At 47.1% G+C, this 141,580-nt stretch overlaps 4 protein-coding genes, 1 long non-coding RNA gene and 2 pseudogenes across 7 annotated transcripts; 4 read left to right on the forward strand and 3 right to left on the reverse strand.

Moving 5' to 3' along the window:
* The first annotated feature begins 255 nt into the window (after positions 1–255).
* LOC119543662 lies at positions 256–537 on the forward strand (annotated as a pseudogene).
* Positions 538–2,604: 2,067 nt separating this feature from the next.
* LOC119544773 (sterol 26-hydroxylase, mitochondrial-like) lies at positions 2,605–21,742 on the forward strand. Its single transcript, XM_037850311.1, has 9 exons — positions 2,605–2,909; positions 16,205–16,395; positions 18,368–18,567; positions 19,410–19,607; positions 19,757–19,929; positions 20,495–20,661; positions 20,848–20,929; positions 21,016–21,228; positions 21,369–21,742. Exons 1-9 carry the CDS (start codon positions 2,649–2,651, stop codon positions 21,486–21,488), a joined length of 1,605 nt encoding a protein of 534 aa, XP_037706239.1. The 5' UTR covers positions 2,605–2,648; the 3' UTR covers positions 21,489–21,742.
* Positions 21,743–35,281: 13,539 nt separating this feature from the next.
* On the reverse strand, positions 35,282–45,711 carry PRKAG3 (protein kinase AMP-activated non-catalytic subunit gamma 3). Of its 3 annotated transcripts, none has more exons than XM_037850316.1 (15): positions 45,605–45,711; positions 45,176–45,215; positions 44,517–44,672; positions 43,740–44,146; positions 42,688–42,769; positions 42,108–42,166; positions 41,942–41,987; positions 41,686–41,740; positions 41,407–41,533; positions 41,102–41,267; positions 39,703–39,740; positions 39,401–39,547; positions 38,834–39,068; positions 38,134–38,214; positions 35,282–36,046 (listed from the first exon to the last, which is right to left on the reverse strand). In XM_037850316.1, exons 1-13 carry the CDS (start codon positions 45,647–45,649, stop codon positions 38,952–38,954), a joined length of 1,485 nt encoding a protein of 494 aa, XP_037706244.1. In that variant the 5' UTR covers positions 45,650–45,711; the 3' UTR covers positions 35,282–36,046; positions 38,134–38,214; positions 38,834–38,951. The 3 variants fall into 3 exon arrangements, with proteins under 3 accessions (XP_037706244.1, XP_037706245.1, XP_037706243.1); XM_037850317.1 differs by having other exon boundaries at positions 38,083–38,214; XM_037850315.1 differs by having other exon boundaries at positions 35,282–38,214.
* A 31,159-nt stretch (positions 45,712–76,870) lies between these two features.
* Positions 76,871–90,086, forward strand: WNT6 (Wnt family member 6). The gene is made up of 4 exons (XM_037849813.1): positions 76,871–77,015; positions 87,081–87,301; positions 87,552–87,886; positions 89,399–90,086. The coding sequence occupies exons 1-4, from the start codon at positions 76,936–76,938 to the stop codon at positions 89,858–89,860; spliced, it is 1,098 nt and encodes a 365-aa protein (XP_037705741.1). The 5' UTR covers positions 76,871–76,935; the 3' UTR covers positions 89,861–90,086.
* Positions 82,295–99,989, reverse strand: LOC119544374. Its single transcript, XR_005218822.1, has 4 exons — positions 99,696–99,989; positions 87,114–87,341; positions 86,181–86,297; positions 82,295–82,449 (listed from the first exon to the last, which is right to left on the reverse strand). It is a non-coding gene; the product is annotated as an uncharacterized LOC119544374 (long non-coding RNA).
* On the forward strand, positions 96,683–108,607 carry WNT10A (Wnt family member 10A). The gene is made up of 4 exons (XM_037849812.1): positions 96,683–96,795; positions 97,811–98,073; positions 105,485–105,864; positions 108,110–108,607. Exons 1-4 carry the CDS (start codon positions 96,683–96,685, stop codon positions 108,605–108,607), a joined length of 1,254 nt encoding a protein of 417 aa, XP_037705740.1.
* A 26,443-nt stretch (positions 108,608–135,050) lies between these two features.
* On the reverse strand, positions 135,051–135,520 carry LOC119544777 (annotated as a pseudogene).
* Between the last annotated feature and the right edge of the window lie 6,060 nt (positions 135,521–141,580).

Below are 141,580 nucleotides of genomic sequence, written 5' to 3' on the forward strand. Positions count from 1 at the left end.
ACTATGCTCACAAAATTTAAGGAGAAAATAAAAGATAAGAATAAAAAATTTGTTATAAAACTGGAAACTATTTTAAAAAGAACATTGATTTCAAACTAATCAAAATAGAAAACTGAAAAATTCAATAATAGAGATTAAGAGAGCATGTAGACCCGCTCCCGGCGCGGCATCCCCGCCTCCTCCCTTTCCCCACCGAACCCCCGAACCCCCGGCCAAGCTTTCAACAGACATCACCAAAATGCCAGCTCACATGGAATGGAACACGCCATGGAAACTGTGATGTTTACGTCTCACAAATTTGCCCGGGATAAAGGCTACTTAACAAAGGAGGACTTGAGAGTATTCATGGAAAAGGAGTTCCCCGGATTTTTGGAAAATCAAAAAGACCCTCTGGCTGTGGACAAAATAATGAAGGATCTGGACTAGTGTTGAGATGGCGAACTTGGGTTTCCAGAGCTGCTTTTCACTAATTGCTGGGCTCACCATCGCTGCAATGACTAGTTTGTAGTACATGTGAAACAGAAGGGAAATAAGTAGGCAAAATTGAGGAATTAATTCCCCTCACCCTCATAAGAATTATTCCAAGAGTCGCTTAAGGAATCTGCCCTACAGCTTCCCTCTGCATAAGGATTTCATAACAGTTCGGGGTCCTTAGAAAATGTACAAATAAAATCCAACTCCCTTTTGACAAGTAGTGGAAGAAAAGTCAATTAAATGCCAAACAGGCTTTTAATTTTTATATTGTTTGCATCCTCTTGACTTCAATAAATAAATTTCTTTTTTTAATACCAGAGAGAGAGAGAGAGAGCGCATATAGATAGATTAGACCCAGAGCCACCTCAGCTGTCAGTCTAATTGCTGCCCCTTTGAACTTCATATGCCTTTTCCTCTGGCTGCCTATAAATAACCAAGTCTTCAAATGCTCTTAGACCCAATTTTCCTATCCTGCTTCTTCCTCATGAATGGGTTGAATAATCTTTAACATGTGCTTACTTTATATTTGTATGAGTCAGATTTTTAACTTTTTGAAAATAATACTTTATATATATGTATGTGTATATATATTCCATATATACAAAATATTATCTTAAAAGATTCATGGAGCAACACTTTTTCTTCTTGCAATATTATCTGCACTATTTTATTGTCTTCCATTTTATTACAAATAATTCTGGTCTCCTAAGCCACCTCGGCAGGTGATCTTGCTGCCCTCCCCTCTACGTGGAACCCGACTCCCAGGGGTGTAAATCTCCTTGGCAGCGTGGGATATGACTCCTGGGGATGAATCTGGACCTGGCATAGTGGGATTGAGAACATCTTCTGGACCAAAAGGGGGATGTGAAATCAAACAAAATAAAGCATCAGTGGCTGAGAGATTTCAAATGGGGTCAAGAGGTCACTCTGGTGGACATTCTTATGCACTATATAGAAAACACTTTTTAGGTTTTAATGTATTGGAATAGCTAGAAGTAAATACCTGAAATTATCAAACTCCAACCCAGTAGCCTTGACTCTTGAAGATGATTGTGTAACAGTGTAGCTTACAAGCAGTGACAGTGTGATTGTGAAAAACTTGTAGATTGTACTCCCTTTATCCAGTGTGTGGATGGATGAGTAGAAGAATGGAGACAAAGACTGAATGAAAAATAGGGCAGGATGGGGGGGGTTATTTGGGTGTTCTTTTTTACTTTTATTTCTTATTCTTATTCTGATTTTTTCTGGTGTAAGGAAAGGGGTCAAACATAGATTGGGGTGAAGAAAGCATAACTATATGATGGTACTGTGAACAGTTGATTGTACACCATAGATGATTGTACGGTATATGACTATATCTCAATAAAATTGAATTGAATTAAAAAAACAATAAGAAAAAAAAATAAACCAAAATGAAAATTAAAAAAAATAATTCTAATCTCAACCCACTATATCTGGCCTTAACCTGCAGTTTTAAAAGCCCTGCCTTGGCAGACTTGGGGTGGGTAGGGAAGATTGCATGGGAGAAACTCTAATGTGCAAATATTTGGTTTGTTCGTTTGTTTTTGCTCCCATGCAGCAATTATCAAAGACCTTGGTCTCTGTGCCTGCGGGATTTGCTCTCCCCTCACCCAGCGTTGACAGGGATCAATGGGGGCTGCACTTAGGAAAAGCAGAGACAAGCGTAACCTCAGCAGCACGTCCGGCTCCCTGCAGGGAAGGGAAGAGCAAGGAGGCTAGGGCACCCTGGGGTCGGCAGGGAGAGCTGGTCACTCGGGGTGGAGAGGGTGGGGGTCACTGCACTATCGCCGACATTTCAGACCAAGCGAAGAGGTAGCAGAAGCGCCGTGTGGGCTGTAGACAGCAGAGGTGACCATCGTCAGAACACTGTGGCTCTCCTAAGTCACCCTATCCCTCTCCCGCCTTTAGGGTGGCCTGCCCTGACGGCGGATCGGGGCGCTTCCAGCAGGAAAAGGGGGCTTTATATGTTCCCTAGGTCCTGCTTTAGAGGGAGCGAGGACAACGAAAGAAGTGAGCGGGAAGGGGCCCGGCCCGCCTTCTCCCGCCCGCCCCGGGCAGCCCCTGGCTTTGACCCCGCCCTCTCGCCTAACTCCGGGGCTGGTCCAGGCGTTGCGCACTCGGGATCCAGAGGCGCGGCCGGCCGAGCACCTTCCATGGCTGCGCTGGGCTGCACGAGGCTGCGCTGGGCGCTGCTGGGGACGCGGGTGGCGGGTCGTGGTCTCCGCCCTCCGGGGGCAAGGACCAAGGCCGCGCTGCCCGCTGCGCTCCCCGCGGCCGAGGCAGCCAGCCCTCCCGGAGCCGGGCCTGGCGACCGGCGGCTGCGAAGCCCGGAGGAGCTTCCAGGGCCCGGGCAGCTGCGCTTCCTTTTCCAGCTGTTCGTGCAAGGCTATGCGCTGCAGCTGCACCAGCTCCAGGTACCCGGTGGGGCATCGCTACCCGGGGGTGGGGGTGAGCACAGGGACAAGGAAGCTGGGGATGGAGGAAACGTTGGACAAAAAGAAAGGACATGGGAACTTAACTCGGGGAGAACCGGGTCACATAGTCATAAATTAGAAATCTATAGGGGGAAGTGCAAAGTGCAAACAGAACCCTTTGAACTGAAATGAACAGGCCTATCAATGGACAAATCAGGAAAGCACCGGAAAGGAGGAGACTTGGAGGCTAGACCGAAAGAGGCAAAGGTTGAGAGAGGAGAGAGCTGTCCGCCTTCTGGAATGGCAGATGCCAGTGCAGAGCTGCCAGATGTTACATCACTAGTTAATTCTGTGGTCATATGGGCTACCACAGACTTCTTTGAAGGAAACACCTTCAGGAGGATTGCAGAGACTTCTTGGCAATTTGCAAGATCAATTTCCCCTTAGGGCAGTGAAAGCAAAACCTTAGAAGTGAAGGAAAAGTTGCATTTGTGTTATTGAGAAATAGACTTCCAGTAAGAAGAGTTTACCTAGTGGAATCCTGAGATGAAGCAGGGATGGATGGATAACCCACTGTCGACTGAGCCTGGAGAACTCACCATGAGTAAAGGTGGAATAAGTTGGAGAGGTTTTAGGAAATTAACTGAAGGGATTCACGAGGGATCTCTGTTCTTAATGACTATTGAAAAATGTGTGCTCCTACTGTGCCTAGGGATTCCAGGAGATGGGACTCTGCCCTCCTGGGATTTATATGCTCTTTGGGAGAAGATGGAGGGCAAGGAGTTAATGTGCAGCTAATTTCAAAAAGAGAACTTGAGTGCCCGGGGAGGAGGAGTTGGTCCGAAGTTTGCATGTGTTTGGGGTGGGGAGAGGGATGTACAAGGATTGGGTTCACAGAGACTTTCTGTTGTCAGAGACTGACAGGAGGGGCAGGCAGGCCTTGGGCTTGGACAGGGAGGCACGGGCTGGCCATGTGGCTGTGCAGGAGAGTTGTCAAAAACAAGGAGCTCTGTTTATTATATTTCACAATAAAAAATGTAAAACACACACACACAAAGAAGCAAACAAATGCAAGTTGCTGTGGGGACTCAGGATAGCACGGGCCTCCGAGGAGGGCCGAGAGGCCAGGCTGAGGGCCCAGGCTCCTTGTGGCAGGTAGATGGGCCCCTTGTGGGCTCTTGCATGGATGGGGTTAGGATGGTGCCCAAGGAGCACAGTCCAGGTTGGGTGTGTGTAGCAGGACAGACTGGATAGGACAGGGTCTGAGAGGACAAGGGTCTGAGGGCATGGGGTTGGGGAGTGGCAAGTGGAAGATGGGGAAATCGGTCTGATAGAAGATGAAGAAACAGGTTTCTCTATCATTCCAGAGAGCACCGGCCTGGGACTGGGGGACGAGGGAACAAACAACTCTGAGGGTTAGAAGGCCAAAACTGACCCCAGCCGGGGCTGCTTCCTCTGCCGGGAGGCTGCCCTCCCCCTGCTCTCCTGGCCCCTTCCCAGACATTGTGGGCAGGTCACAAGGCACTCAGAGATGTTTAAAAAACACTCAGCTTCTGTAAACCAAGAAACTAGAGGCCTATAAAGTTTCCTTGAGTAATTTAATCTCTGGAAACATGAGTGCCTAAAGAATTTCTGAGGGTGGGGACTGAGCATTTCTGAGCTTTTCTTAGAGGGAGATTTGCTGAGAGGTTTTGCTCAGGATTATATCTAGAAAAACAACTACTGAACAAATTTGAAATGGCACTAGAAGTAGTCAGAAGCAGGAGAAAGCCAGAAATGCATGACCTTTTAAGGGGAGACCAAAGCTAGTATTTAGGGTATTCCTTGGCTGTAACCCTTGTAGCCATGGGAAATGCACCAGCCCTTCCCACTACCTGTGGCTGGAGTGAGTTAATAAGGAACAGAGGGGTTTACACCTATAAAACTCAATTAATAACCTTATTGAGGAAGAGGATGTATCTCACTGACCGTGTCGTGTTAGTTGGAATTCATTTGGTTCCTCTTAAATTGGCTTAAGCTATAATGCCAAGTTTTTGGACTCATATAACTGAATAGTCCAATATTTGGATGCCTTTAGGTGTAGTTTGGTCTAGAGTTTCATAATGCCATTAAAGTTACAGCTTGTTTTTCTGCCATTCTCTTGGCTCTGCTGTCTTGCAGAAGTTTCTCCTTGGGCTGATGTCCTCCGAGGTGTGGGGGCAGCTGCTGGCACTCCACTGTGAGAGTCCACTAGTCTACACTTCTTCCCCAAGCCCTGGGCACAAGTCTTGGGCTTCACAGTGATTAGGTCAGCTTGAGTCAGGTCTTTATCCCCAACCCATTCTTTGTGGTCAGGTGAAGAGCCATGTCTCCCTGGCTTGGCCTGGGTTAAGTGCTCATCCCTGAATCCTACCTATGTCTGGAGATTTGGGGCTGGATTTTAGTTGGCTTTCTCTGCTTTTCTCCATGTCATTTGTGCTGGGGCTGGCATGTTAAAGATGGCTTCTTCAACTGTGTGTTTGGTGCCTGGGCTAGTTTGTCTAGAACAACTGGGCATCTTTATCTCTCCTGTGGAAAAATTGGGCTCCTTAACAAAACGGCTGTCTCCAGATACTCACACTTTTCACATTGTACCAGCTACCCCCGATGAATGTTCCAAGAGACAGAAAGTGTAAGTTGCCAATTTCTTTTGGCCTAGGCCTGAACAGAGTCATTTCCCCTGTACTCTCCTGGTCAGAGCAGTCACAGTGCCCCCCAGATTCTAGTGTCAAAGACAGACCTTCACTTCTTATTTGGAGAGATGTCTAACAATCAGTGGTCCTTTTAATCCACCACACCCTCATCTTAGGATCCGGGTACTTGGAGAGAGAAATTATAACTGCATAGTTGAATGTCTTGATGTGCAAGGACCCAGAACTAAAGCAGTAGAATCCCATGGAAGGAAATGTCATCTTGGCTGTAGAGAGACCTGGTTGAATGTGCTTCTCTGGCTTCAATCCATTAGATGAAGCAGCTCTGTCCCTTGGATATGAGAGATAAATGCAACCGAAGTCTTGGTGTTTGGCTCCCCTCTTCTGGATTTTGTAAAGACCATCCCATTCTATTAACACATTCTTTCTTCAGTTTTCCTAATACCATAGATTAGATGGTATTTCTTCCCCAGGACTCAAGTTACCATCAAGCCTTCCAGAGATTATCTTCTAGTTAACTTGATAGGACTTGACTGTTTTTCAACAGTATCTGGCAGACATCTACAGGGTTTTTTTTTGGGGGGGGGGGGATGATATGACAGAACTGGGTTAACTGCCTTTAAGTCACAAGGATGGGGCTTTCACATTATATAAGGGTAAAATGTGGGAATCTTACCAATCCACAATTGCTCTGCGAGAATTTATCTTAGAGATAAGTTCGTGTGTTGAAAGAGATATTAAAAAATATTCATGTTTAGGGTTGAGAAAGATTAGAATGACTTGAATATAACACAGTAAGGGACTAATTATATAAATTATGGTACATCCATATAATGAAATTTTATGCATAAAAAGAATAGTGGAATATTTATATGTATTCAGATCAATCGTTAGCCATCATTTGTGAATAAAGAAAGAGTCTAGGGTATATAGGCGATTATGTTTTATATGCCTATCTCTTAAGGGACCCACCAGAAATTGGTTAACATGATTGTCTCTGTATAGGAAAGAATTGAGGGCAGGAGAAAAAAAAACATGTCTGAATCCCTCCTGAATCAACCTCATGTGTTGGGGTCTTCTAATACCCCTTCCTATCTGTCTTCTGTTTGACTCCTGGTCTTTACTTTTGGTGTCCACCTCTGAGTCTAGATCCTCTCTTGAGCTCTGCATCCATTGATGACCACCCTCTCTCTGTTCTTGGAATATTCTCATCATTCCCCTCTAGCCCAGCCCTGCCTGTAGACAAAGGGGTTCTCAGCTTATCTCCCTGGATGGGGAGCAGCGCTTCTGGCTTTCCTGAGGGCCTATCTGAGGACATACCAGGAAAAGCCTTTCCTTGGAATGCTCTGAAATCTTCTCCTACCTTCATCTCATGTTTGTCTACATTGAAACACCAAAGAGAATTATTGAATTATTTGATATATAGCCTTGTTACTTATAACAGCTCTGCCTTATTCCTTAAGAACTTACGTTTTCCTGATTACTAAAGTTAGGACGGCACACATGCACAAAAATGCTTTTTTGCAACTTATCTGCCAAATCAAAAATTCAGAAACATTTTAAATGTCCATTAATAGGATAAATAAATCGAGGCATATTCATGCAGTGGAATAGTATACAGTGGTTATAATGACTACACAAACTATGTATCCATGTGGATTACTCAAAAGCAAAATGATGTGTAGAATACATAAGGAAAGAGTAGAATACCAGTCTGATAAATGAAAATCACCTAAAAAACTACAAGTTATTTATGGATACATATGGAGTAAAATTATATAAATATTGTTATGAAGGATACACTTGAAATTTAGGAAAGTGGTTGCTCTCAGGAGGGTGTACAAAAGGACGGGAGAAAGGTGAAAGGGGAGAGTTTGTATCTGATATGTTTTTATTTTTCATAACGATTTGAAGCAAACATGACAAATATTAACATTTCTTCATTCTGGAGGATGGGTACATGGGTGTTTGCAATGGCATATTCTGTCATATTTCTATGTTAAAATATTAATAATGAAAAATACAAGTGACCCTGCTCATGATGAGCTGGCTGGTGCCACTGGCTTGGTCTGATCTTGGAAGAGGGAGAACCGTGGGCTGCTGCTAATTACTGATCACGTCTTGCCACCTGGAAGAGAGGGTTGGGACTAACCTCCTGAGGGTGGCATGAAGGCACTGAGGCTCCGCTATCCCAGCCAGCTGGAATCCTCCTCACCTCTGACCCCAAATGGGTCTTCCTTCTCACTTCCATCAATGTCAGAATCTCATCTCTCCTTCTCTTCATCCAACTGTTGACCGCCAGCTTTTAGGGGCAGAGTTGTTGACACTGGCAACATGCTTAGTGTCTGTGAGTGTGATTTTATCCTCGGGGCTATTTCCTTGAATTGATTCAGAGATCTTTTGCTTTTTAGGAGCCTGCTATCGATAAGCTAAACAGGCCATTAGGTGGGACAATAGAACATCAACATGTAGTATCAATTTTTTGTGGTCTGTGGAGGATTTCAGGGGATTTTAATGTTCTTTCTTTTTTTCTAATAGCTTTATTGACATATAATCACATACCATACAATTCACCCATTTAACAAACGGTTTCCAGTATATTCACAGAGTTGTGCAACCATCACCACAATGAATTTTAGAAAATTTTAACCTCTGCAAAAAGAAACCCAGTATTAGCAGCCACCCCCATTCCTTCTTCTGCCTCAGCCCCTGAAAACCATTACTCTCCTTCCGTTCTCTATTGGATTTGGATTTGCCTATTCTGAACATTTCATATAAATGGAATAAAAAAATACGTGATCTTTTGTGACTGGCTTCTTTTCCTTAAACGTATTTTCAGTATTCACCCGTGTTATAGCATGAATCAGTACTTATTCCTTTTTGGCTGACTAATATCCCCTCTCATGGATATACCACATTCATTTATCCATTCACCAGTTGATGGACATTTGGATTGTTTCCACTTTGGGGCTCAGTATCACTTTGTGAGTTTTTAAGGAACAGAACTCAAGGTTGAGCTTCGAAAATTTTTCAAGTCCCCAACCCTTTGAAAATCTGAAAATGATGTCACTTCTCTCCAGCAAAAAAAAAAAGAGTTTACTCGTAACGTATTGTGTAAAATTTCAGCCCTCCCTGCCTTCATCTCAAACCTATCTGCACACTGCTAGCCTATATGCAATTTCAGTAATGTACACCGTGGGCTTCCTTGGGGTATTAATGCTTAACAAATGGGCTGGCCACAGTGCACATTTGACATCAACTAGGGATGCAAGTCCCTTGTTTAACTGATGAGGAATTATCCAGACAAGGCTTACAAGACAAGGCTGGACCAAGACCTGAGTAATTCCACCTGTAAAGATACAATGAGCCACTTTCAGCTGTAGGCAGTTAAGTACTCACATAGGAAGAGAAGAATAAGCCAAAGGTGTCAGTGGCCCATGAGCCTTGTCCCACCCACCAAAAGGCTACATGCAAATAAACAGGGCCAGTGACTGCAGTGCAGTGTTGTCGCTGAGAAGCCACTTCTAGAAGGCAGCTAAGTGGTTTTATGGTCTGCAGCTCTGTTTGGAGGATGCTGGGGCAGAAAGCTCCACACCTCATCAGAACCCGGGAGGCAGTGATGAGGCACTGTCTCATGGCAATCTCCCAGGGGCGCTAGAGAGATGAGGGGAGCTGGGCGCGCAGCAGCTCCTTAGGCCGCCCCTCCTCTGGTGCTCCCAGAGCATCACCGGTGTGCAGTTGCCAAGGCTCAGGGAGGTGAGATTCCAGCCTCTGTCTGTGTGGACACCTGCAGGGTGCACAAGGTGCCAGGGCAGAGCAGCTTCCCCACAGAGAACAAAGTGACAATGCCTGTTAGTGTTCAGGCCGGAGCAGGAACAAAATCTCCTGCCAAGCAGTCCCTGACCCCTCAGCTGATCCCACCAGCGGTGCATGTCCGAACTGAGATAAAAACCCATGAGACAAGGAGATGGGAGATTTTTTTTTTGTATTAAAAATTACCTTTGTTTAAAAACATCACAAAAATATGAGTTATATGCTAAATATTTGTGATCATTTACTGCATTTAAGAGAAAATGCCATTTAGACTAAGTTGAAATAGTTTGCAGAAGTAATACATGCCTTCTATAGAGAAATCAGAAAATATAGAACAACAAAAGGTAGAAAATTTAAATATACCATAACCCCAACACACAGCGCATAGCACAGTGCCTTGTGCACATGGATACTTAATAAGCAAATTCGTAAATATACAATTTCTTTAAGTAAATATTGTTTATTTATATATATAAATAAAACATACTATATATCCTATGTCCTAAACTGCCATTATTACTAAAAAATAATTATGAATATCTTTCTATATCAGTAAACACACTTCCCTAACACAATTTTAAGGGCAAAATAGGGTTCCATTGTATGGCTACAACAATTTACTCAACTCTGTTCTTATACATTTAGAATTTTTGTACATCCTCAGTTTTTTCCTTAGAATAAACATCTAAAATGACGATAAATATAATCAATAATAGCTCAGATCCAACCCAAAAGATAAATACCCCAAACTAGCATAGAATTATGTGACAAACATCTTTAGAAAGTCCCTCCCAGGATGCTGGAGCCTGAAAAGCCAATTAAGCCCCTAGTTAAGTACCCCCAGCCCCAATTAAAAATAAATCCCCACTTACACTCAACCCACCCTATAAGACTAATCCTGTCCTTGTTCTTTTCAATAAAACTAAGCCCACTTCTTTCTTTCTGTTTATAAAACTGCCCACAAGCTCCGTAGCCCCAAAGCTGCTTTCTCTTTTGCTGGTGAATTGTTTCCTTGCTGTTGCAGCCATCTTGGCGTCCTGAATAAAATGCTGTAAACTGCCAACTGGACTCTGATTTGTCTTTCAACAACGGAATTGCTGTAAAGGATTTTGTTAAGGTCTTCGGTTTGTATGGACAGCCAACTTGTCCTCCAGATAAGTTATAAATGCGGCTGTGGTTTTCCACAACAGAGGGCATTGCCATTGTTACAAAAATCTCTGCACACATCAGTTGAAATGGTATATTGTGTGATATATACTGCACGCCTTTATTGGTGAAAATGAACCAATTTTCCACATGTAGTAACTGTTTGTACCTATTGTTTTTTGAATTTCCTGTTATTGCTCTCGTGTCTACTTTTCTAAGAAGAGGCTTGTATATGTTTCATATGGATTTCAACTCCCTTTTTATATAAGGAGGCTATTAGCCCTTTGTCATACAGAATGCAATATCCTTCTGGGTGGATGTTTTATAACCATATGTAATCAAATCAAATCAAGGGGCGAGGTCTGGGAAACAGCCTGCACTTTGCTCACCGGAGCCTATACCCTGGCCTGGCTGGAGTCGCCACCACCCAGAACAGCATTTTTCAAATACCTCCTTGTGACACTATTGAGGCCAGCAATGACCCCAGAGGTGGCTTCTAAGTCTATTTTCCCCCAAATGATCAGCTAGTTGCTTTAATAGAATTTGTTGAATTTCTTATCTGTTTCCTCTTATCTGCAACTAGGCTTTGATGTCCAGAAACAGAACTGCCTGTGTTCCACAATCCCTCGCTTCCTCTCTCTGCTGATTATTACTTATTTACTTTGTATAAGGCTTTCTCTGTCTTTTGCTCATGTGTAGAGCTATGAATTTATTCTCAGCCATGCCCAGGTTTCTATTGCTTTTTGGAGCCTCATTCTAACTGCAGGTCAAAGGTGAGGAAGCCCCCACCTTTCTGTTCAGTCTTTCAGAAAGGCGCTCGCTGCCTGCTTCCTGCCGCCGAAGTGGGTGGGGGGAAACTTCTCCAGTCCCTGTAGGAAAACAGTCTCCACCAGTTAGTTCTTCTGAGAGCAAATAAATGAATGAAGAAACACTCTAAAGCCTGATCTTTAGTCCTGGGTTAGGAATTGAGAAGAGAAAGGAAATTTTGATCAGGTTCTCTTTCTCTTTGACCCACAGAAGGAGAAACCTTGGACCCAAGGAAGGACCAACTCAGGGAGAAGTCTCTGCAGGGCCTTTCTGACCTCTGTTTTCAGGATGATCTTTTGGCAACTGCAGGTTCTTACGGAGGCCCTGAGGGTTTTAAAATATAGCCACAAAGAGAATAAAAACAAATACGCAGGGCTCCCCCTGAGGAGCTGGGGGAAAATGCAGAGGTGTTGGGCTTCCTCACCTGGATTATTGCTGATGTTCTCACAAACACTGAGGACTGGTGGTTTGATGTGCTGAGCCCTCTATCTTGGGGCTTGCCCTTATGAAGCTCATTACTGCAAAGGAGAGGCTAAACCTGCTTATAATTGTGCCTAAGAGTCTCCCCCTGAGTACTTCTTTGTTGTTCAGATGCGGCCCTCTCTATCTCTCTCTAGCTAAGCCAGCTCCGCAGGTGAACTCCCTGCCCTCCCCACTACGTGGGATCTGACACCCAGGGGTGTAAATCTCCCCGGCAACGCAAGATATGACTCTGGGGATGAATCTGGACCCAGCATTGTGGGATTGAGAACATCTTCTTGACCAAAAGAGGGATGCAAGATGAAATGAAGTGAAGCTTTGGTGGCTGAGAGATTTCAAATGGAGTGAGAGGTCACTCTGGTGGACATTCTTACGCACTATATAGATTACCCTTTTCAGGTTTTAAGGTATTGGAATAGCTAGAAGTAAATACCTGAAACTATCAAACTGCAACCCAGTAGCCTTGACTGTTGGAGACGATTGTATAACAATGTAACTTACAAGGGGTGAGAGTGTGATTGTGAAAACCTTGTGGATCACACTCCCTTTATACAGTGTATGGATGGATGATGTTCTGATTTGCTAATGCTGCCATTAAGCAAAATACCAGAAATGGACTGGCTTTTATAAAAGGGAGTTTATTTGGTTACACAGTTACAGTCTTAAGGCCATAAAGTATCCAAGACAATGCATCAACAATCGGGTACCTTCACTGGAGGACGGCCAATGGCGTCCGGAAAACCTGTTAGCTGTGAAGGCACGTGGCTGGCATCTGCTTGCTCTCAGATTGCATTTCAAAATGGCGTTCTCCAAAATGTTGCTCTTGGGGCGTTTTGTCCTCTCTTAGCTTCTCCGGGGCAAAATTCTGCTTTCAACAGCTGTCTTCAAAGTGTCCCTCTTGGCTGTAGCAAGCTTGCTCCTTCTGTCTGAACTTATATGGTGCTCTAGTAAACTAATCAAGGCCCATGCTGAATGGCCAGGGCCACACCTCCATGGAAATGATCCAATCAGAGTTATCATCTACAGTTGGGTGGGTCACATCTCCATGGAAACACTCAAAGAATTATAATCTAATCAACACTAATGTCTGCCCACACAAGATTGCATCAAAGATAATGGTGTTTGGGGGGACATGATACATCCAAACTGGCACAGATGAGTAGAAAAATGGGGACAAAAACTAAATGAAAAATGCGGTTGGGGGGTGATTTGGGTATTCTTTTTTACTTTTATTTTTTGTTCTTATTTTTACTTTTTCTGATATAAGGAAAATGTTCAAAAATAGATTGGGGTGATGAATGCACAACTAAATGATAGTACTGTGAATAGTTGATTGTACACCATGGATGACTGTATGGTATGTGAATATATCTCAATAAAACTGAATTTAAAAAAATACATAGCCACAAACTTCTGTGGCCACAAACAAATTTTTAACCACACAAGTGATACATGAATACCTTCCTGGAAAACCTTCAAACAATACAAGAGAAGCAAAGCTTTCCCTTCATAGTCCTCCATTCATGCCCCACAACACCCCCCTCCAATGCCCACCCGAGGGGAAATGCTGTTACTTCCTGTGAATCCTTCTCCCCACCACCTCTCTCTCTATCTTTTTGCATTGACTGTGACTTATAATTTTTCAACTTGATTGACAACTGACAAATATCTATCCAGTGTCTAGAAGTGCCTAGCCATGTGTCAAGCGATGTGTGACGTAATGAAGAATTATGACTTGGTTCCTAGCTTCAATGAACTTTCAGTGTCTAGTCCAAGAGACAAGATATGCCCATGAAATAATCAGAGAACAATTTAGGAACCTATGCAATCAAATACTCAACCACATGGCTCTAAGACCGCCTGGCCTATTGTGCTCACTGCTGTATCCCCCACCCCTAGAGCAGTGCAGGAGGAACTGAGCAGAGCTCAATCAATGGACATTGAATGAATCAATCATTTATAGACTCTTCTTCTTTGGGATCTCACCAGGAGGGGGCCAGCCCTCCCATCCATCCTGGAAATTGACCCCTGGGACTCTGATCAGCAGAGTGGCACTTAGGCAGGACCCACCTGGGAACCTGGGGCTGTAACTGGCTCTGGTTGTGAGATAATCGCTCATAGCTTACAGACCCAGCACTTCTCCCAGCCAGCATTCAACGTCTTTCTAAAATAAATTTCTTACATAAGCAGATCCTTACTAAAGCTCCACCGAGTAAACTAACTGGAAAAGAAGTTGATAGGAAGAGGGCAGAAACATGGCCTAGGCAAAGGGGAAACATCCCAGAAACCTCCAAACTCACGGTGGGAAATGGTGCCCGAGGCTTGGGACCCCAGGAAAGAAGCTGCTGCCGGGGTGAAGGGCTGTGTGTCTAGTCTTTTCAAGCGTACCATTTTTTTCCTGATTCTGACTTCATTGTAGAAACTCTGGAAAACAAATCACAGCATAAAAGAAGAAAGTATAGTTATCTCTAAGATAACCACTGTTTGTATATTGAAAAAAATGTTTACATGTAATTTTCTTGAACTTAGAAGAAACAGAAACCAAATTCATATAAATGCTCCTTCAAAAGGAGCCATGATTTCTTAAGAAGAGTCTTCAAATTTAAGAATTAAGAGACAGATGAAAAGGTTGGGCTTATTGCAATGGTTCTCAACTAGGGGTGATTTCTGGTTGTCACGACTGCGGGTGTCATGGGGAGGCCTGGGGTGCTGCCCCTCCCAGGCACAGGATGGCCCCCCACAGTGAAGAAATATCCAGCCCCCAAAGCCAATAGTGTCGCGGTTGAGAAACTCGGAGGTACTGTTATATTTAAGGTTGTTTTAATAGCATGTGTTTTTAAAGGGCTGAAATTTGTCTCCAGTAAGTAGGACACAGACAGTTTTCTCAAAGATCAGAGGAGTAAGTGGTTGAGAGCATGGCCTCAGCCAGGCAGTCTGAATTTGAACCTTGACTTTGCTATTTACCAAAAAAAGTGACCTTGGACAAACTCTTTGGGCCTCAGTTTCCTCATTTGTAAAATTGCAGTAGAGTTAAACTATCTAACTCTGCTGTTTTGAGGACTGAATGAGCTAATACAAGTAAAAGGTTTGGAATGGTGAATATTTGCTACTATTATTATTGATGTCTTCAATGAATCAAACTGGAAACAACATTATTAAGCTTACTATTAGGATAGTTCTCGTAGGATTTAATGGATAAAAATAGACCTGTAAATGAAGTATTTGAAAAACGGAAGTTTTAAGGAAAATAAGCAAAACACAATATGGGAAAATGAATATGGCTGGGGCTCACTTACAAATAGAGGGGGTGTATATATGAATTTGAAAGTTCAGCTAGGCTTTTGTACCCTCTGGAATTACCTGATCAATGGTGGGTTGACTTGTTTCAGAAAACAATAATTCTTTTCACTTTAGGTTAAAAATTATTGAATAGGTAATGCATTCTTATAGTTCAGAGATCAAAACAATATTACAATGTATAAACTGAGCAATCTCCTTTACCACCGGTGTCTTCCTCCCCACCTTCCCAAAGGTAATCATGTTTATGCTTCTTATGTAGTCATCCCATGTTTCTTTATAAAAGCAAATACAAAGAATATGTATTGTTATTTTGCTCCCCTTTTATGCAAAAAGTATAATTTTCACCTAAAAACCTATTCTGGATATTGTTCCGTAATGGTACACAGGGAACGTCTTGATTCCTTTTTAAGGCAACATACTATCTCATTATGTGGATGTATCATATTTTGTTTATAAATTCATCTGTAATTTTAATAAAAATTGTCCTCCATATGAGGTTGTGTCATTAAGGTTCCCAGCAGAAATTTATGAGTGTGCCTATTGCCTTCCAAGAATGACTGTCGTTTACAGACTCAAAATCATGGCATGCTCGAAGTCATGCCAAGTTGCTTACTCCACATTTGGACCCTGAGGTTTTTCTCATTATTTCTTTTTTGTTTGTTGATTACAAAAGACATTTATCTTCATCTTATTAATAATAAGCTGCAGTTTACTGTCTGGAGTAGATTTAAATGCTAAGAAGCAGAAGAGGTCATAGTCATTCTCTCATACCTCACTAACAGCATAATTTCCCTGAAACCCAGGATCCCAAATATCTACACCTCAACATACCACAGCTACTGTGTTATTCCAAAATCTCACTCTAGGAACCTCAGTTCCAGGAGACATTCATTGTCCTCAATATTCTAACTCATTGTGGTCTGTCCTTTTGATCCCCAGGCCATCCCAGGGCCGACAGCCCATTTTGATCCCAGCCCACTTGATTGGGAGGGGCCATCAGGACCTCCTACCTCCCATTTCCTCACTCCAGGTACCTGCCTGGCTGGGCCCCAATTACTCAGCTTTGGTTAAATCCCACAGGTGCTGAACAAGGCCAAGTATGGGCCCATGTGGATATCCAATAGAGATCCTCACATCCACGTGAACCTGGCCAGTGCCCCGCTCCTGGAGCAAGTGATGCGGCAGGAGGGCAAGTACCCGATGCGGCACGACATGGTGCAGTGGAAGGAGCACCGGGACCAGCGGGGCCTGGCCTATGGGCCCTTCACCACGTGAGTCAGGGCCGGCAGGGGCAGGAGCAGGACCCTGAGGGTCAGGCCCAGGACAGTGGGCACTGGGTGGCCAGTTGGACAGTTGGCAGGAGGGGGTCTCCCTGCATCCTGTGGGCCTGATACTGAGGCTAGAAGGCAGAGGTTGGGATGGGCTGAGGCCCAGGCACCATTTATTGGCTCCTCCTGTAACATAGTGTGTGGCTTTGGACCAATGAGTAGTCTCCCCCTCCTTGGACTTGTTTCTCATCTGCAATGTGGGAGGTTTGGATTAGAGTATCTCCGGGGATCTCTAAGACCCTTTCCTGATCCATATTCTAATTTATGGCTGAAAATAGATGAACTCAAATCATGGTGCAACATATCTGTTTTTGGTTGAAAACCATCACCACCATATTAGTTGGGAGGGTTAAATTTATATTTAAAACTGTTCCTAAATTATGTATTCACTTATGTTGGTGTAGCTCTCATGGATGCACTCCACACATGGGGATAGGTGTAGGTTACAGCCTCTAAGTGACAGCAAACAAAGTTAAGATTATTTGGCAGGGACAAATTGAATGATGGACTGAGTATGTTATACTTGACGCGTGTGCCAGCTGAAGTAGGTCATGGGGCATCATTGCGGGTAAACATTGCCAGTAACACAGATTGAAATTGGGTATAGTCTGGGTTTCTTTTTGCTCTAGTAGGGCAGTAGAGCTCCAAAAGGAATGAATGGCTTTTGTTCCCTAGTGGCTTGACATCCATGTTTTAGTCACTTCTTAAGGGGTTAATGTTGTCCTGGTGACGGTCCCAGCAGTGACCATGATAGTAGATATGTGCATTATGACATGCCAGGCAGCAGAGAAGCTCTTTACATTTATTATTTCATTTCATCCTCACAAATCCATAAAGCAGATAGTATTATCATCCCCATTTTATGGATGTAGAAACTGAAGCCTAGAGATGCTTGCATCACCTTCCAGAGGAGACACAGTAGCAAGGGGTAGAATAGAATCACTGGTTCCAGATAAAATTTTCAATGCTTTTCTTTTAAAATATTTCACTGAAAAAGTAATGCCTGGTTAGGGTAAAAAATTCCAATAGTAAACAAAATATTTAATCTCCCTTTACCCACCCCTATTCCATCCTACTAAATAACCAGAGCTAAGAGGTGGGTGTATATTCTCCCCACTGCATTTAGACAGAAGCACATCTACACATGGATATGTAGGGATTCCTCTGTTTTCCTCTTCAAATTGGAATACACTGTATGTGTTTCTCTGCTTTAAAGATGAGAACTCACACCCAGCTTGCATAGGAAAGGTTGGGGAAGGCTGAGGGGTGGGTACCCCCAGAAGACAAGCACGTTTCCCCCTCATCAGCATCCCTGCCAGCCAGGGTGTGGCCTGGCCGTCTCCTGGGTGCTGTGGCTAGAAGGCCTTGGGGAGCAGCCTGGTGGGACTTCGTGCCCCCTCAGCCCACTGAGGAAATTCAGAACCTGAGCACCCGGGAAATTCTCCTTTATTCCCATCAGCAGGACTGGAATGACCCACGCTTCACCCCATCTCACACAGGGAAGTTTCCTGAGTGTATAATTCTCAGTCACAGTCTGTGTTTAAGCATTTACCATGTGCCAGGCACTTTACCACTTGGAGTCTTACAAGTCAGGCCCTCTTGAACTCCCCGGTTGGAGATGGGGACGGAATCTGGGGCACGGATGGGGTCAGTCACCTCAGGTCACTCAGCCAAGAATCCTCAGACATGTGATTTGACCTCAGCAGTCTGATTTTTGGTGCCCATTTTAACCCTTCCACAATGCTGCCGTGTGATTCTGTAGTTTTGTGATTCTAAAACTCCATCATCGAAAGTTTGGTGATTCCGTAATTTTAATTGTAGAGTCTGATTTTCATAAGGATCTCAAGCAGGAGGGGCCCATGCAATCCAACATGTCATAGGCTCGCATTCCTGCTGCTCCTCCATTTCCCTGCAGGGAAGGGCACGACTGGTCCAGGCTGCGCCAGGCTCTGAACCAGCGGTTGCTGAAACCAGCTGAGGCCGCGCTCTACACAGATGCTCTGAACGAGGTGGCCGACGACTTTCTGGCTCGACTGGACCAGCTGCGGGCACAGAGCCCCTTAGGGGACCAGGTGTCCGACATGGCTCAGCTCCTCTACCGTGTTGCCTTGGAAGGTGCCTGTTCTAGTTTGCTAATGCTGCTGGAATGCAAAACACCAGAAATGGATCAGCTTTTATAAAGGGGGTTTATTTGGTTACACAGTTACAGTCTTAAGGCCATAAGGTGTCCAAAGTAAACACATCAGCAATCGGGTACCTTCACTGGAGGATGGCCAATGATGTCTGGAAAACCTCTGTTAGCTGGGAAGGCACGTGGCTGGCGTCTGCTCCAAAGTTCTGGTTTCAAAATGGCTTTCTCCCAGGACGTTCCTCTCTAGGCTGCAGTTCCTCAAAAATGTCACTCTTAGTTGCACTTGGGATATTTGTCCTCTCTCAGCTTCTCCGGAGCAAGTCTACTTTCAATGGCCGTCTTCAAACTGTCTCTCATCTGCAGCTCCTGTGCTTTCTTCCAAGTGTCCCTCTTGGCTGTAGCTCCTCTTCAAAATGTCACTCACAGCTGCACTGAGTTCCTTCTGTTACGTCAGCTCATTTATATGGCTCCACTGATCAACTTAGCCCCACCCTGAATGAGCGGAGCAACACCTCCATGGAAATTATCCAATCAGAGTCATTACCCACAGCTGGGTGGGGCACATTCCAAAGAAACACTCAAAGAATTACAATCTAATCAACACTGATAATGTCTGCTCACACAAGATTACATCAAAGATAATGGCATTTGTGGGACATAATACATTCAAACCGGCACAGTGCCTTTGCTGGGGAGAAGGGCTGGGGTGGGAATGGGTCAGGAGTAGGGTGGTCGCTGCCCGTCCTCAAGGCCCCTGGACTCTGGTGCCATGTCACTGCCTCTGGCTATGACCTGGGTGCACAGCCCCTGACCCCTGCCTTTCCAGCTATTTGCTACATCCTTTTTGAGAAGCGTGTCGGCTGCCTGGAGGCTCCCATCCCTGAGGACACTGCAGCCTTCATCAAGTCTGTTGAGCTCATGTTCCGGAACTCAATCTATGACATCTTCCTCCCCAAGTGGACCCGTCCCCTGCTGCCCTTCTGGAGGCGATACCTGCACGGCTGGGACACCATCTTCTCCTTCGGTGAGGAGCCCCAGACTAGAGCCAGGGTTGGGGCATGAGCAGTCTCTCCCAGGACCTTCTCTCTCATGCCGCCAGTGGCCAGAGGGGCTCTTGGTCCTTGGAGGTCGTGAGTTTAACCTCATTCTCTCCATCCTCCATTGCCGCCGCAGGGAAGAAGCTGATTGATGAGAAAGTCAAGGAGGTGGAGGCCCAGCTGCAGGCAGGAGGGCCAGATGGGGTGCAGGTGTCTGGCTACCTGCACTTCCTGCTGACCAGCGGACAGCTCAGTCCTCGGGAGGCCATGGGGAGCCTGCCCGAGCTGCTCATGGCCGGAGTGGACACGGTGCGTCAGGGGGACCAGCGAGGACCCCAGGGGCTCCCAGCTCCTGTCCTAAACAAGTTCCCCGTTACTCTTTTCCTGACCTTCCTGCCTTCAGGTCCCTGCTTCTCTCTCTGCCACAGGGACACAGAGCTAGTTGGGAAGCAGGCGGGTCTTTCAGCCCAGCTGAGGGAGGATGGTCCTTTGGTGAGGGGGATTCCATCACCTCCTGGAGCCTCTTCACTCTCCCTGACAGCTGGGAAGTTCCATCTCACATCTAATCCAACTGTCTTTCACTGTAATTTAAGACCACTTCTCACAGAACCCTGTGGATGATTGAAGGGCTGTCCCCAGGTTCCTTCTTTCCGTAGGGGACCTGAGTGCTGTCCTTTAGTAATGTTTGATACTTGTTTCTCTGTGGATTCACAGTTATTGCCCAGCCCCCATGGACCCTGTGGCTTTTTCTATCATGCCAGCAGGACATTTGTTCATCTCTGCCTTGTGCACACACCACTCACAGCCCCTCCCACATCGAGGTTGGCCTTGTTCATAGAAATCCTCTCACCCCATCTCCCCCTCTACCTCCCAGACGTCCAACACGCTGACGTGGGCCCTGTACCACCTGTCCAGGAGCCCAGAGGCGCAGGCGGCCTTGCATGAGGAGGTGGTGGGGGTGGTGCCCGCCGGGCAGGTGCCCCGGCACCAGGACTTTGCCCACATGCCCCTGCTCAAGGCCGTGCTAAAGGAGACCCTGCGGTAGGATGCTTGCCCGGGGAGGGCAGCGAGAAATCAGCGATGGGAGCGGGCAGTGGGGCGGGGGGCTGGGGTCTGGTGGGGTAAATGGGAGGAGGGGCCTGAGGGATCAGAGAGGTGGGGCAGAGGCAGTGGGCACCTGCCCCTCCTGTGATCCCGCGACAGACCCTGGACTCTTTCTCCCTGCAGCCTCTATCCCGTTGTTCCCACAAACTCCCGGGTCATCGTGGAAAAGGAAATTGAAGTTGGCGGCTTCCTGTTCCCCAAGAACGTGAGTGTGCTCGAGAGCGTGGGTTCCTTGGAGTCCCCCCACCTTAGGATGGCCTCAGCTGATTGCTGCCCGTTCATCCTCCACAGACCCAGTTTGTGCTTTGCCACTACGTGGTCTCCCGGGACCCCCACACCTTCCCAGAGCCGGAGAGCTTCCAGCCCCGCCGCTGGCTGAGGAAGGGCCAGCCGGGTGCCATCGGGGTCCAGCACCCTTTCGGTTCGCTGCCCTTTGGCTACGGAGTCCGGGCCTGCCTGGGCCGCAGGATTGCTGAGCTGGAGATGCAGCTGCTGCTGGCAAGGGTGAGAGGGGGAGAGGCTGGAAGGGTCTGTGGGCCTGGGTGGAGTTGAAGCAATTGGAGGTAGTGGGGGTACATGCAGAGGGGGCTGTGCAGGGAGAGCAGAGACTCTCACGGCCCCTGTGTGCTTCTCCGGCCCCCCAGCTGATCCAGCAGTACGAGGTGGTCCTGGCCCCTGAGACGGGGGAGTTGCAGAGTGTGGACCGCATTGTCCTGGTTCCCCACAAGAAGGTGGGCCTGCGCTTCCTGCAGAGACACGGCTGAGCTGGGCCCCTGCCTTCCTGGGGCTTGTCCCAGAGGTTCTGGCCCTGGTTCTGGCCATGGTTGGGTCTCACCTGGAGAGAGAAAGGGGGGCTGCCACCCTGAGAGGTTGGAGGAGTTCCGTGCACCTTCCATAGAACCCTGGAGTTTGTCACTTTTGTCTGCTTGAGTATCTCCCTTTGAGATAAAAGTCTCCACCTTGGTCAGCACTGCTTCCTTGCAAAAAATGCAGAATAAAGTATTTTTTATGGTGAAAAGCGATCTTCGTCATTTTTCTTGGTCACCGAGCATCTGAACCCCTTTCTTTCTTTCTTTTTTTTTAGTCTTCATTTTATTGAGATATATATTCACATACTACGCAGTCATAAAAAACAAATTGTACATTCGATTGTTCACAGTACCATTACATAGTTGTACATTCATCACCTAAATCAATCCCTGACACCTTTATTAGCACACACACAAAAATAACAAGAATAATAATTAAAATGAAAAAGAGCAATTAAAGTAAAAAAGAACACTGGGTACCTTTGTCTGTTTGTTTCCTTCCCCTATTTTTCTACTCATCCATCCATAAACTAAATAAAGGGGAGTGTGGTCCTTATGGCTTTCCCAATCCCATTGTCACCCCTCATGAGCTACATTTTTATACAATTGTCTTCGAGATTCATGAGTTCTGGGTTGTAGTTTGATAGTTTCAGGTATCTACCACCAGCTACCCCAATTCTTTAGAACCTAAAAAGGGTTGTCTATATTGTATGTAAGAGTGCCCACCAGAGTGACCTCTCGGCTCCTTTTGGAATCTCTCTGCCACTGAAGCTTATTTCATTTCCTTTCACATCCCCCTTTTGGTCAAGAAGATGTTCTCCATCCCACGATGCCAGGTCTACATTCCTCCCCGGGAGTCATATTCCACATTGCCAGGGAGATTCACTTCCTTGGGTGTCTGATCCCACATAGGGGGGAGGGCAGTAATTTCACCTTTCAAGTTGGCTTAGGTAGAGAGAGAGGGCCACATATGAGCAACAAAGAGGCATTCGGGAGGAGGCTCTTAGGCACAATTATAGGGAGGCCTAGCCTCTCCTTTGCAGCAATAATCTTCCCAAGGGTAAATCCTGTGTTAGAGGGCTCAACCCATCAAACCACCAGTCCCCTATGTCTGTGGTCATGTTAGCAACCATCGAGGTGGGGTAGGCCAATACCTCTGTATTCTCCACAGGCTCCTCAAGGGGGCTCTACATATTTTTTCCTTGTTTTTTTAACTTTTTTTTTTTTTTAAATCAACTGTATGAAAAATAAAAAAATAAAAAAGCAAAAAAAAATAATTTAAAAAAGCATACAATAAAAGAACATTTCAAAGATACCATAACAAGGGAGTAAGAAAAAGACAATTAACCTAAGATAACTACTTTACTTCCAACATGATCCTACTCTACCCCAAGAAAGTTACCTAATATAGCAACATTTCTGTGAACTTGTTCCTACTATACCCATCAGAAATTAACAGACCATAGTCATTCCTGGGCATTCCCAGAACGTTAAATTTACCCACGATAGCTTATCTGTTCTTCTTGGATTATTGTTCCCCCTTCCTTAATTGCTCTCTATTGCTAGTTCCCCTACATTCTACATTATAAACCATTTGTTTTACATTTTTCAAAGTTCACATTAGTGGTAGCATATAATATTTCTCTTTTTGTGCCTGGCTTATTTCGCTCAGCATTATGTCTTCAAGGTTCATCCATGTTGTCATATGTTTCATGACATTGTTCCTTCTTACTGCCGTGTAGTATTCCATCGTGTGTATATACCACATTTTATTTATCCACTCATCTGGTGAAGGACATTTGGGTTGTTTCCATCTCTTGGCAATTGTGAATAATGCTGCTATGAACATTGGCGTGCAGATATCTGTTCATGTCACTGCTTTCCTGCCTTCTGGGTATATACTGAGAAGTGCAATCACTGGATCGAACAGTAACTCTATATCTAGCTTTCTAAGGAACTGCCAGACTGACTTCCAGAGTGGCTGAACCATTATACAGTCCCACCAACAATGAATAAGAGTTCCAATTTCTCCACATCCCCTCCAGCATTTGTAGTTTCCTGTTTGTTTAATGGCAGCCATTCTAATCGGTGTGAGATGGTATCTCATTGTGGTCTTAATTTGCAACTCTCTAATAGCTAGTGAAGCTGAACATTTTTTCATGTGTTTCTTGGCCATTTGTATTTCCTCTTCAGAGAGCTGTCTTTTCATATCTTTTGCCCATTTTATAATTGGGCTGTCTGTACTATTGTCATTGAGTTGTAGGATTTCTTTATATATGCAAGATACCAGTCTTTTGTCAGATACATGGTTTCCAAAAATTTTTTCCCATTGAGTTGTCTGCCTCTTTACCTTGTTGAGAAATTCTTTTGAGGTACAGAAACTTCTAAGTTTGAGGAGTTCCCATTTATCTATTTTTTCTTTTGTTGCTTGTGCTTTGGGTGTAAAGTCTAGGAAGCGTCTGCCTAATACAAGGTCTTGCAGACGTTTTCCTACATTATCTTCTAGGAGTTTTATGGTACTTTATATTGAGATCTTTGGTCCATTTTGAGTTAATTTTTGTGTAGGGTGTGAGGTAGGGGTCCTCTTTCATTCTTTTGGCTATGGATATGCAACTCTCCCAGCCCCATTTGTTGAAAAGACCATTATGACCCAGTTCAGTGACTTTGGGGGCCTTATCAAAGATCAGACGGCCATAGATCTGGGGGTCTATCTCCGAATTCTCAATCCAATTCCATTGATCTATATGTCTATCTTTGTGCCAGTACCATGCTGTTTTGGCAACTGTGGCTTTATAATAAGCTTCAAAGTCAGGGAGTGTAAGTCCTCCCACTTCGTTTTTCTTTTTTAGAGTGTCTTTAGCAATTCGAGGCATCTTCCCTTTCCAAATAAATTTGATAACTAGCTTTTCCAAGTCTGCAAAGTAGGTTGTTGGAATTTTGATTGGGATTGCATTGAATCTGTAGATGAGTTTGGGTAGAATTGACATCTTAATGACATTTAGTCTTCCTATCCATGAACATGGAATATTTTTCCATGTTTTAAGGTCCCCTTCTATTTCTTTTAGTAGAGTTATGTAGTTTTCTTTGTATAGGTCTTTTACATCTTTGGTTAAGTTTATTCCTAGGTACTTGATTTTTTTAGTTGCTATTGAAAATGGTATCTTTTTCTTGAGTGTCTCTTCAGTTTGTTCATTTCTAGCATATAGAAACATTACTGACTTATGTGCATTAACCTTGTATCCCGCTACTTTGCTAAATTTGTTTATTAGCTCTAGTAGCTGTATCGTCGATTTCTCAGGGTTTTCTAGACATAAGATCATATCATCTGCAAACAATGACAGTTTTACTTCTTCTTTTCCAATTTGGATGCCTTTTATTTCTTTGTCTTGCCGGATTGCCCTGGCTAGCACTTCCAGCACAATGTTGAATAACAGTGGTGACAGCGGGCATCCTTGTCTTGTTCCTGATCTTAGAGGGAAGGCTTTCAGTCTCTCACCATTGAGTACTATGCTGGCTGTGGGTTTTTCATATATGCTCTTTATCATGTTGAGGAAGTTTCCTTCAATTCCTACTTTTGAAGTGGTTTTGTCAAAAACGGATGTTGGATTTTGTCAAATGCTTTTCCAGCATCTATTGAGATGATCAATTGATTTTTCCCTTTTGACTTGTTAATGTGTTGTAATACATTGATTGATTTTCTTATGTTGAACCATCCTTGCATGCCTGGAATGAACCCCACTTGGTCATGGTGTATGATTTTTTAAATGTGTCTTTGGATTCGATTTGCAAGTATTTTGTTGAGGATTTTTGCATCTATATTCATTAGGGAGATTGGCTGGTAGTTTTCCTTTTTTGTAGCATCTTTGCCTGGTTTTGGTATTAGATTGATGTTAGCTTCATAAAATGAGTTAGGTAGTGTTCCATTTTCTTCAATGTTTTGAAAGAGTTTGAGTAAGATTGGTGTCAGTTCTTTCTGGAAAGTTTGGTAGAATTCCCCTGTGAAGACATCTGGCCCTGGGCATTTATTTGTGGGAAGATTTTTGATGACTGATTGGATCTCTTTGCTTGTGATGGGTTGGTTGAGGTCTTCTATTTCTTCTCTGGTCAGTCTAGGTTGTTCATATGTTTCCAGGAAATTGTCCATTTCCTCTACATTCTCCAGTTTGTTGCCATACAGTTGTTCATAGTATCCTCTTATAATTTTTTTAATTTCTTCAGGATCTGCAGTTATGTCACCTTTTTCATTCATTATTTTGTTTATATGGGTCTTCTCTCTTTTTGATTTTGTCAGTCTAGCTAGGGACTTGTCAATCTTGTTGATCTTCTCAAAGAACCAACTTTTGGTGATATTTATCCTCTCTATTGTTTTTTTGTTCTCTATGTCATTTATTTCTGCTTTAATCCTTGTTATTTCTTTTCTTCTACTTGGTTTAGGATTGGTTTGCTGTTCATTTTCTAGCTTCTTCAGTTGATCCATTAGTTCTTTGATTTTGGCTCTTTCTTCCTTTTTAATATATGCGTTTAGTGCTATAAATTTCCCCCTTAGCACTGCTTTTGCTGCATCCCATAGGTTTTGGTATGTTGTGTTCTCATTTTCATTCGTCTCTATATATTTAGCAATTTCTCTTGCTATTTCTTCTTTAACCCACTGATTGTTTAGGAGTGTGTTGTTTAACCTCCAGGTATTTGTGAATTTTCTAAGTCTCTGATGGTTATTGACTTCTAATTGTATTCCATTGTGGTCAGAGAATGTGCTTTGAATAATTTCAATCTTTTTAAATTTATTGAGGCTTGTTTTATGTCCCAGCATATGATCTATTCTGGAGAAAGTTCCATGAGCACTAGAAAAGTATGTGTATCCTGGTGGTTTGGGATGTAATGTTCTATATATGTCTGTTAAATCTAATTCATTTTTCAGATTGTTTAGGTTTTCAATTTCCTTATTGGTCTTCTGTCTGGTTGATCTATCTATAGGAGAGAGTGATGCGTTGAAGTCTCCCACAATTATTGTGGAAACATCAATTGCTTCCTTTAGTTTTGCCAGTGTTTCTCTCATGTATTTTGGGGCACCTTGATTGGGTGCATAGACATTTATGATTGTTATTTCTTCTTGCTGAATTGCCCCTTTTATTAGTATGTAGTGGCTTTTTTGTCTCTCAAAACATCCCTGCATTTAAAGTCTATTTTATCTGAGATTAATATTGCTACACCTGCTTTCTTTTGGCTGTAGCTTTCATGAAATATTTTTTTCCATCCTTTCACTTTCAATTTCTTTGTGTCCCTGTGTCTAAGATGAGTCTCTTGTATGCAACATATTGATGGTTCATTTTTTTTTTAATCCCATTCTGCGAATCTATATCTTTTAATTGGGGAGTTTAATCCATTTACATTGAACGTTGTAACTGTGAAGGCATTTCTTGAATAAGCCATCTTATCCTTTGGTTTATGTTTCTCATATATATTTTTCCCGCTGTCTATTAATATCCTTTAATGTACCCATACTGAATCTCTTTAGTACTGAACCTTTCAGGAAGTCTCTCTGTCCTTTCTTTGTTTCTCTGTCTGTAGGGCTCCCTTTAGTATCTCCAGTAGGGCAGGTCTCTTGTTAGCAAATTCTCTCAGCATTTGTTTGTCTGTGAAAAATTTAAACTCTCTCTCAAATTTGAAGGAGAGCTTTGCTGGATAAAGTATTCTTGGTTGGAAATTTTTCTCACTCAGAATTTTAAATATATCGTGCCACTGCCTTCTTGCTTCCATGGTGGCTGCTGAGTAGTCACTACTTAGTCTTATGCTGTTTCCTTTGTATGTGGTGAATTGCTTTTCTCTTGCTGCTTTCAGAACTTGCTCTTTCTCTTCCGTGTTTGACAGTGTGATCAGAATATGTCTCGGAGTGGGTTTATTTGGATTTATTCTATTTGGAGTTCGCTGGGCATTTATGATTTGTGTATTTATGGTGTTTAGAAGATTTGGGAAGTTTTCCCCAACAATTTCTTTGAATACTCTTCCTAGACCTTTACCCTTTTCTTCCCCTTCTGGGACACCAATGAGTCTTATATTTGGACGTTTCATATTATCTATCATATCCCTGAGGTCCGTTTCGATTTTTTCAATTTTTTTCCCCATTCTTTCTTTTATGCTTTCATTTTCCCTTCTGTCATCTTCCAGGTCACTGATTCGTTGTTCAGCTTCCTCTAGTCTTGTACTATGAGTATCCAGAATCTTTTTACTTTGGTCAACAGTTTCTTTAATTTCCATAAGATCATCTATTTTTTTTATTTAGCCTTGCAGTGTCTTCTTTATGCTCTTCTAGAGTCTTCTTGATATCCTTTGTATCCCGTACTATGGTCTCATTTTTCATCTTTAGTTCTTTGATTAGTTGTTCTAGGTGCTGTGTCTCTTCTGATATTTTGATTTGGGTGCTTGGGTTTGGGTTATCCATATCATCTGGTTTTCTCATATGCTTTATAATTTTCTGTTGTTTTTGGCCTCTTGGCATTTGCTTAACTTGATAGGGTTCTTTTAGTATTTGTAGACCAATTGAAGTCATTATCTCTAATTTATCAGATCTACAGCTTCGTGGAGTACACTTTATTTAACCAGCAGGTGGCGTCCACGAGCCACCTGTTCTCCACAAGCCAGTTCTCCCCTGCTTTGCCTTTGTGGTGAGTGGGGGAGTGAGTCTTGTGGGGTCCAATTGGTGTACCAAGCTTGCGTGTGTAGTTGGTGTTGCCCGCCCTGTATATGGGGCATGTGTCTGGATGGTCAGGGAGGGGTGTGGCTCTAACAATCAAAATCTCCCTGGTGTTCCTGGAGTTTTAAAGCTGCTACAATAGTCTTATCCTTCAGTTCAGTCCTGCCACAGTTTGTCTTTGCCACTGACCCACAAGTCCTTGGTATTGGTGTATGGCTCCTGAGACTTGCGAGTGGGTCCCTCTTCCAGGCCTTGCACCCCTTGGTCCTCTGTTGAGGGATGACTGTGCTATGTCACAGGTGAGTGCCATCCCCCCAGGACAATTCTGGGCTGCTAGGCTGTGTAGGGAGGCTCCCAGTCTGCTGAAATGATGGCTGAATGGGGCTTTGTTAATTCACACTGCTCCACCTTCCCAACTCGGGGACAACCAGCTGAGGATGCAGGGAAGGCTAATGTCCACGCCAAGTTTTGTGGTGTGTGCACGTTATTTGAAGCACTTCCATCACACTGGGTTGTCTGGGGCAGCTCTGGACTATGGGGCTGGCGATGGGCAGGAGTGTTTCCTGTCCACCAGGATGATGGCTGTGAGTAGACACCCCCTTTTCTTGGGACGTTGTGGTGTTTAGTGAGTTTTCTCAGCCACTGGATTATTGCCTTTTGTCTCAGAGCTCTCTTAGTTCTGCTCTTGTCTTGACCTGCCCAAATTGCAAGTCTTTGAGGCTTTCTGTATTGGGCTTCTTAGAGTAATTGTTTTAGAAAAAGAAAAAAGGATTGAAAAAAAAAAATGGCCCTCCTCACAGATCTAATGGGTTATTGAAATGCTAAGAGACAAAGCAATTAGGGCCATTAAGGAAAGGTCCACAGGGCTGAGAGATCAGTTTTTCTTCGGGATTTGCATATGAGCCTCAGGGCCTGAGCTCTGCCCTTCCTCTTTCTATGTTCACCAGAACTCCAAAAAGCCTCCGCTTTTATTTTGGAGTTTTTCTTGCTGTTTTTTGCTATGCCTGTCTCCTCTCTGCTGGGCTGGCTGCTCTCAGATTCTCTGGTGTCTGGTCTCAGTCTATCTGTGGTTGGAGTTTGGATCAGTAGAATGAGTTTCTAATAAGAGCTGCCACTGCAGTTCTCCCTTCTCCTTCCCAGCGCTGATGGCCCCTCCTCCCATGGGACTGAGCCTGGCAGGGAAGGGCGCGGGTCCCCTGGCTGCAAAAACTTACACATTTCGCTGATCTCAGCAGTTCGACATGTTCATGAGTGTTGTATGAAGTATACCCAAAGTCAAATTGCTCTGTGGTGTCCAGTCCACGCAGTTCCTGGCTTTCTACCTACTTTCCTGGAGGAGTAACTAAAACACACAGCTAACCAATCTGCCATCTTGCCCTGCCTCCCCTGAACCCCTTTCTTATTTGTAGATATCCTCCCCTCAATTAGGACTCTTGGTGGGAAGCAGAGACACCTCCCTCCAGGTAAACTGAGAAGGACAAGTGCTCCCCCAGGTCACACAGAGAGGCCTTAGCTTCACGTGGCATTGACTTTGGCTCAGTGGAGCAGAAACTGCCAGGCATTTCCTGGTACCTCAAGGGGACACTGCAGCAGTCAAATGTCAGTGGTAGGTGATAGAAACCTCCCTCTTTGCAACAGAAGGACCTCACATATAGGAAAAGGGTGCCATCAAAATTGTTGGAAGATCTCCCAGCCAGGCCTCCAGGAATGACACATAGAACACCTCCAGGGTCTACCACTTGGCCGCAGTTGGGAGGTTGAGGAGCTGGGGAGCTGCTGCTGCAACCTTTGGCACCAGCTCTGCATGTGTCCTCAGGTGTTCTGGCAAGAAAAAAAAAGGGAAATAAGGTTGCCCCCTTCCTGTCTCTCCTACCCGCAAAGCCCACAGCCCTGTACTGGAGCTGTACTAATGCCTCCTGACAGCCCCTGACCACAGAAGCTCCTCTGCTTCCCTTCCACCCTCCAAATCTCTGTCTCATCCAGGTGAGGGGTAGAACCTAAGTTAGGCCTGGCACTCTTGCTGCAAGGGAGTCTGGGAAATGTAGCTTTTAGCTTTCTAGCCTCTGTGGTAGAGGAAGCAAATAGAAAGACAGTGGGTTGACTTCAGCTCCAGTGCTCCATACCACAGGCTGAAAAGTCAACAAATTCCAGCCACCTAGAACCTCTACCACAGATATGAATTCCTGCTGGGTCATTAAAAAATAAAGTTGAATTTCTTATACCTCTGTGGATTGGGGCTTGAGTCCATTATAAAATTGTGCCATCACCCTAATTAAATCCATCAGTGTCTCCCCACAACCCTCAGATATAAGTCCAAAGTCCTTATCAAGGCTTGTAAGACCCATCGTGATCTGGCACCCCATGGACACCTTTGCCACAGTGAATCCAGCATCCTTGGGGTTCCCTGAGCACATTAGGCTCTTTTGGTCTGAATACTTTGTACTTGCTGTCCCCTCTCCGTGGAACACCTTCTTCACCAGCTGCTGTGTCATACTAGAGAATTACTCTTCCCTAAGATGCGGCTCACACATCAGCGCCTCTCATAGCCTTCCCTGAGCTCTCTGGGCGAGGATGAGCCCTTCCCCATGGGCACTTCCCTGCACCAGCATCCCAGTTACAGAACTGAGCACAGAGCTGGATCACCCTGTGTGGACCGACTGGCTGTGCATCTCCTGGAGGGCACAAACTGAGCTTCTTCTAGGGTAGATCCCAGAGCCAATTCTGTGTGTAGCATCTAGGTGGTGAATGAGAAGAGTCTGCAATGAGAGGGAGGCAGGGGAGGGGAGGGGAGGATACACAGGTTCTACAGAAGGGAGGGAATTGGAAGGAATTCTTAAATATAAGTATATATGGCTCTCAACCCAGTTGTGCAGCAGGTTCACCTGTGGGAGCTCCTTATAAATGCAGAGGATGGGGCTGGATGCAGAAGGTGCCAGAATCTCTGTCACAAAGTCAACCACAGAGTGAATCCCTGCTTCCCTCTCCACGAGGACCCCCCAGTGTGCTGCTCCTTCACACCAGCAGAGCTCAGCAGCTCGAGCCAGCATGGGTGACTTGGTGCTGGTGCTTGGGTTTGGGAGAAGTCTGCATGATGCGGCTTGAGATTGGGGTTTGTAGCAGCTGTGCAAGAGTGTCAGAGTTCATAGTCTGCCACTCAGTTAATGAACTTATAAGCTAAATTCACATCAAAATCTAGGAAGATGTGGTCTATCCATACAATGGAATATTATTCAGCTACCAAAAGGAATGAATATTGATTCATACTACTACATGGATGAACCTTGAAAACATCACGCTAAAAGAAGTAAAAGGAGCCAGATACAAAAGGTCACATGTCGCATAATTCCAATTATATGAAATGTCCAGAAGAGGCAACTCCTTGAAGACATAAAGGGGATTACTGGTTGCCTAGAGCTGACAGGAAGTGGGAATGGGTTTCAAAAATGTTCTGAAATTAGACAGCAGTGGTCATTGCACAACCCTGTGAATATCCTAAATGCCACTAAATTGTACTCTTTGAGAGGGTGAATTTTATGGTGTCTGATTTATATCTCAGTAGAATAAAATCTGTGGAGATCAGTTTGATAAATTTATTGTACAAATAGCTGCCAAGGTAAGCCACACCCACAGAAGATCCTTGAGGCACCAAAGGAAATTCTGCAAAAGCACTGCCTTGTTGAGCACCCATAGGGCCTCAAATCCACCCTCAAATTGGAAATGGCAACAGCAGAGCAGAGGCAAGAGCTAAGCCATTTGCTAAAATAGTGACATCTCGTAAGGATTAATTAAAGGGCAGAATATTGCTTCCCATGTTGATGATATGGAGGCAGTTTCAGAGAATCCCTCCAAAAGGTTTTTTATATATATTTTTTTATTGAGATTGTTCACATACCATACAACTATCCAAAGATCCAAAGTGTACAATAAATTGCCCATGGCACCATCATACAGCTGTGCATCCATCACAATTAATTTTTTTTTCGATTTTTAGAACATTTTCATTACTCCAGGAAAGAAATAAAGACAAAAAAAAGGAAACTCAAAATTCTCCCACATCCCTAACCAATCCCCCTCCATTATTGATTCATAGTTTTGGTGTAGTACATTTGTTACTACTGTTGATGAAAGAATGTTAAAATACTACTAACTCTAGTATACAGTTTGCGATAGGTATATATTTTTTCCTATATGCCTCTCTATTATTAACTTCTAGTTATAGTGTCATACCTTTGTTCTAGTTCGTGAAAGAGATTTCTAATATTTGTATAGTTAATCACAGACATTGTCCACCACAAGATTCACTGTTTTATACATTCCCATCTTTTAACCTCCAACTTTCCTTCTGGTGACATATGTGACTCTGAGCTTCCCCTTTCCACCACCTTCACACACCTTTCAGCACTGTTAGTTATTCTCACAACATGCTACCATCACCTCCGTCCATTTCCAAATGTTTAGGTTCACTCTAGATGAACATTCTGCTCATAATAAGCAACTGCTCCACATTCTTTAGCCTCATTCTATATCCTGGTAATTTATATTTCATGTCTATGAGTTTACATATTATAATTAGTTCATATCAGTGAGACCCTGAAATATTTGCCTTTATGTGTCTGTCTTACCTCACTCAATATAGTGCCCTCAAGATTTCTTCATCAGTCCATTTCTTTTAAGACAGTTTGGTCACACACCATACATTCCGTCCTAAGTGAACAATCATTGGTTCCCTGTATAGTCATGTATTTATGTATTCAACACCATCACCACTATCTATATAAGGACATCTCCATTTCTTCCACAAAGAAGGAAGAAGAGTCAAAGAAGGCAGAGAGACAGAAGGAAAAGAAAAGAGAGAGAGAGAGAGAGAGAGGAAAAAAAAACCGAAACCAAACATGACAGCTAGAAAGCAACAGAAGAAAAGATAGCATTAATCTAAAGTAGAATAAAGAGTCACACAACATCACCAATGCCAGGGGTTCATACCCTTCCCCTATTCCCGCCTCCCCCCCGCCATATGCATTTAGGTTTGGTATATTGCCTTTGTTACATTAAAGGAAGCATAATACAATGTTTCTGTTAATTATAGTCTAGTTTGCATTGTTTGTATTCCCCCCCCAATCCCACCCTATTTTTAACACCTTGCAATGTTGACATTCATTTGTTCTGCCACATGTAAAAACATATTTGTGTCTTTTATTACAATTGTTGAGCACCCTAAGTTTCCCTGAGTTACACAGTCCCAGTCTTTATCCTGTCTTTTGCTCTGGTGTCCCACATGATCCCAACCTTCCTCTTTCAACCATACACACAGTCTTCTTTGTTCAGTGTACTTACATTACTGTGCTACCATCACCCAAAATTGTTTTCCAAATCTTGCACTCCTGTCTTTTCCTTTCTGTCTGCAGTGCTTCCTTTAGTGTTTCCTGTAGAGTAGGTATCTTGTTCATAAACTCTGTCATTGTCTGTCTGTCAGAGAATATTTTAAGCTCTCCCTCATATTTGAAGGAGAGTTTTGCTGAATATAGGATTCTTGGTTAGTAGTTTTTCTCTTTCAGTGTCTTAAATATATCACACCACTTCCTTCTTTCCTCCATGGTTTCTATTGAGAAATCTGCACATAGTCTTATCAAGCTTCCTTTGTATGTGATGGATTGCTTTTCTCCTGCTGCTTTCAGGATTCTCTCTTTATCTTTGATGTTTGATAACCTGATTAAGTGTCTTGGCCTAGGCCTATTCAGATCTATTCTGTTTGGGGTATGCTGCACTTCTTGGATCCATGATTTTATGTCTTTCATAAGAACTGGGAAATTTTCATTGATTATTTCCTCTATTATTGCCTCTGCCCCCTTTCCCTTCTCTTCGCCTTCTGGGACACTGATGACACGTACATTTCTGCTTTTAGTTTTGTCCTTAAGTTCCTGGAGACATTGCTCATATTTTTCCATTCTTTTCTATCTGTTCTTTTGTGTGTAGGCTTTCAGGTGCCTTGTTCTCCAGTTCCTGAGTGTTTTCTTCTGCCTCTTGAGATCTGCTGTTGTATGTTTCCTTTGTGTCTTTCACGTCTTGTGTTGTGGCTTTCATTTCTATAGATTCTGCCAGTTGTTTTTTTGAACTTTCAATTTCTGCCTTATGTGTGCCCAGTATTTTCTTTATGGCCTTTTTCTCTTTTGCCATATCTTCCCTAAACTTTTTCAATTGACTTAGTATTAGTTGTTTAAATTCTTGTATTTCAATTGAAGTGTAAGTTTGTTCCTTTGGGCCATAACTTTGTTTTTCTTAGTGTAGGTTGTAGGGTTCTGTCGTCTAGGCATGGTTTCCTTGGTTACCCCAATCAGGTTTTCCCAGACCAAAATGGGCTCCAGTCCCAGAAGGAAGAACTATTCAGTATCTGGTTTCCCTGAGGGTGTCTTAGAAAATTGGTACACCCTGTAAGGACTCAGATCACTGTGCTTTTTTGCCCAGCAGGTGGCGCCTGCCAGCCTGTAACTCCAGACTGGTGTAAGGAGGTGTGGCCTGTGGCTGTTTTCCCCCAGGCTCTGAGGTCTGGTTCTGAATGGAAATCGGGTAGTAGAGCTGGGCCCCACCTCTTTCCTCTTAGGGAAGATAGACCCCCTAGGGAAAGGTCATTAGCATTTGAATGGACTCTCTCTGCCTGTGCTATTTCCACCCTTGTCTGGGTCAGAGCACTGGGAACTGAAAATGGCTGAGGCTTTCTCCATTGAGCCAAAACAGAGACAGAAAGCCCCTTTCAGGGCCAGTCCACAGCCACCCTCCGCCTCTCCAAGGTCAGCCATCACCCAAAGCCTCTGTCTGCTTATTGGGGATTCGTAGCTTGTATTGAGCAGTCATTTGTTAATTAACACCCCAGTTGGAGCTCAGCTGAGCTGTATCAACTTGCTCGGAGAAAGCTGCTCTCTAGCACCATTAGGCTTTGCAGCTTGGGCTGTGGGGGTAGGGGCTCCCGGCTTGGATCCACAGTTTTTACTGACAGATTTTATGCTGTGATCTTGGGCCTTCCTCTCAATTCAGATTGGTGTATGATGAGTAGACGGTCACATTTCCCCCTGCAGTTATTCCAGATTATTTACTAGTTGTTCCTGGTTGTTTATTAGTTGTTCCAGGGGAACAAACTAGCTTCCACACCTCTCTATGCTGCCATCTTAGATCCTAACTCTTCCCCGAAAAATTTTGCCATCAGTGACAGAGAACAAGGTATAAGGGCTGAAAGAGTAACGCAAATATGAAACCTCACCTCCAGAGGCTCCTGAAAGCTCACAGATACAGCCCTGAAAACAAGCAAAGCAAAGACTCCCACCCCAAAGAGAGAACAACAAACAGCAACTGCCAGCACAGCTGGAGAGGTGATCTCTTTAAACTCAGGGCCCTATGTTCGTTTTTGTTTCAGTTTTTTTTAAAAAAGTTTTTTATTGAAATATAATATACTTACAGAAAACTACATGTGCATGAATTTATTTGGTAATTTGGGGAACTGAAATTGGCCTCCATGCTCATATTCCATCACAATGCTGGGAAAAGACTGACAATATAAATGAAGAAATAACTTTCTTTGACAGTGATTCATTCAGACACATATAATAGCTGTAAGATGGGTGTGATATAATAGCATAGGTTCCTTCCCTTGCAAACCTTTTTCTAGAAGACAGAAAGCACCAGCACTTCTTTGAGGGTTGGCACAAATTCTGTAGCTGGTGGCCAGGGTTGGGGCAATTTCCAGGTTCCAAGAGTCTCACGGAATCTGGGATGCCCTGAAAAGTCACGGTGAAGGGATGTCACAGTGAGGTTCCCCCTTCCTGATCTGCCTCTACAAAGAGGGTTGAACAATAAAGGATTTAGGATAATTGCACAGTAGACATTGATTTAGCACAGTAGACATACCTTTGACTATAAAAACTGTTCACATAGCAAAGCAGATTTTTCTTCTTTTTACTCTAATTCTAGCTCATTTGAATTTTGTGGCCCAATCAGGATCTATATTTTTGGCTAAGACTTTAAGAAAACAGCTGTGTTCTTAAAAAATCAGGCAGCACTCTGGTGAATAAAACTAGACAGGGTACCTAATGTTTCCTAGCTGCTTACACACTCATGTTCTATAAAATTTTAGTTTTTAATGTATTTTGGCTTGGTAATAGGAGTTTATTTCCATGTCATTATTTATGTTTCCAGTTTTAAAATGTATGTCTAATTAAAACTTTAGCAATTATCATGAAATAGATATCCATGACATTATATTGTATTAAACTCTTCTGTATTTAAGGATGTTTGGGAGAAGACTGGTGAGAATGCTAACAAATCATACATCTTCTCTATTGTGTCACTGCTCTTAGCCAGGGCTCTTAGTCATGGGAAAAACTATGTAGACTCAATAACTCGACAAATGATTTTACCAAATTATGAGAATGAGGCATCGTTACTTCTTAGCAGGCTCTCATTCTCATCATGTGTTATTACTTCTAAGGGTCTACATTTTACAGAAAAAAAATTACAGTTGTCCAGATCTCTACTGGGTAAAGATCCCCCAGACTTGTGGGAAGGAAAGGAAGTATAGACATTGCTGGGGTTCTTGAGAAAAGGGTCCTGAGAAGTGGGCTGAGCATGACAGATAGCCCAGGTAGGTGTGACGGTTATGATGGCAGAGGGGCTCTGAGCCCAAGTCTCCTGGGAAGAGCCTGGGGAAACAGCAGGATCCTAGAGTAAAGGAGGCCACTTGCTGTACATCTCAGTGGCTGGGCTTGAGCAGCCTCGCTGAGCTTCTGGAAACCCAGAGGGTACAGGCCCAGGAGCTCCAATGTCCTACATGCCCCAAGAGCAGATTAGCCTGAAAATGCTTCATGGTAGGGAGTGAGGGAGCACCCAGCAGCAACCACACGCACCAGTCACCAGCCCCCTGACCCAGATGGGAATGAGGATGTCTTAGCAGGTGCCAGCATGGATGGATAAAGATGACTGAGGAACAAAGTCTTTCACTACTTAAAGTCTCCCTCACCCCACACTTAGCCCCAGGAAAAGGTTGGGGGAACCCCAAACTGACTGAGATTAATTTCTACCACCTGGTGAAATGGGGTTTGTGATAGAAATTACATTCACTTTTTGAAACATAAAGAAAACTATGTTTCTTGCAAATTAACATAGGTACAACTATATGAGTACCTACTATATGAGTACCTACTATATGAGTAACTATCATTGCTATTTTCTTCATGGTTTTGTTATAAATGAAAGATGAACAACGAATTTGGGTAGAGTAACACTATGTGCAAAAGAAACTGTTGCCACTTGGGGCGTTTGTCAATCACAAATCTTCTTTCCTGTCTTTGAATTCAGAAAGCACAAGGAGCTTGCCACAAGTACAGTCAAATGACTGTAGCATTTTCTGAGTGAAACCTCAAAAATCCAAGTTAGTAGATTTTTTTTGGTTTATGAGTTTTTTGATTGTTCATTCTTGGTGATCTGAATAAAAGGTCATCACTGGTGTTGAGAACACTTTGCTGGTGAGAGCTAAGGAGTTGTCTGGACAAGAATGGAGGAGGGACCCCACTCCAACAGCCAGCTGTACAAAGAAGTGGCTCAGAAGCTCCATGATGACCTCCAGCAGTCTTGCAATGACAATGCCAGGAGAGGAGGAGGGGAGTGGGAACGGTTGTGAGGAACAAGGAAGGTTAGAGCCCTCGGGAAAGCAGCTGGAACTCCCAGAAGCTGGGGATGTGAGCAGTAGACCAGAAGCCAAGGAGCCAAGATCCCCTGAATAAAGCTGTAGGCTGAAGGCTCACTGCCTCATGGGGGCCAGTGATGACCCAGCTGGAGGGAAAGGGCTGTGGGTGGGCATGGAGCACAGCTGACCCTGGGATAATCCCAGTGGCCCTGGTTCAAGGATCTCCAGTCTTGACTCACTGTCCCATGATGCACTGGGCATTCCCCAGGGCTTCTCGGAGCATAGCCAGGACAAGGGCAATTGGGGAGGGCTGGAGAAGCCTGTGGAGGAAAAGAAGGGAAGATGGTGACCAAATGGGGAGGGGAAGTTGCCCTTCCACTAGGGAACCTCAGCCTTGCTACACACTGCCAAATAGGCAGAGTCCATGCCCCATGCTACCGCAGACCCCTAGCAATGTTTATTGGGAAGGTCTGAGATCATCTAAAATTTACCGATATGGGTACTTAGGCAGGTCCACTCCCCTATACCTCCCCCCACCAGACATTTGTGCTTTAAGCCTCAGTTCGTACTGAGGATGGAAATCCCACTCAACAAAGGTTTATCAACTTGCTTCCTTCCAGTGGAATTCCGAGCAGGAGGGAACTGAATCGTAGGAGGGGAGGCGAATCTTCACTGTGCACCTGAAATCCTGCCACTGCCCTTGCCTTACCCCAGCCTCTCTGACCTCTTCTTTTGAAGGCCTCCATGACCTCAGCTCAGAATGTGACGATGCGGTGGCCTCGGGCTCTCAGGGCCCACAGTGAATCTGGTTTGCTTTCATGGGGCCACTCAGCTATGAACTGGGTCCCTCCCATCCTCAGGATGCACCAATCTGAGATCCAGAAGTGCAGGAAGACTGAGAGACTGGTGCTGAGGTCAATAGCCCGGGACGGAGCCTACCTGAACCGGAGCTGAATCAGCCATAGGGCATGGGGTAGGATGAAGGCTGAGTCCCCTGGCTCCCTTCATCAGCTTTCTGGGTATAGAAGGTGGCCTGGAAGTGAGGACTTGGATATTCTCAGGCACTGAGGGCATCGATGCCAGCAGGACTGAGCACCAGGGCCTGAAGGATGTCAGAGAGGGAGATCACGCCCAGGAGATGCTGGCTCTCGTCCACGAGCACCAGCCGGTGTACCTGTGGTCCAGAAGGCTCAGTGAGGGGCAAAGCCATGGGGCACTCAAGGAGTTTGGCACAAAAAATCAGGGGAGACAATCTGACATAGCTAGGGGAGCAAAAGTGTGTCTCCTAGGATCCAGTTAAGATGGCTCTGACCACTCTTGGGGGCCTCCCCAGCTGGCTATGGCCCTTGGCACAAGGGCCCCACAAACAGGACCAGATGAAGACCACTAAGGACATCAAGAACTTGGCCCTGAAAGGGGAGGACAGGGCAAGACCCGAGGCACAGGGATGGCAGGAGCTGCTCGTATGTGTTGATGCCTGGCTGGAGGGGCACTGGTCATGGGTACCTGCTCCCGAGCAATCCTGTCGATGACTTCCCCCAAGTGCTCGTGGGGCTGGCAGGAAAGGACCCCCTCCAGACACACTGTCCTCTGCTTCAGTGCTTCTCCCACACTCATGTCTAGGTGGTTGTAGGTTTTCTGGGCAGCCAGGTGCTGGGGCAGGGGGAGAAGGGCCGCTCCGTGTCACCCACGGCCCAGCCTCCAGCCCCAGATATCACCCCCTGCACACTTGCAAAGGTTCCCCAATCCTCACACCCGCAGCCTCCCTCGGGCACTCCCACCTCCCCTCCATTCCCCTCAACACTTACGATCACATCGAAGCGGGAGTAGAGGCCCACGACCTGACCTGCCGGGAGTGGCGAGGTGGGGGTGGAGTGAGAGGAAAAGGAGGCTCAGATCAGAACCCGGAAGCGGTGAGGAGGGCCTGGGGCAGGCTTTTGGAATTGAGTCAACAGTCCCCGCAACTCCCAGGTGACCAGCTTTCAAATGGAGACATCAGGCTGTCCGTTACCTGGACCCACAGATCAAAGCCAGCACCCCCGAGGGGGACAAGCTGGCACTCTGCCTCCTGACGTGACGTGCTATAAAGTGCAGGGCCTCGCCTCTGAAATGTTCTAGCCCCAGATGAGTAGCCTGAATCTGACCAAGCCTTTCAATTTAATTTCCAGTTTATAAGAAACACAGGAATAGAAGGAAAAGGTAAAGGTCACCTCTAGAAAGCAGACAAATCACAGAGTTGGGGCATTCTATAGAACATTGACCCAGCCTCTTTAATTCATCAATGTCATGAAAATTATGAGGAGGAGGAATGGAGGAACTGTTCTAGATTAAAAGAGATTTAAGGGACAAAAGAACCAGATCCAAAGTATAAATTTTGATTGGATCCTGGTCTGAGCAAACAGCTGTAAAAAATTAAAATTCTTGGGAAATAAAAAATGGGGCAAAACGAATGATTGGATATTAGATAATATTAATAAATAATTCATGGTTTTGTTAGATGATGTAAGAAATGTATGTACTTTAAGAGATGCAGGCTCAAGTATTTAGGGGTGAGATGACATGATGTCTGTAATTTACTTTAGATTTTAAAAATTGAACTGATGCTGGCAATGTGTTAAGACTAGTTAGTCCAGGCATTGGGTTTGTGCAGTTCATTGTACAATTTCCTCTACCATGTTCATTTATTTGAAAATTTTCATAATCAAACATAAATTTAGAAACTTCTTGATATCCAGCATCGTTAGGATGGTTATAACACTGAAATATTTTGCTGTCATAGTTCTATCAAAGAAAGGATCTCATAGTCCCTCCAGCCCTTTTTCAAAACAGGAAATTGTGCTCTAGCTGGGGCACAAGGTACCGCGGTCCACTTTAGGATGAACTAAAACTAAAAACCTTGTCTCCTGTAGTTTCCCCACAGCAGGCTCATTTTATTGCACATAACCTTTTAAGTCACCCCATGAAGTCAGGATGGGCATTAAGATTCTCACTTCACAAATGAGGAAACTGAGGCACAGGGAGGCCAAGTAACCAGTCCACAGCTCAAACCAAGCAGACTTGTGACCCCAACCCCAGCTCTCTCCACTACACTCTGGGCCCCGCAAGCTCACGTCATGGAGATCCATGACCCCGGCCCCAGCCCTTGTTCTCCCCACCAGAGCCTTCCTTGCCCTGGCCAGAGCCTCTCCATCGTCCGGGGGCTGGTACCAGATTCGTTGAGCACAGGCAGTGCAGACACACGACGGTCCACAAAGATGTCCAGAGCGGTCAGGATGGGGGCTGTTTCCAGCACCACGGCCAAGTCTCGGAACGTGCCGATGCCCAAATCTTGGATGGTGCGGGAGAGGAAGGAGGGCTGGGGCAGCAGGGCACCCTGCTTGGGGTTGGGGAGAAGATGACGATCAGGAGTTGAGCAGCCCCCACAGGGCTCCCAGCTCCTCCCTCCCCAATCCCTCGGGCTGGAGGACTTCTCAGTGCTACGTGTCCCTCCCCACCCCTGAAGCCAGGCTCACAAAGATGTGCAGGAACTTGAGCAGCCGCTTGTGCGTGAGGATATGGAGCACGGTGCCTGAGACTGGGTCCAGGACGGGCAGGCGATGAATCCGGTTCTTGATGAGGGCGTACACTGCTTCAAACAGGCTGCAGGGGGTGGGAGCAGTGAGCCTGGGGTCAGCCTGGGAGAATCACCTCCATTCCTCCCCCTAAAAGAGAGGGCAGGGCCCCAAAGCTTCCCTATCTGCCTCCTAGGATGAGAAGGTGAGTTCTGAGCTCAGTGGAGTCTGGGTGCCTACCTGTCACTGGGAGAGATGGAGACCAGAGGCTTGAAGCAGCTTTGAAGGTAGATCTCTGCAGGAAAAGTGGAGTCAGGCCAAGAGAGCTGACCCCCCACCCCACCCCGTGGCCCCCAGATGGCTCCCCTTCCCTCAGGCACCCTGAGGCTCCTGTCACCCTTCCCCTCTCCCTCCAGGAAATCCCCGCTGCCCTCCCTCGAGCTCTTCCTCACCCACACCCCCTCGGCCCCTTTCTGGGTCCCCTCTCCCTGCTCACCCCTCCAAGTCTCAATCTTATGTTCTTCAATCTCATAGATCTGGACCTAGAGACATGGACAGGACTCCTGGAAGTCAGACGTGGGCCCCTCGGACACCAGGCTCCTTCAGGGCTCCCCCCGCCCCACTCACCCTGGGGTGCCCCAGGCCTCCAGCCCACTCCTCACCAGGGGTGACCTATAATAGCGATGCAGCACCAGGATGAAGTCCGTGATGGTCAGCATCCCTGCGGGTTGGGAGGGGCAGGCACACGGGCGAAGGTCAGCCTGGGGCCTTTCAGTGGGGGGCAGGTGGAGGGGCTGCCACCCCCTGCCCCTCACGCCACCAGGGCCCTAGTGCTGAGAAGCAGTGGAAGGGACAGAAGAGAAGAGCATGGAGCCCTTCCCGTGCCTAAGAGCTGGGGTTCTCCCTTTTATGCTTTCCCCTCTAATCTCTCTCCTTTCCCCTTCCCCTTTTCTGTTCTCCTAATGTTTCCCTCCTCCTTTTCTCTTTTCCCTCTAACATCTATGGCATGGGACCATAGGGTAGCAGAGTGGAGGGGACCAGCTGCTCACAACTCTTCGATGGGCAGGGAAATCGAGCCCCAAGATCTCCCCACTGGCTAACCCGAGACCTGGGACTGGACGTCCCCCCACCACTGGCCCCTGGCTTGGTGTAGCCTGAAGCACAACAGAGTTTGGTCCCAGAACTGCCCCAGAACCCTCCATCCCATCCCCTCCCACCCCCACCTCCCCAGCCCCTTCTCACCCACAAAGCTCTGCTTCTTGCTGTCCCACAGAGGCGCCGCCCGCAAGCCATTGGCCACCAGGGCAAAGAAGGCCTTCTTGATCTGGCGGCGAGGGGAGAGTGACGGAGGCCACTGCCCTCCTCGCTCACTGCCCTCAGTGGGCACCCACGTGGCTGCCTGCTGTCCCCTCTGCCCTCCTCAACTCGAGACTGCCCACCTCTCTCATGTCACGGTCATTGTCAGGCACACTGTCACCAGAGGCAGTGAAGGCCCCCGACCAGCACAGCAGGATGTAGGAAACTCTTAAGTCAGTGCTTTCCACTTGTAAACCACATGTACAGTCTTTATAATTTTTTCTACTCCAAGTACTATAGGTACAATTATTTGCATGATCTTTATATATTGACACAATTACGTACTATGTTTCTCTAAATAAACTTTAAATGAACTCGTTGCGGGCCTCGTTCTAAGCAATAAGATCTATACAGGCTGTTTGCATTGTTTCTAATACATGTTAAAATAAAAAAAGAACTACTAAAACAAACATGTTTGTTCAGGTACCACTAGAATCAAACCAGGTACTGTGGTACCTGCTTTGGGAAACACCTTCCTGCAATAAATGATGACACCAGTAGAATCATAGATATTTGTAGCTTGCCTTAGTGGAAGAGCAGGGACCAGAGCTCCTCCTATTTTCTGTTATCAAGTGTCCGCTAGTCCTTGTCCTAAGTGACCCTGCAATGCCTCACACTCAGTTCACGTGCCTTCCAGCCCCTTACATGGGTTGTGCCAACAATGCTCTGAAATAAGGAGGGCAGAGCAGCCATTCCCGTCCCCATTTTAGAGGCGAGGGAGGTAAAGCGACCCACCCACAGTCCCACAGATAGTAGGTGGCAGAGGTGGGGTGACAATCAGAGTGGACACCCTCCCTCCCTGCCCTGCTCCCCATGGTGCTGAGAAGGGGTTCCTGGAGGGGACTGGCAGAGGGACCTGGCTTGGCTGGGTGTCCTGGAGGGTGTAGGCACCATGATAATGGGGACTGGGCTCAGGCGGGGCAGAGCTACATCCTCACCTGCAGCGTGGTGTCGAAGATGACCAGCTTGGAGCTCGTCGCCATGGCATCGTAGCAGGTATGCTCCTGCATGAAGTGCATGTAGACCTGGGCCCCCGGCTTCTGCAGTTCATCGTCCCAGCCCAGCCTGGGCAACAGGGCCTGCGGGGATGGGCATGGGGCAGGCCTCTCTTCCTCCAGGCCTTCGAGCTCATGCCGCCAAGCAGCTGGAGCTGGAATCTCTAGGCCCAGATCCAGATCATCTGTGCTGGAAGCTGCAGCCAAAGCTGCACAGTCAGTGGGGAGGAAGTCCCCCCCTGTTTGTGGGGTGCCTGTTGCTGCCAACGGAGGAGCTTGGGCCAAGGGTGTGGCCTTGGGGAATGTGGCATCTGACCTGGTGGACTCAGCAGCTGGCCTGGAAGGGGGACCTGTTGGAGAATGGGGATGGTAACTCCAGATCTTCCAAAGTACTTTCTCGTCTGCTGTCTCAGTTGATCTTCAAGCAGTCTTGGGAAACCTAGATGCTGTGGCCCCCATTTTGCAGGTGAGAAAGCCAAGGCTCAGCTCAGAGAGTCCCAGAGCAAGACAGGGGCTCTGTCCCCTCTTTCTGAGTTGGCCACTCTGGGCCTCGGCTCTGCAATGCAGTTGTCTACTCCCACATGGAGAGACTGAAGGTACAAGATGAAGGCTGGGTCCAACCCTGTCTTGCAGAGGGATCCAGGGCAGTGCCCCCACCCCAGGCCCTGGGACTTCCCACTGACCCTTGTCCCATCTCCCCAGTACCGGCCTTGGTCTCACCTTCCCCCAGGCGTGGTGGCTCCCCTTCCTCCACAGACTCCTGCCTTGTCCATCCCGAGGCCTTGGCCCCCCATTTCCCATGGATGCTTTCTGAGCTGGTGGTCATGGATGGGGATGGCCATGAGGTGCTATCCCCTTGCTCTAGGAAGTCCATCTCTGGAAGGGGGAATGGGGCCTCTTTGATTAGTAGGGAGTGATACAACAGAATCAATAAAAATGTTATTAACAATAGTATTTAATATTTGCAAGCTTCCAATATTTTATCCAAAACATTTTCTTCAAACCTCATAGCAGGTCTATAAGGAGGACATTATTATCATCTCTGCTTTACCAGTGAGGGAGCTGAGGTTCAGAGAAGTTAAGCAATTTGCCACAAACCACACAGCTAGTAAGTGGCAAAGTCAGGACTAGAGTCCAAGTCTTTAGACCCCAGAGTCTTACCCCTGCCCTCACTTCTTCTCCTGAAAAAAGGAAAGAAAAGGAGAGGGGAACAACAACTGGGGAAAAGAGGAAGAGGAAACAAAGAGGAAGAAAGAAGGAAAAGGAGAGGAAGACAAAGGCCCAGCTATTGGGATGGGGGAAATTGAGGTCCCAGAAAGATTGGGGACAAAGAAAGTGGGAGAAGTTAAAGCCATGGGGAAGGGGGCAGCCCCACCTACCTTGATGCTCAGGTCCCCCCACGCTGCTCCAGGATGGGTTCTGTGGCGAGCAGGGGTGAGAAAAATGCCTTAAGTTCCCAAGCCACAGGTTCTTCTTTCCTACACACACGGACACACACACTCACACATTCACACACACACAAACCTATATACACACGAACACGTCAACACACACAGCCATATACACATACTTATACACACACACAAACACAAGTACCCAACCACTCCCAGACACACACAGAAGCACACTCACATACAAGCAAAATATACACCCAGACACCCACATGCCCATCTAGATAGAGAAAATCCAGCCCAAACACACACCAACACACAGACACAGACACCACACACACACACACACACAGACGGTGTGCTCTCAAGCCTCCGGCCTCAGCTGTCCCCGCTCCTGGGCCCCTGGGATCCCGGTACCCTGCGCAGCACGCGCTCCAGCTGGAGCTCCAGCTCCGGCTCCATGCACCAGCTCCGACCCGCGGAGAACAAGTGCGCACACGGCGGGGCCGCGCTATTCTGGGCCGGCGCCTGGCACCCTGCCCTCCCGGGATCGGTTTCCTGCTGATTGGATGTCAGGCCACGGATAGGGAGGGGTCCACCTGCTCAGCTGCTCCAGCCAGCAGCCGGGGGGAGGGGGAGGGGGAGGGAGAGGGTCAGCGCGGGATGGGGGAGAGGGGAGGGAAGGGGTGCACCTGGGCATCTAGATGCGGGGCACGTAGCTGCCTCCTGGGTCTCTGGGGACAGGTTAGGAGAGACCCAAATGGGGGGTGGGGGGGGGCGCTTGGGGCATTGTGGGGACTTGGGGGCTGGGGGCAGGTAGGCTCTCAAGGTCCTAGGTTCCTATCGGAGGTCTCTCTCATCTTTGTCAGTTTCCGAAGGAGGGAGAGTAAGGCGGTGGAGCTTAACTTTCTTCCTTGAATACACTCCATTAGAGATGGTGCTAAGAGCTAGAAAGGGCAAGCTGCTGCGGCTTGGATGCTGTGGATAGGGCGAGGGGTTTGTGGGTGGTCCCGTGAAAACAGCCAATGTATGTCCAGATGTTCCCAATTGAGTCCCAGGAGCCTGTCCCCCCTCTCTGGAGGAGGAGGTGGCCCCCCGGGGAGCTGGGGGGGGGGGGAGCTGGGGGAGGGTGTTCAGGCCGGGGGTTGGGTTAAGCTGTGAGGGTCCCCTGGAAGGTGTGGGGTGGGCTTGAGGGCTCCAGGCCTGTGCTCATCCACCTGTGGTTGGAAGGCAGGCCCCTCCATTCCACTGTGCACGCTCTCCCTACAACTTCTGGTGCCAACAGGAACCCAGCCGGCTCTGGTGGCCGCCCACCCCCCTTCCTTGGCATTCCTGGAGCCTGAGTCAATGTCCAAATTGGGAATGCTGACCCAGCTGCTCCTGCTCACTTCCCCCTGCCCCTCCCTTCCTCTCCTTCTCCCAGCCTCTTCCATCCCAGGCCCTGGCCCTGGAGTGAACACTCGGAAGTGGATTACTGCCTTTTAAACAGAATTTACTAAATGTACTTCCCATCATTTTTCTCAAAGGACCTGCACTGGCAGCGGGGAGGGTGTAGGAGAACAGAGCAGGGCAGGGACTGTGTTTTTGCCTGTTTGTCTTGGACAGGACAGGGGGTGAGTGTAGCTCTTCTTCTACTTTCCCAATTGACCTTCTGGATATTCCTATGGCCTATCCCCGCTCTGGTCCCAAATGATGGAACTTCTAAGGCACAACTAATGGGAGCACCTCAAATAGTGAAAAGATCAAGTGGACCATCCCTGGCAGTGTGCAATGCAAAGGCCAGAGAGCCTCCACCTCCTGACTCCTCCCCGCTCCTCTCTGCTCAGGTCCACCTTTACAGAGAAGCCAGACACAAAACTGTCTCACCTTGCACCATTGTTTTCTCCTGGAATACTCCCTCCTCCCCTCCCACCTCAGACGTGTTCCACCCTGCAGTGCCAGTCGCAGGGCCCCTCTTCCAGGAGGTTTTCCCGGATTGCACCATCTCACTGCATGTCCTGTGTGCACATCTACTGTAGACTGGGCTGACATTTAGGTAACTGTTTCCCATGTCAATATCTTTAATTTCCAGTTAAACTGTGGACACCTTGAAGACCAAAATACATTTGCTGGGTTGTAAAAAGCTTGTGGATTTGGGGGTCAGGCAGACCTGATTAAATTCCATGCTCTGCAGTAAGACCTTGGAAAGCATTGCTTTTCTTCTTTTTTTCTGAGTCTGTTTCCATGCACGTAAAATGGGGATAAAAATGTACAGTATCAGAGACTGCCAGTTGCCTCCCAATATCTACTTTTTTCTTCTTCCTTTAGTAATAGAATCACCTGAATTTTAGCTGACATGACTGTTCATAATACAGACATACTCCTAGCCTTCCTTGGTGCAGCTAAATATGGCCTTGTAACTAAGTTTTGTCCAATGAGAAATGAGTAGAAGTGACATGAGTGACTTCCAGGTCAGGCCTTCAAGAAAAGAGGCTTGAGTTACCTTTTTCCTTTTCCCCTTCTGCTGGCTGGAATGTCAATGGAATGGCAGGAGCTAGAGCAGCCATCTTGTACCCAGGATGGAAGATGTTTGTAGAGGGTTGCAGAGTCAGCCTACCAGCCTTACTCTGCCTATGTGCAGACTATTAGGTGAGAGAGAACTAAATTTTCTCATTTAAGCCATTTTTTAAATTGAGTCCTTGTTACAGCAACCAAAAAAATTATTATTGTTACAAATTATTATTGTAAATAATACAGAATTTTGGTATCTGTAAGTGGCATTGCATTAAAATCCTGAAACAAGTTGGCATTGTCTTAGAGATTGGACAACAGAGAGCCAGAATAAATATTGCAGGTTGGTAAACTGGTGACCCTTGTTATGTTACAGCAAAATTTGATAAGTCTGTCATCTGCAATGCCTTAGAAGGTAGATCAGATGCTGACAGAGCCTTGACTCAGGGAAACTGGTTGGAAAAACACAGACTGTTGGTGTGTTGGCTGCTTCTTGCTGCTACTAGCAAAGTCCTATGAGAGAGGTGCACTCAGGCTAGTAATAAGAGGTGATTCAGAAAAGGAAGCCTTAGCAAAGGCTGCACCTGTGGTCCCCAGACTTTCTCAAGCACATGCTGTTCGGCAGACAGTGGGAGCCAGCCCAATGGGCAGAAATCAGAATAAGGGAGCTCCTTTCACAGCCAAGTGTATATTTTCGGATGGCCTCAAGGTTTGAGAGGGAGGAGAATAGGAAGAACACCAAGTCCAGAATATTCAAGTATAAAAATAATGTCTGCACAAAACCGTAGGCTGTAGTTACTCAAACGTGGAAATGATCAGAAGCTTTCTTGTCCGGCGCTTTCTCCGCCCCGCCTCGAGTCCTCGGTCGGCCGGCGATGGGGACCAGAGAGATAAGGGGAGAGAGGGTGCGGACAATGTCTTACCCGACGCACTCGTGATCACTCTGGACTCGCAGCAGTGAAGCATGTAGGCTTTTAATGGAACTAGGCAATCATCCTCTTTACAGGTTCCGCCCGGGGCAAGACGCCTCGGGGGAGAACAACCTCGATGCGGCCGTCAGGCGCGGCTCCTTGTGGGCTGTCTCCCCGAGCTCTGCCCGGGAACTTTCTTATAAACCTTACGTATATCCAATGGGCAAACGCCACGCATACAAGCATGATTGGTGAATACAGAGGGTTGTCACATACATCACAAAGCGGAAGCAGGATGTGGGCGCCATCTTTGCACCACTCGATGGGCGGGGGGAACTCAAGGGCAGGCTGCAGCTTAACAACTAGGCCAAATCCGGAAGGTGGCTGCTCACACTTTCTAAGATTTTGAGGGCATTGTGTGGATAAAGAAACCATAAACCTGATCAGCAAGGCTTGGTTTGACAACCCGCACCCACCCACCCACCCAATACCTCCAGCTTTCCTGAATCTGTACCAGCAGGAAGAGCACTGTAAAAACTGTAAGGCCACAAGGTCATGTTCAATGCAGCCAAGAGGATATTGGATAAGAAAAATCCTCCCAGGAGGCGAAACCAGAAGCCACGTGGGAAAGTAGAAAGGGGAGAGCCTCCAAGAGAACAGAACCAGGTGTGGCCGGCTGAGCCGACCGAGCCAATTCCTGCCCAGCTGGATTTAGTAATTGTTAAGAGCCCAGAAACTGCCAGGTGTCTGCCATTCTTTCCTGTTCCTAGTGGATGTTTTAATCGTACCCCTCCTGTTCCTACTGCACGGTTTTTTGTGGGAGGGGCAGATTGCGTCCCTCTGGGTTTCTAGGTGGCCAGCCTACGAGGAGCCCCATGTGTACGTGGGAGAAAGAACTGCCTGCCCTCAGGGATCCTGGACCCTGAGCAGGGTGCCGTATCTAGATGACATTTTTTTAAAAATATGATTTTATTGAGGTATATTTACATACCCTACAATCATCCACAGTGTACAGTTATTCACAGTACCACCATATAGTTGTGCACTCATCACCAGAGTCAATTTTTGAACATTTTCCTTATTCCAAAAGAAATAAAAATAAAAGTAAAAAAGAACACCTAAAACATTCCACCACCCCCCATCCCACCCTATTTTTCATTTAGTTTTTGTTCCCATTTTTCTACTCATTTGTCCATTCTCTGGGTAAAGGGAGTGTGAGCCACCCCTAGATGACATTTTGACTTGCCTCCTTTGAGGGGGTTGTGAATGTGTTCTTTGAGGAGTGAGGGAGCTGTGGCCAGACATGTAGGCTCTGGCAGAACAATATCTATTCTCCTCTCTTCTACTAGTAAATCCCTACAATTTTAGCTGAGTACAAGATTATATTTTCTGTTTTCCTTTGCAGATAGTATGGCTTAGTGATTTCTGCCAATGAAATTTTTTTTATTGAATTCAGTTTTATTGAGATATATTCACATACCATACAATCATCCATGGTGTACAATCAACTGTTCATAGTATCATCATACAGTTGTGCATTTGAACATTTTCCTTACACTAAAAATAATAAGAATAAAAAATAAAAGTAAAAAAGAACACCCAAATCATCCCCCCATCACACCCTATTTTTCATTTAGTTTTTGTCCCCATTTTTCCACTCATCCATCCATACACTGGATAAAGGGAGTGCGATCCACAAGGTTTTCCCAATCACACTGTCACCCCTTGTAATCTGCCAATGAAATTTGAGAAGCAGTGTTGTATGCAGCTTTAATAGGGTGTCCTCAAAAGGATGGGGCAGGTGTTCCACTTCCTACTGGCTGGAATTACGAGATGATGGTGGGAGCTGGAGCAGCTGTTTGAACCCACAGTGGAAGAGGCAGATTGAAAATCACAGAACCTCCCCAACCCCTGTCCTGGCCTGCCTACCTCTGAGAATCAAACCCAGGGTCTCTGGAGCTCATACCCTGTTCTGGTTTGCTAATGCTGCCATCATGCAAAATACCAGAAATGGATTGGCTTTTATAAAGGGGGTTTATTTGGTTACAAAGTTACAGTCTTAAGGCCATAAAAGTGCCCAAGGTAAGGCATCAACAATAGGGTAACTTCACTGGAGAAAGGCCTTTGGCATCTGGAAACCCTCTGTTAGCTGGGAAGGCACGTGGCTGGCGTCTGCTTGCTCCTAGGTTGCATTTCAAAATGGCATTCCCCAAAATGTTGCTCTTGGGGCATCTGTCCTCTCTTAGCTTCTCTGGAGCAAGGTGTCAGAAAAAGTCTGCTTTCAAAGGCCGTTCTCAGCTGCAGCTACACGTTAGGGGTCCACAACTCCAAGCATCTCGGAGCTAAGCCAGCTAGCGTCTGGGTCTGTGCCAGCGTTTTTAAAGGACTCCAGTGATTTAATTAAAACCTATGCTGAATGGGCAGGGCCACACCTCTATAAAAATTATCCAATAAAAGGTTTCGCCCACAGCTGATTGAATCACATCTCCATGGAAACACTCAGTCAAAGGATTCCAACCTAATCAACACTAATACATCTGCCCCCACAAGACTGCATCAAAGAACATGGCGTTTTGGGGGACATACTACATCCAAACTGGCACATACCCCTAACCATTAAATTTTATGTAAAGCACCAGCGTGGACTGTGATACATGCTCAGCAAGTGGTTACTATAATTAATATTATTATTAGGTCGCCACCTGCTTCCCAGTCCTGCTGGACTCCAGCTATGGGGCCCTGAAGGCAGGCAGGCCTGGGAGGGCAGTCATCTCCCTCCCAGTGGCATGGAGGGTGGGACGGAGGAGGGCCCCAGCTGGGGGGTGGGCAGGCACCAGCACTGCTCAACACCTATTTTAAAGAAGGAGGGTTCTGCCCTGCCCCCGCCCTGCCCCTGCCCTGCTCTTGCTGCCAGTCCAGCCACCCCCCCCCCCCCCCCGCCATCCTCTTTGGCAGGGAGAATCAGCAGAAAGTACTGGCTTCGGAGGGGTAATAAATACTCTTTGGGTGATTGATTTCAGCCTCTGGCCATGGTTTCATATTTCTTGAAACCCTACTTCCTGTTTTGTCAGGGTGTAGAATAAGGAGCCTGTACCCTGAGCTTGGGGTGAATTTGGCTGCCATCTCTGAATAGCTGATTCATCTAGGACATGGATTCGGAGATCCTGCTCGGGTGTTGTTTTTATGTGATAGGGAGGGAAACAGCTTGAGGAGGCCAAGGGAATGGCCTGGATGAGATCCACTATGGATAAATCACAAATGGGGCTCCCCTGTGCAAGGACCAGTTGGGAGGCTGAGAGGACAGCCTCCATGTCACTTACCCAGACACTCCAGCTCCTGTTCCATCTGTGTGTGGCTGAAACTGAGCAGTATCTGTGCCAGTGTCCCAAGGACCTGTACAGAACCAGCAACTTGTAAATGGAAGTACTGAGCCTTTTTCCTACGAGCTGTTGGGGATTGTGGAGGACAGGTGGTGCATTTGCCCACCCGATATCAAGTTACTCCTTTTTGGCAAGTCCCAAGTTTTCCTTCAGGGAACCACAATTCCCCGATCTCAGGGTGCCTAATTTTGGAGAAGCCCAACTTTGGGTTCCAGGAAGTATACCTCTGATTCTGATTTAAGTTAACCAATGAGCACACAAAATCCCCTGGCTACAGCAGGGCCACTGACAAAATTGACCCAATAGGGGTGAATCCTGGGACTTTTGTTGGAGCTCATGGGAAGGGAACTCTTTCCTGCTGGATTTGGAGCTGTGAAGATGTAAGTGTGTAGATTCTGGGGCCTATCATGCAGAGAGGGCCTGCCTGAGAACGAAGCCAGAACAGATGGCCAGTGTGCCACTGTGAGAGAAAGACCAGGTGCCCCTGACATACCTTGAGCTCCTGGATCAAACTGTAGCTGAAGACCTACCACTGGAATTTTTTTCAGTCCCATGAACCAACAGAACCTTTTTTGGTTTAATGAAGTTTGAATGAGGTCTTCTGTCACCTGCAGCTGAAAGTGTTTTAGCTGATACCAGAGTGAATAAAGAAACAGAAGACATAGTCACCATCAAAGGCTTCTGAGGTCATGCTGAGTTCTCTACATTTTCCCAGGAAAAAGATTGCAAATTTGAAAAAGCAATTAGAGAAAATCTATAGGGTGTCAATGGAGTTATAAAGATATTTGGGGAAGACCAAGTAAAAGAAGGATTGGAATAGGACAGGGTTAATGAAGGAAGGCTTCCTGAAGAAGGTGATTTTGGATATGGAAATAATAATCATGACAACAGCAACTAATTACCTAGCCCTAACCAGGTGCTGGGCACAGGGTTAAGCAGTTTACATATATGGTGGGGCAATTTTTTGAAATATTAACCAGAATGGGGACGGTTACTCCCTCCTACCCCATAGCCCTTTTTTCTTTCAAGTTTGGAGTTTTTTAAGTTGTTGTCTCAGGGAAGAAATGACACAGTGCAAAGTGGAGCAACATCTGGCCTTTGAGTTACAAGAGTGAGGTCTTCTGGGAGGAAAGGGAATACCTTTGGCTTAGACATTTGGGAGTTTGGGCAGGCTAAGTTTTTCAGAAAACCTCTTCCACTGAAAACAAGTTAAAACGTGGAATAAAATATAAAGAGCATCCTTTATAAAAGTTCTGAAAAGACAAGAGAGTAAGGATTTCCTAAGCTCCAAGTAAAAGGAAAATGCAAACAGTGAAGTTAGTGAGAACAGAAGTGGCTTTTGCTCTGGTACATCTGTCAATTCTAGCAAACTTTCATTTTAGGATCCATGAGGGGCACAGGGGGTGGGAGGTTATCCAAGACCCACACAAGTTGAGCATATGATAGGTGATCCTCTCCATAAAGAGCTGGGATCTCAAAGGACCACAACTTCAGAGTAACTGTAATCCAGAAGTAAAGTAACTCTTACATGGATTTACAGCACAGTTTCTCCTTATCTAAATGGCCCAGAGAGTGTCAAATCTTGAGCTTGGTTTAAGGTGGCACTGAATAGGTAATGACCACAGATGCCTGGCAGAAATAAACACAAATGCTCTCTGGAAAAAATTACCTTCTTCCAAGTCCATAAAGTATTCCCACATTATCCAGCACATGGTTGAAAATAATTGGGTACACAAGGAATCTAGGAACCATGAGCAAGAACCAGCAGAAAAGACCCATAGAGACTTCAGAAACTGGAATTATCAGACACTTTATATATATATTTATGTGTTTAAATAGCTATAGCACAAGCTTGAAAAAGTATAAAAAGTGGCATAGCAGATTTGAAAAAGAACCAAATAGAACTTTGAAAGATGAGAAATACATAAACAAAAGTAAAAAATTAAATGAATTTAACAGCAAAATAGACACAGCTGAAGAGAGAACTGACCATTAGGTCAGAAGAAGTTACCCATAGTGCCATGCAGAAAGTTAAAAAAGATATGTAAAATACATATAAAAGAGAGGAAGAGGTTATAATAGGAAAGTCTAATATATATTTAACAGAGCCCCAAAAGGATGGTAGAGAGAGAATGGAACAGAGAACTATCTAAAAAGATTGTTGAGATTTTCCAGAATTTAAAGATAATTCCTAGATTCAAGAAGTGTATGAATCTCAAGGAGGATAAATGAAAAGAAACCCATGCCTTGAAACAGTATAGAGAAAACTGCAGAAAAACTAAAGACAAAGAAAAAATTTTGAAAGCAGCTGAAAAAAGAAGGCAGGTTACTTTCAAAGAGGTGACAGTCTAATAGCTGCCCGCTCAATAGAAAATGGAATTCAGAAGACAGTAGACAGTGTGCTAAAAGAAAAGGATTTTTAATATATAATTTTATACCAAGAGAAAATTTTAAAAAAAAGATGAAAATGTATTCTCTGGCAAACAAAAACAGAGAGTACATCAACTCAATAAAGGAAATTCTAAAGAATAAACCACAAATGAACGATGGGAATGGGGAAAGTTGCAAGAACCTCCTTTCTCAGGGAGCCACATTTCCTCACTCTTGCTTCCCATCTGGCTCTTCTCTTCCCTGCAAAAGCAAGGGAACTTAATACCTTCTAGGTTAGGGAAGCCTCCCTCTAATTCATATCTGTTCTCCCAATTATTTTGTGTTTTTTATTTGTCACATCTGTTCTGCTGTTTCTTTTTCTTTCATTTCTTGCCTTTTTTTTTAAATTCAACTTTACTGAGATATATTCACATACCATACAATCATCCAAAGTGTACAATCAGTTGTTCACAGTACCATTATATAGTTGTGCATTCATCAACCACAACCAATTTTTGAACATTTTCATTACCGCAAAAAAAAAAAAGAATAAGAATAAAAATTAAAGTAAAAAAGAACACCCAAAACATTTCATCCCCCCATTCCTCCCTATTATTCATTTATTTTTTGTCCCCATTTTTCTACTCATCTGTCCATACACTGGATAAAGGGAGTGTGAGCCACAAGGTTTTCACAATCACACAGTCACATAGTATAAGCTATATAGTTATACAACTGTCTTCAAGAATCAAGCCTACACTGGTGGGGAGCTGCAGGCTGACAAGGACCACCTGCTTCAGGATAGGAGCAGCACAGAGTCTAGAGGCCTCATAGGAAAGTATGACAATCTGCTGGAACTCATCCTCAGGAAAACTTGATACTGATTACACCCTCCTCCTGAGACCTGGGCCCATCTGGCCTGGGAAAACCTGGGGTAACAAAAGAAACTGGATGCCTAGACAACAAAAATTATGATTCACACAAGGAGAAATGAAGATATGGCCCAGTCAAAGGAACAAAAATGAGATACAGGAGTTGGAACAACTTATTAAAGATGTTCAAACAAATCTAAATCAAATCAATGAGCTGAAGGAAAATGTGGCAAAAGAGATGAAGAATATAAAGAAACACTGGGTGACCATAGAGAAGAATTCATAAACTTGAAAAAACAAATGGCAGAACTTATGGGAATGAAAGGTACGATAGAAGAGATGAAAAACACAATGGAAACATACAACAGCAGACTTGGGAAGGCAGAATAAAGGATTCATGAACTATAGGGCAGGACATCAGAAATCTTACACACAAAAGAACAGATAGGGAAAAGAATGGAAAAAATATGAGCAGGGTCTCAGGGAATTGAAGGACAACAAGAAGCACATGAATTTACATGTCATGGCTGTCTCAGAAGGAGAAGAGAAGGGAAAGGGGTCAGAAAGAATAATGGAGGAAATAATCAGTGAAAATTTCCCTCTCTTATGAGAGACATAAAATTACAGAGCCAAGAAGTGAAGCATACCACAAACAGAATAGATCCAAATAGACCTACTCCAAGACACTTATTAATCAAATTATCAAATGTCAATGACAAAGAGATAATTCTGAAAACAGCAAGAGAAAAGTGATCCATCACATACAAGGGAAGCTAGATAAGACTACGTGTGGATTTCTCAGTAGAAACCATGGAGGCAAAAAGGCAGTGGTATGATATATTTAAGATACTGAAAGAGAAAAACTACAAACCAAGGATTCTATTTCCAGGAAAATTTTCCTTCAAAACTGAGAGAGAGCTTAAAATATTTTCAGACAGACACTGAAAGAGTTTGTGAACAAGTTACCTGCTCTACAAGAAATACTAAAGGGAGCATTTCAGGCAGATAGGAAAAGACAAGAGAGAGGTTTGGAGAAGAGTGTAGAAATGCAGACAGTCAGTAAGGGTAAAAAGAGAGAGAGAGGAAAAGAAAAATAAAATAAATTATGACATATAAAATCCAAAAGACAAAATAGTAGACAGTAGACATTATGTTGAGTGAAATTAGCCAGAAACAAAAGAACCAATACTGTATGGTCTCACTAATATGAACAAACATTAATGAGCTAAGGACCACACTCCACTTTGTCTAGTTTATGGATGGATGTGTAGAAAAGTAGGGGAAGGAAACAAACAGACAAAGGTACCCAGTGTTCTTTTTTACTTCAATTGCTCTTTTTCACTCTAATTATTATTCTTGTTATTTTTTTGTGTGTGCTAATGAAGGTGTCAGGGATTGATTTAGGTGATGAATGTACAACTATGTAATGGTACTGTAAACAATTGAAAGTACAATTTGTTTTGTATGACTGCGTGGTATGTGAATATATCTCAATAAAATGATGATTTAAAAAAAAAGATAAAAAAAAACATTAATGAGCAAACTTTGAGAGTTAAAGTTAAGAACACAGGTTATCAGGAGATAGAAAGAGGTTAGAGATCAGGCATTTGATGCTGAAGGAGTACGGAAGGTTCAACAGGATTGATTGTATAGATCCAGAAATGGATAGCATAATACTGTGTGATGGGAGCACAGTATTGTAAGCACTCTGAACAAAGATGAGTGTGAGTACAGTTGAAATAGAAAGGCTAGGGGCATGTATGACACCAGAAGGAAAGATAGAAGATAAAGAATGGGATTTTCTAATTTAGTGAAACCTAGAGTGGTCAATGATGGTGATTGAATGCACAAAAGTAAGAATTATTTTACATGAGGGAGAACAAATGAATGTCAAGCTTGCTAGATGTTGAAAAAGGGATGGTATTGGGGAAAAAATGCAATCAATGCAAACTAGAGTCTATAGTTAACAGTAACATGGTAAGACGCTCCCATTAATTGTAACAGAGGCAATATACCAAAGGTAAATGTCTGTAAGAGGGGGATATAAAGGAGTGGTATGGGATTCTTGTTGTTGTTGTTGTTGCTGTCTTCCCTTTTTATTTTATTTTCCTTCTATCCTTTATTTTTCATTCTTCATTTTTTCCCTCCTCTTTCTCTTTCTTTGTGGAAGAAGTGAAAATATCCTCATATAAATTTTGGTGGTGAATGCATAATTATGTTACTATACCAGGAATCATCAATTGTTTACTTACAATAGATTGTATGGTGTATGAATAAAACTGTTTAAAAAATAGAGTGATACAAGTGCTGGAGAAAATGTGGAGAGAGGGATATACCTAATTCCTGTTAGTGGGGAAGTAGAATGGTACAGTCCATGTGGAAGTCAATTTGGTGGTTCCACAGGAAGCTAAGAATGGGTTGCCATATGGTCCTGCAACCCTGTTATTGGGGATATACTTGGAAGAACTGAGAACAGGGTCATGAATGGACATTTGCATACCAGTGTTTATGGCAGCAATATTCACGATTGTTAGTGGATGCCGGTGGCCTGAGGGTACATAGACTGATAAATGGAATGGGGAACTGTAGTGTATACATACAATGGAATATGGAATATAGAGTGCTGGCAACCAGGTGAATGGACCTTGAGGATAGCATGTTGAGTGAAATAAGCCAGATTTGAAATGACAAATATTATAATGCCTCTCTAATATGGAGTAATTATAATGTGCAAACTCTGAGAATTGAATCTGAGAGCATAGCTTATCAGGGGAAGGCTTATTGTAAAGGTTCCTAGATTATAAGCTCTTAGAGCAGTCACATCCATTCACAAGTTGTAATGGTTATTTCTAAATTCTGAGATGCTGAACTCTTTGTGTGTAATCAAGTTGGTCCCTGTAACTTCGAGAATCTGTATGACACCTGAAACTCAGAGCCAGAGTTCCCCAGCTATGACTGTCAGCATTACCCCATACAGGAACTGTTTAAAAAGCTGAAAGAGATCAGACTTCAATTAGAGATATGAACAAAATGGACTTGGTTAGTGTTCTAGTTTGCTAATGCCGCGGAATGCAAAACACCAGAGAAGGATTGGCCTTTATAAAAAGGGGGTTTATTTGGATACACAGTTACAGTCTTAAGGCCATGAAGTGTCCAAGGTAACACATCAGCAATCGGGTACCTTCACTGGAGGATGGCCAGTGGCATCTGGAAAACCTCTGTTAGCTGGGAAGGCACGTGGCTGGCATCTGCTCCAAAGTTCTGGTTTCAAAATGGCTTTCTCCCAGGATGTTCCTCTCTAGCAAGCTTGCTCCTCTTCAAAACGTCACTCACAGCTGCACTGAGTTCCTTCTGTTATGTCAGCTAATTTATATGGCTCCACTGATCAACTTAAACCCACCCTGGATGGGTGGAGCAACACCTCCATGGAAATTATCCAATCAGAGTCATCACCCACAGCTGGGTGGGGTGCATTCCATAGAAGCACTCAAAGAATTACAATCTGATCAACCCTGATAACGTCTGCCCATACAAGATTGCATCAAAGATAATGGCATTTGGGGGACATAATACATTCAAACTGGCACAGTTAGGACTAAGGTAAATCAGACTAAAGGGTAAAGGATGATATTGTGTTTTTTTAAAAATCATTTTTTAATTGTAGAATATAACATATATACATAAAAGTAATAACTTCCCAAGTGCAATTTAACAAGTAGTTAGCAAATTTCAAAGAATATTATAGGTTACAATTCCACAGTTTCAGTTATTCCCCTATTATGAAATGTAACATATACACAATAAGGTAATATCTCTGAAAGTATGATTTAACTAGTTTATATATAGGATATTTCCAAAGTGATTATGAGTTATAGTACCATAATTTCAGTCATTTCCTTGTGAAAACTAACATATACACAAGGGTTGACTGTGTTTTAAAATTTCCACTTCTGTATGAAACAAAAGGAAAAGATGTTTATTTGGTGCAAATCTATATTTTATGTAGCACATTATATAATTTAATTTGTATGGTCAGTTTATTTAAACACCATAATTACATGGACTTTTGAATAGGGGGTGAGATCTGGTTGGTTTGTACAGGTTAGCAGGAAGCACTGATACATCCCACAGTAATTTGGACAGAGAATAAAAAGTATTTGCAAAGCCCTCTTGAGAGACTGTGGAAAATATGGTAATATTAAACTTCCCCACCTAGGGAATTCCTGATATTCTTGCAAGCATTGGGGACTGTTCTAGTTTGCTAATGTTGCTGGAATGCAAAACACCAGAGATGGATTGGCTTTTATAAAAGGGGTTTTATTTGGTTACACAGTTACAGTCTTAAGGCCATAAAGTGTCCAAGGTAACACATCAGCAATCAGGTACCTTCACTGGAGGATGGTCAATGGTGTCCAGAAAACCTCTGTTAGCTGGGAAGGCACGTGGCTGGCATCTGCTCCAAAGTTCTGGTTTCAAAATGGCTTTCTCCCAGGACGTTCCTCCCTAGGCTTTAGCTTCTCTCCAAAATGTCACTCTTAGTTGCTCTTGGGGGCATCTGTCCTCTCTTAGCTTCTCTGGAGCAAAAGTTGGCTTTCAAAGGCCATCTCCAAAATGTCTCTGTAAGCTGAAGCTCCTCTCAGTTCCAGTGCGTTCTTCAAAGTGTCCCTCTTGGCTGTAGCTCCTCTTCAAGATGTCACTCTCAGCTGCAGCTGCACTCAGTTCCCTCTGCCTGTCAGCTCATTTCTATGGCTCCACTGATCAAGGCCCACCCCAAATGGGCGGAGCAACACCTCCATGGAAATTATCCAATCATAGTCATCACCCACAGCTGGGTGGGTCGCATCTCCACAGAAACACTGAAAGAATTACAATCTAATCAACACTGATAATGTCTGCCCACACAAGATTACATCAAAGATAATGGCATTTGGGGGACACAATACATTTAAACTGGCACAGGGACTATCAGTTTAGTAAGCTGAGCCCTTGATCTGGGGGCTTGCCCTTATGAAGCTTGTTACTGCAAAGGAGAAGCTAAGCCTATTTATAATTGTGCCTAAGAGTCACCCTCAGAGAACCTCTTTTGTTGCTCAGATGTGGCCTCTCTCTAAGCCAACTCTGCAGGTAAACTCAGTGCCCTCTCCCCTATGTGGGACATTACTCCCAGGGGTGTAACTCTCCCTTGCAACATGGGATGTGACTCCTGGGAATGAGCCTGAACCTGGCATTGTAGGATTGAGGAAGGCTTCTTGACCAAAAGGGGGAAGAGAAATGAAACAAAATAAAGTTTCACCTTTTTTAGGTTCTAAAGAATTGGGGTAGCTGGTGGTGGATACCTGAAGCTATTAAACTACAACCCAGAACCCATGAATCTCGAAGACAGTTGTATAAAAATGTAGCTTATGAGGGGTGACAGTGGGATTGGGAATGCCATAAGGACCAAACTCCACTTTGTCTAGTTTATGGATGGATGTGTAGAAAAGTAGGGGAAGCAAACAAACAGACAAAGGTACCTAGTGTTCTTTTTTACTTCAATTGCTCTTTTTCACTCTAATTATTATTCTTGTTATTTTTGTGTGTGTGCTAATGAAGGTGTCAGGGATTGATTTAGGTGATGAATGTACAACTATGTAATGGTACTGTAAACAATCGAAAGTACAATTTGTTTTGTATGACTGCGTGGTATGTGAATATATCTTAATAAAATGATGATTAAAAAAAAAACAAAAAAAAAATAAAGTTTCAGTGGCTGAGAGATTTCAAATGGAGTTGAGAGGTAATTCTGGAGGTTATTCTTATGTGTTATAAAGATACTCCTTTTTAGTTTTTAGTGCATTAGAATAGCTAGAAGAAAATACCTGAAACTGTGGAAATGCAACCCAGTAGCCTTGATTCTTGAAGATGATTGTATAACTATACAGCTTACATGGTGGTGACCATATGATTGTGAAAACCTTGTGGCTCACACTACCTTTATTTGTGTATGGATAGATGATTAGAAAATGGGGACAGAAATAAATGAGTAATAGGGGGGAGAGGGATATGAAATGTTTGGGGTGTTTCCTTTTCCTTTTGTTTTTATTTTTATTTTTATTTTTATTTTTATTTTTATTTTTTGGAGAAAGAACATGTTCAAAAATTGTGGTGGGGAATGCACAACTATATGATGATACTGTGATCAATTGATTATACACTTTGGATGATTGTATGGTATGTGAATATAGCTAAATAAAATTGCATAAAGAAACACAATGAGATACCATTTCACACTCACTAGAATGGCTGCTATTTTAAAAACTGAAAATGACAAGTGTTGGACAGGATGTGGAGAAATAGGAACACTCATTAATTTCTGGTGGGAATGTAAAATGGTGCAGTGACTGCAAAAGACAATTAGGCTTTTGCTCGGAAAGTTAAGTACAGAATTACCATATATTTCAGTTTGCTATAGCTGCAAGAATACAATATACCGGATATGGGTTGGCTTTTAACAATTGGGATTTATTGAATTACTAGTTACAATTCTAAGGCCATGAAATTGTCCAAATTAAGGCATCAACAAGAGGATACCTTCTCTGAAGAAAGGCTGCTAGCATCCAGGTTTCTTCTGCCACATGGAAAAAGACATGGCAATGTCTGCTTGTCCTTCTCTCCTGGTTCTGGTTTCAATGGCTGTCTCCAAATGTCTCTGGGCATTTCTCTCTCTCTCTGTTCCTGTGGGTCCTTCTTGCTTCTTCTGGGGTGTTTTCTTTCCAAGCTCTCTCTATCTCTGTGAGCTTTCTTAAAGGACTCCAGTAAAGGATTAAGACCCACCTTGAACTTGGTGGGTCACATCTCCATGGAAACAACCTAATCAAAAGGTCCCACCCACAATGGGTCTGACCTCACAAGATTGGATTAAAAGAACCTAGGTTTTACTGGAGCACATAATAGATTCAAACCAGCACACTATAAGACCCAGCCATCCCATCTTAAGTACATACCCAAAAGATTTGAAAGCAGGGACTCAAACAGATATTTGCAAACCAACGTTCAGGGCAGCATTATTCACAATTGCCAAAAAACAGAGGCAACCTAAATGTTCATCAGTCAACTGATGAATGGATAAACAAAATATGGTATATACGTGCAGTGGAATATTATTCAGCCATAAAAAAGAATGAAGTTCCGATACAAGTGGCAACATGGATGAAACTTGAAGACGTCATGTTGAGTGAAATAAGCTAGACACAAAAAAGCTACTACACCAGTATAGACTGATAAGTTATGTGTGTGTGTGTGTGTGTGTGTGTGTATAATATAATACTTAGAGTAACCATTACAAAAGCTACATAAAGAGATTCATTATAGTGTAAAAAACAACAATAATCAACATAAAATTCTAATCATTACAAAAAGCAAATTAATAGAGAAAAAAAACTGAAATACAGGTTACCAGGGGCTGTAGTGCAGTAGGAAATGGGGAGTTCATACTTAAATGGTACAGAATTTCTGTTTGGGGGAATAGAAAAGTTTAAGTAATGGATGGTGGTGCTGGTAGCATATCATGTGAATATAATTTACAGCCCTGAATAACATATCTGAGCGTGGTTAAAAGGGGAAATTTTAAGTTGTATATATGTTACTAGAATAAAAATTAAAATATAAAAGACTGTACAACACCAACAGTGAACTCTAATATAAACTATGGACTATAGTTAATAGTACAATTATAACAATATTCTTTCATAATTGTAACAAATGTACCACACTAATGGGGGGTGGTACATGGGAACTCTATTTTTATGTACAATTTTTCTGTAAACATACAACTTCTCTAATAAAAAAATACTAAAAAATAAGAATAAAGATTCTCAAATGAAGAAAATCTAAGAGAATTTGTCACCAGCAGATCTAACCTAAAAGAATGGCTAAAGGAAATTCTCTAGACAGAAAGGAAATTATACAAGAAGGAATTCTGGAATATCAGGAAATAAGAAAGAACAAGAAACAGAGTAAAAATATAGGTAAAAACAAAGGCTTTCCTCCTTCTCTTGAGTTTTCTAAATTACATTTGAAAGTTGAAGTAAAAATCATACTGTCTGATGTTCTCAATGTATGTACAGGAAATAGGTGAGGCAATTTTATTCTAAATGGGTAAAGGTAAAGGGATGTAAAGAGAGGTAAGGTTTCCACACTTCACTCAGACTGGCACAATGCTAACACCAGTAGTAGACTGATAAGTTATGTGTGTGTGTGTGTGTGTGTGTGTGTAATGTAATACCTAGAGTAACCACTAAAAAAGCTATATATAGATTCACTATAGTGTAAAAATCAACATAAAATTCTAAATCAACATAAAATTCTAAAAATGTTAAAGTAATCCAGAGTAATACAGGAAAAAGAAAATAAGGAAACAAAAAAAAAAAAAAGAGGAAACAAATAGAAAACCAAAATAAAATGGCAGACTTAAGCCCTGACATATCAGTAATCATATTAAATGTAAATGATCTAAATATACCACTTAAAAAACAGACCTTGGTAGGGTGGAATGAGTAAACACAACCCAACTCTATGTCACCTAAAAGAAACTCATCTCAAATATAATGATACAGACAAGTTGAAAGTAAATGGGTGGAAAAATATATATCATGCAAAAGTTAATCAAAAGAAAGAAAGAGTGAAAGTATGAGTATACAAAGTAGACTTCAGAGCAAAGAAAATTACCAGGGACAGAGAGGGATATCAAGTGATGATAAAAGGGTCAATCCACCAGGAAGACATAGAAATCCTAAAAGTGTATGCCCCAAACATCAGAGCTGAGAAAACATTTGAAACAAAAACTGATAGAACTGAAAGGAAAAATAGACAAATCCACAATTATTGTTGGAGACCTCAACACCCTTCCCTTAACAATTGGTAGAACAACTAGTCAGAAAATAAACAAGAATATAGAAAAACTCATTAACACCAACAATCAATAGAATCTAATCGACATTTATAGAACACCACACCCAACAATAGCAGAATGCATGTTCTTTTCAAATACCCACAGAACATTACCAAGGTAGATCATATCCTGGAGCATAAAACAAATGTCAACAAATTTAACAAAGTTAAAATTATTTAATGAGTATGAGTATTTTCTCTGATTACAATGGAACCAGACTAGAAATTGATAATAGATAAAAGAAAAATCTCCAAACACTTGGTAACTAAATAACACACTTCTAAATAATCCAAGGGTTAAAGGGAAAGACTCAAGAAAATAGAAAATACAGTGAACTGAATTAAAATGAAATACCACATATCAAAATGTGTGGGATACAGCTAAAGCAGGACTGAGAGGGAAACTTATAGAACTAAATGCTTACATGAGAAGGGGGTGGGGTGGGGATATAGAAAGATATTATCCAGGACATATTGGTAAGCGGAAAAAACAAGGGACAGAACAATGTTCATTTTATGCCACCTTTTGTATAAGAAAGAGGGATAGAAAATATATTTATTTTTGCTTGATTCTGCACAAAGAAATTTTGGAAAGGTACATGAAATAATAAAAGAGGTTATCTACAAGATTCAGCTGGAGGGTAGGGGGTGAGTGGGACAAAGACTTCTAATATATACTTTGTTATATTGCCCTGAGTTTGGGGACATTATAATTTATTACCCACTTTCAAAACAACAAAATATTCTTGTTACAAAAGTTTTTAAGCATAAAGAAAAAAAAAAGGTCCACGATCTTCCCACCCAATAATCCCTGTTGAATTTTTAAAATAATAGTACATGCACATTGTTGGAAAATTCCAAACCAGAATAGAGAAAATGAAATGAAAAGTAAATCTTTTTTCCCATAGTGCCCAAAATAGCCTCTGTTAACAGTTTGTGTTTCCTTCCAGAAATTCACCCACTCACAAATTTATGCTAGATGCACTGTTCTGGCATAATGTCTTGACCCTGTCCATATATCTAAAGCTTCTATTTCATAGTAGGTATTTGCTACAATATAATTCTTTCCCTATTGATGGATATTTAGATTGTTTCTACTTTGTACTGTTATCAGTAATGCCCTAACGAGCTTTCTTGTTTAAACATCTTGAAAATACAAATTCATTTTGAACTTAGATTAGGGAAAAATGATGCATTAGAGTCTTCTGTAGAACACAGTCGTTTTCCCCGATCCTAGATATGTTTTCCCCAAGGGTTATTTAAAAACATATTTTTTTGTAAGCAGAGATGAAAAACAAAAAACAGAAACAGAAACAGAAGGAAGCCTCATCTTCAACTCCTGCCCAACCCCCTTGGAAGTCCCCAAGGGAAGGTGGTGCTAGAATGGAATGTTGCTTTTGAGCACAGGGCAGGTTGGTCTCTAATTGCTATTAGCCGAGGGGAATAAAGTGCCTTGCCTGGAGCCAAGCCTGGGACGCCGCTTGCCCCACCCCTGTACGGTTTTCTCTTTCAGGAAAGAGCCCCCACCAGATTGTTGTACAGCCTTGTTCCTCCAGTCAGTCCTGTGGGGGTATCCCTGATCTCAGTCTGAAGCTGTTACTTTTCCACTCTCCACTGGAAGGGCAGGACTGGGGTCCTCAAGTCTGCTCCTTAGGATTTGGCGCCCTCTGGTGGTTCTGAGGATTTACAATCCTTAAAGGACTGAACTTAGAGCTATTTCCACTCGCTCACTGTAACATGAAGAAACTGAGGCAGCAAGTGGGGAAGCGACTTTCTCGGGAGCACAAAGCAAATCAGCTCCTAGGACCTACATTGTTTCCAGCACACCACTGTAGGAAAGAACGGAGAGGACATAGGAGGCACCAGACTGGACTCCCTGCTGGTGGAGACCGCCCTCCACACCTACCCCCAGGAGCTCTCAGGGACTCTCACTCAGGCAGGAGAGAACGCTCAGCTAAGCTCGTCCTCTGCCCACTCTGAGATGCTTCAATTTCTCCCCTCAGGGCATGGAGAATTAAATAATGCCCTTTGCAAAGGCCTTGCTTCTCCAAACTCCCCCATTTGCAGACCCCTACCCAGATTTTTCCATATCCATGTAACACATGGACCATTATTTACTCAATATTTGTCTTGAAGTCATCTCATTTAAACTTAAGCTTATTTTTAAAGTATGCTTGATATCCTTACTGTAAATGTTATAGTATTTCTAATATGCATTAAAATAAATGTTTATTAAAATAATATTACCACCCAAAATAATCTTGAGCACCACAAGTAGTACATGTATACTATTTTGGGAAACCCTGGTTTAGACCAGCCGGTCCCTGCAAGGGATGTGAGCTCAGATCCCCATTTGGAGGGTTTTCCCTCTCTCCCCACCTAAGAATGAAGAGGGCAGGGAAAGTTTGGCCTCCTCCTTCTGGCTCCTATGGGAAAGGTTCCATATTGGGGGTCAGAACACCTGGGTTCCAGCTTAGATCTCTCATCAAATAATTGTGTTTGGCATTGGGCAGGGCACCACTGGGAGGCAGATTTCAGTTCCTTCATGGGTAAAATGACAGGATTTGATTTGCTGGTGGCTGAGATCCCTTCCATCTCTTGACAGTCACTGATTCATTTAACAAATGTCACTGAGGCCTGTTTGGGTGCAAGCACTGTACCAAGGTCCCAAAGAAATCAATGACATTCTCCCTTTTGGAGGGTGGGAGCAGTTCTGTTGGTGAAGGCTGTGGATGTCTGCATGGGTGGGAGGGACTGTCTCACACACCGAAGCAAAGCGGATGAACACTGAACTAAAAGCTCAAGAACACACACCATCGTTCCTCCTTGAGCTGATTCAGAGATGCATCTGGTTCCCTAGGAACCGTCTGTGAGTCCCCATTGTCTTCCTTGACTGCAAGAAGACTTAACCCTCACCCTGAATCCTTCACTTAAATAACCGTCAGTGAATGAGCACCTTAAAAAGCAAAATGATGCAAAGCTAAAAGCTACAGTTAAGAAATACTGACTGGGGCAGAGTCTGTGCCCTGGAGGGACTCACAGTGCCTGGGGGAGGCAGTCAGTGGACACACGAGTACAGCAGTGTGAGCTGTGCTGTGATAGAGGTGTGGGAGGGTACAGCACATCCTGGCATATGGAGGTCAGGGAACATGTGAGCCATAAGTCCTAGTGGGGGAGGGGAGGATAAGAAGGGCCACTTCAGATCCTGTCTTTCTGATGCCCTGGGGTACACCACTGGCCCTACTGGGTGCCCCATGGCTCCCTCCAGTCACCTCCAGGCCATCCAGCAATGCTTCCTCCATGAGAGCCTTCTTGGTGGGGCAGCTCCGCCTGGAGCTTCCCACAGCAGGAGCGCTGGGCCACTGTGGGGTAGTGGGGTAGGGGTTTGGAAGCACCAGCTGGAATCCTGGCTACAACCTTGGGCAAGTCAATTCAGGTCACTCTCTGGGCCTCTGTTTCATCCTCTGTAAAATGTCCCGTGGTGAGCATGAGGTGCACAGCCCAGATTCCAAGGAAGGGCTTGCTGCCAGGGCATAGAATGGGGAGTCAGCACACAGTCTCCAGCTGTCAGCTCCTTGAGGGTTGGCCTCAACGGCAGAGAACACACCCTTCCCGGGGCATCCTGGCTGCTGGTGGCTGAGGGAGGGAGAGGCATAAAGGCCCGGCCATGTCAAACCAGTGAGGGATGCTGACGAGCAAAACTCACTCCAGAAATCAAGGCTCCCGGGTTAGCGGAGGCTTTGTCAGGCCTGCCTTGCTGTTTGGCCTCTCCTTTTGCCCAGTCCTGCTTCCTTCCTCTTCTTTTCACAGGAGTTGACACCAAATAAACTCCATGCTGAGATGGGGTCTTCATCCCAGTCCCCATCTTAGAATCTGCTTCTAGAAAGCCCAGCCTGTGACATAGGCATTTTATAGGCCTGGGACATAGACACGTGCAGTCAGTTTTGGTTGAATGATTATGGATATGAATCTACAATGTGAGAGTTATCATGTTAGTTGTGACTTACCTCTGGCCGGCCCTTGATTCACTTTTTGGTGGAGGCATTGAAGGTAAGTAGGAAGGTCAGTATATGGGGTCAGATACAGCCTCCCTGAACAGCACGGCCCTCGTAGAGCCAGGGCAAATAATTAAGGGCTGAGGGGCAATTGAAGGCGGCTTCTTGAGAAAAGAATGGCAACGAGGAAGGAGACACTTATCAGGTGCTGCATCATTTCCAGTGAGTGGTTCCTCAGAAATTTATTGAGCACTTAATGTGCCATACCTTGTGCTAGGAGGTGGAAAGTGCTTTGGAACAATGCCTTGGGGCAAGCCTCTGACCCTGACCCACCCCCAAGGGACATTTTCCAGCCCCATGAACATTGGATACTTTCCTAATCACTTTCCCTCTTATGTGATTTCTTTTCACTGAATAGCTGATGACTCTATAATAAAAACAAGCAGCAGCCAAAAAGTAAATAAATAAGCAAAAAACCTCAAAGTGCTTCTTTACCATTTAATAACACGAATTATTTAAAGTTTTTAATCCTCTTCTGATTCTTATTGTTGTACAGTGTTCCTACTTCATTGTCTTTAGTACAGATGCTCTTTTTTTACCTGACATTATTTTATAGAGACTATTCCTTTTTTCAATACAATCAACATATTTGTCATTTCAATGGCTGCATGCTATTCTATTGTGTGGACAAAGTATATTTGGTTTAACCATACCCTACTGTAGGTAGATATTGCAGATGCTTCTAGTTCTTCACTAACATAGAAAGTGTATTTATAGTTATATTTGTATGCAAAGAGTAGATCCATTTTTCCTTTTGAATAACTTCCATTGGCTATCACCCCACACTTTGAAGGAGGCATGGTCAAATTTATAGTGCCACTGGTAATACTCAAGGGTTTCTCCACACTTCTGCAAGTTTTGAGTTTTACACCTTCTAAAATTTTGTTGTTAATTTCACAGTTTGGTGTGCTTCCTAAGTTTTTAATTTGCATTTCTCTAGTCTGGAGACCACCTTACCCCAAGTGGTTTCTCTGGAGGAAAAGTTCCCCCATCTTGTCAGGAGATGGCGCTGTGACCCTGTGCTTGGGGTCCTTGACACGGCACCGTGGTGTCAATGCTAAAGGTGGGGACGGGCAAGGCAGAGGGGCTGAAACACTCTCCCTCTAGCCCCAGTTTCCCACCTGAGTTTAGACGACCTCGTTTTGCTGAGGTGCCACCATGCCCACTGAGTTTGACTTGTCCTGTCCTGCAGTATATCTTTCACTCTCTTGCAGTTCAACAGACATGGTCTATACCCTCCAAAAAAACTCATAAGCAAGTGGAGGAAAAAGATACAAAGCCAACTCTAAGTGTGGTACTTTCTGTAAGAGAGGTTCAAAGTCCTATGGGTTCCTGGGAAATGGAGGGATTGTGTCCAGCTATCTGGAATCTTCAAGGAAGTGGGCTCTGAGCTGGCCTGGGAAACACAAAAGTGACTTCAAGAGTCTGCTGGGAAGTGGAGGTAGGCGGCAGGAGAGCAAAGGCTGGAGGGCAGGGTTTGAGACCTGACTGGTGAGCCACTGTGAGCCTGGAACCCTCGTAGGGACAAAGTGGATATAAAGCTGGAAGAACAAACAGGAGCCAGACTGTGGTGGGCCTCAAATGTCAAGCTAAGAAATATTTTTATTTTGTAAGCAAAAGGATACCAATGGAAGCTTTACAGTAAGGAAGTGATGGGTTCATATCTGTGCTTTGGGAAAATTAGCCTGAAGTTTAACTAATTCAGTGGCCTTCCTCCTGTGTCCTAAGGACACATTTTCCTCTCCTCTCATATGCCCCTCAGAAGTGGCTGATACGGTGACAAACACCCTCTTGAAGAAATGCTCTCTTTCCTTGGCTTCTGTGAACCCACAATGCTCTATTTTTCTTCCTGCTTTGTCTCCTTTGCAACCTTCTCCACCTTCACCCAACCATCAAAATACTGGGCTTCATGGGATTTCCTCCCTGCTCTCAGCTCTATTACAACTTACACTGAAATGATTCAGCCTGGACCTCCCCTCTGAGCTCCAGACCCGTTTATCCAACTGCCTTCTTGAAAGCTTCCCTGGAACATTTTGGAAGCATCTTTAATTCATGTCCCGACTCCCCCTGCCTCCGCGCCCAGTACTGTCCTCTTCCGGTGTTTCTTGGCTGACTGTCGGGCACCACCAGTCATCCTGCAGGCACGGGAGAAATCTCAGAGGCGTCCTTGATCCTTTTCCTCTCCCCCTCTTTCTCACCCCTGTTTCCAGCCCCTCCCCAAATCCACTTGACCCTACTTCCTTGACATCGGTCAGAACTGTCTGCTTCTTTCCATCTCCTCTGCTATTCGCCCAGGTCAAAGCTCCAGCCATTTCCCACCTGGATCACAGCAGAGCCTCCCCACTTCCTGCCTTGGATCTGGCATCCCCTCTTCACACCGTGGCCAGAGTCATCTTTTCAACTTGTAGATCTGACCACATTACCCATTGTCCCAGTGAAATCTCCACGGTGGCTTATTGCTTTTGCTCTTTCTTTCTCTTTCTTTCTTTCATTCTTTCTTTCTTTCTTTCCTTTTTTTTTTGACACTATTATTTTTAAAATAATTTACACAAATTTTAAAAAAAAGGTACAAATGAACACTCTTGAAACCAAGTCCCATGAAAGCAGACAGAAACTTGCCAGCTGTTCTGCTCCATGTAACCGTCCTTCCCCCACCTCGGAGTAACTGCTACTCTAACTTTGATGCTGTGCTGGTTTGAATGTATTGTGTCCCCCAGAACACCATGTTCTTTAATGCAGTCTTGTGGGGCCAGAGGTATTAGTGTTGATTAGGTTGGAATCCTTTGAGTGATTCCATGAAGATGTGACTCAATCAACTGTGAGTGAAATGTTTGGATAATTTCCATGGAGATGTTACCCTACCCATTCAGAGTGGGTGTTAATTAAATCACTGGAGTTGTATAAAAGAGTTCACAAACAGAAGGACCTCAGAGCCTGCTAAGAGTGACATTTTGGAGCTGCAGCCAAGAGAGACACTTTGAAGAATGCACAGGAGCTGAGAGAGGAGCTGGAACACAACCTAGGATCAGCAGACGCCAGCCACGTGCCTTCCCAGCTAACAGAGGTTTTCCGGATGCCATTGGCCTTCCTTCGGTGAAGGTGTACTTGTGTTGATGACTTCACTTGGATATTTTCATGGCCTTCAGACTGTAACTTTGTAACCAAATAAACCCCCATTATAAAAGCCAATCCATTTCTGGTATTTTGCATAACAGCAGCATTAGCAAACTGGAAAAGATGCTAAGCATCTTTCTTTGTCATCCAGGCATGCATCTCTAAATACTATAATTCAGCTTTGCCTGTTTTCAAATTTATATGATGTCCCTTAATCTAAAGGACCCCCCTCTATCTCCTTCTCATTCTCCTTGTGATGTATTTGTCCTGTAGGGTTCCTGTTGCTTTAAAGAGGAGGAGAAATTCCTTTCCATGCCTATAAGGTCTTACTTGGTCTGATTCCTCCAATCCACTCCCCAGCCCCAGCCTCATCTCCCATCAGGCTCCTTTTCACCCTCTTCCAAGTCCATGTCAACCTTGTTTCACACACACGCACACACACACTCACACACACACCAGCCCCATTCTCCACGCTCCATGCAGGGCTCTTACAAAGCCTGTTGCCTCTGCTTGGAATGCTGTTCCTCCCTCCCAGCTCCCAGTCCACCCCACTGATGTTTTATATCTTAATTGGAACATCCCCCCTCCTCAGAGAAGCCTGCCCTGCCCTCCCTGACCTGGTCAGTTTCCCCAGCAGAGCCTCTCGCCACAGCCTCCTTTGTCCTTACAGAGCCTAGCAGGTTGTGGTTTTCCATTTACTTTGAGATGTTATGATTAATGAACGTCAGCTCTGGGAGGTTAGGGCTTTTGTCTGCTTTTGCCCACTGATGTTTCCCCACGATCTAACTGGGTTCCTGGCATATAGTATGTGTTCAAGTACAATCTCACCAACTGCTGCCCAGGGAGAGATAACCAGCAGTCAGAGCCACCATCGGAAGAGAGGTGGGACTGGAGACCTGGGTTCGGGAGCCCTGATTCCCTCCAAGATGAGAGCTGAAAGAGGGAGATGGAAGATGTGGCCTGGAAAAGAACAGAGCAGTAAGGGAAGGAGAGGAGGAGGTGGGACTCCAAACTTCCCCGGAACACCTGCGGTCCTACCACAGCCCTTCTGCCCACTTCACAGGCAGCAGAACAGGCGCCTGGCCTGGGCTGAGTTGGCTGGAGAGGCTCCTGGGTCCACCCACTCCCAGTTGGGCCCACTGGGGCTGAGCTAAGTGGAAACAAATGTTCCCTGGCTTTCCCCCAGCCCAGTCCTGGAGGGCTGGCAGCAGCCTTCCCTCCTCAGCCCCTGCGCCCCCTCCTGCCCCCTCAAGCCCCCACCCCAGGTGCTCTCTCCCTTTGACTGATGGGCTGATTGGCGGGTTGGGAGCATGGATAGGGTTGAGAGGTGTGGAAGATGCATGGCAGGTGGGCTCTGTGGGGACCTAAGGCCTGGGATGGGGGGTTCCCTTGGACAAAAACACAGAGGGAGTTTCAGGCGGCAAGACAGGAATAAGAATGGCTAAAGCTGGGAACCAGGCATTAGAGTTCCTGCCCTCAGCTGGAAGGGTACATTCTCATGTACATTCTCATGAGTTCAGATGCTGAGGAAAAGCTGGGGTAGAGCTGGCTGGGATACAGAAGGGAGAGGAAGGTGAATATCTCCTTTCTCTCTCTCTCTCTCTCTCTATCTCTCTCTCTCTCTCTCTCTCTCTCTCTCTCTCTCTCTCTCTCTCTCTCTCTCTCTCTCTCTCTCTCTCTCTCTCTCTCTCCATCTCTCTGGGAGATTGGCCTTTCCTCTCCCTGTTCTCCTGGGACACAGAGACCAAGAGCCCTCAGGAATTCTCAAGCCCTGTCACTACCCTAAAGGGATGGGAGTTAGGTCCCATTGCCGGGGAAGGAGGGAGAGAGAGAAGGAATTGGAGAGGGAGGGAGAGAGGGAGGTTACTGGGAGGGGAAGGGTCACAGGCCCGAATTCCTGGGCGCTTGCAGCTTCAGTCATTCTGGGAAACAAAGAAACAGAGAAAGTAATTTAGAGACAGACACAAATAGAGAGAGACCAAATTATGGAGGTAGTGGACACACAGAAAGACGGAGGGAGAGAATGCGACAGAGACAGAAGGCTTTGCTTTGGCCCTGCAGCGATTCTGATGTTATCTATCTCCAGCTGCCTGCCCCCCACAGCCCCCACCTCTGCCCCTCCCTCTTCTCCAGTCTCACAGCCAGACACCCATGCCTCTCCTTCCCTGTCTGGCTAGAGTGGAGTTAACAGGTTCTCAGGACTAAGAGAAATGGAGGAAGAAGCAAGGGGAGGAGCAGTGCCCAAAGGACAGAGAACAGGAGAGCAGAGTGGCACCTCCCTATAGTGCTGTCCATTTCCGGGCTGCTGTGTTCCCATGCCAGTCTCTTGTGGGTGGTCCCCTGCATGCATGTCCACGAAGGGGGTGTGTGTGCATGTGTGTGCATGTGTGTGTGTGTGTGTGTGTGTGTGTGTGTGTGTGTGATCTCTAGGGAGATGGGCATGTGTCTCAGCCTGAGCCAGCCCTTCTCCATGTCCATCCATCCCTGTGGGTAAAGTCACCCACCACTGACTGAGGAAGGCGAGGGTGTCCTGTGGTTTCTGTGAGGTTATCTGGAAGTCTGTCCAGGTGTGTGTGAGTGTGCACACATCCTAGTCTGTCTCTGTGTGCCTCACTTAGTATCTTCTGGTCTCCCAGCCCTGCTCCATGGGAAGTCTTCTCAGTTGAGAGTAGTGGACTAGAGCTTCGGGAACATCTAAACTCATCTCTCTGAAGGTGTGGGGACCTGAGGCCAGAAGCTATTGCTCTGGCTTTGCCCAGATGCCAGCCAACACCTAGTTGGGGAGTGGGCAATGGTAACATTTGCCCTTGGAACCAAGGCCTTGGGAATTCGGGCTTCCGGAGGTCTGTCCATCACAGATTCCAGCCAACCCCTCCCCTGCGCAATGCTTTTATAGGCCAACTGACTCTGGAGTAGGACTTGGGGGTTGGGATGGGAGTGGAGGTGGGGGGCCGAGGGCCTGGGGAGTACAGGGATGGCAGAAGATTCTGCAAGATCTGGCCAGAGCAAGTGCTGCAGGAGGGGCAGGGCGGGCTGTTGTTTGTAGGAAAGGTGGGGGGTAGGGGCAGAAAGGCTGCCTGCGGGGGAGAAGGCTTCTTGGCAAATGCCCCAGTTTCCTGAGCTGATCCCTGCTCCCTGCCACTGCTCCCAATTCTGTTGTTTCAATAACATCATCTTTATCCACCCCACAGAGATACTGTGTCTGAGAAGGGGGGCACAAGGGGCAGGGCTAGGGCATGGCAGGGGGTGGAATGGAGAGAGGCTGGGGTCTGGAGACAGAGCAGGGACTAGATTTGGGGTGCTCCCTCCTCAGGCAGAGGCAGGGCGGTCCCAGAGCCCTGGTCCCCTGATGACAAAGACAAATACATTAAAATTCTTGCCTCAGAGAAGAATGCAGGATAGGGAGAGCATTTCATAATCTGCAATAACAGTAGCAGGGTGGGGGTGGGGGCAAGCAGGGAGTTTGGAACCAGGCACTGGTTCCCAGGGGGCTGCTCCCTGGCCACCTGTGGCCTCCATGGACCCCCAGTGCCCTCCAGCTGCCTGTTGAACACCATCTGGCTGGCCTGAGTGTGTGCCCAACCTGGTTACGTCCAAGAGTGTGCAAGGGTCCAGAGTTGCAGAAAAAACAACTGTGTACAGAAATAAAAGGTGCAAGGGGCCCACGTCCAGCATTCAGATGCTGTTGAAGCCTAAAATGGGGCAGCTCTTGGATGAGTCGCATCTCCCTCTCCCACCCCCCAAGTCTCTCCCTCCCAGGGTCCCTTCCCCTCTCTAGAGGGCCCAGCCTCCTCACCAGACTCTGTACCCAACAGCATTGGACTACGTGGCCTGGACACCAGGGCCTTCACAAACGCAGGGGCTTTTTTATGTGCCTGGGAAACGTTCCTCCACATCTTCTCTCTCCTTTGCTCACCCTGCCTTCCCACATCTGCCTCCCCCCCCCCACTATGGTCTTTTGCCACCTCCCCTTGGTCCCCCCGCCTCATCTTGATCCACTTGTACCCACCATCTGGGGGACTCAGGATGCTGCCTTTTCCCCGCCCTCCAGGGGCTTTTGTCTCTTTGAGCAACAAGTGTGGCGCTCCCCCCTTCTCCCTGCTCCCCATCCCTCAAGAGCCAGGAGCTTTCTTCTCTATGCCTGAGGTTTCTGTCGCAGGGACTTGAGGTCCTCAATGTATCCTTCCCCACTTCCATGACACCCTTAAAAGCGGGTGGTGGGGCTAGATGGTGGTGGTAGGGGGACTGGTCCTTGCTGCTGAATGTCCTATACCACCTGTCCCACGGCACCCCTGGAGCAAGTCGGGGGGCCTCCGTCCCCGCGGCGGGAAGAGTAGGGGCTGCTGCCCGCTGCTGGGCTTGATGAATGGAGCTATCCCTCCTCCCCACGAGGCCTTTGATCCCCTCTCACGGGGAGGGGGCCAGGGGCATCAAAGACATTTTTGTGGCATTAGAGAATCAGATAAACGCCACCTCACCTGCAGCTGGCTCTCCCACCTCTTCTGCCCGGGGCCAAGTTGGAGGAGGAACGGGAGGCAGGAACCCGCAGACACGCGAGGTCTGGGCCGGGCAGGCACTTCCCGAAGCCGGGCTGCGGGGAGTTCTGGCCCCTCAATCTATTGGAAGCCCGCAACCGCCCCCCTCGCTCTCGCTTCCACGTGCGCGCTAGCCCGCAGGCCAGCGAGAGGTTCCTCCGGCCGTCTAAACCCTCTTCTCTCCCCATCCCGACTCCCACCCCCAGCGAAGGCGGCCTGGGGAGGCGAAGGGCTGGGGAACCAGAGGGGAAGCCTGGGGCTTGCTCTTTTGCTTCAGGAGAGGCTGAGGAAGGGGCGTCCGGCAAGGAGGCGAGGCAGGGAGGAGGCGACCCCTCCACGGTACGCCCGTCCGGCTATTGAACCCCTCTTGTGAGCACCCCGCGTCCCAAGTCGACTTCCTCTTGCAGTCCCAGGAACAGCATCTCCCTCCGCGCCACCCCCCCCCAACTCCTTCATTCCTGGGAAGTTTTCTCTCTTTACAGTCAACAAACCTGTCAAACTTCTCCCTCCCAGCCCGTCCCCCATCCCTCAGCTCCTCTTGTTTCCCCCCTTACCCCTCTTCCCCCTTCTTCCCCGCCTTCCTTGCCTCCACTCCCGGCGGCCGCGCGGCGGCGGGGGGCGCGCAGTGCGGGAGAGGCGAGGTGAGGGGGCGAGGCGGGCGGGTCCCGCAGCCACCAGTGCTCGGGCCCCGCCCCGGGACCCCGGGACCCGCCCTCCGCTGCTCTCCGCGCCCGCCGCCCCGGGGCGCACGGCTCCCTCTCGACAGTCCCGCCGCCTCACTGTCCCAACTGCCACCCCCACGGTCCCCCTGCCCCCGCCCCCGCTCGGCTCCGCTCCCCTCCCACTCCTCCCCCGGCTCTGATTTCTCCCGAGCGAGCTCGGCAGGAGACACAGGCGCTGGCTGCCCCGTCCGCTCTCCGCCTCCACCGCGCCCTCCACGCCCGACATGGGCCGCCCGGCTGCCTCCGGAGCCCTCACCTCCCGGCCGCAGCCGCCGCCGCTGCGTTCGCCCTGAAGCCCAGGCCCCCGCGCGCATCTGCTCGCCCCGCAGCCTCGTTCCCGGCCAGCACCCGCCGGCCACGCAGCGGCCACGATGCTGCCTCCCGCGCCCTCCCGCCTCGGGCTGCTGCTGCTGCTGCTCCTATGCCCCGCGCACGTCGCCGGACTTTGGTGGTGAGTGCTGCGCGGGGCTGTCGCGTGGGCTCTGGTGCTCGAGGGTGGGGAACCCGGGACGGGTTGGGGGCTCCACACGGCACTTCCGCTGCCTGCGGGTTCTGCCTGCGCGCGGAGCCCAGCTGCAGGCAGCGGCGCGGGAGCGGGTGGCGGAGGCGCGTGTCGCCGGGGCACTTTTGACCTGCCACTTAGAAATTCCTAATTCCAGAGTAGGACCAGGGCGCATTCTGCTGTTTTTTCTCTCCCCTATCCCTCCCAGTTATGCTCTCAATCCAGGTCACCAGGGAATTGACGGACGGATAGGAGAGAGCTACCACGGGGGCCTAAGGGGGACGATCAGAAATTCGAAGGAAAGGGTTGTGAGGAGGTCCCTGGATTTAGGGAAGGGGACTGGATTGGGGGAAAGAAAGGAAGAAGGGGAAGCCACAAGGCAGGGAGGGACAAACAGCCGCCCCCTCCTAGCTCTGCTTTGCCAACCAACCCACCAACTTCCCTCCCTGCTCTTTCAGACCTGGCGGTAGTGGCAGGAAAAGGAAGGTAAAGGGGAAACTGAGTCAGGACCCCGGCTTTCTCTAGCTCCTCCTCCCCAAGCAAGGTAGAGGCAAAAGGGCAGGAAAGGGTCCCCGGCACCCGGCCCTTCCAGATTTAGGGGTCATCTCGGGGAGGTACGGGAACCGGGAAGGCGACTGCCGAAGGGTGGGAGGCCTGGCCCGCCAAGAGATGGGGGCGTCTTCCCAGATTTCCCAGATCCGGCCTCCGGACCTATCTCTACAGCTCTGAGCAGACACCCAGGCGGCGAAGGTTTCGGGAGCCTTGAGCAGTGGAGGGTGGTACGAAGCCAGGGAAGGTGGGAGCACCGCTGCAGGACCGCTCCGGGGTCGGGATAGAGAAGACCCCGCCCGGAATAGCTCAGAGTTTAGAGAGGCGGGACTTGGACAATAGCTTTGCTGGATCCGCCAATCCTAAAAAGGCAGGGTCTTTTTCTTTGCATATCACCACGTCATTGGCTGGATTCTCTACCCTTCACTCGTCCGCCACACCTCGGATTTAGGAAAAGGGGTGGGCGGCAGAACCCCTTTCTTCTGGGGAGATGAAGAGCAGGGTACCCACACCGGGAGCTGCTGGCGGCGATCCTTCGTCCGTTATGCGGGAGAGACGCCCCTCCGGGGTGCCAGTTGAGGGGAGAAATCGAGGACGATCCCAGGCCCCAGCTAGGAAATGCGCATCCTTTGGTCCTGGCTTAGCATAATGCAATAGCAGCTTCAAAATCAAACAGACCCCAGATGTAATTCCTGCCAGTTGTTAAGTCTGTGACCTTGGGCAAGTCACTTCCCCTCTCTTCCCCCAATGTGTCAGCTGTAAAATAGGGATAACAGCCCCCCTACCTGGCATGCTGGCTGTGATGACTTACAAAATTATATGACGCTAGTCCGTTCCTCCACACTCCAGGTTCTTTGGCCGGAGTCTGCAGAGGTGGAAATGGGAGTTAATTAAAATCCAGGGTCCCAAGCAAAACTTTGCAAACGGATCTCAAGCACACTTTTCACATCTTTGCCCTTTCAAGTAGAGTCTCTTCCTGATGTCACCTTCCCTCCGCCCCCTCCATTTGTCCCAGCATTGTCATCCTTCCAGTTAAGATACCATTTCCTCCACAAAGCCATCCCTCGCCTCTCCCCTCCCATAAAACTTGCCTTCTCTGTGCTCTCACTACACCCCATGCATTGGGCAACTATGCCAGTCACTGCATTTCACTGACAATGATCTCTTGGGTCTCCTCTCTTCTCCACTTGAGCTCCCGGAAAGCTGAGCCTTTAGCTTTAGGGCTCCTGAAGCCAGAGACAGTGTAGCTGCTGAAACTAGGTTTGTGGAGTGTGGCTGAATTGGTTGATTCACCTCTTCGGAGTTTGTATCATGGGGGTTCCTTTATTAACAGGGGCTCCTGGGTGAGAGCCAAGCTGGAAGAGGAGAGGCCAGGTCCCTTGGAGACTGACCTTGAAGCTGGGAGGCAGGAGTGGGGGAGGAAGGCAGGTGTGGGAGAACACAGAGGCCTTCATGGCACAGCCGCAGGGTGAACTGGGTGAAGGGTGAGGGGCTGCGGTGATAAGGTGGCGGTGACTGCCTTGCTCAGATGCCTCTCAGAGAGAACCCCCCTCTCTACCCTCCTTGCCCCCCTCACTCCTCTGTCTGTCTCTGACACTTCATTCCTTTCTTCCCAGCCCAGACTTCCTTTCCCAAGATCGCAGAATCTTCTTACACTCCTGTCCCCACCCCACCCCACTGTTGCCCTCCAAGGTCAGGTCTGGGCTGCTGGGCTGGACCCAACAACCCCCATTGACCTGAGGCTCCTGCCAGCCCCCAGCCCCAGCCCCGCTCCAGCTGGGAGCTTTCCATCCAGGAGCCCCCAGGCTGTTCCCTGATGTTTAGGATCTGCTTGCTCGCCACCTTCTCCTTGCTTCTCAGACAGTGCTGGCCAAGCCGGTGCTCTAATGGTGGCCAGAATAGGTGCAGCCTACTCTGAAATTCTAGCAGCAGCCAATCTGGGGGCAGAGGGCACCCCAGGATATCTGAGTGACTTGACTGTCCCAGTTAGGAAGGGAGAGTCCTGGAGGGGGTGGCTCAGGCCCTGGAATCGGTTCGGGGACCTGGCTCCAGGTTCCAGAAAGTTTCCTTTCCACCTTCTTTCCCCCTCCCCCTCCTTCCCCAAAGGCATGTTTTCCACACTGTGCCTCCAGCCTCTCTGTCTCTCTCCCATCTGTAACCATATCTGTGAATCCCAGAATCCCAGATTCCAGGACATTGTCCAGGCTCTCTTGAGGTCATCTTGTCCAGCTCACAGCAGGCCACCCAGTCTATCCTCCGGCCCTGTCAGACCCCCTCTTGAGAATGAGGCAAAGAGGGAGATGCTGTGGCTTCCTGGTCACCAGCTCTCCTCCTCCCCCAGGAAGTTCTTCTCAGTGTCTGACCCCATCTTTATTTATACCTTCAATCAGTGGATGTAGAAAATAGCTCACTCTCACAGAATAGTCAAATCAATCTCCCTTCTTCTCTCTTCCTCTTTCTGTTTTATATTTTCTGTGAAAGAAACTAACCCTCCCCTTGTTCCACTAGGAAAAACACAACCCAGGCTCTTGCCCTTTCCCCCTCCCATCTTGCCTTTCAGCCCCCCACCTCCACCCTTCACTTACAGAGAGAAAACAGGAACCAGAGGCCTAGGACAGCCTCATCACTGGCCCCACAGGGAGGCAGGGAAGGGACCCAGGCTTCCTCCTGACACCCAGGTTTACTAGCTGTCACCCTGCCCTCCCATTCCCACCCCCAAGGCTGGACCTGGCCACTCTCCACCATCCTGTCTTTATCCAGGGCTCCTGGCACTTCACAGGCAATCTTGTTGCTGCCCCCCCACCCCCACCCCAAGCTCAGGGAAGGGTGGGGATGGGGGCGGGGCGACCATCCATTCCCCACCCCCCTCCAGGCCTCCCATCTTGGCAGCTTCTCCTGGAGGAGACAATGGGGCTGTGAGCAGAAAAGGGCAGGGGCAGAAGGAGGCTGGCTGGGTCCTGGCCAGAGCATGCCCTGAGCCCACCAGAGTCCTGGCACTGTGACATTTCCTGGGGGGTGCGGCCCCCTCCTGCCCCGTTCTCAGTTCTCATCGGAAGCCAGGAGTTGGGGGGGAGGGAGGAGGTCAGTTGGAGGTTTGATCACCAGGGCCCGGCGAGGGGGGTTCCAGAGCGTGCGCTTTGATGGAGAAATGCAGCTGTGGCGGGGATGAGGCAAGGGGGGCAGGCAGCCAGGCTGCGGTCAGGGTGGCAGCAGGGCACCCGGCCAGCCCTCCCACCGGGAGAGAGCAGGAGGCAATAAGGGAACACAGAAGCCTGTCCTGTCCCAGGCGGGCGCAACCTTGAGTGCTGCCCGTGGCCTTCTGAGGGCAAAGCTGAAGGAGAAAAAGGTCGCTGGACGAGTTCCTTCCCCATTCTCCATCCGGCCCCTTGGGCTGTTTCCTCCTCTGAGCCCTCAGTTTAATCTAGATATTAGATCTAGAAGGGATTTGGAGATCACTTGGTTCAATCTTCTCCCTCTAGGTCCAGAGACAGGAAGTGTCTTGTCCACGGCCACCCAGAATGCTGGTGGCTGAGAGCTGGGGCTGGTAGTCCACCTCCTACTGTGCACCTCATCCTGGGGTGACGTGGGGGGTGGGGGGTCAGAAAAGAGGCCTAGGGCCTACCACAGGCCCCTTCTGCCGTCCCCTTCCCACCCTCAGGGGGTGTTCCCAGCCCCCACAGTGGGAGAGCAGAAGGCATGAGACGAATCCCCCTTGGGGTCCAGGGAGCGCCAACCTGTCCATCCCTTCACCCTGACCAATAGAAGTCCTCTGGTGTGGTGAAGTCTACTGGGGAAGGGAAAGCCCTTACTTCTCCCTAGCACGATAGGAAGGAGGTGTGAGGAGGTAGGGGGCAGAGGGGAAGTGTCCAGACAGTGGACGGAGGGAACCAGAGTGGGTCTGAGGGTGGAGTGGGGGCAGCTGGTGGGTGGTGGGGAGGCAGGGGTTAAATGGAGCTGGGGCATCACTGGCTTTGATGTGGTGGTTGAGGTGGGGGTAGGGACTGGGGGAGGGGGAGCGGTAATTACGAGTTAGACGGAGGAGCAGGAGCAGGACAGGACAAGCGGGCGGGCACAGGCCCGGGCCCAGCCGCCTCAGCAGCCGTCAGGCAACATTTTTCTGCCCCTTCTCCACCACCCACCTCCCCCACCCTCACGCAGCCCCCACCCACAGCCCCAGGGCTCAGGGCTCCCTCTTCTGGCTCCTGGGAGGTGGGTCAGACTAGAGACCCTGGGGGTGGGAATGGGGAAATAGAGGGGGGCTGGTTATTAAACCTTTCAGAAGAGGCTACATATCAAAAGGGTCTCAGTAACCCACCCAGGAGTGCCTGCTGGGGAAGGGGAGGGGTCTTAGAGGGTGCTTCTGGTCCACGGGCCGGGCCGTGGAGGGGAGGACAAGATATAGGAAGGGCAGAGAGTTGGAGAAAAGGGTGTTGTTAGGAATCCACAAATGCCATCCATATGCACACTTAACTGTCTGTCCCACATTGTTCAGGACCAAGAAATAAGAGTATAAATGGGAAGACAGAAAAAACTTGTCCCACGCTCTAGACAGGATCATTGCATATGTAACCTGGCAGGATAATGACAGGTATTATCATTTCCATTTTACAGTTGAGGAAACTGAGGCTCAAAAGGTTGACTCTCATAATTTATTCAGCAAATACATACTGAGGGCCAACTTCATGTGCAAGGGACGTGCTCAAAATCCTACAACAAGCAAAAGGCAGAGCTCAGACTCTAACCCAAGTCTGGTGGATCCCAAACACTCTGTGTGTGCTTCTCTAATGGGACGCAGGCTTTCTCCGGAGGTCTTTGCCTTCAAGGAGCTTTATGTCTGATTGGAGAGATAAAGCAAGAAAATAGGAAAAAAACAACTGTGCCGCTGGCAGGACACCTAGCACCCCCAACATGAATGGAGCCGGGAACAGTGCAGAGGATGAGAAAATCAGTGAGGGCTGGGGTCCCAGGGAAAGCTCCTCCAGGCAAGTGGGAGCTGAAGTGAGCTTAAAGTAGCTGGGTGAGAGTTGTGTTTCTTTTTTTAATTGTGCTTATATATTTTATGTAACACAGCATTTCCCATTTTAACCATTTTTAAGTGTACAATTCAATGGCATTGATTACTTTACAGTGTTGTGCTATCACTGTCACCTTCCAATTCTAAAACCTTTTCATCAACTCAAACAGAAGCATTTGCCCATCAAGCAGTAACTCCCCACTCCCTCTTCCCCCAGGCCCTGGTAAACTCTAGACTACTTTCTGTCCCTGTGAAGTTACTTATTCTAGATATTTCATATAATTGGAATCATACAAGATTTGTCCTTTTGTGCCTGGCTTATTTCACTTAGCATGTTTTCAAAGTTTATGTTGTAGTGGGTATCAGAACTTTATTCCTTTTTATGGCTGAATAGTATTCCATTTTATGGATACACCATATTTTGTTTATCCATTCATCTGTCAATGGACATTTGGGTTGTTTCCACCTTTTGGCTACTGTGAATATGCTGGTAAGAACATCGCTGTCCAAGTATCTGGCTGTGTCCCTGCTTTCAGTTCTTTGGGGGCATATACCTAAGGTGGAATTACCAGGTCATGGGGGCAATTCTGTATTTAACATTTTGAAGATGGGTAAGATTTTGATGATCTAGGGGTGGGGAGTGGGGTGGCTCTAATCTAAAAATTCAGCGATGTGATCTGGGATAGACGCAGAGTTGACCAAATATGCTAGGAGCAAGAGCCATGTGGAAGATGGTTTGAGGTCACCTGAAATCTTCTGATACCTCCTGCAGCCAATTTCCTCCAGCCACATTTTAGTTTTTTAAATAGCCACCTAATTTTCTTGCACTGGGAATCCCTCCACTGAGTGGTTTGGGTTGGTCATGTCCCCTCTCATATTGCTCATCTGTAAAATGGAGGTGGGATGGGTGGCATTGGACTAGTTGATCTCTGGCATTCTCTTCTGCCCTCCGAATGTAGAGATGGACAGGAAGGTTAGGTCAGAACCCTGGAGCTGCCAGATGTTGCCAGGTCTACAGACATTGCAAAGTTGGAACTGACTGGTCCTTATGCCACCTCACTCTGCTATTGATCGCTCTGACGTTCTCACCAATTATGGGCCCTGGGAGGGAGCTCTTGGCACAGGCCAAGAATGATCAACCCTGGGCTCGTCCCTTCTTGTGTGCCTGCTGATTTCTTTTAGGACTCTGCCCAGGAATGGCTATTTGATTAGAGTCCCAGACTTGACGTAAAAATCCCCTACCATTGCTGTGCTCCCTACCCCCCCCCACCAAAAAAAAAACAATGCAAATCCCCCCAAATCTTCTCGGGGTCAATCCCTGTCCAATGCTGTCCCAGAGGCCCAGAAAGCAAAGTCTACTCCCTAAAGAAGCAGAAGTAAAAGAAGGAGGGTAAGTGGACAGAAGAGATAGAGGAGTTATTTCTTGATATGAAGTCAAATCTTAGAGTGAGATGGGATGTGAGAGCATCTCATGCTAACTCTTCATTTTTCTGACTGGCCCAGAGGGGCTCAGCTTACCCAGAGCTGACAGAGACCAGGGCTTGGTGTCTTGTCCAATGTCAGTCTACCTCTCCCCCTTCTGAAATTTCCTTTTCTATAACTTCAGGATGGGATCAAGGACAGGAGGGCAAGGAGCAAGTTAGTCCCTTGGGATTCTGGCTGTTCCTACTGCCCATCCCTCCTCCTGACCAGCTTGTAAACAAGTCTAGTTCCCAGGCAGACAGCTGGCCTGGGGAGCCAGACCCCGACCAGGAACTGGCTCTAGGGTAGCCCCTCAACCCCATGAAGGGCCAGCCCCACGCCCTCTCCTCTCTCATTTCCCTGGCCCTGCCCTTCAGTTTCCTCCTGATTCCTCTCCTATCTCTAGCCGGTGGGAAGAAGACAAGGTCAAGAGGATGTTGCCTTTCTCCCCTGTGTGCCCCTACCCCCTCCTTCTTTACTAGGGGAGGAGGAGGGAGAGGAGAGGGATGGGGGCAGAGCAACCTTGGGAAGATAATGACAGTCAGTCAACCTTGGGAAAGCAGGGAGTTGGTGGAGTAGGGTTGGGGTTGGAGGGACCAGGGAACTTAGAGACATGGGGCGGGGGCTGTGGGGGCAGATGGGGAAGAGGTTGTAGAGACCTAGACTCCCAGGTGGAGCCCTAGATGGTTAGGGAGGTGGTAGAAAGAGCTGGACAGAGGCCTCTTGGGGGAAAATGTTTGAAGAAATGAATTAGAAATCATGGAATAATGTGGGAACAGGGGCCTGGGCTCAAGTAAGGGACTTCTTAGATGGCTCATTCATACATTCGTTCATTCAAAAACGTGTTAAATGGTGCTCGTTGACTATTATGACAATCATTTGTAATATGCAAATTTTCATAATGAAAATTGGGGGGTGGGGGTGGGGTATGAATTAAGCACCTAGAAATCTGCAAGGGAATACAAAGGAAAATGAAACAGTCTCAATTCTCAAGGAGCTCCCAACTGGGAGGTTGAGAATTGAGACTGTTTCATTTTCCTTTGTATTCCCTTGCAGATTTCTAGGTGCTACCTGCCCCTGTACAACTTCGCTGGAAGCTGCCTCAAATCCTTTTTGCAAAGAGGCGGGATGAGTGGATAGAGGGTGGGATGAAGAGATGATAAATGATGATAGAGATAGATAGATAGACAGCCAGCCAGACATATCAACCATGAACTCTTGAAGGTCACTGGGCCATTGGAAAACAATTTGGGCTGTCCTATCCTTGGCCCACTATCCACTGCTCTGTCAATCACTTCTTTAGGGTTGAGAAAGGGATAGGGCTGGACTTTCCTAGACATCAGTTGGGATCCAGTGCTGAGCAGGTGAAGGAAGTTCTGAACTTTAAGATCTCTCCAAAGAGAAGAGAACCTTGGTTCCTGGACTACATGGGCAGGGGTGATGGGAGTGACTCAATAGGGTAGTTGGGATGTGCATGTTAAGAGACCTTAACGGACTGAGTTTACACATCTTTCTGCAGCGACCTCTCCAAGCATTTCACTTCTCACTGTTGAAAAATTTTACCTTAAGACCTAAATTCCTCTATTTAAGACCATTATGTCTCATTGTCTGGAAGTTAGAACATGCCTGGGCAGCCTGGTCCCGTGGAGCAAATGGGGACAACGGGGAAGATATGCACTAAGGCAAAACTGAACAGCAGGCCACCATATACCCCTACTTTCCTCTACTGTTTCTATCTCTTGGTGCCTCCTACTCCTACCCAGAATCTTTTTCTGCCTTCTGCAGAAGGGTTTTGGGTCGTCTCAGATTATACTGGGCTTCTGAGTGCTGTGCCCACTAATTCCTGCAAGGCGGGGATTGTTCAAATAACAGCAGTCTGATTGAAATGATTTCGCTAAGTTGTGAACACCTAACAGGCTTACCTTTCAGATATATAGGAACCAATGGCAGTTCTCTCCTCAAGCATATTATAGGACGAGAGTGGAGAGACTTCTGAAAGTGTGTGAACTTCCCATGAAGCACATACCTACTAGGTCAAACAGACACCCCTGCCAACCCCCCCTCCCCAATCAGTGATGCCACCCCAGTACCCAAGTTTGGCTTGCTGATATTCTGTTCTGGAAAGGCCAGATCCTGGAGCAGGAGAAGGGTCAGTGTCAGCTATTTCACAACATTGCTTCAGAGATTCAGTCTTCAGCTCCTTCCTCCTGCTCTGATCAGGGAAACAGAGACTATCAGGTTGGTAGGGACCACCTTAAAGATCAAAGTCCAACCCTCCCATTTTAGAAGGAGAAACTTGGGCTAGAAAGGGGGTGTGACTTTCCTCAGAGACTCGATTCCCTAGCTATTTGAACATCCCATGGCTTTCCATAACCCTGGGATTGCCCCTGCCTTTCTAGCATCAGGGCTATTCAGTTGACTCATGTCCAGCTTGTGGTCCACTAAGACCAGATCCTTTCCTGAGACTGCCTACTTTTCTTTGGTGTCTCTTTGTGACACACGCTTTCTTTTCTTGACAGTTTCTTGATCTCTTTTCTGCTAAATTCTTCCTTGTTTCCTTTTTGGGCTAGGCCTATTGAATTTTAACCTTGTCCTACCTGGCATCTGCCTTCTTCACCTTGAGTCAAATTCCTATAAGGATTTATTAATAAAGATTGCATAGACTCAGGGTATATAAGGTTAAGACTGAATTCTACCTTTATGGTAATCTCAGTCTAGAATCAATAAAGAGAGAACACAGACATGAAATAGGAAGGGAATCAGACAGGACAATCTCAATCTCAATTGGGGGGGTGGGGAGGGGTCACAGCTCCTGGCTGCCTGCTGACTGGGGGAGGGGGGCTCTCATTCCCTCCCGCGCCCCCCCACCATGAGAAACATCCGGGGGCTCTGCCTGGGAGACTCGCCCTCCATACCAGTGGGAGAGGAAAGATGAGAGCCTCAGCCCTTCCTTGACCAACATGACTAATCTGCCCATCTCTACTTCCCAGGGCCGTGGGCAGCCCCTTGGTTATGGATCCTACCAGCATTTGCCGGAAGGCACGGCGGCTGGCAGGGCGGCAGGCCGAGTTGTGCCAGGCTGAGCCGGAAGTGGTGGCTGAGCTAGCCCGGGGCGCCCGGCTCGGGGTGCGAGAGTGCCAGTTCCAGTTCCGCTTCCGCCGCTGGAACTGCTCCAGCCACAGCAAGGCCTTTGGACGCATCTTGCAGCAGGGTCAGTGTGGGGAGGGAACTGCCTTCTCCCCGCTGGAAGGCTGGAGGAGAGGGAAGTAGTTTGGGAAGGCCTGCCCGAGCCCCTCTCCCGGCGGATTTTGGGCACCCTGGCCCACCCTAGCCCCTGCACCATGCCCTGACCCTGTCTCCCCGGGCCCCTTCTGGCTCCACGCTACACCATCCCGCCCACCGCAGGCCCCCCAAATCCAGACTTTCTCCTGCTTGCTGACTGCCCTTTCCTGCACCCGCAGACATCCGGGAGACGGCCTTCGTGTTTGCGATCACGGCGGCAGGTGCCAGCCACGCGGTCACACAGGCCTGCTCCATGGGCGAGCTGCTGCAGTGCGGCTGCCAGGCGCCCCGCGGACGCACTCTGCCCCGGCCCCCGGGCCTACCCGGCACCCCCGGACCCCCCGCCCTCGCTGGCTCCCCGGATGGCAGCGCCGCCTGGGAGTGGGGAGGCTGCGGCGACGACGTGGACTTCGGGGACGAGAAGTCCAGGCTCTTTATGGATGCGCGGCACAAGCGGGGACGCGGAGACATCCGGGCGCTCGTGCAACTGCACAACAACGAGGCTGGCCGGCTGGTGTGTATGGGAAGGAATGTGTAAGGGTGTGTGGGAGTGGGTGGGAGTGGATGTGGGAGAGTGGGGTGTGTGTAGGAGTGTGTGGAGGTGTGGTTGCATAAGTGTAGGAGGATGTTAAAGGGTGTAGGGGTGAGCATGCCTCGGAAGATTGGCTGGGGGCCTGGGTGGGCATGTGGGGGGGGGGGTGACCTGGCTAGCCTAGAAGAGGGAGGCACTTGATCCAGTGGGTGGGGTGGGGTGGGGAGGGCCAGCCCAGGGTCAAGACTCAGGGCCTTCAGGGACCCAAGGTGGGGAGGGCATACCTCTGAGAAACAGGACAGGTGGGGAAAGGTTTGGAGTGGGTAGGGCTCTGCACACCAGGGCAGGGGCAGAGAAGGGAGAGAAAGGCTGGGAATGAGAGAAAGGATAGAAGCTGGGGCAAAGGAGTGGCATCTAGGGTGCGGGAGAAGAGAGAGGAACTTAGGAAGGGGCTAGAACAGGCACAGGGGGCACAAGGTTTGGAAAGGAGTGAAGGACAAGGAGCTGATCCTGGTGGAGGTAGGAAAGGGTCAGGCAAAGACCAAGGAAGCGGGACTGAATCCCTGCTCTTGCCAACTGGCTGCCCAGCAGTCCCAGTCCAAGCCTCTCTTGTCCACCACCTGGCAGGTCTCTCTACTCTCTCTGAATGAAGGGCAAGAAGCCTGCCTGGGTCACATGGTTCCAGGATGGATGGCCTGGGAGTGGGAGGGGGACAGGTTGGCCCCCAGACTATGAGCTTCCGGAGACAATTTCTCTGGGTCATTTGGCCCCATAAATCTCTGGCAGGGGGCAGATCTTAGCCTCCCACCTTCAGACACAAATGGTGTATAACATGTAGGACTCTTGGGTTCCCTTCTCAGCAATGTGTTCCTGGTGGGCCTTCCTGCACCCTATGCCTCAGTTCTAGGGTGCTCTAGGGACACCCACAGACACACACGTCCTGTGTCCTTTAGGGTTTGGGCCTGAGGCATCGGGCAGGCGGGGAGGAGAGGACCAGGAGAGGAATGTCCGGACAGGCCCACATACCTGTCGGAGAGGGATGGGGAGGGGTGGCGGAGACAGACGCCCTGGAGGCCGGCTGTACGTCTCAGCTCAGCCCCGCCTGGGGGCGTGAGGGGCAGGAATGAGGGGGCCGCGCTGGCGGGAGGGCTAGGCCGGCGATAGCTGCCACCAGCCCCACCACCCCCAAGGAGAATCTCACCCCTCCCATCCATTCTGCTTTCTTCTCCCCCCCCCCCCCCCCCCGCAATTTCTGCTCCACATACGGCCCTCTACTTCTCTTACTTTTCGTCCTTACCGTTCTTCCCCTTTTCCCTCTCCGGGATATCGCTAACTTCATCTCCTCCCCACTTTGCCCTCTCCTGTTTTTGTCTCCTCTTTCCCCTTTTCTGTCCAACCCCGCTCCCTCTTATTTTCTGCCCATCTTCTGGGCCTTTCCCTGCCTGCACCCTCTTCAATCTGTTCCCCACCCGCCTGCCCCTCTGCTCCCCGCAGGCCGTGCGGAGTCATACGCGCACCGAGTGCAAGTGCCACGGCCTGTCGGGCTCGTGCGCGCTGCGCACCTGCTGGCAGAAGCTGCCCCCGTTCCGCGAGGTGGGTGCGCGGCTCCTGGAGCGCTTCCACGGCGCCTCGCGCGTCATGGGCACCAACGACGGCAAGGCCCTGCTGCCCGCGGTGCGCACGCTCAAGCCGCCCGGCCGCGCAGACCTTCTCTACGCCGCGGATTCGCCCGACTTCTGCGCGCCCAACCGGCGCACAGGCTCGCCCGGTACGCGCGGCCGCGCCTGCAACAGCAGTGCCCCGGACCTCAGCGGCTGCGACCTGCTGTGTTGCGGCCGCGGGCACCGCCAGGAGAGCGTGCAGCTCGAGGAGAACTGTCTGTGCCGCTTCCACTGGTGCTGCGTGGTGCAGTGCCACCGCTGTCGCGTGCGCAAGGAGCTCAGCCTCTGCCTCTGACCCGCCGCGCGGCTCTCCAAACTGCGCGCAGACACGGTCTCTAGGCATCTGGGGGAACTCTGGGCTCCAGAAGGGGGCGCTGCCCCGGCCCGGCCTCTTCCTCTGGACACTGTGAGGGCAGCGGGCTTGAGACGTACACTGCCGGAGAACGCTCAGGGAGCGGGAGAGAACTTGGAGAGGCGTTCCGAGGGTTTCTGGGGGAGATTATACAGGCCCTTCCTCCCCTTGGCCCCCAGTTGGAAACCAAAGAACCAGTCTCTAGGCCTCTGGATGCCGGGCTCTGGAAGCCTCTAGAACTGCTGGCCTGGGACAGGTGGGTGAGTTTAGTATCAATAAAGATATTTAAGCAATGCGACTGGGCCCATAGTCTGGGGGAGGGGGTGCTGAATCTCCTACAAGTTCCTAGAGGGCCAGGTTCTGGAAGGAGTGTATAAGGGAAGGTGATTTTAGAACTAGCTTCTCACGGGTCCCCATCCTGGGTCCCCATCTTCCCCTCCACTGAGTTGGGCTCTCTTAGAAGCCTGTTTCTCTCTCTTGACACTTTTCTTGTTCATCCTTATCACATATCTAGGACCTGGATCTGCGAGCCGGAGGAAACTACTAATCCCTCTTTAGAGTGACAGAGTGAGAGCACCTAGGACAGGGGGACCCGAAGCATCTGTCCAGTGTCCTTCTCAGCTCTCAGGCCCATCTTCGCCATACTTCTAGGAGATATGACACATTTAACTGTCTTTCTGTTTCTGTGTCCCATAAGAAATTCGAGGGTAGACTCCCATTCAAGCCCAAGGGATGAAAGCAAAGCACTTTATACACATTAGAATGTGATGCAACTGTTATTACCATCATCACACTTTGTTACAGCTGAAACTCAGTTCTCTCCTATTAACACGGGAAAGACTGCCCAGAGCAGCACTGGGGAGGGACAGGAAGCAGGGTCCACAGAAGGTTTCTCTTGGCAACCATCCACATTTCCTTCTTCCTGGTCCCTTCAGGAAGGTGATGGTGAATGTGAGGAGACAGAAAGGAAGGATTTCGGGTTCCTGGCTCTCCAGGGGTGAACCTCACACCCCCAACTTCTTCTAGAGAGAAAGGGGAGAATTTTGCCCAGCAGCTGGGACTCAGAACCCCCAAATTGCCCAAAGTCCAAATACTACAGTGGGAATGACTCCCCCTTTGGACCCAGGCACCCTAGGTTTGAGGCTACTTCTGCTCTGCTTAGAAGTTTACAAGATTGGCCCAATTCAACTTAGTTTCTTTATCTATACTATGGAGATATCAGCCTGTTCCAGTTATCCATAACAGACTGCATAACAAACAACTCCAAATTGGCTTAAATAGTGACAATTCTTTCCCATGACCCTTTAGGTCGGGAATTTGTCAGAACTCAGGTGGGTGGTTCTGTTCCAGGTAGCATCAGCTGGGCTCAGCCCCTTGGCTGCATTGCACTGGTGGCTGGGTTGGGTCGGACAGTCCAGGAGAATTCACTACACGTCTGCTGCCTCAGAGCTCCTCCAGTGCCTCATGTTCTCCGTGGGGCTTGCTCAGGCTTTCTCAAAGCATGGTGACCTCAGGGTAGTCAGACTTCTTACATGAAGCAGGCTTTCAAGAGGGAGTGTGCCAAACTTGGAGCAGAAGCTGCATGTCTCATAAGGTCAAGTTTGGGAAGTTCCACAGCATCAACACATTTCTGTTAGCTGAAACAGGTCACAGAGCCAGCTAAAATTTAAGGGAAGGGGAAAAGATTCCACCTCTCAATGGGAGTAGTGACAAGAATTTGCAGACATCATAATCCATCTTGCACCTTCAGAGGACTGAAGGATTTTTTTTTTTTAGATATGAAAAGCCCTTAGAAAAGCATTTGACAAATGATTTTTTTGTTTAATAAATGGCAGTTGCTGTGAGAATGGGGATAGAGAAGATGCTTGCAGGTATTGGGCAGGACCTGATTGCAAGTGAAATTACCCAACTCAAACTAGCTTAGGCCAGAAGGGAATTATTGGATCTTATACCTGGGAAGCCCAGGGTAAATCTGAACTCAAGTACAGCAGAATCCAGGCAGCTTTTGCTGTCTTTCCCCCTTTCCCTCCTCTTATTGCTTTTGCTTATCTTTGCCTCTCTTTAAATACTGTTCTCAATCTCTCCTGCTGCAGACAGGCTTTCCCTATGCAGCAGCCCTGTGCCTACATCCTTAGAGCTAGTGATCCGAAAGGAAGAGAGGCCCACCCCAGTTATCTCCAGCAGAAGACCCCAGGAAGATTCTGATTGTTCCAGCTTGGAATAAAACAAGTTTGCTTATTCCTGAACCAACAACGACGTCCATGGAGATGTACTAGCATGGCTGGAATTGGGTCTATGTGGATTGGGGACACAGGGAGGAGACCAGGGTTCTTCAAATGAAACAGAAGGAAGGAGAATTCATCCCGGATGCAGCAGGCTCAAGCAATGGCTTCCAAGATCCAGAATAGTGCGTCCTTCCTTCTCCCAACAATGGCCCCACATCTGCTTATGACCTAGCCTGGTTCAGCCCTCAGGGATCATGGTAGGGCCCCAGACTGAGGCATGTGTGGGGAGGAGGTGTCAGGCTGCAGTGGGAAGTAAGAGGCATTTGGGGTTTCCTTCTTGCTGAGAGGAAGAGTGGAGGAGAAATGAGGCTCCCTTGAGAGAGGGTTCGTATCCACAGCTCTGCCTTTCCCTGGAGCAGAGCTCTTGTTATGCATATGTATGGTTCATATCTCCTGAACTTCTCCCTGAAACCACCAGAGGGAGCCAGGAGTCCAGCTTCCCTGTTAACACGAAGCCACAGAATCTGTAGGACTCTGGAGAACCCAGAGCAGTGGGCAGGAGAGGGCAGGACTTCCAGACTTTCTGGGACCTCTGGGTAGGCCCAATCCTAGGGCTGGAATGCCCGCCTCCCAGTCTCTACTGTCAAGTCTTGGGGGAGGGGAGTAGCTGGGATCCTCCTTCATGATGCCAGCAAGAGAAACCAAGGCAGTGGCACAAACCAACTCTACACTCAGAAAAACCAACAGGAATTCAGCTAGCTGGACCTTGGTCTAGTCACTTAATCTCTCTGAAGCTCAGTTTCCCCTTCATGAAATGGAGAGTACATTATAATCTGTAAACTACTAGTCACATGTTGGTGCTCCGTCTTCCATCGCAGAGCCCAGCAGGGGCCTGGGCACTGACCTGTGTGATGGGTGAGTGGTGAGAGTGACAGCCTAGGACACACCACTTGACCATCACTAGCCTGGTCCTCTTTAAGCTCCCGAGGTGGGGGGGCTCTGTTCTCTTGTGGCCGGAAGTGGAGCTCAAAAGGCCCCCATTACACCCCCCCCACCCCTTGCCCATCCAGCTGCTCAGCCCCACGCACAGTCTGAGCCATCAAGTCTCACCCACCACCACCCCACCACCACCCCCGGCTAAGTGGGGGGGGGGGGGACATGGAACTGGGGAGGGGGGGAAGAGCACAGAGGCGCCCCAGATGTGTGCGTGACCACACAAGGAACAGCCGGGATGCAGACAGATGGGTGAGGAAGCTGGGGTGGAGGGCCCAGAATCAGCGTGAAACTGGGGGCCTGGAAACTTCCTCCTTTCCCTTCAGTCACAGAACATTCGGGCAGTTTGGAGAGACTCAAGCAGCGAGCTAGTCCTCTTCCCTTGCTGATGGGTAGTGGTCCCCAAGGCCTGGGCAAAAGGACAGAGACCCTGCATCAGTCTGGGGCTCCTTCCCTCTCTCCTTCAGGACAGACTTCTCATTGAACATCAGGGCTGGGGCCACGAGGGTCCCACCTGTTCTTACCCTGGTCCTCCCCCAGTCCCCCCTTTCCTGCCACCTCCTCCAGAGCCACCACAGCTGGAACCATTCTCAGAGCTGCCTTTCATCCCCGGTGCTCCCTCCATCCCTAGTGGCCCCTGTAATTGTGGTCTCAGGCGGTGGCTGTGGGGGCTGGGGCTGGGCTAAGGGCCAAGACCTGGGGCAGGGCCGGGGCAGGGCCTGGGGACCGCTGAGAGGGGCTTGGCCATGGTTGGCCATGGTGTGGGAGATGGGGCTGGGGGCCCTGGCTGCAGACACTCTCTGGGTCTCGTGTACACATGTGCCAAGTCCCAGTGCCGACACATGCCGTCCCTCCTCCTCACCAAACCAAGGAGAAGAGAAGTTCCCCGACTTGGGCACTCCTGAAGAGACATGAAATCAGGCCAGAGCCCCTCCTGGGGGTTCCAAAGATAGGGTCTTCTCCCTGTCCTTTGCACTTTTATATTTCCTGAACAGTGGAGGGTGGGAGAGCAAAGAGACCTTCCCTCGTTAGAAGGAGGCTGAAGGAAAGAAAACCAGCCTCTCAACCTGGTCAGCAGCATTTCCTAAACAAGGCCCTCACCAAAATCGCTTGGAGTACTAGTTAGAGAGACAGACCCCAGGCCTTGCCCCTGGAAAGGCTGATTCAGCAGCATTCCAGAATGGCCCACCCCAGAGAATTCATTTGATGCATCAAGCATGGGAAAGTGAGCACTGGACGGGGAGTAAGGAGGCCTGCTAACTGGATTATGAACCTGTTCTCTGTGTCATGTTGGTCCTGTTCCCAATCCTTTCTCGGTCTCAGTTTCCCGAACAGCCAATGGGACAATGGGAGCACAACTCCACCTCCTCATTTGTCCCCGGTGCCCTCTCCTGCCCTGGGCACATGCCTCCTACTTGTTTTGAGACTGGTCCCGCCCTGTCCCTCCCCATACTCTTCCCAACTCTAGTCCCAAGCTGTCCCTGTCCCTGCAGCAAGGTGGGGGAGATTGGGGTGGGGCAGGGGGCGGCTAGGGTCAGACAAGGCTCTGGCTGATGCAGACTACTTCCTGCCCCCGGCTGTTTTCCTGCCGTCCAGCCAGACTGCTTCTCCTCCCAACCCCCAGCAGCCTCAAGCCTTTAATTCCTGACAGCTGTGGTGGCTGTCGGCAGAGATGGGGGAAAAGAGGGGGAGAATGCTGTCAGCCCGCCCTTGCTCAGGTCGCCCTCACCACCTGACAGTCTGGGGTCCAGGAAGGCCCCTCCCCTCTTCTCCAGTTCCCCAAAGATGGGCAATTCTAGGAATGGGCCCCTGTTGTCTCTGAGCCCAGAGGCTTGAAGAGTTCTGTCCCTAAGCCAGGAGGGGCTCTCTTCAAAGAGAGGGGGGCACTGGCGTTGGGAGGAGTGTGTGCATGGAGCAGGGGGCTGTGCCCATTTTACAGAGAAGGATGCTGAGGCCACAGTGGAAGTAAGGTCTGCTATCAGGACCCACGTTAAAAGCCTTTCTAACCCAACACTCTGGCTCAAGCTTTTGTCTGGGCTCAGCATACTTGACCATTATTAAGGTGGGGCCTGGTGTTCAGCTGAGGTGGGAGGAAAGGAAGGGATCCCAGACAGGAGTAAGCGCAGATGGTTCCCAGAGAGGAACCAATCCAGGAGGCTGGTCTCAGGAGACCATGTGCAGGCAGGGCCAGGCCAGGGGCAGGGCAGAGACCCAGGGCATCCACCAGGGCAAGTAGTGCTCAGTTTTGGAGCCACCACTGCTGCTGCTGCTACTGCTGTGCTGGGAATCAGGAGAACTGAATTTGGTTCCGGCTCTTCCACTAAATTGTTGTGTGACCTTGAGGAAGTCACGACCCTCTCTGAGCTTCAATATTTTCTTGTGAAATAAAAGGGGGCCTAATAAGATGACCTCAAAGCCCTCTTCCAGGATTAAGAAAGCTTTCTGAGCCCTCCTCCCAGGGTGCACCACCCTTCCTGGGGCTCGGCTCCCACACAAGCTTTTACTGGAGGCCAGGCACTTTGGCCATCATTGGCTCACAGGACTAGGCAAGGTGGGCCTTATTAAACTCATTTCAGCGAACAGGAGGCATCAGTTTAAGGTCACACATCCAACCAGAGCAAGTGCTAGAGGCTGCCAAACCCCTTTGCAGGACGGGGCACCTGCCTCACAAGTCAGGCCCGGGAAGTCCCTACTGAGGTGGAGACTGCGAAGCAGAGGGGGCCCGCCCTGCCCCTCCAGCCCCTGCAGGTGTGTGGATTGGGGGAGGGCGGGGCTGCCCAGCTGCTGCGCCTTGGCCAGACACACACATACACCTAGCAGTAACACACACCTTCCCACACAAACACACCGGGCGCGCCTTGCGCACATGCACCTCCCCATGCACGCGTGCACCGACCCCAGCACCTCTTCGTCCCCCACCCTTTCCCTCAGTAAGGCGGCTCCCACCCCAGTCCTCAGCGGACGCAGTGGCCTCGGGGCGCCTCCACGCCTCCACCCCTCGCTGTGACGTCACGTCGGGTAGAGCCCAGAGACACTGAATGTGAGGGGTGCGGGGAGCGGGGAGGCGGCGGCGGAGCTCCCCAGGGCTGGGACAGTCACTCACTCTCCGGGCGGTGGGGCCGGGCACAGACAGCGTCGCCCCGCCCGGGCCCGCCGCGCTCGCCCTCGGAAGCGCAGGCTCGCGGCGCTGCGCTGGGAGTTCCCCATAATCCCAGCCTCATATACCCGGCCCGCTGCACCTCCGGGCCCCCCTTAACCTCGGGAGGCATCGGGAGTTGAAGCAGGGGGGCCTCGGGAAATTCCCCGGACCCCTGTGCCAGGAGGTGCCCGGTGCGCCCGCCCGCCCCCCTCCCCCGAGGGCGGTGCCCGGGGGCGCTGCCCCATGGCGCGGGGAGGCGGGCGCCGTCTGCTCCCAGAGCCGTGACCCGAGTCGGAACTGCGTGTCGCAGCCGCCGCGACCCCGGCCGATCATGCGTCGCCGTCCCCCGCTCGCTCGCCCAGCCGGGCTGTGAGCCCCCGACCCCTGGCGCGTCACGGCCCGCGCGCCATGGGCAGCGCCCACCCTCGCCCCTGGCTGCGGCTCCGACCTCGGCCCCAGCCGCGGCCCGAGCTCTGCGCGCTCCTGTTCTTCCTCCTGCTGCTGGCTGCTGCAGTGCCCAGGTGAGCTCTCACCTCATGCCCCGCCCTCCTGGGAGCTGGGACCCCCGAAGGCAGGGGCCTCTGGAGCTCCTGCTGGGGCATGGGACCCTGGGAGAAGGGAGGGACAGGTTCACAGGGAAGTGCTGGTGACCAACAAGACAGTGCCTTCAAAGGAGAGGGTTGGACTTGTGACAGGGACTGAGGAGTCTGGGGAGACAGGACAATGCAGAGGAGAGTGATGGCAAATAGGAGGGAGATTTCTGGGGAGGGGGTTTGCCACATTTGGAGAAGGCACCCCTCCAACCCAGGAGGAAACTCAAACTGCCTTGTTCCACCTTGGTGATGGCCCAAGGGAGGGGCAGGGGTTGGGAGCTGAGGGGAAGCAGCCCAGGTGGGGTCAGTGAGAGTCTGGAGCCGCAAGGTCACTTGGTGTGTGCATGCGTGTGAGCCCTGACAGCTATGCTGGTAAACAGCAGTCTGTCTGTCTGTCTGTGTGCATGCATGTGTGTGCACATGTGTGAATGTGAGAGCTCATGGGTCAATGTATGTTAAAATGAACATGTGTGTAAATGTGACTGACTCTGCAAATGTGGGTCTGTAACTCTGATGAAGTGTGAGTGTATAAGTGTTCCTGGGTTTGTGTGTACACCACAGCATACACGTAAGGGTGTCTATGTGAATGTGACTGTCTGAAAATATGCCTCAGGGAGTGGGCTACTGGGGGACTCTGCATGTGCGGGCATCTGTGCCTGGGGATGAACTTATGAATTACTGTGTGTGCATTTACACATCCTTATCTGTGTGGGTGTGTGGCTGGATGGGTTGTTTTGGAGGGGGTAATGGTGAAAAGGTCAAGGACAGGTGAACGCTTTGGGGGTGTACTGATGGGCTCACCCCTCAGAGGCGGGGGTTGGAACAGAGGAGTATGGCCTTAGGGACACAGTGTGTGTTATTAAATGGGGCCAGGTAACTCTGCCATCTTGGCCCCCACTTGACCCACCCAACACCAACCCACTCCCACCCCACATGCCTGCAGGTCGGCACCCAACGACATCCTGGGCCTCCGCCTGCCCCCGGAACCTGTGCTCAATGCCAACACGGTGTGCCTGACATTGCCGGGCCTGAGCCGGCGGCAGATGGAGGTGTGTGTGCGCCACCCCGATGTGGCTGCCTCTGCCATCCAGGGCATCCAGATTGCCATCCATGAGTGCCAGCACCAGTTCCGGGACCAGCGCTGGAACTGCTCTAGCCTTGAGACCCGGAACAAGATCCCCTACGAGAGTCCCATCTTCAGCAGAGGTAGCCACCCCCTCCCACTTCTCTGCCCACCTCATCCAGCATCCCCACCTCAGAATTTGTCCACCAGCCACCCCCCAACTCACTCCCTCAAGCTGGCAGCCCACTTCCCATCATGTGCTCATCTGCCAGCCACACTGCTCTCCTGCCTCTGTCTGGTCTTGGAAAGACCACAGGGCCAGGTTTATGGGGACCAGGCAGCTCCAGGTTGAGCTGTGTGGGATGAGGCCTGGAGAGCTCTGGACTCCTGGGTTTCCTTGCCCATAGTTGGTGTCACAGATCTCAGATCCAGGAAATAATTGCAGATATTTCTTGTACAGAAATATGTTGCTTGCCTCAATTTACCCTCTACCTAGTAAACAGCATTTAGGATGGAGAGCCTGTGATAAAGTCCCCAGAATCAGCATGAAGAAGGGAGGGAGAAGGCTGGGGACATTCTGCCAAATAGTGCAGGCAGGGATGCCTGGGCAGGTAGAATGTCTACTTCCGCAGAAGCTCTTCCCGGCGGGGTACACTGCCAGCCTCTGTGTCATCCTTACCACCCCTGAAAACCATTCTGGGTGTGTGCCTGCTGGTGTGTGGTGCCTCCTGCCTGGCAGCCCTGGCAGCCCACCAACCCCTCTTCCCCTGGCCTACTCCCCAGTCCCCCTTTCCCCCAACTTCTAGGTGGCCCAGGCCCCACCTAGACACCCCCTGAGAGCGGCTCAGGTTGGGGATATGGCAGGAGGTTTGGTCACTCATCGCCTTGGCACCCACCTTCTGGCTCATATTTTAGGCCTTGACTCGGGTCTTTTGGGAAAGTGGGAGGTCCTATCTCCCATATGGGTCTAGTAGGGTTTGCATCTCTCCTCTTAGTTTCTGGGGTGGGACAGTGTGGGGACCCTGTGACCCCTCTTGGGACTTGTCCAATCCTTAATGGAGGAGGGGGGGGACCCACATATGCTGTGGCCTTAGCGCCTGAGGCCTCTGGGGGAGTCAGGCTCCAGCGTACCCCAACTTCAGAAAGACCCCGGAAAGCCAAGGTCTTACCCTTTTCACCAGGTCTCCTCCTTGCAACCCCTGGGCCCCCAAATCAGAGGCTACCCAGTCCCCGGCCGCGTGCCCCGCCTCCGCGCGCTCTCCCTCTTCCCTCCCCCGGGCGCCCCGGGCGCTGTTTCTGTTTCTACGCGGCCCAGCCCAGCCCTCCGCGTGTGGCGGCATGCAGCCGCGAACTAATCCCCGCGGGCCGGGGCCGACGGCTCCCGGCCCCAGCCGTGCAGCTCCCAGAGAGGGCGCCCCCCTCCTCCGCCCCGCGCTCCCGCCCCCTTCCACCCGGCCGCGGCCCGCGCCCCTCCAGCCGTGCAAACGCCGCTGCCCGGGGGCCGCGAGGGCCCTGCGCCCCTCCCTGCCCCCGCCGTCCCGCGCTTTGGCACGAAGTGCCGGGCCTCTGCCATTCATGACCGGGCCGGGCCGGGCCGGCGCTCCCTGCCGCCGCGCGCCCGCGCCCACCCTCGGGTTTCTAGGTCACCCGCGCTCCCCGCAGCCCCCTTTTCCCTCTACAGCTCCCGGGTCCTCGCGGTGAGGACACCGTAGCTCTTTCTTCGATTTCCCTAACTGGGGGCTCGGGTAGGCGCTGATGTTCTCACCCCTGCTGCTTTGGCTCTTCGTCTTCTCCCCGGCCTTAGCGTCCCCTCTTCCCCGCTGGTCCTCCTGTCCCCTCTAGACTGGGTGGATCCAAGCGTCCTGCTGGTTTCGCCCCGCCCGTCCCGTGCGGCCTGGTGGAGGACGTGGGGGGCTTTGACACTTGGGGGTGAATTCGGAGCCGCGGAACCGCGCGGGGTCGGCGCGGCGCCAGGCGCTCCCGAGTTCACCTGCAGTTTAATAAGCGGGAGGTGATCAGGGGGGATGGGTGGGGGGAGAGGTTAGGAGCTCAGGGGGAGACCTGCCGGGGCTGGCCGGGCGGGGCGGCGCCCAGCGCGGGAGGGGGCGGGACAGCGGATCTTGGACTTGGGCTGGGGGCTGGGCTCCTTTGGCCTCGGAACGCTGCCCGAGCGCTGCGGCTTTTGCCCGTCTCTTGAGACACCTCATTTCTACCTCTCCTTCCTCGGAGGGGACTCTGGCCTTCTAGAAAGGGACTGTCACCCTCCCTGCACGGGGCCACCACTGTGCCCCTCCTTCACTCGACATCCGGGGTCAGCCTTCTCCCTTCCCCAGCGTCACATCCGGGTCCATCCTGGCCCATCACCTTGAACACGAGCTAAATTTGAATCCCATAAAGTCATTCTTGGTGGCAGCCAGTCCCTGGCGTGGATCCTTCCCCCAGTTTCCCTTGTTTTCAAGCCATGTGGGGGTCCATTGTGAAGGCAGGCGTCCTCAGTTTCCCCAAGTGGAATATCAGAAGCCTCTTCTGCCCCAGGCTGCTGATGGGGTTCTCTTAAATGGATTCTGCCATGTTTAAATGCAGAGACTGCTCGGAGGAGGTGGTCCCCTAGGCCTTCCATACCTGTGCTGTTATGTCATCTACTTGTCTGGACACCTTCCCTTAGTTGGGGTGTGCTGTAGGAATGGGGTGCTGATGTCAGAGGGAGAGGGAAGGGGTGCTTGAGCACCTAGAGTGGGCAAACCTGGGAAGGCAAGGCATATAATAGGGCTTTACCCAGTGAGGGAGAGGGCATATGGGGATGCTGGAGCCTGGAGGGTGGGGTACAGAGATAGCAACCTCAGGAGGGCTAGAGAATCAGGGAAAAGCTATGGGAGGACCTCAAGTCCATACTGACTGCACTGCCCAGCCCAGGGACAGCTGTGACCTAGGTGCCAAGGTCACTGGTATCCCCGGCCTTTTCGTACTTAGGACCCAGGCAGAGTGCTGGGCAGAACTTCTGTTGGGGAGTGGGGGTGGGGGGTTGGGGGGGCATCTCTTCATTGTAGGGAACAGAGAACTCCTCCATCTCTCACTCTGGAGGGGATACTGGAGGGAGATTTAGGAAGGAGTTGTTTGGAGCTAGGAGGGGATGCATGAGAGGGGATGAGAATCTAAAAGACATTTGATAGAGCAGAGTGTGGTAGATTGACAAAGCCAGCCCCAGGAGCTCCATCCAGTTAAGGTACTGCCCTCCCTAAAGCCCAGACCCATTCAAAATGGATGGAAAAGGGGGCGGGGCAGGGGGGGTGCATGAAGCCCAGCAGTAAGCCAGGCTCCCAATCCAAGGGAAGCCAGCAGTTTAAGTGTTCAGCCTCTGCTCTCCAAAGGCCTGGCTCTTTCTTCTCCTACCTCTCTTTTTACATTGATCCTCAGAGAGAATTGATTTTATGCCTAGACCTCCACAGCATGGGGTATGTGGCAGCACTAAGGTGGGGAAACTGAGGCATGGGCAATCATATCCCAGGATCACTTAAGGTCCTTTTATCCTAATGGCACCCAATAAATTAGCCAACATGTATTAACCACTGGCTGTGTGTCAGATGCTGTTCTATAGCACTCTGTCTGTTGTTTAGGATCCCCAAACAATCCCCATGCAGTAGGTCCTATTATTATCCTCATTTTACAAATGAAGCTAAGAGAGGTTAGTTAACTTGCTATAAGTCACATAGCATATATGTGAGTAGAAGAGCCCGAATTCAAATGCAGGCTAGCTGAACTGCCACACTGCCTCCCAAGCCATAAGGCCATTTTGAACTCCCACCATGTACACAGAGGTGAGCTGGTGCAGTGGGCAAATGCTCCCAAAAAATGAAATTGATATGCATACAAACACACACTTGCCTGTGTCTGTGCAAATGCATAGCCGCATTCAGTGTCATACCTAAGTGTTCCCACATGCACAAAACTCTCCCAGCCCAGGCACAGGAGCATGCACGGATTATTTGCACGAAGGGAATGGAAACCAGATTTTTCCCCTTCTCTCCCTCTTAGACTCAAATGGGCAGGGCTCAAGTCTCCATAACCCCTCATGGCTCCTACCAGCTTCTGAATCCCCTGCCCTCCAATTCCTCCCCCAGCCCCTTTCTGGCCCTTGGCTGCAGCCTGCAGCAGCAGCTGACTCCACTTACATGCTGGAAGTCCCTGTCCCAGATCAAAGGCAGGGCAGTTAATTGTGCGTCTTAACAAGCCCCCTCCCACCCATGCTCTGGGCAGCCCAGCTGGCCATGGCCCCACCCCTTCCCCCTGCAGCTGGCCAGATGGCACAGTCCCTGAGTCCGCCCAGATGGTAGGAGCCAGAACGGGAGCTGGGGGCAGACCTAGTGGGCTGAACCTCTCTGAGGCCTGGATGCTTGGAACAGAGGGTGGCCTGGTCACCCCTACATGTGGTTGTGACAGCTGCCAGAGGCCATGGAGTGGTGGGGCTGCACGGTGGGTGTTAGAGGTGTTCTCTGCAGGCCTGCCCTTGAATGTGATAGCACCTGGAAGATGGTGGTTGGCTCTGCACACTACCTGGACCAGCCTCTTGCTCTTTCCTGGAGCCGTGTGTGGGCAGGGCCATACGGACTTGGAACTGGACTCCCTGGGTTTCTTTCTCAGCAGCAGGACTCCCTAAGAGCTAAATGCCCTTGAGCAGGAAGTTGCCAAGTCTGGATGCTAGGAAAACCAGAGCCGGGTCCATCTCTGTAAACCCTGTGACCTTGGGCTTTCCTCCTTTGCATAAATGTGGGGGTGGGGAGGAGGGGGTAAGGATGATTTCTGAGACCTAGATGGCCTCTGGATGTCTGAGTATTCCAGTTTGTCCTATGAGCAGGCTGATGACTCCCCACAATGGGGAAGTGCTCAGAGTTTCACAGATAAAAGATAGGATAAATGCAGGGTGTGCTCCCCAGGGTCCTTATGCCTCAGCATCAAAGTCTTGAGGTCATGCTCTCCTTCCACCTTAAGCCCCACTCCCTACAGTGGTTTCTATTCCTCTGCAGCTGCCACCAATTCCTTGGAAGGCCCCAGCCCCAGCCCCTCCTCCTGTCTTCTTACAGCTGGGCACTCTCCTTTTGGAAGAGGTTCTGAGATGCCATGAGCTGGAAAGGAGGATAGAGAGGAAGAGTCTGCTTCCTGGGCTTCTAGTGTTCTGAGTGATTTATTCTAGAGTGGACTATGACCTGCTGGGCTCTGTCCCAACTCTCAGTGAAACAAGAACCAGTGGCCTAGAACTGCAGCATGAGTGAGTAAAGTCAGACAGTAGGAAGAACTCCTCAACAATAGTTAATGTTTATGTAGTTCTTACTATGGGTAAGGTACTGTCCTAAGCACTTTAAATTGACTAATTCATTTAGTTCTTGGAACAACACAACAAGGTAGATAATAATAACTCTGATTTACAGATGAGGAAACTGAGGCAGAGAGAGGTTAAGTCCCTTGGCCAAGGTCACATAGCTATTAACAGCTAGTAAGTGATTAGAGTCAAGATTTGGACCCTGGCAATCTGGCTCCATAGCCTATACTCTTACTACTAAGCAGCTCATCTTTTGTTTGTTGGTTTGGCTGGGAGAAGGGGACAGGGTCCTGTGAAACAGTGGGTGAGGATTCGGGGTAGGTATTTTGGTTTGCTGAAGCTGCCAAGAAGCAATATATCAAAAAAGGGGTTGGCTTTATTAAGTTACAAGTTACAATTTTAAGGCTGTGAAAATGTCCAAACAAAGGCATCATCAAAGGGGATACCTTCTCTGAAGAAAAGCTGCTGACATTGGGGTTCCTCTGTCACACGGGAAGGCACATGGCAACATCTGCTGGTCCTTCTCTCCTGGGTTCTGATTTCAGTGGCTTTCTCCAAAATGTCTCTGGGCAGTTGTCCTCTCTCTTAAGAATCCAGTAAAGGGATTTAGACCCACCCTGAATAGGCTGGGTCTCATCTCAATTGAACCAAAAGGTCCCACCACAATAGGTCTGTCCCCTCAGGGATGGATTAAAAGAACATGGCCTTCTGTGGGGTACATAACAGCTCAAACCAGAACAGTAGGATTGAGTACTGTGCTGTAACTGCTAGCTCTCTGGGGTCTCGGAGGCCTCTAAGAGCATGTCCTCCAAAGCTTCGATGCTGCTTTCTCTGAATCTCTGGCCTTTCCTAAGGCCACTAGCCTCCAACCAGGTTCCAGGCTTTCCCCACAGTTTCAAATAAGTGACTTTTCATTGTAAAAGATTAGTTTTAAAATAAATGAATGTGATAGAAAATCACATATTTCATCTTTTATTTATATTCATTCATTCCATTTGTGTAATCGCAATTAGCTTTGTTCTATAAATCATCTTTTGTTATGGAGAGTAGGAATTTTATTTCTTTTTAACTGTGTACCTACTATGCATCCAATAAATTAAAATACCTGTATATATATAAAAAAAAATTCATGGCACAGATGGATTCTCCTCACTGTGTGGGGGCTGTCCTTGCTCCTGGCTTCTCCCACTGTCTGCACTCTCCAGGGAAGCCAGAGGCTGGCCCGAGACTTGTACTTGACTCTGCTCCCAGCTGATCTTTTCTCAGATGCACGATAAGCAAAAAGCAGCCTGCAGATCTGGGACTCCCCTCTGCAAATAGACCTCCCTCTGCAACAGGCACAGGCCCATCAGGGCCTTCCTGGAGGATGCCTCAGGGTGGGAGCCCAAAGGAGGAAAGCAGTGTAGACAAGTCAGTGGCCAGGCCAACCTAGCCCTGGTTCCCAAGAGTGGCTGGCCAGGGGGAGTCTGTGTGCTTCCTGAGCAACTTGGGGAAGGTATCTATCTTAGCTTGCCCTTGCCTCTCCTTTTCCAACATGACTATACACCAGACGCTATACATGCACTGGGGTCACCTCCAGCATCCCTCAAATGATCTCTTCAGCTGACCCTAACTGACCACAGGTGGGATGGCTGGGTGGTGTCCTTTTCTGAACAGATCTCCAGGGATGTCCTCGTTGACAGGGAAAGGGAAAGCTCTGCTGGCTCCATTTCTCTGCTTCTCCAAACCAGCCATCAGGGAGGGTTCTGTGGGGGACCTGAGGTGGTGGCACACACCAGGCAGGAAACTTGGGGCAAGGAGCTTTAGGAAGTCAACTTTTCCATCCCTTACCATTCTGCCCAGTAATAACTCCTGGGACCTGGAATTCCATCACCAGTAACTTATTTTTCAGCCTGCCTGCTTTTTGCAGGCTTCTTTTAAAATTGCAAGTATCACTGCGAGAGGTAATAAATGAAGTCCCCACTCTTAAGAATATGTTTACCAGATACTTTCTGCCCAACAGGAGCAACGAGACACAAGAGTTTTGAGCTGTAGAGGGGTGAAGGACAAGGGGGTGCAAAAAGAAGAGAGGTAGGGAGGAGACCTGTGTGCAGAACAACTGCCCCGCCTTGACTCCGTGCCTTTGTACCAGACACTCCCCTATGCCATGCCTCAGTTTCCCCCTCTGTAAGAAGGTTGGGCTGGGGGATGGGATGTCGAGGTCCTTCCAGCGCCCACGTTTTCTGGATCTCCACCCACAGGTTTCCGAGAGAGCGCCTTCGCCTACGCCATTTCGGCAGCCGGCGTGGTGCACGCCGTGTCCAACGCGTGCGCCCTGGGCAAACTGCGAGCCTGTGGCTGCGACGCGTCCCGGCGAGGGGATGAAGAGGCCTTCCGCCGGAAGCTGCACCGCCTGCAGTTGGACGCGCTACAGCGCGGCAAGGGCTTGAGCCACGGGGTCCCCGAGCACCCGGTCTTGCCTCCTGCCAGCCCCGACCTGCAGGATTCCTGGGAGTGGGGCGGCTGCAGTCCCGACGTGGGCTTCGGGGAGCGCTTCTCCAAGGACTTTCTGGACTCTCGGGAGCCCCATCGAGATATCCACGCGCGCATGAGGCTCCACAACAACCGAGTTGGGAGACAGGTGAGACCTCGGTCCTGCCCCGAATCTCTCCCCCCAGGCCTACCTCTCCTGGGACTAGCTGCTTCTCGCGTCTCAGATCCTTTCTCATTGTCTCCCTCCCCAATAATTCAGTAAACAAACCTGCGTTGGCCACCTACTGTGGCCTGGGGATGCAAGGAGAAATCACCTCTGCCCTGTCCTCTGAGCAACCTGCTGCTCTCCTTTCCTCGGGTGATGAATGGAGAGGGGGTGGCAGGACCCCAGCGGCCTAGGCCTGGCTGTCTCTCTCTCTAGGCATGGGTTGACCTCACCTATGAAGAGTGAAGGTTGAATGACATTATTCGCAACCGCCTCCTGGCTCTGAGTTTCTATGGTTTGGTGGTCTCTGCTGCTGCCCCACACCCCAAGCCTTTCTGTAGAGGAATGAGGGTTTCCTGCCATGTGAGGGGGCTAAGTGAGATTCCCAGGGGCCATTGGGTAACTCTGGTTGCCCTCCTCTTTTCTCCCCTGCCCTCAGATGTTTATAACTACCTCAAAGGTCAGTCATTAAAAAATTAAAAAAAAAAAAAAAAAGAAAAGAAAAAAGAAAAAAAGGAAGGGGAGAAAAAAGGACAGGAATAATAGCCTGCATTTATTGAGGGCTTAATAAATGAGCCCTCTACTACAATTGAGCCCGTTCGTCCTTCCAAATATCCTGGGAGGGGGTACTCTTTTTAGCCTCATGTTAATGTATGGAAATAGAGGCACAGAGAGACTAACAAGCTTGTAGAGTTTACTCTATGATGCCTCATTGGCCTGTAGAGTAACTCAGCACCCTCTTTCCTGGCTCCTTGGCCCCCATCCCTTCTCTCTGCCCTGCATAGGCCTTTCTTCCTGCTTCTTTTCCCTCTAGTTGGCCCCTTCTCCATCTCACTCCACTTTCTCCTGGCCTGTAAGCCCAGGTGGGCTCACCTGCTCCCTCTGCATAGACTCAGGGCTGATTCAGCATTTCTCCAACTCAGAGGCAGGATAAACTGAGGCACACCCACCCTCAGATCATGTCCAGCTCCACTCAGCCCTGCCCTGTCCATGCAGCTCTTTTCCCAAGCTTCCATACAATCCCAGCCCATACCAACGGTGCCTCCTCCTCCTCGTTAAATGGGTTAATTAATGGCTGCTGCCTGTGGGAAGCAGATGTTCTGGAGCTGTTGGCCAGGGAGATGTGGATCTGGTTCCCACGTGGTGCTGACACCCCAGGCTGCACATATAAGCTGCCGGAGCCCTTTAAGACTTGGAGGGGCAGGGCCCTTCTCTGTATGGTGCTCCTGCCTGTAGCCACCCCCACCCCCATCATTGCTCTCCTGGGATGAGGGTGGGTTCTTGGAGTGAATTAAGGGAAAAGGAGGATGTGGGCCAACTTCCTATGGGGTCTCTGGTGAAGGTAATCCCAAGGATTTTTTTGGGAAGACTCTAGAGCAGACTGAGCGCTGGGGTGGAATGGGGGTAGGGACAGGGTTGTGTTCCCATAACCACCTCCGTTGGAGTCTCAGGAACCTCTCTCCCCACTTCCGTTGGGCGGGGAGCCCAGCTCTCTGAGTTCTGTTCTGGGTCTATGGTCATGTATAGACTTTGGCCTCTGTTGGTGCTCACTTTTTCCTAGGAGAGATGGTGGCACTCAGCATAAGCAGAATAAACCCCAGCCAGCATAATTGGGGGGGAGGGTTGTCTCCCTAGCCCCTATCCTTCTCCTTAGGCTCCCTGCAAAGAGCTGCAGGACACCAGGAAGCCACGGGGCTTTCTCAGACTCACTGCAGCCCCTCACCTCACAGCCTGGAGCCAGACCAGAGGCTTTGAGGCTGGAGTGTAGTGCAGCTGCAAGCCCCTGTTCTTGCCCCCCACCTGAGGGTTGGAAGGAGAGGGAATTTCCCTAAGGATCCGGGATCCCCCCTCAGGAAGCAAGAACGGACTTGGGTGGCAGGGAAGAGCCTCCAGCCCCAAGGGCCCCCTGCAGCTGCTGGGAAAGGGAGGAGGGGGCGGCAGGAAGGACAGATAACAGGAAGGAGGGAATTCCCCTAGGGCTTGGCCTAGTGGGAGGTGGATGGGGGAGCAGCAGAAGAGCGCGCAGAGGATTTCTCCTGACACCTGGGCTTGCCAACTGAGTCCCCCGCTTTGGGCCTCAGCTTTTGCCACTGTATATTGGGAATTGGTTTCAGAGGCCTCCGAGCGTTGGGAGGAGGGCAGTGGAGCTGGCCGCAGGCGTCCCCCTTCACCGTGCCGTCCTCCGCAGGCGGTGATGGAGAATATGCGGCGGAAATGCAAGTGCCACGGCACATCAGGCAGCTGCCAGCTCAAGACGTGCTGGCAGGTGACTCCCGAGTTCCGCGCCGTGGGGGCGCTGCTGCGCAACCGCTTCCACCGCGCCACGCTTATCCGGCCGCACAACCGCAACGGCGGCCAGCTGGAGCCGGGACCCGCGGGGGCACCCTCACCGGCCCCAGGCGTTCCCGGGCCGCGCCGCCGCGCCAGCCCCGCGGACCTGGTCTATTTTGAGAAGTCGCCCGACTTCTGCGAGCGCGAGCCGCGGCTGGACTCAGCGGGCACCGTGGGCCGCCTGTGCAACAAGAGCAGCGCGGGCCCGGACGGCTGCGGCAGCATGTGCTGCGGCCGCGGCCACAACATCCTGCGCCAGACGCGCAGCGAGCGCTGCCACTGCCGCTTCCACTGGTGCTGCTTCGTGGTCTGCGAGGAGTGTCGTATCACCGAGTGGGTCAGCGTCTGCAAGTGAGGGGGGCCCTGAGGAAGGCTCCTCTCCCTGAGCCAGGCCCTCTGCGGCTTTGATCTTGGCCAGGCACTGTCACCTTGGCTCCTGGAAGAGGAGATCGGACCAGATGACCTAATAGGAACTTCCCGGCTCTGAGGGTGGTCAAGTCTGCAATCACGGGACATTCCAGTTCAGGCCCGTCTGGACCCCACCACTCACTTCTTTGGGCTCCAGGCCTGATTTGTGCCCTCCCCCCACCCCCACCCAAGTACAGGCAGCTCAGCTGGGATGGGGATTACAGGAAACCCCTGGGCCTGTCTCCTTTCATCCTATCACTCCTTCCCCTGGAGTGGGCAGGGGGAGGAGGATCAAAGAGAAGAAACGGGCATAATTGAGCTGAAGTGATTCTATAAAGGCCCCAGACACTCCTCCCCCACTGGCCTCTGCCCCTCATGGTTCATTTAACCAATATTTATTTTGCACTCTTTTTATGGCTTGGCACTCTGCGGGGGACGAGGGCCACAGGGGGTTCAGATGTGAATAAGAGCACCTGGCCTCTTGGAGTTTACATTCTGGCTGGGGGAGATGAACAATAAACAAGTAAATACACAACAAGGTCATTTTCAGAGAGCACTATGTGCTGTGAAGAAAATAAAGCAGGGTGCTGGGTGTGGAGTGATTTGCGGGGAGCAGAGGTCCTTTAGCCACTGGTCCTGGGACGCCTCTCTGGGTAGTGTGGTACTGGAGCCAGTGAGAGCCATGCACAAATCAAGGGTAAAAGACTGGGAATGCAAAAGCTGTGAGGTGGAAAAGAGCTCTGCCAGTTGGAGAAACAGCAAAAAGGCCAGTGTGACAAGAGAAGATATCAAGAAATCCTGCAGATCAGCAGGAGAGGCACTCAGAGGGTGGGCAGGGGCCCTGTCTTGTGTCTGTCTAGGCCACAGTAAGGAGTTGGGATCTTATTTAAGAGGGATGGGAACCTTCAGAAGGGCTTAAGCAGGGGAGTGTCATGGTCTAATTTCCACATGGAGACAACGTCTCAGGCTGCTTATGGGGCACTGACAAGGTGACAGCAGGGAGGCGAGTCAGGAAGCTACAGCCATCTTCCAGGTCAGAGATGGGGCCTAGACTAGGATGGAGGCAGCGAGAATGTTGACAAGGGCTGCATCTGGGGCATCTTGGTGCCAGAGCTCTAGCCGCCCACCTTGTGCCTGAGCCCTCTGCCAAAAGCCAGGACGAGTGGCGGTGCCCAGCAGCACCCGCCAGCAGACACAGGAGGCACTCTGAGAGGAGTAATCCTGGGCAAGACCCAGCTCAACCCAGCCCAGCGCCCCAGGGAGCAGGTGGGGCCAGGAGGTGCGGCAGGGAGGAGGGGGGCGGGGGAGGACCGGGAGACTCACTGTCTGGGTTCTGGGCTCTCTGAGTACAAGCAGGGGAGGCGGGGGGGGGGGGGGGGGTAAGCAAGGCTGGGGAGGAGGGGCAGCCTTCCTGGGCCTCTTGGGACCCCAGATCCCCAGCTCAGGGGGGCCCCTTGGCAGGTCAGTAATGCCCCTCTTCCACCCATGAGCAACTGCTGAGCTGGCAGTTTAAATCTACTGTTTCCCTCTCCTTGGCTTTCAGATCTGATATTTTTCTGGAACAGACCCTCAAGGAGGAGGGTGGTGGGGAGTAAAGTGGGGACAGGATCTAGAGGAAAGAACACTTTGCCTATTTCATCCAGGCCTGCTTCTCACACTTGGTGATCCTGTTGGCCTCAGTTTACCCCAGAATGGTACCCCTTCTTTGATGAATCAGACAAGAATGAAGTCTTGTTCCTTTCTCCAATTGCTGGGCTGCACCAATTCTCTGTATTTCCCTACCTCATATCTCCCTACCCCTGAGTGATGGACCCTGGAAGGCCAAGTAGCTGGGAGATTTGCTCCACTAACTTGTCGTCGGCCTCCACCAGTTGTCTGCATCCCAGCAGCTTCCAGACAGCGTCCTGCCTGAGGAAGCAGGGCCCACCAAATGTTTAGCTCTTCTTCCTCTGTGGAGGACAAGCTTTATTTCCCCATCCCCCAGGAAAGAGCCCCACAGGCAGGCGGGTGAGTGTCCCCAGGGAGGAGGGGTAGGCAGGAGCAGTCAGACACACCTGCCTCATTCCTTTCCTCTTGTTCACCCAGGAGAGAGTTGCCGGGGCTGGGTTCCCCAGCCTCCCCCCCATCCCAGGGAGCGGGAAGGAGGAGGGGGAAATGGAGGCCTGGGAGGGGATGCCCCACCCCCTGCAGCGTCCACTGCAGAATTAAGCCTTGGCCTCATCCTCCTCTGCCTTTCAGGCATAAGGAGGACGGAGCTGGGGGAAGGGAGACTGAAGTTGAGAGCTACAGGATCAGGGCTGGGATCAGGAAGGTGCAGCAACACTGCAGAACTCACTGCCTCTAGAGGGAAGGGTGGGGCAGGGGGCTGGATCCTGGTAATGGGGGAAGAGATCTGTCAGTCAACTCACAGCGATCAGATGTATGCTAGCCTGACCTAAAAGGAGGAGAGAAAAGGTTGGGGGAGGTACAAATAAGGTGTAGTTTCTCCCCTCCCTATCAATCTTCTCTCTGGGCCAGAAGCTGACTAGAGTCCTGGGACCAAAGCTCCACAACAGAAAAGGGGCCTGTGGGAGTTGATGAGGGTTCTAAGGGGAGATGTAGAGGTGATAAGGGATGGGAAATGGGACCCAAGAGACCCTGGGCTTATGCACACTGGCTGAAGAATACAGGCAAGACTCAGTGTGCTGACTGGAATTGGGGGAAACAGGCTGGAGTGAAGTGGACCATGGAGATAAGATGGGAGGCAAAACTTGCCAACAGCTTGGGAAGGACCAGCAATGAGGTCTGGAAATGGAGCAGAAGGTGGCCAGTCATCATTCAGAGGAGAGGATTGCCCCCACCCCACCCCACCCTTCTCACCTTGATGGACACTTGGTGCACCTCCTTGCAGGAGTTAAAAATAGTAGACCATCCCTAGGTGGTCCCAAAGGGAGAGAGGGTGGGAACTAGCAGGGAATGAAGGTGGTAGATAAGACAGCAGGCAAGGGTGGGGTTGAGACTCAAGGAGAGGTAGCCAGGCTGGAGCAGGGAGAACCCAGGCATCCTGCTTTTCAGTTGTCCAAGGTCCGGGGGTAGGCAAAAAGAGGGGAGAGGATTGGAGCCATAGGAGGCCCTGAGTGGCATCTGGGGCATCTGGGTCCAACCCCCCTTCCCAGGAATTAATGCGCCCCCAGCTAGCCCCCAGCAAAGGGCCTTCCACGTTGGAGAGTGGCCAGGCCCTACTGCCGGCCCCCCTTCTCCTCTCCCCCCTCTTCTCATGTGGTTGCCGACAGCTGCCTGCGGTCGCCCCAGTCCCTGTGCTCAAGGCACGGGGACTTTCCAACAGGGGAAAAAATGACTTAATGAGAGTGGGAACCGGGGGCGGGAGGGACAGGTCCCTGTAATCACCGCTCCGCTGTGGAGTCTGCGCGCCTCGGGGCCTTTACCCCGGCTTCCGGCCGCCAGCGCTCCCCTTGGGCTCTGCTGGGGATCTGGGGATCCGGGGAGGAGTTGGGGGAGGGGGGGACGGGACGGGCTGGTGACAGGGAGATCGCTTTTTCAGGTTCCAGGCTTTCTGGGACCCTCCGGCTGCCTTTGCTCCCTAGATTCCCAGTGCGTGGAACCTGGGACGCCCCACAATCGCTCTCTGGCCCTTGCCCTTGAAGATGGGCGGGCTCTCTCCCCCGAGCCAGGGTCTGCTGCTAGCGGATTGTGGAGTGGGGGGTCGTGAGGACGACCCTTTGCCTCACGGCGGCTGCGTACTCGGAAGGCCTCCTGGTCTCGGCGGCAACCAGCGCAGTCGAGGTGTGTCCGCGGGGCTGGGAGGGGCCCGTCCCCCGCCTTTTCTCGCCGCCAGCGGGCCAGGCCCCGCCGCTGCGGTGCGCGGGGGTGGGGGTGTGCCGTTACCATGGCAAGGGTGCGCTAGGAGGGCACATTCTTCCCCAGGGTGGGAGCGCCCTGGGGATACGAGAAGGGGGTTGACGGGGGCGGCAGAAAGGGGAGCCGAGTGGGGGGGGAGGGGGAACGGGTCAGAACGAGGGAGGAGTCTCCGGCAAGGCGAACTAGGTTTCTCGGGTTGGGGTGGGGAGTTTGGAATTTGCTCTCCCCACTCCCAGCCCAGGGTCCTCAGAGGCGATCCGTTCCTCCCTCCGCACTCTCGCTGGGGTGCAAGCCCCTTGATCTCCAGCGAAGGGACCCCCGGCTCCCGACCTGAAGGCCTTTTGGCTTCCTCCAAAGCCGGGACCGCCGAGCTAAGGGCCCGTCCTCTTCCCCCCAGCAGAGCCGCAGTCCAGACTGCGGCCCGAAGCCCTGCAATTAAGCCCCTCGCCCGCCCCTGCGCCGCCCACCTGTCCTCCGGTGCTCAGTGGGGCTGGGCCTGCACCGTCAATTACAGCCACGCAGCGGCCGATTACCCCGGAGTCCGGGGAGGGGCTCGGGGTGGGGTCCTCGGGCAGGTCAAGGGGGTGGGATGCCTGGGGTTGTCCCGGGCCAGAGTCGAAGCCTCGGGCTTCTACCCAATGTCAACGCTCCAGACAATATGCTCTGTCCCGCTGATCTCTGTTCTCGATTGCATCTCGCTCCCGGGACAGAATGGGCGCAGAAGGAGTCTGTGTGCGGGTGCCGGAGCCCCTGGAGTCAAGGGCTGGGCCCTCAGGGCGGGTTATCTTTCCCGCCGCAGACGGCCGCGTGGATCTCTCCTGGCTCTGCGCCTCACCCCGTGGACCCGGCTGCGCCTTGCTGAGCCAGCCTCCGGGCGGCTGCCAGCCGGGCACCGCACTTTTGAGCGAATCAGAAAACGAACCCCCTGGGCAGGCGGTTCCCCCCCATTCTGCCCACAAGGGAAGGCAAGCCCTGAGCCTGCAGAGCCGCGACGGTCGGGTGTGCTGCCACCACCCTTGCCCCTTGCCATCCCTTCTTCGCTGTCCTCCTGCGGGTCTGCGGGGGCTCCGGCAGAGCTTCGCGCCGTCAGTGGTCCAACTGTGCACATCTGGCCGGCAGCTGGGAGCCGCCCATTGCGAACTCTGGAGACAGCGCGCCCTCTGCTGGTACCGCGCGGCGACGCGCCCGCTATCGGGCCTGGAACGCCAGCCGCCGCCGCCGCCGCCGCGGGCCTGGGGTCTCGCTCCAGTTCCGCGGGTCTCCAGTTCCACCCAATCGGCACCGCTTGCCCTTGGGTACCACCCTGCCTCTGCCTCGCGTCCCTCCTAAATATGACTCCGTAAGCTCTTTTGCTTCCACTGGCCGCGGCCTCGCTGACACCTTTTCCTCCGTCTCCGGCCGGCGACCTAGCTGTCCCCCCAACCCTGGTCTTCTCTAGTCGTCTAGGCTTCGTCGAGGGTTTCTGCAGCGCCAACGTAAAAGTCCGAAAATGGGAACATGATTACATAAATTACCGCCCGTCTGCTCAATGGAATTCCTCGCAGCGACCTTAAAAATGAGGTGGCTGAAGTATATTTAGCGTCTGAGACATATTTGCTCTATATTGGGAGGGTGGGGGGTGCAAGGCACAAAATTGCACCGGGCAAGAGAGGTCTTGGTTAAATTTTTGTAACAAAAATTTATAGATGTGATTTGCATTTTAAAAGTCTAAACTAGGCACCAAAATGTTAAATCATTTTTGGATGGTGGGGTTATAAGTGGTTTAAATTTTGTTCTCTCTGTTTAGCTGCATTCTTAATATGTCTATAATGAACATGCATTACTTGGGCACAGTAATAATTCCATATACAGGATATTTTGGCTCAAAATGTGAACATGGAATTATATCATTAGAATATACTAAATCTTAGAAAGTACGCTTTTTAAACTAGGAATAGGGAGACCTGGCCTCCTGACAAGAACTAATAGCTTATGTCATTGGGGTTTTCTTCTTAAAAATAGTAATGGTTTGCAGTGAGGGCAGGTTTCCAACCTCTGAACCTCAAACCATATGCACATCCTGTAATGCCTATGAATGGAATAACTGATTTATTTTACATTGTACTACATATATAAAGATGCTGCCATGCCAACAAATATAGAAATTTATTCTTAAAAGTGTAATCCTTTTTTTCTCAGTCATCATCCTGTTTCATCTCTTTGCAACATGGCACATTGTTGGACATCTCCTTAGACATCTGTGCCCCTTGGGTGTACGTGGCTGAGGCTGCACTGCTTGGTCCTCTCTCTCTCCACTGCCTTAAGGATTTCATTCACATTTTCCTTGTCTTTTCCATTTGAAATAATTAGAAAGTTACAGAAAAGTTACAAGAACAGTATAAAGAACTTCCCTCTCCTTGAACCATTTGCAAGTTGCCTACGTGATGCCCCATTATCCCCTAATACTTCAGTATATATTTCCTACAAATAAGGACATTCTCCTATATAACTCAATACAATGAGCAAAATCAGGAAATTAAGATTGACACTTTACTATACCATCTAATCCCCAAAGACCCTATTGAATTTTCCTGAATTTGTCCAATGATGTCCTCTAATAACAAAAGGATTCAGTTCTGTTATATTCCTTTCAGTTATTATCATGTCTTTCAGTCTCTAAGAGTCTGAAATTTTTCCTTAGTCTCTCCTTTATTTTCATGACCACAACAATTTAGAAGACCACAGACCAGTTATATTGTAGAATGTTCTTTAATTTGGGTTTATCTATTGTTTCCTTTTGGTTAGATTCAGGTTATGCATCTTTGGCAGCTATTACAGGTGTGAGTGTTTTGTTTACTGCCTCATTATTTATTTTAATGCTCAAAATTTCCCAGATTTGGCCAGCTGCCAAACTGGCTTCTGTCACTTAAATTCTTTCAGTACTTTCTTATTTTCTGACACAACAAGATATCTAGACTCAACTTGTACTTTCTCTGCCCTAGCTCTGGAATCAGCCATTTCTCCAAGGGATCTTTGTTTCTTTTAATGGAGAATGATATTTTTAAGTCAAGATCTGGGTGCTAGGTGAGCTCACTGCTCCCAGGCCTATCTGTGGATAGTGCTAGGGAATATAGGTGTATGATTATATACATACATTTATCTATCTATTTATCTATCATCTATCAATTAATCAGTCTACCTATCTACATCTAAGCATGAATTCACCTGATACCTTTTATTCCACCCAACACTACAGGGTTTATTCTAGTTTTCCCCCTTTCCATATTTGTAATTTCCTTCTCCCTTCTTATTGGATTAATCACTTTCTTTCTTGAAGTTCCAGCTCCCAGCTAGACATGCTTCCTTGAGTGCTGTGTGTCTGTGGTCTGATGACACCACAAACTAAAGCTTTCTTAATGTGGATCCATTATATATATTTGTTAATTTGGGGATGAAGACTTCATTTTGTTCACTACTGCATTCTCAGTGCCTACAAGAGTGCCTGGCATAGCGTAAGCATTTAATATTTGTTGAATAAATGAATGGATGATATCCCCCCTCCAAATCAGTTCTTCTCCCTGACTTGCCTGTTTCTCTTTGTAACACCATCATTTTCCTCATTACTAAGGCTCAAAACTCCTGTCAGCCTATTCTCTCCCCTGTCTCTTCCCTGTTCCATATTCAATCAGTGGCCAAGATCAGGCTGTTCTTCCACTCCATTTCCCCGTCAATATCCTAGTTGGCCACACACCTCAAATGTCACAGCGGTCTCCCAACTGGCCTCTCTCAATCCTGTTTCTTCCTCTTCAATCCATCTATTAGATTTTTCTGTTTTTTTTTCTCCCATGGAGTGCTCTGATCATGCCATTTCCTCTAACTGAAGCTTTCAATGGGTCTTTGTACCAATTAGGGTTCATAATTGCAAACAACAGAAATGGACTCTGGTTCACTTAAGGAGAAGAGGAATTTACTGGAACGATATCAGGCAGCTCACAAAATTGACAGGAAGCCTCAAGAATCAGGCTCGGGAAACAGGCAGAAACCAAGAGAAGCTGGGCAGCCTGAACCTCAGCCAAGTCCTGCCCCAGCAGCAGCTTTATTAGGCGGCTGCTGCCCTGGGCTTTGGGGGCTGTCTCTGACACAGCCATCACCAGCCTGAGCACTGGCTGTTGTCTCTGGAATGAATTTTAAGCAGTCCTCTGCTTCCTTGGGTCACTTGCTGAATGGGCGCTCCATTTTGGCAGAGTTAAGTTTTCAGTGCCATGACCTTCCTGCGAGGGGTTGTGGGAGCAAGTATCTGACCTCCCACTGAGACTCCCACTAAGTTTTGAGGTGGTGTGTTACAGAGTAATAGATAGTAGAAAAGGTCCCTTTGTGGTACATGTTTCTCCCGTCTTACCCACATACCTACTCATATCTGCACTTGTCAAAATCCCTCTGATGAGTGAAGTGCAGAGCAGAGGAAAGAGCCAGGCTTTGGGATCAGGCCGTAGGATGAGAGGGAGTTGAATACTAGTTTATTCTCTCACTATCCTTGTGACCTTGGGCAAAATAATTAATTTCTCTGGACCTCAGTTTCTGCATCTGTTATTTGGAAATAAAAACGCCTATCTCATGGTTTTGAGAACATATGTAGACATAGATAAATATCTACGAGTCTGTTCGTTTTAGTCCCATTAAGTGGTAGCCTTTAACAGATACCCAGCCTTCTAGACCTGCATCAAATGGCACTCTCCAAGGCCTAATTCTTATGACTTATAAACTTCATGGTTTTGGAAAAGTCCCTTAAACTTCACTGAGTCCTACCTACTTCATATGTAACATGGGGCTGATGATAATATCTGTGCAATGGAACTTCTTGACTGGGCTATGGTCAAGACCCGACTAAACTGTCTCCTGGTATCAGGCAATACTGCCCCCTTGAGGTAGAATGCCCAGAACACTTGAGCCATGTCCCTATGGTGTTAGGAATATTTTGGAAGAGAACATAAACCTTCTCTAGAACTGGGGCTTGGGCATGAATAGACATTCTAGTGGGCCTGGGAAATGTGGTGGAACTGCATACAGACTGCTAGACTTCAGGGAGGACCAGCATAAGCCAGGAGAGCTCATCACCCTGAGTGAGAAAGAGACTTTGATGGGGGGGGGGGGGCACACTGAACAGCCTTCTGAGCTGGAGGAGTGTTATTTGGGATGATGTGAGGCTGGGCATAACCATCTTGCAGCTCAGCACATCCCCACCCCCACCCCCTTCCAGAAGAAGGAAAGATCTGGGATATGATGACAAGAGCAGAGGTCACCAGGGGCACAGACGGTTCTGCTGTGGGAACCCCTTATGAAAAAACTGAGAAGCAGCAGATGTTTTCCTACTTCAGAGAGGGAGACGTGTGCCATGGCAGGGGGCCATGGTGCAGGGAACCACTGGGTGCAGGGGGCAAGCAGAAAGGCAAGCAGGCAATGGTGAGGTGGGTGGCATCAGGCAGCAACCACCCCACCAGACCTCTTAGACTTCCACTGAAGGTGAGGATCATGGAGAAGTTACAGAAGAATGCATTCTGTATGATGCCAGTCATACGCAGTGCACAATGAGGCAAAACTAATTTTTGGTTCGAAGGAAGGATAGTGGTTACCCCTGCAGGGGAAGTAATGACTAGAAGAAAATGCAAGGGGGTTTCTGGGGTACTGGTAGGTAATATTCTATTTCTTCATTGGGGTGCTGGTTACACTAGGGGGTTCATGTATTTAAGATTTGTGCACTTTCCTGTTTGTTGTTTCAATAACAAGTTACACACACACGCACACACACACACAACTGTTTGGGGAAAAGGAGGGTGAATGGCCATTTTCCACCCACCACATCAGGGAAGGTGCTAGAGATTAATGGACTAGAGGCAAGGACTACCTGCTGTCTGGCCAGAGCTTATCTCATTTCTTCATCCATGCATTCAACTCATTTACTTATGGTTTATTAAGCACCTCCCACACCCTAAACACTGTATAATATGTAAGGGGATAAGGATAAAATGATCAACAGCAGTAGCTTCCATTTATTGAGAGCTTACTATGGAGTACTCACTGAACACCCATTCAATCCTCACAATAACCCTTATAAAGTATTATTATTTTCCCCATCTATCAGTTGAAGAGTATTTGTCTCAGAAAGGTTAAGCAAGTTGCTCAAGGTCACACAGCAAAGACAGCGTCTTGGATTTTCATACGAAGCTGAGTCTATGGGAACTCAAAGCCTGGGTACTTGTCATTAAGCTACACTATCCTCTAGTAGTTGAGGAGGTTGCCCTATCAGAGGAAGCGAGAGCTGTTGATAAATTGCTCTGCCACAGTCATGAAGCCTTAGAACTGGCGCCAGACTGCCTGGGTTCGACTTCTGGTCGCATCTTTTCCTGTGACTCTCGGCAGGTTCCTTCACTCTTTTGAGCCTCAGTTTCCCCATTTGTTTAATGAGGGTATAAATCGCACCTTTCCTTCGGGGTTATTGTGGAGATTGAATGAGATGAGAGGACGTTTGCAGAGCCCGGTGTCCGGCACCCAGTGAGAGTCTAGAACACATATATCCGTATTCCCGAGTCCTGGCCATCCCTACGCGGCAGAACCCGACCAGGGCCGCAGTCAGGCATGAACACCGGGTTGAAGGCGGTTCCCTGCCCCTCAGCTCCCGATCTGAACTCGGTTTAAATGAGCCGGGGGACCTTAAGTGCCCTGCCCATACTGCTAGAAAGCGGGCGAGGCAAGGACCTCCGTACCAAACACCGCCAAAGCGGCCAGAACCCCAGAACCCAGGCCTCCACTGACGGGTAGCAGCCCCAGCGAGCGAGAAAACGCAGATACCGCGACAACTCACGGGATCAAAGGGATTCCGAACGGGAAGTGAGGGGGCGGACCCAAGGGAGCGCGCTCCTTTTGAAACCTGAGATGGAGGCCTGCGGAGGGGAGCGGTGGCTTCGAGGGCGCTGTTCCTTCTGGGGATCCGGAGGGTACGCGGAGACTGCGTGGGGTTTGGCCTGCAGAGGCTACCCTTGAATTCTCTGGGCAGCTACCGTGGGCCAGTCATGCGTAGAGAACCGGACTGGCCAGGCCTCTCTTTGCCTCCTCGGAGCTCCTGGACCTAAGAAACCTGCAGCGCAGGCTGCTGCGCCTCCTTCCAAACTTGAAGAATATCCCCTCAGTTTGGCTCAGCATTTTCAGGTGCCTTCGTGGGGCACTTGAAGTGATCACTTGAAGTGATCAGGCAGGACGCTAATGAATCTTAACTTTCAGATCCCTCCCTTGCCTAGGCCCCTTCATGGCCCTGGAAAGAGCCTAAGCAATGTGTGCACGCGATTATGTTTTTGAAAAATTAGCAAAACTAAAATACTTTAACCAAAATCTGTTAAGACCGCTGTCTCTTTGCAATGTGGCTTTCCCTATCTGTTTGCATTGGAGTAGCTCTGGCAATTTTTAGGAATTTTGGAGTAAGGAATACTTATTAATTTGAGTTTAGTGGGATATATTTATATCCCCTAACCCCTACTATGCTGAATTGCAAGCGAGGTGATCTGAAGATGCCAGAGGTCCTTTGTCAGAGGGCATCCAGCACTGAAGTATGAGGGAGTTTAGACATTCGTCACTGCACAAGAAAATATGAGAAGCTTGATAGAGATGTTCCCAAATTGACATCTATCCTAAAACAATGAGTTGGGAAACTGGAAGAATATTTACACTAGCAATAATAAAGAACAAATTTCTATCATCCATGAGAGAAGCAGAGCTGAATGATTTTTCTATTTTCTCCATAGAAAATATTAGGAACTTTTTGACATTAAAAAGGCAATTAAGGAATATGCAGTCAAAAATGAGAAAAAAGTATATAGTGGTATGCCAGGTAGTTAATTTAAAAACTGTTATTTTTTAAAATGTTGTAATGTTTGTGTTCTTTATCAGGTTTTAAAAATTTATCATTTTTTGTTAGTATCTTTTCTCGTTATAAATGTATTTTCACATTTATATCTAATTTTGGGTTTGTAATTTTTAATTCTTTTTCCTACAGGGATCCCACAAAGTTATATAAGCTTCAGGCCCCACACAAATCTAGATTGGCACCTGCACAGTTATTGTCTCCTCCTGACCACTCTGATCAGGGCAAAGCATGTACTGATTGTCTTAATTTTAGAGATAAGGACATGGAAGCCCAGAGGGCTTAAGTCACTCGACCAAGGCTTTGTCACTGTGACCAGCAGAACTAGAACTGGAGCCCTGTATTTTGTGTGTGTGTGTTGGTCCCTTTTTATTAGAAAAACAAGCTTTCTCAGCAGTGCCTCCAGTAGACTTCTTGAGGGTAAGAACTGGGCAATACAATCACTTCTAGTTGCAAAGTTGGCTGAGAAAACAAGTATCTGGATTTCTAGCCTCTGGTGAGAGGCTGCAAGGATAAAGAGGGTTGAGAATCAGTATGAGCCAACCAGAGATATATGTGACAAGAGAGGGTTAAAAACAGCAGCTATTCACAGCAAATGCCAAACAAGGTCATTCTTATATGGTCTGAAGTCTATATATTGTATCCATTTAAATGGGTCCATAATGGCTCTTGAATTGGTACCTAAAAATTTACTTAATGAGTGTCTTGATGTTGTGTCTCTGGGTAATTTCTAGCTCCCTGTTTTCTTCCCTTGTCACCAGTCCTGGGACAGGAACTGGAGGTCTTAAGTTGAGCAAGTGAGTGAAACATCAGCATAGGATCCCAAACTCTGAAAATCCAAGATCTTTAGTGCCTCCAAGTCTGAGAGAGCCTCATTGTTAGGTCTGACTTCCTTCTAGATTTTGGAGAATGTCTCAGAATTCCAAAGAGCGGTTTAAGTGCTCCAGGACAACATGGACTTTGATATTGGTGTGAACGCCTCTGTGTTTGAAACCAACATCCGAGGTGAGGGCCGCCTTCCAGAGCCTTTAGAAGGGAAGAGAGTGTGGACTTCCCTCTGTGAACTGAGAGGTGGTAAATGGGATTTTAAGGGCTGACCCTGCCAGGGTACTTGGCCACGGCTAATGACTGACAGAGCTCTTCTTTCTCCATAGGGCGAGGACTGGGGAGGGTAGAGTCCTGTATTTTTGATTCTTTGTTCAGACATTCTTGTTACACCAGGGGGTGAGTGACATATTCCGAACACCTTTTGCCATCTTTGCGAGTGGGGCATGAGTGTGTCTACCTGGGCTGCCTTTGGGTTCTGAATTGGGCACAATCCAGATGAGAGGCTTGGTAAAGCCAAAAGGGAACAAGTTGTGTTTCTGAAGTGGCCCCAAATCTCAGATGTCCTCCTGCCCGCCCCCTGGAGTTGAAAGAAGGCCAGCATCTGGTGGGAGGCAAAGGCTGAAGGATCTCAGCCACGGGTCCTCCCTCCGTGACAGGATGAGAAGTGTGGAGTCCTTGAACAGAAAGAGAAATGACTGGTGAACCGGCTGTATGTGAATATGCATGAGAACATGTCTTTTGTTATTTCTCAAACCAAGTGTATTTCTGTTCTGTTTCCCTGGAGACTTGGAATAGGGAGAGGCCTTACCAAGTGTAGTATAATTTTGCCAGCTCCACTTCCTTTCCAGTTCCCCACCTGACCTGATTTTGCCTGAGATCACTAACAACTTCTTTGCTGCTAAATTAAAATTTTCAGGCTGTATCTTCATTGACCCATTGCTGATGTTGGTGATCTTTGTGAATCTGATCCACCCCCTACTTAAAATCCTTCAGTGGCTCCTCGTTGCTTTTAGGATTAAGACCCAAATCTCTGCCCTCTCCAGTATCATCCAGTCATGCTGATCTTTCTCCAATGGGACATGCTCTTTCCTGCTACAGGGCTTTTGCACTGTGTCCCACTCTATATATATCACTTACTATTTGGCAGACATTGTCCTAGGTGCCATGGAGCTGATACAACAGCAAACAAGGCAGACAAAAATCCCTGCCAATGTGAAGCTCACCTTCTGGTGATTTTTTTTTTTTTTCTGGAATGTTCTTCTCCTTTCCTCTTTTTTTTTTTTTTCCCCCTTTTCCATGGTAAGGAGTTTGAATTTTACTTATTTATTTTTGCTTTTAAATTAAAAAAAAAATAACAGCTTTACACATACACAAAATTCATCAATTTAAAGTGTATAATTCAAAGATGTTTAACAGGTTCAGAGTTGTACAACCAATTTAAGAACATTTTTATCACCCCAAAGCAGTCACTCTCCTTTTCTTCTCAACCCTGCCTCCCCCACCCCAGCCCTAGACAACCAATCTATTTTCTATCTCTGTAGATTTGTCTGTTCTGGACATCTCACAAAAAAGGAATTACACAATATGTTGCCTTTTGTGCCTGGCTTTTCACTTAGCACCATGTTTTCAAGATTCATTCATGCTATAGAATGTGTCAGTAATTCCTTTTTATGGCCACATTTTGTTTGTCCATTGATAGGCTGATGGGCATTTGGGTTATTTCCACTTTTTAGGTATTAACGAATAATGTTGCTGTGAATATTCACGTGCAAGTTTTTGTATGAACATATTGTTGCAGCCCGGGAGGGCTTTGCCATTCCAGAGGCCAAAAAAGACACCAGACATGTTCTGAGACATGAGCTTTTATTCAGGGCTTACTTACAGGGTGGGAAGCCAGTGTAGAGATCATAACGGCTCTCTCATGCCAGGCGGTACTGCATTCTCAGGGAAGTTGACTGCACAATTAAAGAGGCTGGCAGAGCCAGTTATAAGGGTTTAAGACAAAGAGACTCCTAAGGGTGGGAGAGCATATGCGCAGGAACAGGGTCTTGTGACATGGGGGTAGGGGTTGGTGCAGGATGGAGAGGAGGATCATAGGATGGGGCTTTGTAGATAACCACAAGAGTGACAACATTTTAGGGAGTCAGGAAGCAGGTAAACTAGATTAACATTTGATGGTGGGAGGTCTGACTTTACATTTGTTTCTTCCTCCTTTGTGAGACCAAGATTTTCTCACCTCTTGCCTACTTCCTGTTTTAAAGTTAAATTTTAAGGTTAACTTACTATATTCTCTCTAGTGATTTACAAAGATGCTAGGTTAAACATTAGCTTCCCAGGGCACACAGACTGCTGTGCGACAAAGTCCGCAGGCCTGCTTTGCTCAGGCTAGGGGCTGCTACACACATATTTTCAGTTCTCTTGGGTTTATACCCAGGAGTGGAATTGCTGGGTCACTTGCTAACTCAATGTTTAACTTTTTGAGGAACATCCAAACTGTTTTCCACAGCAACTGCACCATTTGATATTCCCACAAAAATATCTGGGGGTTCCAATTTCTCCATATCCTCACTGCATTTATTTTCTGTTTATTTTAATTTTTTTGTTTTTAATTATAGCCATCCTACTGGCTGTGAAGTGGTATCTTGTGGTTTTGATTTGCATATTTTCTAATGACTAATGATGGTAAGCACTTTTTCTCATGCTTATTGGCCATTTGTATATTTTCTTTGGATAAATGTCTATTCAAATCCTTTGCCCATTTTTAAAATTTGGATTGTCTTTTTAATATTGAGATGTAATCTATTTTAACAATCTCAATATTATAATCTATTCTAGATACAAGTTCCTTATCAGATATATATGATTTGAAAACATTTTCTCATTTTGAAACATTTTGAAAACATTCTTTGGGTTGTCTTTTCTCCTTCTTTGATGTTCCTTAAAAAACAAAAGTTTTTAATTTTGGTGATGTCCGTTTTATCTATTTTTCTTTTATTGCTTTTGGCATCATGTCTGATCCCCTCCACTTTTGATCTAGCACACATGTAACTTCCTCAGGGACTATGGCATTCCTTTGATATATGCTTTCACAAAACCACCTTTGTAATAAATTTGTTTGGTGAGGTTTATTTGGCTGTCTACCCCTCTAGATTGTAAACTCCTGGAGAGCAGGGTACAAATCTGCTTTTTCTCTTCCCACTGTGCTCCAGCCTCAGCTCAGTGCCTGCCATGTGGAAGGCACTCAGAGTTGTTGAATGAATACTGCTGATTTGACTTTATGACCCCTTCCCTCCACTTGTGTGGCCTTGATAACCCCCACTCTCCTATTTGTCTTTCTTTCTCTCTGACTGTTCCCCATTTCGCTCTACTGGTCCTTCTTCCTATGCCTGGCCTGGAGTATAGGCTCTTGTTTCTTCTCACTCTCCACAGTCTTTGTCTCCACTCCTAAAGATTTAACTACCATTTTTAAACTGATGACTTTTAAGTCTGTTTCCTACCCAGATGGCTCTCCTAAGCTACACACCTGCATATCCAACTGCCTGCTGGAGGCCTCCAATAGAATATTCTACAGACACTTAAATGCAACATAACCCCAACTGACCTCATCTTTCCTCATCCTCAACCTAAGCAACACATACCTTTCTCTGTTTCAACCTATTGCCCAAACCTGAAACCTGGGCATTACCTATTTTAAGGATCAGGTTCCCCTGAAACAGACTTTGAGATGAGGAATTGTGTGCAAGCAAGTGATTTGTTAAGGGATAGTTCCCAAGGGAGACCAGAAAGGGAGTGGAGAAAGCAGGGCAGGAAAGGAGAAAAAGCCAAGGAGAGGCGTGATTTTAGGCAAGCTCCCACAGAACACTTCAACCTGAGCCTGCAGAGGAGCATTTGGAGCTTGTCCTGACTTGGGGCAAGGAAGCTGGGCACTCCAGCATCAGGAGCCCAGATCAGGCAAAGGGACTCCAGTAGCTTAAGGGCAGTCCTCTGAAGAGGGTGGCAGGGGCAGGACCTTCAAAGCAAAAGCACAGAGAAGCGGGGGAAGGGTACTCAGAAATGGTACTAGGTATCCAAGGTGGGGTGGACAGAGCACCAGTGCTCACTACACTCTCCCACATCTAACGTCTAATGGATCACTTAGTTCTGGTGACTGCTTCTGGGATATCTCAAATCTATCCACTTCTTCCTATCCCACTGCCACCACCCTAGTACAGGTTACTGCCGTTGCTCATCTGGACTAATTTAGTCTTTTAATTTGACTTCTGCTTCCTGTGTGGTCCCTCTGATCCGTTATCCATGCTGCAGTCAGGACGATATTACTAAATGTCTCCTTCCTGCTTACAGTCCTTCCGTGGCTCCCTATTTCTCTCAGGTCAGAGTCCTATCACCTATTATGGTTTTAAAAGCCCTTCACAATCTAGTCCTCATTTAACTCCAGTCTTACCTCTTTGCCCCATTTCCTGTTCAAGCTGTCTTGGATACTCTATTCTCACTCTCAGGTGACCACCCCCCCACCCTCCCACCCTGCCCCACGCAACCCATCCTTTGTCTGGATCACTCTTTTTTTTTAATATTCATTTTATTGAGATGTATTCACATACCACGCAGTCATGCAAAACAAATTGTACATTCGATTGTTCACAGTACCATTACATAGTTGTACATTCATCACCAAAATCAATCCCTGACACCTTCACTGCCACACACACAAAAATAACAAGAATAATACTTAAAGTGAAAAAGAGCAATTAAAGTAAAAAAGAACACTGGGTGCCTTTGTCTGTTTGTTTGTTTGTTTGTTTCCTTCCCCTATTTTTCTACTCGTCCATCCATAAACTAGACAAAGGGGAGTGTGGTCCTTATGGCTTTCCCAATCCCATTGTCACCCCTCATAAGCTACATTTTTATACAATTGTCTTCGAGATTCATGGGTTCTGGGTTGTAGTTTGATAGTTTCAGGTATCCACCACCAGCTACCCCAATTCTTTAGAACCTAAAAAGGGTTGTCTGTATTGTGCGTAAGAGTGCCCACCAGAGTGACCTCTCAGCTCCTTTTGGAATCTCTCTGCCACTGAAGTTTATTTCATTTCCATTCACATCCCCCTTTTGGTCAAGAAGATGTTCTTGTCTGGATCACTCTTACTTACACTGAAGAGTTCAGCTTCAGGTCACTGTCCTTTAGGCTTACTCTGATGCTTCAAGTCTAGGTTAAGTGTCCCTTCTGTCCTGTGAATTTCCATGGCTTCCTGTAGCAGACTCCAAAGACCTGTTTACAATATGGTTATTGCCTGTTACTCATCTGTGTTCTCCACCGTAAAATCAGAGGCAGCAGGAACCTTGCCTATGTATCAGCTATAGACAGCATTTATAACAGGCACTCAATCATTTGCTGAATGAGTGAATGAGCGGACAAGACAAAGCCCACTGTGGGTTAAGTTGCTACTGTTGTCCCAAGGCTTGGAAAAAAGAAGGATCTTTGGAAGAAGAGAGGCCAGGAACTGTGGGCCGGACCCAGGCAAGCTGACAAGCGATTTGGTTTTGTTGCTACCAATTCTCTAAATTCTCACTACTCCTGCACTAATCTCTCTTTTGCAGAAATGGCTTTATTGAGAGGTAATTGACATACAATAAACTGCTTATGTTTTAAGTAAACAATTTGATAAGGTTTGCCATATGTATACACCCATGAAAAATCACCGTAATCAAGACAATGAACATATTTGCACCCCCAAAAGTTACCTCAGGATAGTTTGTAACCCATTCCTGCTCCTCCCGGACGACCACTGATCTGCTTTGGTCACTCAACACTTGTTTGTATTTTCTTTAATAGATATTGGGTCAATCAGGTTTTTGGTTTCTTCTTGAGTGAGCTCTGGTAATTTATATGTTTCAAGGAATTTGTCCATTTCATCCAAGTTATCAAATTTATTAACATAAAATTGTTCATAAAATTCCCTTATTATCCTTTTAATGTCACCTCTCTGATTCTTGTTATTGGAATTTCGGTCTTCTTGCTTTTTTTCTGACCAGTCAGGCTAGGAGTTTATCAATTTTATTGATTTTTATCCACAAAAGAGCTTTTGATTTTACTGATTTTCTCCATCGCTTTCCTGTTTTCTATTTCATTGATTTCTTTTTTTTTAACGCAATTTTATTGAGATCTACTCACACACCTATTTCATTGATTTCTACTGTGGTCTTTATTATTCCCTTTATTCTACTTATTTTGGGTTTCACTTGCTCTTCTTTTTCTAGTTTCTTAAGGTGGAACCTGAGGTAATTGATTTGAGACCTTTCTTCTTTTCTAATACAGGTGCTTGGTGCTATACTTTTCCCTCTACTGCTTTTAGCAGCATCTCACACATTTTTATATGTTGTGTTTTCAAACATATAAAGTTTGAAAATACTTTCTAATTTCCCTTTTGACATTTTATTTGATCCGTAGGTTATTCAGAAGTATTTAAGTTAGTTTCCAATATGTGGGGATTTTCCAGAGATCTTTTTGTTGCTGATTTCTAATTGTGGTCAGAGAACATCACTTGACTCATTTTAAATTTATTGAGACTTGTTTTATGGCCCCCAAATAGGTTATCTTAGTAAATGTTCCATGTGCACTGGAAAAGAATGTGTATACTGCTGTTGTTGGGTGGAGTGTTCTATAAATGTCAATTAGGTCTAGTGGGTTGATAGTATTGTTCAAATCTTCTATGTCCTTATAGTTTCTGTCTACTTGTTCTATTAATTATTGAGAGGGGTGTTGAAATCTCTGACTATAATTGGGGATTTGTCTATTTCTCCTTGCAATTCTATCAGTTTTTGCATTATTTATCTCAAAGTTCAGTTTTTAGGTACACAAACAGTTAAGATTGTTATATCCTTTTCTTGAATTAACTCCTTTATCATTATGAAATGATAATTCATATCCCTGGTTATATTTTTTGCTTTGAAATCCACATTGTCTGATATTAATATAGCCACTCTAGCTTTCTTTGGACTAGTATTAGCATGGTGTATCTTTCTTCATACTTTTATTTTTAACCTATTTGCATATTTATATTAAAATGTGTTTCTGTTAGGCTTCATATAGTTGGGTCTTGCGTTTTATCCAATCTGACATTCTCCACTACTTAATTAAGTTACATTTAGTCTGTCAAGTTCTAGTCTATCATCTTACTATTTGTTTTATATTTGTCTCATCTATTCTTTTTCCCCCTTTTCCTCTTTTTCTGCCTCCATTTAAATTGAGTATTTTTAATTGTTCCATTTTATCACATCTGTTGGCCTTATTATCTGTAACTCTCCATTTTGTTATTTTAGTGGTGGCTATAGGATTTATACTATAGATCTTAAGTTTATCGCAGTCTATGTCTTCAAGTTCACTAATCTTTTCTTCTGCAATATCTGATCTGCCACTAATCACATTCAGTGTCTTTTTCATCTCACATATTGTCGTTTTCATCTTTAGTTGTTTGATTTGGGTCTTTAAAAAATATCTTCCATGTCTTACTTCACTTTTGAACATATGGAATCAGTTCAAATAACTGCTTTTAATGTCCTTGTTTGCTAATTTTGACATCTGTCAGTTCTGCATTGGTTTCCATTGACTGATTTTCCTCTCATTATGGTTTGTATTTTTCTTCTTTTTTGCATGACTGATAATCTTTGATTGGATGCCAAACATTGTGACTTTTACTTTTTTGGGTACTGGATTATTTTCTATTCCTTTAATTATGCTTGAGCTTTGTTCTAGGATGCAGTTAAGTTACTTGGAAACAGTCTGATCCTTTGAGTCTTGCTTTTAAGCTTTGTTAGGCAGGCCCAGAGCATGCTTTAATCTAGGACTAATTTGGACTCTCTCCTGAGGACATACCCCCCCTGAAGACTCTGCTCAATGCCCCATGTATTAGGAAGTCTTCCCACCCTAGGTTAATGAGAACACAACTATTCCCACCTCTGTGTGAGCTCTGGGGATTGTCCCACCTGCTCCTTTCCCATGCTTCCTTCCTATGACTTAGAGGTTTCCTTGCTCAGGAATGCCCTGAGCAGTACCCAAAGGGAGAAGTAAGGGTAACAATCTGAACTTCTCCGACATTCTGTCTCTGTGCAGCCTTCCCTCTCTGGTACTCTGGGAACTCTCTCAAGGCACAAGCTGGAGCAATTGTAGGACTCACCTCCTTTGTTTCACTTCTCTTAGGGATCACTGTCCTGAGCTATTTGTTGTACGATGTCTGGAAACATATTTCTTATATTTTGTCTGATTTTTGTTTGTTTAAAGTGGGAAGGTAAGTCCAGTCCCTGGTACTCCATTCTGGCCTGAAGCAGATGATTTCCTTTCTTATTAATGTCCTTGTCAGGTTTTGGAATCCAGGTAATGCTAGTCTTACAAAATGAATTGGGAAGTGTTCCCTCTGTTAATAATTTCTCAAAGAGTTTATGTAAGATTGGTTTTATGTCTTCCTTAAATGTTTGAAAGAATTCAGCAGTGAAGCCATGTGGGTTTTGTGGGTAGGGTGGGGTGGGGGTGGGGGAGTGGTTAGATTATGGATTTAATTTCTTTAATAGATGTAGGAGTCATAATACCAATTTCTTCTTTTATTAGTTTTGGAAGTTTTGTTTTTCTAGGAATTTGTCAGTTTCATCTATATTTGCAAACTTATTGGCATAACATTGTTCATAATATATTCTTGTTATCATTCTGACTGTTGAAACTGTGATGGTTTTCCCTTTTTCATTCCTAATATTTGTTATTTTTGTCACTTTTGTTTCCTCAATCAAGTTTTCTAGGAGTTTATCAATTTTATTACCCACTTCAAAGAGTCAACTTTTTATTTTGTAACTTTATTTTTTATAAAATTCAGATTTTTTGAGATATATTCACATACCGTGCAATCATCCAGTGTACAATCAACTGTTCACAGTACTATCATATAGTTGTACATTCATCACCACAATCAAATTTTGAGCATTTTCCTTACTCCAAAAAATAAAGAATAAAAACAAAAGTAAAAAGAACACCCATAGCATTCCATCCTCCATCCCACCCTATTTTTCATTTAATTTTTGTCCCCATTTTTGTACTCATATGTCCATACACTGGATAAAAGGAGTGTGAGCCACAAGGTTTTCACAATCACACAGTCACACCATATAAGCTACATAGTTATATAATTGTCTTAAAGAATCAAGGCAACTGGATTGCAACTCGACAGTTTCAGATATTTCCTTCTATCTATTCCAATACACTAAAAACAGATATCTATATTGTACATACGAATGCCCTCCAGAGTGATCTCTCAGCTCCATTTCAAATCTTTCAGCCACTGAAACTTTATTTTGTTTCATTTCACTTCCCTCCTTTGATCAAGAAGTTTTTCTCAATCCTACAATGCTGGATCCAGGCTCATCCCTGGGAGTCATGTCCCACGTTGCCAGGGAGATTTACACCCCTGGGAGTCATATCCCACATGGGGGGAGGGCAGTGAGTTCATCTGCCAAGTGGTCTTAGAGAGAGAGAGGGAGGCCATATCTGAGCAACAAAGAGGTTCTCTGTGGGAGATTCTTAGGCATGATTATAAGTAAGCTTAGCCTCTCATTTTTAGTAACAAGCTTCATAAGGGCAAGCCCCAAGACTGAGGGCTTGGCCTACTAAATTGGTACTCCTCAATATTTCTGAGAATATCAGTAATACCCCAGGTGGGGAAGTCCAACATTTCCACATTTTCCCCCAGTTCCTCTGGGGAGCCCTGCAAATACACTTTTATTCTCTGCTCAAATTACTTTGGGATGCATCAGAATTTCATGTTAACCTGTACAAACCTATCAGATCTCACTTCCTACTCAAAGTTCCATGTAATTATGGTGTTTAAATAAACTGACCTTATAAGTTACATTATTTAGTCTGCTATGGAAAGTATAGATCCTGCCCCAAATAAACATCTCTTCCCTTGGTCTCACACATAGAAGTTGAAGTTTTAAAACACAGTCAATATGTCCTTTACGCTTTTGCCTGATTCGCCTTAGTCCTAACCAGATCTGCTTCATTCATCTCTCTAATTGAAGTTTGAACTCTTTTTCAGCTTTTTTAACAGTTCCTATATGAGGTAATACTGACATTCATAGCTGCTGAGCTCTAGCTCTGAGTCTCAGGTGTCACACAGATACCCAAAGCTCCAGAGACCAACCAGATTATACACAAAGAGCTCAGCATCTCAGAATTTGGAGATAACTGTTACAGCTCAGGAATAGATGTGACTGCTGTAAGAGCTTACAATCTAGGGACCTTTACAGTAAGTGTTCCCTGGATAAGCTGTGCTCTAAGATTCAATTCACAGAGTTTACACATTATAGTTAGTCCATATTAGGCATTATAATGTTTGTCTTTTCGTTTCTGGTGTACTTCACTCAACATGCTGTCCTCAATATCCATTCACCTATTTGCGTGTCTTACACCTTCATTCCTTCTTGAATCTGCTCAGTATTCTATTGTGTGCATGCACCACAGTTCACCACTGTGTTCATCAGCCGATGTACCCTTAGGCCACCTCCATCCATTGCAAATTGTGAATACTGCTGCCATAAACACCAGTGTGCAAATGTCCATTCATGTCCCTGCTCTCAGATCTTCCACGTATATACTCCATAATGAGGTTGCAGGACGTTATGGTACCCACATACTTAGCTTCTTGTTGAATCACCACACTGCCCTCCAGATAGGCTACACCATTCTACTTCCCCATCAACAGTGAATAGGTATATTCCTCTCTCCATGTTTTCTCCAGCACTTGTATCCCTTTGTTTATATTTTTCCCTGCAATTTTATAGAGATATATTCATATACCATACAATCATCCACAGTTTACAATCAATTGTTCATAGTATGATCATATAGTTGTGTATTCATCACTACAATCAGCACTTGAGCATATTCAGTACTACAAAAAAATTAAAAAAAGAATAATCAAAAAGATAAAAGAAAAAATACAATAAAATACAATAAAGTCAGATAACAAAACCACTACCAAGAATCCCATGCCCCTTGCTTATATCCTCCTCTCATAGAAATTTAGCTTTGGTATATTGCCTTTGTTTACATTTTATGGAAGAATATTACAATGTTACTGTTAACCGTAGACTCCAGTTTGCATTTATTATATTTTTTCACCAATACCATCCCTTTTTCAACACCTGGCAAGTTTGACATTTATTTGTTCTCCCACATGTAAAAACATTTTTATATTTGTACATTTAGTCACTATCATTGACCACTCTAGGTTTCACTAAGATATACAGTCTCAGTCTTAATCATCTATCTTTCCTTCTGGTGTCCTACATGCCCCTAGCTCCCCTCTTTCAACTTTACTCACAGACATCTTTGTTCAGTGTATTTACAATATTGTGCTACCATCACACAGTGTAGTGCTATCCATTTCTGGATCTATACAATCAATCCTGTTGAACATTCTATACTCCTTCAGTATCAAATGCCCAATCTCTACCCTTTTTTTTATCTCTTGATAACCTGAGTTCTCAGCTTTAACTCTCAAAGTTTGCTCATTAACATTAGTTCATATTAGTGATACCATAACATATTTGTCCCTTTGTTTCTGGCTAACTTCACTCAACATAATGTCCTCAAGGTTCATCCACATAGCTATATGTTCTGTGACTTTGTTCTGTCTTACAGCTGCATAATGTTCCATCATATGTGTACCAGTTTGTATATATTATGTCCCCCAGAAAAAGCCATGTTCTTTAATGTAATCTTGTGGGGCCAGAGGTATTAGTGTTGATTGGGTTGGAACCTATTGATTGAGTGTTTCCATGGAGATGTGACTCAGTCAATTTGGGGCAAGACTTTGATTGGATAATTTCCATGGGAGGTGTTACCCTGCCTATTTGGGGTGGGTCTGAATTAAATCATGCAGCCATATAAACACAGGGAGAGCTCAGAGCTGCAGCTGAGAGACACATTTTGAAGATGGCCATTGGAAGCTGACACTGACATTTTGGAGAAAGCCATTTTGAAATCAGAACTCTGGAGCAGATGCCAACCACATGCCTTCCCAGCTAGCAGAGGTTTTCTGGGTGCCATTGGCCATCCTTCAGTAAAGGTACCAATTGTTGATGCCTTACCTTGGACACTTTGTGGCCTTAAGACTGTAACTGTGTGTCCAAATAAACCCCCTTTATAAAAGCCAATCCATTTCTGGTGTTTTGCATAATAGCAGCATTAGCAAACCAGAACAGTATGTATATACCACAGTTTGTTTATCCACTTGTCCATTGATGGACATTTTTGCTGTTTCCATCTTTTGGAAATCTTGAATAATGCCTCTATAAACGTTAGTTTACAAATGTCCACTTGTGTCTTAGCTTTGAGTATATACCTAGCAATGGAAATGCTGGATTCTATGGTAATTCTATACTTAGCTTCCTGAGGAGCCACCACACTGCCTTCCAGAGTGGCTGCATCATACCACATTCCCACCAACAGTGAATTTAAAAAAAAACTTGTAATTTTCTGTTTTTTTGATACTGGCCATTCTAGTAGGTGTGAGATGATATCTCATTGTGGTTTTGATTTGCATTTCCCTAATAGCCAGCGAAGTTGAGCATCTTTTCATATGTTTTTGAGCCATTTGTATTTCCTCTTCAGAAAGTATCTGTCCATGTCTTTTGCCCATTTTTAAATTGGGTTGTTTGTCTTTCTGTTGTTGAGTTGTAGGATCTCTTCATGTATTCTGGATATTAAATCCTTATTTGATACGAGGTTTCCAAATATTGTCTCCCATTGTGCAGGCTGACTTTTTACATTTCTGGCAAAGTCCTTTGATGTACAAAAGTGTTTAATTTTGAGAAAATCCTATTTATCTGTTTCTTCTTACACTGCTCGCACTTTGGGTGAAAGGTCTAGGAAACCACCTCCTACCACAAGATCTTTATGATATTTCTTTACATTTTCTTCTAAAAGTCTATGGTCTTAGTGCCAATGTTTAGGTCTTTGATCCATTTCGAGTTAATTTTTGTATAAGGTGTGAGATAAGAGTCCTCTTTCATTCTTTTGGATATGGATATTCAGTTCTCCAAACACTATATATATATATTTTTTACAACAAATGAGTTTATTTTCACCATAGGGATAACATATTGTACCTCTCTGCCAATGTTGCTTGAAAACCTTCCATGTCAAAACAATTTGACAGCAGATATAAACAGTTCAATAAATATGCAATGATCTTTCATTACAGTCCTTTAAAGACACATGTTGATTCATGCTGTTAACCTTAGGATTCCGTACATAGAATCCAAATATAAACAGCTGGGGTGAATTTCAAAGTAATGTTGGATCCCTCACTTTATTAATAATCCCACTATACCCAATAAGTTCATTTCATAAGCCCTATCATGCATTAATCATTTGGTGGCAGGAGTTAATGAAAACTTTTCCTGTTACGTCCATTGCCAGCAATGAACATCCCAAAACCGCCAAGGAAGTCATTGTTATTGCACAATATGTGAGGACCTGGAGATTTTCCAAAAGCTTAAAAAAATAAAAATTAAAAAATGGAATTATATTTGACATTTCCCAACACCTGCATTAATGCTGTATGACTAATAAAAGCACGTCAGTTGCCTGGACTGAACCAGCGATCAGCATGCACCCAGAATGCACACGAGTAAAAATGCAGTAAAAGGAAGTAGTCTTCATTGCCTACGGGTCACTTGCAGTCAAAGGTTAAAGTTCAAAGACTGAATGATCAAAGTGCTCATTTTCTCAGTAGGACTATCTTCTGTTAGGAGGGTGATAATAGTGGCATCAACAACTATCATCATGATACCACCGTTTTGTTTTCTTTGGATTCTTGTTACATGTTCAAACATAAAAAGAATTATCTGGTGGTTGTCTCTTTTCTTTGCAGCTGGAAAGCACGCTAATAATGCTAAGACAAACTGATTGGACTGAGAGTGCTGGGGACCAGTCTTCTGTTAGAATGGATAAACAGATATGACATTGCTATAAACATGAGGATGAACAGGAATATTTTCACTGGTAAACGTGACCTGAGGAGAGTCAAAAGCATATCAACTACTAAACTTAAATAGAAGCTGAAAAATTTCCCCTTCATATAAGGTAACTGGTGCACCTTCTGTATCTATGATCCACTGTGTAATTGAATTTTGAACACTCTTTTCATTTAAAGTCACCCCAGGAGGTGAGTCATTTTGCAAAGCCAACAGTTCTTTCTGTAGTTGTTTCTGCATTGAAGCCATGATGGAACCATCCCCCTCCAAACACTATTTATTGAAGAGGCTGCTCTGTCCCAGTTGTGTTGGCTTGACTGCCTTATAAAAGGTCAATTGTCCATAGATGAGAGGGTCTGTTTATGAACACTCAATTTGATTCCATTGGTCAGTGTATCTATCTTTATGCCAGTACCATGCTGTTTTGACCACTGTAGCTTTATAGTATGCTTTAAAGTCAGATAGTCTGAGACCTCCCACTTCACTCCTCTTTCTCAAGACATTTTTGGCTATTCTGGGTACCCTGCTCTTCCAAATAAATTTGGCTATTGGTTTTTCTATTTCTGCAAAGTAAGTTGTTGGAATTTTAATTGTATTGCATTGAATCTATAAATCAGTTTAGGTAGAATTAACATCATAACTATATTTAGTTTTCCCATCCAGGAACATGGTATGTTCTTTCATTTTTTTAGGTCCTATTTGATTTTTTTTTTAGCAGTTTCTTTTTCTTTTTGTTTGTTTAACTTTATCAAAAATTAAAAAACAAACAAACAATAAAAAGATAACATTTCAAACAAAACCAAAACAAAGGAATAAGTTTCTTATAGTTTTCTGTGTATTGGTATTTTGTGGCCTTGGTTAAGTTTATTCCGAAATATTTGATTCTTTTGGTTGCTTTGTAAATGGAATTTTCTGCTCCTATTGCTCATACTTGTGCAATAGTGCAATAGTGAGGAACACTACTGATTTTTGAATATTGATCTTGTCCCTGCCACTTTGCTGCATTCATTTATTAGCTCTAGTAGCATTGCTGCAGATTTTTCTGGATTTTCTATGTATAGGATCATGTCATCTGCAAACAGTGAAAGTTTTACTTCTTTGTCTCCAATTTGGATACCTTTTATTTCTTTTTCTTGTCTAATTGTTCTATCTAGAACTTCCAGCACAATGTTGAATAACAATAGTGACAGTGGGCCTCCCTGTCTTGTTCAGCCCACAAGTTTTGATATACCAAATTTTTTATTATCATTTGGTTCAAAATATTTGATTTCCACTGTGGTTTCTTCTTTGGCCCATGGGATTGTTTGACAAGTGTGTCATTTAATTTGCAAACATTTGATATTCTTTTATTTACCTTTTCCTTACTGATTTCTAGCTTAATTTTTCAGAGAACATACTCTGTATGATTTCAATCTGTAAAATTTCCTGAGATTTCCTTTATGGCACAGCTTATGATCTATTATGGTAATTGTTCAATGTGCCCTTGAAAAGAATGTGTATTTTGCAGTTGGTGAGTGTAATGATTGCATATCATTTAGGTCAATTTCATTAATTATATTGTTCAAATCTCCTATATCCTTCTTATTTTTTGCCTACTTATTCTATTAGTTACTGAGAGAGATGGTTAAAATTTCCAACTATGATTGTGGATCTGTATGTTTCTCCTTTTAGTTCTGTCAATTCTGCTTTATATATTTTGAAGCTATGTTTTTGTTGCTTATATATTTAAGAGTTTTACATTTTCCTATTAAAATATCCATTTCATCATTATGTAAGACTTTATTTTTTTAATTGTTTTTGTTTTATTATTCTGTTTTTTCAAGTAACACCTTTCTCCTTACAGTCTATTTTATGTGATTCTAGTACAGCTACACCAGCTTCCTTTTGATAAGTGTCTTCATGGCACTTTTTTTTTTTAATCCCTTTACTTTCAACCTTCTTATGTCTTTCTATTTAGGGTTTGTTTCCTTTAACCAGCATATAGTTGGTGTTTTATATTTTGCCCAGTCTGGCAATCTTTGTCTTTTAATTTAAATACTTATTTGATTTATGTTATTGTAATTACTGATACTCTGGGGTGTGAAATACATACCATTTTACTATTTCTTTTCTATTTGACCTGTATGGTTGTTGTTTTTTAACTTCTTGCCTTCTTTTGGATTATTATTTTTTTTTATTATTCTATTTCCCCCTCTAATACCTTGTTAGTTATGATTTATTATTGTTTCTGTGATTATCCAAGATATTGCAGTACATATACTTGACTTAAGGAAATCTTTTTATATTAGTACTTGTGCCAGTTTGAATGTATTGTGTCCCCCAAACGCCATTATCTTTGATGCAATCTTTTGTGGGCAGATGTTATCAGTTTTGATTAGATTTCTTTGAGTGTTTCTTTGGAGATGTGCCCCACCCAGCTGTGGGTGATGACTCTGATTGCATATTTCCATGGAAGTGTGGCCCCACCCATTTAGGGTGGGCCTTGATCACTGGAGCCATATAAATGAGCTGACGGGCAGAGGGAACGCAGTGCAGCTGTGAGTGATGTTTTGCAGAGGAGCTACAGCTAAGAGGGACACTTTGAAGAAAGCACAGAAGCTGCAGATGAGAGACATTCTGAAGACGGCCGCTGAAAGCAGACTCCTGCTCTGGAGAAGCTGAGAGAGGACAAATATCCCAAGTGCAACTAAGAGTGACATTTTTGAGGAACTGCAGCCTAAAGAGGAACGTCCTGGGAGAAAGCCATTTTGAAACCAGAATTTTGGAGCAGATGCCAGCCATGTGCCTTCCCAGCTAATGGAGGTTTTTTGGACACCATTGGCCATCCTCCAGTGAAGGTACTCAATTGCTGATGTGTTACCTTGGACACTTCATGGCCTTAAGACTGTAACTGTGTAACCAAATAAACCCCTTTTATAAAAGCCAATCCATTTCTTGTGTTTTGCATTCTGGCAGCATTAGCAAACCAGAACAGTACTCTTACCCTTTCCAGACAATGCAAGGACCTATAACACTTCACTTCAATTTAGTACCTTCTTGCCTTTCATGCTATTGTTGTCATGTATTTTCTTTTAATATATTTTAAACCTCACCTTGGATCCCTTTTATTGTTTTAAAAATACATTATCCAATAAAATTTGCCTACAAATTAACACTTTTTAGTGCTTTTCATTCTCTCTACATTTCCCTTCTCTCTGAGAACTTGGCCTCCCGGGTCCTTCATACAGCTATGATTTATGGTTTATCCAGCTTTATTATTTGTTTTCATTGGGGAAGTTATTCTGATTCTACCTACTTCATCATAGCCTGGAGCAGAGATCCTTTATTGAGTCTTTAATCTTTCCATGACTTCTGGCTCTTTCTGCTTAGCATAGAAAATCGTATGAACTATTCACAGTTTCCTAGACCATTTCATATCTCTGTCTTTGTTCATACTGTTCCTTCTCCCTGTTCTCAGCATCCCCCTTGTTTATAAGGTCAAGGCTTAGTCATCCTAAGTCTCAGTTCATGTTAATTCCTCTGAGACATTTTCTCAGACTCTCCTTTCTCTCTTGCGTCCTAGATGAACCTCTGTTGTACTGATTATCAAATTGTACCATAACTGTTTTCCATCCTTTACCCAAGACTTACAGGAGATTCTTTAGGTATTTCTGCACCTAGTACAGTGCCTGGTAGGAGGTTTGTTGAATGAATGAATGATGAGAATATCCTTTAGATCATCCTTCTTACATCTTGTGTAGGTTAGGCTCCTTTGATTGCAAGGGATGGAGACCCCCACATCATAGTTTATTTGATCATATCAGTTTATTCTAAAGCTACACATGGCCAGAAAATCAATAGACATTTCACAAAAACTGGGAAGAAGTCATCCTTGTTTAGTCTGGAACATAATCTGAGAACTAGAAGATGGTTTGGGATCTTAAGCAAAATTTGGCTATGGATATATTGTCGTGCCCTCAGTAATAGCAGTTCTTCAATTCCTTGCCATTATGGTGATTCATATTGTTTCTTTGATTCTCCTACTCCTCATTATTTCAAAAATTGATTTATTTTTTATTAGAGAAGTTGTAGGTTTACAGAAAAATCATGTAGAAAATACAGGATTCCCATAGGCCCTCCCTCACACACTCAAGTTTTTATATCAGAACAATTTGCATTAGTGTGGCAGCTTTGTTACAATTGATGAAGCAATATTATTATATTATGCTATTAACTAGAGTCCACAGTTTACATTGCATTTCATTGTTTGTGTTGTACAGTCCTGTGGGTTTTTTTAAAAATTTTATTCCAGTAACATATACATAACCTAAAATTTCCCCTTGTATTTACATTCAAATATATAATTCAGTGGTATTAATTACATTCACAATATTGTGCTACCATCACCACCATCCATTACCAAAACTTTCCATCACCCCAAACAGAAACTATCAGTTAAGCATTTACTCCCCATTCCCTATTCCCACCCTGGCCCCTGGTAACCTGTATTCTGTTTTTGACTCTATGAATTTGCTTATTCTAATTATTTCATATGAGTGAGATCATACAATATTTGACCTTTGTGCACAGCTTATTTCACTAAATGTCTTCAATGTTCATCCATGTTGCCATATGCATCAGAACCTCGTTCTTTTTACAGCTGAGTAATATGTTGCTATATGTATACACCACATTTTGTTTATCCATTCATCTGCTGATGGACACTTGGGTTGCTTCCATCTTTTGGCAATTGTCAATAATGTTACTATGAACTCGGTGTGCAAATATATGTTCAAGTCCCTGCATTTAATTCTTTTGGGTATATACCCAAAGTGGGATTGCCGGGTCATATGATAATTCTATACTTAACTTTCTGAGGAATTGCCAAACTCTCTTCCACAGCAGCTGTACCATTTTACATTAACACCCACAATAAATGAGTGTTCCTATTTCTCCACATCCTCTTCAACACTTATTTTCAGTTTTTAAAATAGTGGCCATCCTAGTGGGTGTGGTTTTGATTTGCACTTCCCTAATGGCTTATGATGTTGAGCTTCTTTTCAAGTGCTTACTGATTAATTGCATGTCCTCTTTGGAGAAATGTCTATTTAAGTTTTTTGCTCATTTTTAAATTGGGTTGTTTGTCTTTTAGTTGCTGAGTTGTAGAAATTCTTTCTATATCCTGGATATTGAACCCTTATTGGGCATGTGGCTTTGTGCCAGTTTGTGTATATTATGTCCCCCAGAAAAAGCCATATTCTTTAACACTATCTTGTAGGGGCAGATTGATTAATCTTTTTGATTATGGTGTGCCCTCTTGATTGAATGTTTCCATGGAGATTTGATCCCACCCATTCAGTGTAGATCTTGATTAGTTTACTGGAGTCCTTTAAAGGGAGCTCACACAGAGAGCAGAGAGGTGAAAATGCCCCAGGATATGCTAAGCCAGGAGACCCAGATGCTTGCTGATGCTTGGAGATACTAGCCCAGAGTTGCCCTGGAGAAGCTAAGAGACAACCAAATGCCCTGAGAGCAGCTGAGAGAGACATTTTGGAGATGGCCATTGAAAATAGGTGTTCAGAGATGTTTGGAGATGCTAACCCGTAGTTTGCTCTGGAGAAGCTAAGAGAGACAAGCCCAGAGTCATTTTGGAGAACACCATTTTGAAATGCAACCCAGGAGCAAAGGACCAGCAGATGCCAGCCATGTGCCTTCTCAGCTGATAGAGGTGTTCTGGATGCCATCGGCCATTCTTCAGTGGAGGTATCATCTTGTTGATGCCTTAATTTGGACACTCTTACGGCATTAAAACTTTAAATCTGTACCCAAATAAACCCGCTTTATAAAAGCCAATCCATTTCTGGTATTTTGCATAATGGCAGCATTAGCAAATCGGAACAGGCTTTCAAATACTTTCTCCCATTGTATTGATTGTTGTTGTTGTTTTATACTTTCGTGAGAAAGTCCTTTGATGCACCGAAGTTTTAAATTTTGGTGAGTTCCCATTTATCTATTATTATTTTGTTGCTCATTCTTTTGGTGTAAAGTCTAAGAAATTATTGCCTAACGTAAGGTCCTGAAGTGCTTCCTTGCTTTTTTCTAGGAGTTTATTGTTTTGGTTTTACATTTATGTCTTTGATCCGTCTTGAGTTGAGTTTTGTGTATGGTAGATAGGAGTCCACCTTCACTCTTTGCATATGGAGATCCAGTTTTCCCAGCATTGTTTATTGAAGAGACTACTCTTTCTCCATTGAGCAGACACGACACTGTTTTCAAAAATCAAATAGCCATAGATGTAAGGGTTTATTTCTGAACTTTCAATTAGAATCCATTCTCCTACTCTTC

The sequence above is a fragment of the Choloepus didactylus genome, chromosome 9, assembly GCF_015220235.1.
Source record: "Choloepus didactylus isolate mChoDid1 chromosome 9, mChoDid1.pri, whole genome shotgun sequence".
NCBI lineage: Eukaryota > Metazoa > Chordata > Mammalia > Pilosa > Megalonychidae > Choloepus > Choloepus didactylus.

What these genes read in the sequence shown, in the direction of transcription:
- PRKAG3 (XM_037850316.1), bottom strand. Translation starts at nt 45,649, where the DNA reads ATGGAGCCGGAGCTGGAGCTCCAGCTGGAGCGCGTGCTGCGCAGG. An exon ending in TGGAGCGCGTGCTGCGCAGG is followed by an intron (nt 45,216 to 45,604) that starts GTACCGGGATCC and finishes TGCTCGCCACAG; the next exon opens with AACCCATCCTGGAGCAGCGT. An exon ending in CAAGAAGCAGAGCTTTGTGG is followed by an intron (nt 42,167 to 42,687) that starts GTGAGAAGGGGC and finishes CCCAACCCGCAG; the next exon opens with GGATGCTGACCATCACGGAC.
- WNT10A (XM_037849812.1), top strand. Translation starts at nt 96,683, where the DNA reads ATGGGCAGCGCCCACCCTCGCCCCTGGCTGCGGCTCCGACCTCGGCCC. An exon ending in CTGGCTGCTGCAGTGCCCAG is followed by an intron (nt 96,796 to 97,810) that starts GTGAGCTCTCAC and finishes ACATGCCTGCAG; the next exon opens with GTCGGCACCCAACGACATCC. An exon ending in ACAACCGAGTTGGGAGACAG is followed by an intron (nt 105,865 to 108,109) that starts GTGAGACCTCGG and finishes CGTCCTCCGCAG; the next exon opens with GCGGTGATGGAGAATATGCG.
- LOC119544773 (XM_037850311.1), top strand. Translation starts at nt 2,649, where the DNA reads ATGGCTGCGCTGGGCTGCACGAGGCTGCGCTGGGCGCTGCTGGGGACG. An exon ending in GCCTATGGGCCCTTCACCAC is followed by an intron (nt 16,396 to 18,367) that starts GTGAGTCAGGGC and finishes ATTTCCCTGCAG; the next exon opens with GGAAGGGCACGACTGGTCCA. An exon ending in GCTTCCTGTTCCCCAAGAAC is followed by an intron (nt 20,930 to 21,015) that starts GTGAGTGTGCTC and finishes CATCCTCCACAG; the next exon opens with ACCCAGTTTGTGCTTTGCCA.
- WNT6 (XM_037849813.1), top strand. Translation starts at nt 76,936, where the DNA reads ATGCTGCCTCCCGCGCCCTCCCGCCTCGGGCTGCTGCTGCTGCTGCTC. An exon ending in TGGACGCATCTTGCAGCAGG is followed by an intron (nt 87,302 to 87,551) that starts GTCAGTGTGGGG and finishes CTGCACCCGCAG; the next exon opens with ACATCCGGGAGACGGCCTTC. An exon ending in ACAACGAGGCTGGCCGGCTG is followed by an intron (nt 87,887 to 89,398) that starts GTGTGTATGGGA and finishes TGCTCCCCGCAG; the next exon opens with GCCGTGCGGAGTCATACGCG.